The following is a 144,179-nucleotide window of genomic DNA, read 5'->3' on the forward strand; positions in this document are numbered from 1 at the left end:
CATGGACTCTGAAAGTGAAATAAGAGCCAACTTACCAGAATTGGTCATTTTTCTTCCAATTGTAGTAGCTAGGGTTTCCTTTCTTGACTAATTTTCCAGACTCCTCTTCGGGCTCCATTATAACATAGGGGACATTCTTTTCTCCAGTAACAAATCCATCAAGGCCATTAGAATTAAGGCTGGAAAATTTGTGGAACGCCAAAACGTATTCCTATCAAGAAGCTTTACAGAGATTGTAGGTAAGTAGGTGGAGTTCTTGAAGCTGTCAGCTACTGGATCCAGCTTCCATGTTTACCGATTTCAAGATAGGGCTACAAATTCTTAAAGAAAAAGGAGGAATCTGAGTATATCAAACCAAAGACGTTTGTCTATGGCTCTGATACCATGAGGAGAAACAATTCAAAGAAAATCTAGAAAGGAGAAGAAGAAGCGTTGAGAAATAACAGAATTCAATGAACATTTGGGTATTCTTTTTCTAACTGAAAAATGCAGCAGTACAGAGGCATTATACTGCGTTTTTAGTAATACGCAGCGTTTTGGCAAGTTCTACCTGGTCCTATTTTACTCATATCTGGTACTCGGTCCTTAGACCTTTTAACACCAATACAGTTCATTCCATAGTGGGGCCAGTGTACAGAATTCAAGTTTTTGACATATGCGTTATGATCTTCACCTTGAATTTATTTCCTAAAACAGTTACAATTAAAAATTATATCAAATATCAAAGGTCATGAATAGCATTGCCATATGAACAACAGATTAACAAGATGTTATACTTACCCTGACTCCTCTGGGCTTTCCCAGTTCTGCGAAATCTTGAATCCAATTTTCAGCAATTGCATACCTTGGGGACCCCCAAATCCACGGAATGCGTGGCTAGGATATTATGGAAGCAAACCCTTCCCAGAATTCGACGTTTGGTATCTCGTGACATTGTGCGAGTGAACCATAGCCCGTTCAAGGACAGCAGTGATAAGTGAAGTGAATTTCCAGCTTATTGTAGATTTCAAGATCCAATGCCATCCACTTGCCCTCATTCGTAAATCCAACCTGGATAAATTGATTTTATATCATTGTTCTGTTTCGTCATATTTATCTCCAATCAAGCAACAAGAGACATAAGACAAAAGGAAATATTAAAATTAACATTTACTCTATTCAATAATTAATACTCCCGACTTTAAAGTTTAATTCTTAGATAAAGGTTCTAATTAATATTTAATATTAAGTGAATTTAAAAAAAATATTTATATAGCACCAATTTGACCTGGTTCTTAAATATTAATCAAGGAAAGAATTAAGTTTGGCGCGATTTACGTAACAACAAGGTTGCACTCGACTATTCTTTAAAATTGATAACCAATCTCAATCACAGAAACTTAGGCTTAAAAGCCTGAATAATCAAATAATCATTAATAATATCCAAAAACATAATATATTTATATAGGGTGGCAATGAAGCCTACACGACTCCCAATAAACAAGAAATAAATCTAAATTAATTAAAAATAAATCCTAATAAAATAGGAAAAAAACCGCTAAAAAACTAAAATGGCCTCGAAGCATGCCGAAACGTGGATTTTAGCCCGAAAACGTTCCCCAACCAAGGAATTTGGTTACCATGTCGTAGGACTCAAAATGAACTTTTCGTTGATATATTATGATCCCATAACTTCTCATTGATCAAAGTTATAATAGTTTAAAGTTGGTTTGTCCGCGTTTAGGCTTTTGACGTTCACTCTCATCCAAGGATTCTCTACTAAACATTCTACGTCAATTGCAATATTATTTTATGAACAAAGCTGATAGTTTTTTTTAACTAAACTATAAAATTAAGAGTCAATTATACATTCAATTAATTTGTCACTAGACGAGAAACATTTTAATTAATTAATGTGGAGACTTTAGGAGAAGAAGTGGGCACAAATATTGACGACACAGATACTTTCGTCTAGCTACAGTTGGAAATTCTGATTACCATAATTCAAATCTTCCGTCATCTTATTATATTTATTTCCAAATTGCTATTAATATCAAAATATTGATCATTAAGTTGAAATTTTCAACACGTGATAGTGTTACAGCAGTATTACTTCTCCACTATTATTTGATATCAAAGTTGATGCAGAACTTTTTTTTTTTTTCTTTTGGTCAAAATATTATAAGAAGAAAGAGGGACGTTCAACAGCTGTCGTTTTTTTATTATTATTATTTGTTGATATACGGTTTCCTAATACAAGAAATTTGATAAAAATATAATTTACACTTACAAACTTTTATACAAATTAGTATGGCAAAAGATGATTGAGTAAAAGTTTTTTTATAATTTAAAATACTCAAACACTCTTTTGCCATCAATTTGTATGAGAAGTTTGTATAAAAAGTTTGTAAGTGTAGTATTATTCTGATAAAAATTTTTAGATGTGGGTCGTTTTGAAAGAATAAAAATTCCTTTTTTCATTTATTATCTTACAATTAAATTGATAACCTCAATTCTAAAATTTCATACCCCTACAAGTTTGTGTTTTAATTTATGGATTGGTGAGCTTGTGACCAACCTCATCAAGAAAAATAATTTATAAAACTTTGGAAAAATCTAGAAACGCCCCTGAGGTCAGAGGGTGTGAAAACTTGCAACACTGTAGAGAGAGAAAATGATTGTAAAGGAAAATGCGAGAGGATGAAGAAAGGAAAAAAAAAACAGAGCACTAAACTCTTTTCATATTTTCTTACGTGACAGTAAACGATTACAAAATTTATACATGCAGATCATTCTTCTCCACCGTTGTGATCACTAACAAACTAACTAAAACAAGAAATATATTCATTTGATCTGCAACTTGCATCCCACTTGCAGGCCAACTTGTATATGTTTTGCAACTTGTATTTCCCACTTACATGCCGTTATAGATGATAGGCATTTGTATCTGTTTTGCAACTTGTATGCAAGTTGGTTTCCCACTTGCATGCCGTTAGTAGATGATATTGTGAATTGAAGTTGGCACAATTTGACCCCTGCAGTGTTTTTCTATGATTTGGATCTTTTGCTTAAGTGAAGCTTGATGTTTTGGTTAACATCATCCCTCAAGCTGAACTTAAGTAAAAAAATGAAACTGTAGGGAGAGGTTGAGCTCAAAAAAAAACTAGACTGATTTTCTTTTGGACTGATTTCTTTTTCAAGGATTGTTTATTTCTGCTGCTAAATCCTCAGAATTGAGGCTTGACATGCGAAAGATCGCCCTCAAGCTCAAATGGGAAGGAGGCAGTACCAGACGCAACCATCATGAAGAGTTTTAAACCAAGAACCAGACAACGGCTTGGTCAAGATGTTAGTAACCTAAACTGAGAAGCAACATATTAACCATCAAGCGTTAGACTGAACCATCTCGCGGACAAAGTGAACATCGATTTCAATGTGTTTGGTGCGTGCGTGGAATACGGGATTGGCAGCAAGAGCACCTGCACTGGTGTTATCACACCAGAGAACAGGAACACCGAGATGGTAATATGAAGCTCACGAAAAGATTTTGAAGCCAGGCCACTTCAGTTGAGGCTTGAGCTAAGGCACGGTACTCAGCTTCAATGGAAGAAAGAGCTACCACTTGCTGTTTTTTGGAACTCCATTGGATTAGTTGGACCCAAGAAAGAGACAATAGCTGTTGGTAGATTTTCGATCAGACAAATTACTTGCCCAGTCCATCCGTATATCCTTCAAGGTGCAAGGTAGAACTTTTTCGAAATGTAAGGCCATGACTCAGAGTGCCCTAAATAAACGAAGAACATGCTTACAGGCTTGCCAATGATTATTTATTAGAGCTTTTAGGAATTGGCTCAGCTTATTAATAGCAAATGATATGTCTGGTCTAGTCATTGTAAGATACGGAAGAGCACCATAAGACTGCGATACAAGGAGGGTTGATCAAAAAGAAGTCCATCATCAAACTGCAACTTGGAACCAAGCACCATGGGAGTAAACACCGGTGACAATGTTGCATACCAAAATGCTGGAGAACTTCTTCAGCATACTTTTGCTGATTTAGTTGAAGACTATAAGTGTATGAATGACGAAAATGCAAGAAGTAGTGAACAGGACCAAGGATCTTAAGGCCAAGGTTTCATCCAAACAGGTGACAACATGTTGAATGAGAAGCATTATTACCAGTTACAGGATGTCATCTACATAAACAAGTATGTAATAACTGTAGTATCTTGATGATAGTAGAATAGGCTGGAGTCTAATGTAGAATTAGTAAAACCATGACTAACCAAGGCTAACTTAAGCTTGTCAAACCACGCCCGGGGTGCTTGCTTTAGCCCATACGCTTTGTGAAGTTTGCAGACGTAGGATGGTTTGGAAGAATCAACAAACCCCTCTGTTTGAGACAATACACGACTGTCCGCCATTGAGGAAGGCATTGTTAATGTCAACTTGTTGCACTTCCCATCCATTATAAACAGCAAGGGAGAGTATAACTCAAATAGTGGAAGCTTTAATACAGGAGAAAACGTCTCAAAATAATCAATGCCAGGAACCTGATGAAAACCTTTTGCGACAAGCCGCCCTTTATACCGTTAAGACTTCCATCAGCATTTAACTTGACCTTAAAGACCCATTTATTCTCAACTAAGGTCACTCATCTGATATGGGACTAAATTCCACGTATGATTGGCTTGTAGTGCATCAAACTCAGCTTTCATGGTTTAACCAAAGAGGATGCTGAAGCGCATTTACACAGAGGAAGGTTCGTATGATTTTCTAGAAGGATGGAACTAAATAGGGCTTTTTCTTTATGTCTGGTTATCAGGGGATGGACATTTTGAGTGGATGATAAGATGAAAGAAAGGAAGGTGAAGGTGAAGGTGCTGTAGTATGATAACCCCGAAGGTCAACCTCTAGCTGAAAGGAGGAGGATGCGGGGAGGTGTTGATGACAAGTGTTGTGGAGGTAACATAATTTGAGTAGAAGATGTAGTGGGATGGTGATAATGGGAGGAATCTGACACAGGTTTTTTAGAGAAGAAAATTCAACTGGGAGTTTCCAAGGCTGCGGACAGTTTGTGGTTGTTAGGAGCAGTTGTAAGAGTAAAAATTATGAGAAAAGGGGAAGACTTCCTCATTAAATTTTCAGTCTAAACAGTGTAGACCTTGCCATGAGTATTAAGACACAAATATCCCTTATGATGTGAGCTATACCCCAAGAGAACACATTGCTCGGAATGGAATGCAAACTTATGTTTTTGGTAGGGTCTGATGAAGGAAAGCATTGGCACCCAAGATCCAATAGCATGGTAGTCCGGGACCTGTGGAGGAGCTTTTGAAAGGGAGTTTGATTATGTAAAACCACTGTAGGTAACCTGTTATTAGATACACAGCCGTGTGGAATGCAAACCACAATATTCAAGTGGCATGGAAGCTTGGGCCAATAATGTTAATCATGTCTCAGTCACATGCCGATGTTTGCGTTCTATTTTACCATTTTGTTGCTGTGTGAGGGCATGGATGCCTAAAATGTATTCCTTGTTGAGCAAATATACAGCTAAAGGGAAAACTCTCCACCCCAATCCGATTGAAAGGCTTTTATTTTCTTGTCAAACTGTTGAGCAACCAGTTGTACAAACTATTGTATAATATTGTTAACTTCAGATTTGACTTCATTGTATAGATCCAGGAGTAACAAGTGTAGTCATCAACCAAGAGTAAGTAATCTATAACCAGTAGCTGAACTAACAGGGACAGGTCCCTAAACATCTGCAAAACAAGCTCAAATGGCATACATTTTATGAGTTGGAAGAAGGAAATGACTTGATGAGTTCCCCATACTGACACTTCAGAAAACTAATTCTGTTTAGCTATGATCTTTTATATTCAAATTTGTAACAAGAGTGTTAGTACAGAGGAATAGATGACCAAGTCTTCTATGCATAAGGTCCCCACTTTATCAATAGTTGAAAGTAAAGATTCATTATTTGCTATAGTAATAACTGACATGAAGGACCAGGACTAGACGAGTTATTCAAATTTGCAGTGACAGATGCAGTAGGCTTTGAACTGATGGAGGAAATAATGAGGAGTCTGCCATATTAAAAACCCTTAAGGAACCTACAGTTGTGGAGATATACTGTAGAGGACTTGGCTTGTTGATTGTGAAAGCTAGTTGGAATGTCAAGCTGATAGAGTCCATTATGTACATGGCCTTTAAGTAGAGTCACCTGTGATGTCTTGTCCTTAACACACAATTCATCCGCAGAAAATTCAACAACCAAATTTTTGTCGCGTGTATCTTTGAATACTTAAAGATTTTTGTTACTTAAGGTACATAAGAATATTTTAAGTTGTAAGAACTTGTTTATGCAGAGGATAAGAGTCAAACATGTGTGGAAATGCCAAGACATTGACCTTGCCCACTTGAAGAGACTTTAAACCATTGTATTGATTTTTGAAGGAAAGATTCTGTAAATTTGGAGTGTATGGTGAGTTGCTCCTGAATCATATACCAATGGATTATGCTACTATGAGTGGAGTAGCTGTTGAAGATGTTGATTTTCCATTGAGTGGTTTTTTCATCTGTGTTTCTCCTGAAGGTTCATAAGATGATTGTGTTTGATCTGCATGAAAGGTTGAATAGGTGTACTGAGATTGATTTGTTGGTGCTAAGTTTTGAAGTTGTACTAGATTGTGGCTTTAGGTGAAGAGATAAAGGAAACTGATTTGGACCATGACAGAAGTTTGGCTACTGTGTGCTTACAAAATAGGCTTAAGCAGGAGTGTCATTTGTGCAGATTGTTGTGTCATATATAGTCCATTCCAAAGTGAGATTAATGATTTTGATTCCCTTGAAAGTTAGTGTCAAACGATGGTAACATTGAAGGGCCATGTGACCACTTTTCCCACACAGTTGACAATAATCTTGGCTTATAGAAGTTCCTACCTCTGCCTCTGCCTCTTACCGAAACTTGGATTATAATTCTGGAAATTTTGACCAATTTGATAGGAATTTCTGTGTTCATTTTGGTTTGGAGGTAGAGATTGAGTAGATGTTGTGTTGGTTGTTCTAGACTATTTTGCAGTGGCATGTTTTGAGCTGAAGAAAAAGACTGTTTAGTTGCTGAATGCAGCAGCATCATGAAAACCTATCTAAGCTGCATGTTGTTTTCCAACCTCATCTCATGTTTATGCATTAGGAATTGTGCTTCCTATAGAGATACTTCACTACTCCTTGAGATTAAGGTTGCTACCACAGCATCATATTCAGAGCCAATGCCATCAGGATATATATAGCAATTCTTCATCGTTTATGATTACTCCACTAGCAGTACGAAAACCAGCAATCTCTTTCATCTTCATTACATATTCGTTTATGCTAGAGTTTTCTTTCTTAGTGGTTTGCAACTGATTTCTTAAGTGCAACACTCTAGCCTTAGAATCAGTCAAGAAATGCATCTCTAAGGTGTGCCATATATCATAGCTGTCTCACAATTTGCTACGTGCCTAAACATAGTTTTAGATAGGATGAGATTAACCAACAAATAAAATTGATCTATTTTCTTCCACATGATATGATCAGAGTTGATTACTTTCTTAGATTCATCGGTTGAGGACAGAATAAAAGCAAAGGACACTGTTTCTCACCTATGACAAATTTTCCAACTCATAGCTTTCAAGATTGGGAAGACTTGGGACTTCCAATGTGCGTAGTTCCTCTCTCCTAGCTTCACAGTGATAGTAGGCAAAGTGTTGGTCAGAGTTGTGGACGAGAATGAGTTTGTCATCTTTTCAATCGAAGCAACATCGGAAGGTGAAGGAATACTTGGATCTGCCATTGACGTGTATCAAGTATAGCTTTGATACCATATGAAAACTTTCAACGCAGTAGAGAGAGAAAAAATGACTATAAAGGAAATGCGAGAGGGTGAAGAAAGGAAAAAAAAACAGAGCACTAAACTCTTTTCATATTTTTACTTGAACAGTAAACTATTACAAATTTTATACATGTAGATCATTCTCTCCACCGTTTGATCACTAACAAACTAACTAAAACAAGAAATTGATTCATTTGATCTGCAACTGTGCTCTCCACTTGCAGGCCAACTTGTATCTGTTTTGCAACTTTTGTTTCCCACTTGCATGTCGTAGTAGATGATAAGGCCAACTTGTATCTGTTTTATAACTTGTAGTGCAAGTTGGCTTCCACTTGCATGCCGTTAGTAGATGATAAGAAGTGTGAACTGAAGTTGGCACATTTTGACCCTGCATGTGTTTTTCTATGGTTTGGATCTTTTGCTTAAGTGAGCTTGATGTTTTGTTACAGAGGGAATACCATTTAAACCCCATTGGTTTCAAACATAGAAACATGCCTCCTTTGAGTCAGCTCTAACTAATTGATAAGAGATCTAGGGTCATATTGCTTAAACATGCAAACTAGTCGTTAGTAGATTATATCTATTTAGTCAGTCTAAACAATTATAGAATAGAAGATATCTGCTTAGTTAATGATACAAAATAGATTAACTGATTGGAATAATACTGAATGTTGCACTGAGCTTCACCAAAATATTTATAATAAAATTCTATAACTTAACAATTTCAACATCTAACTAGCTAATAGTGATTAGTGACATTGAAGTTAAATTTAAATAGTTTTCCTAGTTGTCTTCATTTCTATATATAATTGGTAAAAAAAAAACAAAATAAAATATATAGATGACATTTTGACTAATTCAACCCTAATCACCAGGTTTCATATTATTATAATTACTCTCTACGTTTCGAATAAACGTCATTTTAACTTTATTTTATTTTTTCCAAAATAAATGTTGTTCGACCAAATTACACAACCCTCTCCTCTTTCCCGACGTATGGCCCTGTCTCCTCTCTCTCTTTCCCTGGCCCCTCATCCTCCTCTTTCTTTCTCTTTCAAACACCATTTAACACAACTTTCCAATCATTGCTTTTTCTTCATGCATTGCTCTTTAACAATTTCTTTTCTTTCTCTCATTTTCAGCTCCCTCTTTTACAGCTTCTGGAAAATTTGAAAATGAAGGCAATCTTTCTATCCACTGGTCATATTACTCTTTCTTTTTATTCTAAAAACGGATACATTTTTTTGCTATTTTGCTACCTTTGTCCTTTGTGATGTTTTTTCGGCTCACGTGCGTTTAACTTCCTCAACTATGTCATCACTTCATTCGTACTTCTAATGTTGGAAGAACATTCACAATTTCCCCAAGCACACTTCTACTATAACATTGTTCAGCCATGGTGAGTACAAAAAAAAGAGATGAATATGAGCTGTTAAGCTTTGGAACAGAGAAAACGTAAAGAAGAAGCAGAATTCTTTATTGATTTGCTTAAAACAAAATGGTACAGTAAATGGCACTTTTATAGTGCTGAGATAACAATAACTAACTGTTAAACAAACTGAAAGTAAACTGAATGTAAACGGCAGATTGACTAACCCAACTCACTCTAATTCCTTACTAACATCCTCCTGAAGCTGGACAGCTCTACCTCTTACTCTTGACTCTTTTCCTAACATCCTCTCATAAGCTGAGCTGAGAATTGAGAAATATTAATAGTTACTTTGGTGAATTCTGGTACTGATGCTATTTCAGCCAAACTGAAGCAAACTGAAAATAAGGTCTGATATTGAAGCTGTTACAACAAAGTCAATTTGATGTTGAGTTATTTTTCAGCCAAACTGAAGCAAACTGAAACTAATGCCTAATATTAAAGCTGTTACAACAAGTCAACCTGTACTGAGCTATTTTCAGCCAAACGGAAGCAAACTAAAACCGATGCTAATTGAAACTGATGCTTTTAACAAGTCATCTGATACTAATGCTATTTCAGCCAAACTGAAGCGAAGCAAACTAAACACAATGTTAATTGAAACTAATGCTTTCAACTGAATCTGACTGGACAGCAAATTGAATCTAACTGGAACCTTGGAACCACTGAATACTGATGCTCAACCTGATACTTATACTACTGTAAAATCAACCTGATGCTCCAGCACTTTTCAAACTTAAGAACTGATACTTATTTCATCAAGGTCAACTGTGATTTTCAGCAAGATTAATGTTGATAAGCTCATCTTGATACACTGTAAAATCATCATGATGCTCCTGCACTTTACAGACTTAAGAAACTGATACTCATTTCATCAAGATCAACTATGATATTTCAGTAAGATCAATGCTGTAATCTCATCCTGATACAACTGTAAAATCTCTTGATGCTCCAGCACTTTACAATCTCAAGAAATTTTAGAAGAGGAAGATGCATTTTGTTCAGAGAGAAATTTTTACAGGAGATGAAACTACTGTAAGTTTTGCTCGAAGATACTCAACTCTAGAAGTGGACGAGACTTGGTAAAAATGTCAGCAGTCTGATGTTCTGTAAAGACATATTGAACCTTTAAGTTTTGACAGCAACTTTTGTTCTCGAATATAGTGGCATCCAATTCAATGTGCTTGGTTCGACCATGGTAGGCTGGATTGGATGCAAGAGAACCTGCACTCTAGTTTACACTAGATGATAGGTATTTTAGGAAGGTTTAGACCAATTTCAAGAACGATTTGCAAAACCAAGCAATTTTTGTGGCTCCCTGAGCAAGGGCTCTATACTCGCCTCAGTAGATAAAAAAGACACTACTTTCTGCTTTTTAGAGCTCCATTGCAAGAGGTTGGGACCGGAAATACAACACCCACTCGTCGATCGTCTATCTTGGATGTCCCCTACCCAATCGGCATCAGTGAAACATTCAAGATAAAATCGCTGAATCTTAGTGAACTGAATTCCAAAATCAGTGGTGCCTTTAAGATAGCGAAGAAGTCTCTTACAAGCTTGCCAATGGAGTTGAGTGGGGGCTTTGAGAAATTGACTTAACTTGTTAACGGAGTACGCAATATCAGGTCTTGATAGAGTGAGATAGTGCAAGGCACCAATTGTGCTTCTTCAAAGAGAAGGTTTTCTCAAACAACATGATTTGGAGTCACTCACCAGTTTTTATCGAGATCCCTAGCATATTCATCTTGGCTCATGTGAATGCTTGACTCTATCCTATGTACCTCAAAGCCTAAGAAGTACTTGAGAAAGCCTAGAGTTTTCAATGCAAACTCAATATTCAGCTTGTGGACAATATCATGAACCATTTAGCATCACCCCAGTCAATAGATGTCATCAACATAAACCACTACATCCATGACTGCCATTGTGTTTATAAATGAAAAGACTTGAATCAGCCACTAGAAGTAAATCCCCACAGGAGAAAAGCATTTTTGAGCTTCTCAAACCAAGCTCAGGAGCTTGTTTGAGACCATAGAGGGCCTTTATCGTTTGCATACATGAAGGGGTTTTTTACTATCAACAAAACCTTGGGGTTGTGCCATGTAGACTATCTCGGTAAACTCTCTATTTAGAATGCATTATTACATCAACTTGCTGAATATCCCAACCATAGGTGACAATCAAGTAAGTATAACTCAATTGTGGATGATTTAATGACAGGGCTGAATTTTCTAGATAATCCACCCCGAGTGTTTGTTGAAAACATTTAGCAACAAGCCTTGCTTTGAACCTTTGAATAGATCCATAATTTGTTTAATTCTAAACACCCACTTGCATCTACAATGTTCATGTGAGAACAACTGGTACAAGTTCCCACGTATGATTAATATCAGTGCTTGAAATTCACTGTCCGTGGAAGCCTTCCAGGAAGTGTGAGAGAGAGAGCTTCAGCTACACTTACTGGCTCATGGTATCTAATGAAGAGGAAGGGCTGTAGTGGTGGTCAAAAGGGTTGTTGATGTTTGGACTTTGACCGGTGATCATAGGGTAGTGTTTAGGGAGTGTGAAGATGTTGGCTCAGACGACTCTGTTAAGGTAGTGGGAATGGATAAGTGTTTATCAAAAGGTAGCTCTACTACTAGATGAATAGACTCAAAGGAAGTTGGACGAAGTTTAGGTGAGTGAGTAGGTTGTGATTGGAATATGATGGTGGAGTATTCTGGTGAGAGAATGTGTAGAGTGGTGTTTGTTTTGATTGAGGTTTGTAGGAGATAAGGTGGAGGAATCTGCTAATGGGGAAACAATAGTATAAGGTAAAAGTGACTGAATTGTAGTATTAGGTGCAAAGGTGACTGAGACAATGTTTTATCTGTTGAACTTTACTGACCATTGGTAGGCAAATAGCTGAAGAAAGAGATATAAAAGAAGGATTGGAAATGGGTGGTGATAATGAAACACAGGTAGGGAGCAAAGGAGTAGGCATTCTGAAAAGTTTCATCAGTAAATAAGGAATAAGGAGCATGTTTTCTTAATTGAAATTTGTTCAGTGGCAAAAAGGACCTGCTTTCATCAAATTTTACACTCTGACATATGTAAATTTTTCCTTTAGATCCATGCATTTATACCCTTTGTGATGCATGCATAACCCAACAAAAACACATGTTGTATTATGAATCAAATTTGTGGATTTGTGAGGTCTTAGGAGGATAGGCAGCATATCCAAAGACTCTAATGTGGTTATATGCTAGAATTTGTTCGAAGAGAACTTGAAATAGGGAAAGACCAACAAAACAAGTGTGGGCACCTATTTGTGAGGGGGAGGCAGTTTGAAAGGAAACCACTAGTATTTAAAGGCATACTAGCTTGAGCAAGAACGGTTAGGCCTTGTTCGACTATTTTTCTATGTTTCCTTTCAACTCATCCATTTTGTTGATGAGTGTAGGGTCATGAATGCCTAAAAAATGGCATCATCAAGAAATATGAGACCCAACTTCTATATTCACCCCCCAATCTGTTTGAACACATTTTAGGGTAGTATTGAACTGTTTTTCTACCATGACATGACTGTTTGAATATGAGTTGTGTTTCAGATTTATTTTTCAAGGAAAAACCCAGGTGAATCTGTTGTAGTCATCTAGAAACTGAATGTAGTATTTGAAGTCTGCAGCGGATGGGATAGGAGATGGACCTTAGAGGCCTAAGTGAATTAATTCTAAAGGTTGAAGGCTCTTGAATCTATCCTCGGAAAGGTGGACTGATGTACTTGCTATTGGCATGCTGAGCAGAAGTCAAGGTGTGTAGGTGGTGTGATGTATTGCAAAAGATGTAAGATTTTGGCAAGACTGATGCATTGGGATGACCCAAACGTGTGTGCCATAGCCTTCCACTAGTTTTGGTAGCAGAGAAGGATTGAACACTTTTATTATTATCATATCATAGTGTTACAAGGAGAAACAAGTGCAGGAAAATTTGAAAACACATCATTATTCTTAGGCACATAGCCAATATTGACATTATTTTTAGTACAATCTTTTAGTATTAAGAAAACAAGGCTTTATGGATTGTGGTGGACTAGGAAGTTGAGTTGAAGAATGAAAAACAGAGACATTAGATTGAGGAAAGTCAACAGCCAGGTTAGACTGTGGAGTGATTGGAGTTGGAAGTTGATAAAGACCATCTTTAAGCCTTCCTTGAAGAAGAACCACTTTGGATTGTTTGTCCTTAACAACACAAGGTCAGCAAAAATTCAACAATTACATTGTTGTCTCTAATAATTTAGATATACTACCGATTTTGGGTAATGGGGAACACATAAGACATTTTTAAGATAAAGAGACCTAGAATGACATGGTAAAGAGGCATAGCTAGTGTAATATAGTTAGAAGCTCACCATTCCCAACCTAAAGCTGCTCGCTGCCTGAGTAAGTGGAGTTGCCAGTGAGCTGAGAGAGATCTGCTGTCACATGATATGTGGCACCTGAATCCATATACCAGGAGGCATCCTAACTGTGGAGGTACTGCAACATAATTAGTAGTGGGATTAGCATAAAGTGATGGCTGATTTTGTGACAAAATCACTTGATTATGAGCGTTTGATGATGTGCCAGGATCATGAATCATTTGAGGTTATCTCGAGACTGCTGAATTAGATCCTTCTAGAGGACTGACTTGATTGACTTGAGTAGAGTTCTGGCCTCCAAGGTTATTGTAAAATGGTGCTCCAATAACCAATTGAGGTAGACATTGGACCTAAGTGAAATCCAGCTGGTGAAGTCATTAATGCAGGATTGTAAGGAGGTTGGTGGAATTTGGAGAGGAATATAACATTCTGGAAAACCAACTGGTGGTTTGGTGGAGTAACCAGGAGCAAAATTAGATTGCATCATGGAGTTGTTTCCTTCGGTAAAGCTTGTATCGAATCTATGATAACAATTTAAAGCTAAATGCCTTGTTTTACCATAGACTTGGCAGATAACATGCCTCTTCCAACTCCACATCATTTCCTCTATTTCCAGCAAATTGAGAGATTAAAAGGTAGTTGTGTGCTGGATTTACAAACTGACTTGGTACAGCATTCACAAACTGACTTTGTGCTTAATTCACAACTAACTAGAAGCTGGATGTACAAGTTGGCTGTGGCTAAGTCCAGAAGTGGGGTTGTGTTGTGAAAAACCAGAAGATTGCATGGTTGAAGACTGAGGTTGATCACTGTGATATTTCTTGTTACTATCACCGTTGTCAAGTTTACAAATGAATAAAACCTCCTTGAAATTTAGTGTTCACGAGTGAGTACAATCCAAAATTGGCTCTTTCTAATCTCAGTTCATATTCTGTAAATAACTTGTGCTTCTTGAACAGACAAATGATCAATTCTGGATTCTAACCTTGTGGTGATATTTACTACGGCAACGTCATACTCAGAACTGAGGCCATCAAGTATGTAGTTCATAGCTCTTCGTCAGTAACTAATGTTCCACTAGAATTCAGTATTTCAGCAAAGTTTTTCATTTTCATGAAGTAATCGTGAATGCTCAAATTGTCATTTCTAGTGTTTTGCAACAGATTCTTAATATGGAGTGTTTTAGTTCTTGACTCAGTGAAGAACTCCTTTTCTAATGAAATCCACATATCGGAAGAAAATTAACATTTCGACACAATTGTAAACATTGACTCAAATATTGAACCAAGAAGCAACTTACTAGAAGTTTATCTGTCTTTTTCCACTGATTATACGCTGGATTAGGTTTCTTTTCTGCAATTTCTGCTGATCCTTCACTTTGAACTTTGATGAAGGGAGCTGGAGATATCATACCATACCAGAGATGCTCTTCCAAGTTGTTTGAACCCACGGCAAACAGAATCTGTGATTTCCAAAATCTGTAATTATCCCTAGTTAGTTTAGGAGATATTACAGGTAGAGTACAAGACACCATTTTTGGGGAAATTGCAGAATTGATGGTTTTAGAGGTTAGTTTGTGATCTGAATTGTGTTGATTGGGAGAAAATTAAGAGAAATCGGCCATATGTGACGTTTGTCAAACGGCTCTGATACCATGTGAGCTGTTAAGCTTTGGAACAGAAAGAAAACTAAAAGAAAAAGCAAGATTCTTTATTGATTTGCTGAAAACAAAAATGGTATAGTAAATGGCACTTTTATAAAGCTGAGATAATAGTAACTAACTGTTAAAACAAACTGAACGAAACGCAGATTGACTAACTCAACTCACTCTAATTCTTTACTAACATCCTCTTTTAAGCTGGACAGCTCTGACTCTTACTCTTGACTCTTCCTAACAGGAAGAGATGAAAGGTAGTACACTTAACATTTTACATAGGCGGGAAACCAAAAATTTCCCACCGCACTTTTGAAGGAGGAATCAATAAGAGATGGAGTAGAAGAGAAAATTTGTTTACATTAAAAAAATTAGTTTATTAAAAAGTGTGCAATTGCTTAAAACGACTTTTATTTCGGACGGAGGGAGTAAATTACTTCTTAAATGACTTGATTTCATCTATTTTTTAGGTATCTGAGGTATTCAGACTCACATTTGAGCTGTCTAATCCTCATGGCCACGAAGCATGTCTAAGCCTTACACTATTGCTTCACCATCACCTTATTACTATAAATCACCATATTCATATCATTACAAGTCTCCCTCCACCACCTTCTCCGCCTCCGACTCGTTACTATTAAGTCGCCGCCACCACTGCGCAAGTCGTCTCCACCTCCTTATTACTATAAATCAACTTCACCGCCGAAAGCATCCCCTCCAGCACAGTATATTATAAGTCCCACGTCCACCATCTCCATCTCCTCCTCCTCCTTATGTTATAATTCCCCACCACCACCTTCGCCATCACCTCTTCATCCTTATGTTTATAAGTCCCCACCACCACCTTCGCCATCACCTCTTCATCCTTATGTTTATAAGTCCCCTCCCCACCATCACACTTCACCTCCTCCTCCGTACATTTGTAAGTCACCATCTCCTCAATCACCATCACCTCCTCCACCTTACTGAACAAGTCTCCTCCTCCACCATCTCCATCACCTCCTCCCATGTTTATAGTTGCCACCACCACCTTCACCATCCCCTCCTCCTCCATATGTGTACAAGTCCTCCTCACCTCCATCTTCATCACCTCATCCCCCTTACATTTATAAATCTCCACCACCACCATCTCCACCTCCACCTCCTCCTACATTTACAAGTCACCACCTCTACCTTCACCTTCGCCACCTCCTCCATACGTCTATAAGTCCCCACCACCTCCATCACCATCACCTCATCCTCCATATGTTTACAAATCTCCTCCCTTACCATCTCCATCCACTCCACCTCCATATGTTTACAAATTCCCACCTCCTTCATCTCTCTCCCCCCCTCCAATACATTTACAAGTCCCCCCCACCCCATCTCCATCACCACCTCCTCCATATGTCTATAAGTCACAACCTCCACCTTCTCCATCACCTCCTCCTCTTTATGTTTATAATCTCCACCACCACCTTCGCCTTCACCTCCTCCTCCATACGTTTATCAGTCACTCGCCACCACCATCTCCATCTCCACCTCCTCCCTACATTCATAAGTCACCACCTCCACCTTCACCTTCACCACCTCCTCCATATGTATACAAGTCACCACCTCCTCCATCACCATCTCCTCCTCCTCCATACATTTACAAGTCGCCTCCCCCTCCTTATGTCTACAAATCCCCACCTCCTCTATCTCTCTCCCCTCCACCTCCTTACTACTAAAGTCTCCTCCTCACTACTAGAAGTCTCCTCCTCCACCATCTCCCTCACCTCCTCCTCCCACCATTACAAATCACCACCACCACCTTCTCCTTCACCTCCACCACCTTATTACTACACTCCCCACCACCACCCAAAGTTTACTAAACAAGTCACTGTTTCCACTCGAAGAAAGTCCACTCCATCAAGCACAATGTTGACAGACAATATTTGTTGACTACATTCTGGAGCCAGATTTTTTTACTTTAATGCACACTTCATTATTGTAAACTTCTTTGAAGCATTTCAATTTTCACTTGTATTTTACACAGTCTTACTTCTGATGTTATACATTTCTTCTATTCAATAAATTAATACTTCGATTTTAAAGTTTAAACTATTAGAAAAAGTTCCAACAATTTGACCTGGTTCTTAATATTGAATCAAGAAATTTCAGCCAGCAGGTGAAGGTTTGCAATATTAATTTAATGAACGAAGATGATAGCTTTCTTATAAACATAACAATTAGAGTCAATTACATATTAATTATTTGTGTCTCAAGAACAGAAACATTTTAATTAAATAACGTGAAGACTTTTAGGAGAACATGTGGGCACAAATATTGGACAATAGAAATACTTTTTTTTTTCTTTTTTCTTTGTTTTTTCTTTTTTTTTTTTTTTTTTTTTTTTGTTGATGACAGGTGTTTGAGCCAGTTTACGTGCACCTTAATTAATCTCTAGGACTTTGGAACAACCGATCAGGTAAAAGTTTCAGTGACTACCCCTATTAGCAATCGAGGAGAAACTCGAAATTAGGATCTCTTGAGTAATACATCTAGGGCTGTTCAACGAGGCAAACCGCTCGCGAGCCGGCTCGGCTCGGCTCTAGTATGGCTCGTTAACGGCTCGCCTCGTCTAGAATCGAGCTAGCTCAGCTCGATTCATGAGAGAATTCGAGCCGAGTTCGAGCCTACCTCGGCTCGGCTTGTTAGGCTCGCGGGCCGAGCCAGTCTCGAATTATTAGGGGTGTTTTAGGGGTTTTATTAAGTATAGGGATTAAACTAAAAATTTTAAAACAAAAAGTTTGCAAAAATGACAAAGAACACCCCGATGTTAAAATCCCTAAAAACACGACTAAATCCTTTCCCCTAAAACCAAACCAAACCATTTTAGGGAAGTTGTCGGCGTCAGATTTGGTGGAGAGTGCAGGGAAACAAGGAGAAAGAAGGGAAGAAATTAGAGTTGGAGGAGAGTGCAGGGGAAACAAGGATAAAGAATGAAAGAACGAAAGAGAAAACAAGAAAGAAGGAAAGAAACAGAAAATAGGAAAAAACAAGCGTCATTAGAGGGAGAGAAAAGAAGAGAAAGCCAAAAGTAATAAGTAACAAAAGAGAAGAGGAAGAGAATAACTTCAAAGTTGGTGGAGACTGGAGAGAGTAAGGGAAACAGGAGAAAGAAAGGGGAAAAAAAAAAAGAGAGAAACCGTGAGCCATTGTAGTATGGAGAGAGAGAGAGAAAAGAAGAAACAAATCAATAATAAATTAGAGGGGAAAAGCATTGTAGTCTGAGAGAGAGAAAAGAAGAAACAAATCAATAAGAAAAGAAGTGTTCTGTTCACGTGTAAGAATTCGTATGTAATTGCCTATGTAAACCTGGATTGTAAACTGTACTTATGTATGAAAAGGCGAACAGCAATTGAAAGCAAAATGTATTTTCATTTATGTACAAACAAAAATTAAGACCCAATCTCAATGGAGTCAGACTCGTTACATTATGGCTGGTCGGGGGGATCCTTCGAAGCAGGACCAGAACCCCCTGCCTGGTCGGATCGTCGGGTGGCCACTGCTGCTTGATCGTCTTCCTCCGCCAGAATCCACAAGGTCTCTTGCCACCCCTCCGGGAGATCAGAAATGTCCAGATCTGGGTTCTTTGATCGCAGGGAATAAATAGACCCGATTGCCCAGTCTGCAGCCTTATCCTCCACCTCCTCTGACTGGATCCGCATTTCTTCAGTCAGAGAAGCGATTTTTTCCCGACTGTCCTGGAGTTCGGCCTCAAGAGATTGCCTTTCCTTTTCGGAGGCCTCCCTCTCCTGTTCAGCTTGTTGAGCCCATATGGAGGTCGCCTGGATCTCCTGGTCCTTTTCTCCGACCTCCTTAGAGAGCCTAGCGGTTGTCCTTTGAAGTTCCTTCACTTCCTCTGCACGTCGTTCGAGCTCTGCCTTTTGGAAGTCCACTGTTCGCAAAGCAGCATCCTTTTGGTTCAGATACCTATTCGCCGCTTCGAATGCTTGTGTTCTTTCTGCTTCGACGGAGTCCAGGCTCTACTTCAGCTTCGTGACCTCCTCCTTTAGGTCGCTTGGCCCCTTCGCGGCCCCCAGCCGAGTCTTCTCCATAGACATCCACATCGCAAGCAAAGCCTGCGAGCAAGAAATGAATTAGAATGAAACTTTAAGTATAGCTCGTTTACCTTGCTTAGATGCTAGAACAACGTGGTCATCAGGTCGTCGCCCGTATCAGCGAACTCATCATACGACTCCGATAGCCCACACTCGAGCAGAGAATAGACTATCGGCTACAGGTATTCGGGTAGACTCCCCAATGAGTCCAGCACTGGTGGGTCCTTCGCCTTGTCGGCAGGGATCGCCTCGCTCACGGGTTCCTTGCCCGACCTCCTTGAGTCCTGTAACGACCTCAAAGGTTCTTCCTCAGATTCGGTCTCTGACTTGTCGACCTAAATCTGCTTCCTCTTCTTTGACCTCTGGACCGGAGCCTTCCGCCTTGGGCGAGCAAGTGGTGCCTGAGCGACCTGTTCTGTCCTGGTCGCTTCTTGCACAGGACGGGGGTGGGAAGGCACGGCTGTTCGCACCGGTTGTGCCGGAATGGGACGAGCAGCTTCGGCCGCTCTCTCTCTCCTCAATTGAGGTAGGACGAACGGTGCTCGGCGAGGCTGCTCGGACTCCTTCGGAGGCATAGTTGCTACATGCAAGTACATTAGTAAACAAAACTATTCTGCGACCAGAAGGAAATCAGTGTAACTTACCTTCTAGGGGCTCTAAAGACGCGTTGTTACTGATAAAACCGTACTTTCGCAAGTTCGCGGTTGTCACGAGCTTCCTTGCGTCCTGGCTTTCCTCGGGAAGGACTCCAAAAGACATGAGCCTATCCGGGTCGTCAAGCAGGTCTTGGCTGGTCGTTCTATTAACTGCAAAAGAAGAAAGCAGGTCGTTATTATAAAGCATGCGAACAGACAATGAACCTAGCGAAGAAGAACCTACTTGGTTTCTGAAAGCGGCAATAGCCGTCATAGCAAAAAAAGAAGAATTTTGTCTCGTAGGCCCCCGCGTTACTGGGATAGCTATGTATCCCATCGACGATGGTAGGTCGTCGGGACAAGTAATACGAATCCTTGTCCCTACTCTTTTTAAGATAGTAGACGATACCGAGTTCCACCGCCGTTGGCTCGCCCAAGCCACTCTTGCAGCATGCGATGTACATCGCGACGGCGATGACATACGTGTTTGGCGTCAGCTGCGTCGGCGCGATCCCGAAGTGATCCAGGACCGACCTGATGAAAGGATGGAAGGGAATCATCCCTCCACCCTTAAAGATCTCTTCAGAGATCACAGCAAGGCCATCGGAAGGATGCCGTGACGACCGGGTGTGGTCGAGGAACACCTCTACATGGACGTCAAACTGTCTTTTTATCCTATTGAACTCTTCTTGGGTGAGAACCGAGAAGACATCAAGAGATGCGTCCTCGGGAACGTCCCGCGAGGACGAGCTGGCCGCTTCCTCGGGTCTGGACGTTGACGGTTCCATTCCAGAGTCTGCAACACTGACAGACAGGTCATTTTAGCCATCGCATGTTGTCCCGCACGGCGGCATGGGACAAATCCCTTAAACCCGAACAGTAACTCGAGCCGCCATCCACGGCTCGAATCCGACGATGGCGTCGCGCCTCTGGTGAAACACCAGGAGACCCAATGCCATTGCCCACCAACCAAACAAAAAGGAAGAAGAAAAAGGATCTTACCTTCTGGGACGCGTGACCAAGGCCGAATCTTATTTCAGATATCCGAGAGGCGCCAATCGGAAAAGAAGAACTTCCGGTTTGCAAAGGCTTGTCACTCGAGGCAAAAGGGATTTTGGTGGCGTCATCTGAAAAATGTGAGCTTTTATATGGACTGCGAACCAACGGTTACCACCTCTCGGAATCGAAACGACAGCTCTCTCTCTCTCTACATTAAATGCGCCCCACGTCGCATTCAATGCTGTGATGATGGTCGCCGTTTCAAATGTGTCGTGCAATTAATGCTGTCAAGATGACGCCAGGTCAGCACACAGCACATTTAATGCGCCTACCAGACGCTTTAACACGTGCAGAGCGCCTGACAGTGCGAAAACAGGTTCATTGAATCTCCAACCCTAAGGCACGATAAGAAACGTCCGACGAATCCAGGTCGCTGGGATGATGATTGTCAGGTCATTTGGGCAGAATGCGAGGTCGTGTTCGCAAAAGGCCCTGTCCCGAGCTTCTTCCGTTCAGGTCGAAATAACCAGAACCTCCAATCGCGGCATGACTTAGTTTCCAAGGTTCGATCCTCAAACCTTGAAAACTAGGGGACTTCTGTTATGCCTGGGAAAACAAGGGCTGACGTGGAAAGTCACGTGATGCAGTGTGACCTGCTCCCGTCAGAACGGTAGGTACACGTCAGGCCTGCCAAGCGCTATGGAGCTCCCACGCGTCCATTTCCCTGCAAATAAATCGCGTGAAATCAGCTTGGGAAATGAGCAATGAGACGTAAAGCCGGATTATGTCCTGACATTCACACCAACCCAAGGATTTAATGATGATTACACGCATTCAACTTGATATAAAAAGAGGAAGACCCCTTCATTAGGGGGATTCGGCTATTTTTACACTGGAACTCTCTCTCTCTAGAAACGGTATATTTACTTTCCCCAATCATTTGTAAGTCAGTCCGCTTTTGCGACCTGACCCACCATATTAATACAAATCAGTGGACGTAGGACTTGCTACCTTAACATCCGAACCATTTTAAAAGCTCTCATTGCATTTATTTCGTATTCTCTATCCATAATCACGTGTGTTTCTTGACCAATCAACGTTGCACACGTGTCGATTAGTTGGTGTTAGAATCAAGCATCAACATTACTTATATCATCAATGTCATTGTCGTCATCATCCACATTAGCATCTACAAAAAATTTCAAGCAAAAATAATATTATAAGTTAAAATTTGTTATTATAAACTAAATTGACATATGTAATTTAAAATTTAAATAACTAAATTAACTACTGTAAAATTACTATTTCGCACACTGCAATGTGCAAGCTAATGAACACATCACAACATTAACCAACTTCTTTAATATCAAGCCCATTCTCACAACAAACAATCTCAAACCCTAAACCCACTTCTTCAATATCAAGCCTCCCATCTCTACCAACTCCAATCCCTCCCATGCAACAAAAACAGAACACAACCAAATTCATTGAAGCCCCATTCTCACAGCAAACAATTTCAAACCCAAAAGGACCAAAACCCACTTCTTCAATATCAATTGTTCAACCCTCCATCTCTATCTACTCCCATGCAACAAGCCAACAACCCAACAAGAACAATGATAATAATAACAGTAAAAAGTAAAAGAAACACAAACCTCATTGGAGCTGTCGAAAATTACAGATTGAAGAAGAAGAAGCTGCCGTTGAAGCCTAAGATTGAAGATCAAAAGATGTCAAAGGCCCGAAGATTGGATATTGAAGAAGCAACAGCTAAAGATTGAAGAAGATTGAAGTTTGAAAATTGAAGAAGCCAAAGCCAGAATGATACGTTGATTTGTCGAATGAAATTGAAATGGGAATAGGGTTTGAATTTTTTTTTTTTTTTTAAATTTTTAGGAATGAAGTTAACCCGATTTTGTGCCAAAACCCGTTGAACCGGCAGTTCATCACACAAAATCCAGTCCAACCGCGGTTCAAACTAAATTAACTTCAATTAACGGTTTTTTAATTGAACCAACCCGGCTTGGCTACCAGTTCCCGATTCAACCGATTGAACCAGCCGGTCCAGGCCGAGTTTTAAAACCTTGATATTTTTTCAAAACTGCTAAGAAGTTAAAAGTCTAGGTTGGTTAAAATTTATCTACAAAATCTATTGTATGAACTATTTTATTTTTTGCTCGGTAGATTGTTCATAAAAATCATTGCCTGTTAAGCTTATTTCATAGATGTTGTCGCTGGTAACCTGACTGATCATAATTTTAAGATATACACATTTTGATACAAGCAGCCAGCAGATCAGACACTAAGTTTGGGACGATAACCATCGCTAATAAATGGTGCGGTAAATTCATCCAAGCAAGCCATCCTGATCCTTTCAGGAGTCGCAGGACTATCAAGAGGAAACCATTCACTGTGCCCCGTTTCGGCTCTTGCAGCCATAATGGCATCTTTGATGGCAAAGAAGACAGACGAAGCCAGAAAAAATGGAGGCTCACCAACAGCTTTGGAGGAATGGATGGCCTTAACATTTGGATGACCCTGTAAATCAATAAATGAAAAAAATTAAAATGTAGCATTGTTCGGAGTCAAATGAAACTACAGTTGATGGGATACTAAGTTTGACGATATTAAGGTATCAGCATGAAAAGACTTCAACTAGCGCTGAAATCATGCGTGGAAAGAAACCAAGTATTTAAGGAGCAATTGGTAGAAAGTATACCTTCAAAAGAGAGACATTGAATTTGAAGGGAACATCATTTAAAGAAGGAATTTTGTAGCTTCCAGGCCCGCATGTGTACAAATGGCCAGATGGAATCCACTTATGCGCCGCATCTCCCCACTTCATTTCCTCCAAGGCTAGCCAACCCAAACCTTGGATAAATGCTCCTTCAATCTGAAATAAAAATTTGAGTACAACACAAAAGATCAGTTTATAAACCTCCCCATAATTTCAGATGAAAAAAAAAAAAAAAATTTGATTTTCAGTTAAAATGTTTTTGACATCCAACACAATGACTGTAGCATCAACGTGACCAAGAATGATAATACATACTATAGTTCAACTAAAAGTTCTCCAAGCTTACCCAACAGGACTATCTAAATGGCAAATTATAGACAATAAAATTAATCCCTCAGATCCATGTTACAAAGGAGAGAGCTAGTTAAATGTAAATATTAATGTTGGGTTATTACCGAATAAATTAACTGGTTTAACAAAGGTATTAAAACAATAAATTACACAACTTGTAAAATTTTTTATGAAGCCGGATATTTAGAAAATGGACTTATATACAGAAAGGGAAAAAAAAGAACCTGTCCAACATCAATGGCTGGATTCAGCGAATATCCGAGATCCAAGATAACATTTGCAGCCCTTGTGTGGAAATCTCCAGTCAATGTATCAATTTCAACCTCAGCAAATGCAGCCCCATAGGTGAAATACCTGAAGGGGGTTCCTTTGCCAACGTTCCAATCAAAGCCGATCTCAGGTGTAATGTAAAATCCATGAGCAGAAAGATCTATTCTTTCTACATAACATGCACTAGCCAGCTGCAAAAGGTGTAAAACACAATAATTTTCTTGGCATTAGATAACTAGAAATAGTTAAATGAATATCAGGAAATAAGGGAGAAGCATTAAGTCACAACCACAAACAGTGAAGACAAGATTACCTCGGCAAAAGAGCTGAAATTATTTTTAGAAGCAATAGGTTCCATCCGTGCTTTAATCTGCTCACACGCATCCAAAACTGCAGCTCCATACATATCTGAACTTGCAGAAGCTGCTGTCGGGGAAGCATTAGGAACCTAATTTAGTGGCAAATACAAATACAACCCCATATGAGAATAGGCACAACAATCAGACCGTTGAAGTAGCTAGCAGAAATTACTCACGGTTAAGATGATCTGGATCAGTTTATAAAAAAGAAAATATTCAATACCAATTAAAATAAATCCATTTTAATTCATCTTACTTTGTTTGATGCAAGCACTACAAATGCATGGAGAAGAATATTGATGGTGAGAGTCAAAGAGTCAATTAAAAATGGACGCGAAACAATTTTTAATCAGATGAAAAGAGTCAATTAAAAAGACCATCTTTTTCCAATCACTCAGTAGGAAACATATTCAAGGAATTTAAGGGTTGTTAAATAATACTAGACATCATAAATAGGATTTCTCTGAGTTCTAGGCCATAGCAGTACTCAGAGTAAACTCAGTCCTTATGTCTACTGCAGACAATAGACTATATTTCTTCTATATTTGCATCATCATCAGATTTTCAATGTTTACACAAATACTCACTCTGAATTGAACAAGTAGCTCAATTTTTCTTAACAATACTCATTATATGGTTCTACTAGTACTTGAGGAGGCCGAAAAAACTGTCGGCAGTTCTACTGGTAGTGTCACAAGCATATAAACTACAGTCCATAGAAGAACCAACAGAAATTTTACTTGACGATTTCAAGAATGTGGAAGTTGAAAAAATGCTCAGTAGGAAATCCAATCATATATCTGAGTTGAAGCTGCTTATTAATTCTTTCCGATAAAATCTTTAAGAATTTGAACTTCAGTACTTGTAAACGCAGGTATGGAATTACTTATTGTAAATTTTAGCATATTGATTATATTATTCACTCTATAGCACATTAGTCCACCAGGGCTACATCTTTCAGTATTGCTCTAGTACCTTGTCGGTGCTTGTTTCTGATATGAAGACGGAACTGAGAGGGATATTGAAAGCAGATGCAGCAACTTGAGCAACTTTTGTATGCAAACCTTGTCCCATCTCAACACCGCCATGTGTAACCAAAACAGTACCATCTGTGTACACATGAACAAGAGCGCCTGCCTATAGGTGTTAAAAAAAGAAATAATCAGAACAGAGAGTTACAGAAATAAAATTACAGACCAAAAAGAAAAGTAAAAGGAAACCAACTTTATTAACATATGGTTCCAATGTTACCTGGTTCATTAGCTTCAGTGTAAAGGATATGCCAAATTTTGTTGGGACCATAGCAACACCACGTTTCTTCCACCGATTGTTCAGATTGAATATCTCAGCTTCTTTGCGAGCATTCAAAAAATCACAGGATACTTTCAGTTCATTCCATAGTGGGGCCAGTGTACAGAATTCAAGTTTTTGACCATAATGTGTTATTGATCCTTCACCTTGAAAATTAATTTCCTAAAAACAGTTAAAATTTAAAAATTAGTAATCAAATAATTCAAAGGTCATGAATAGCATTGTGATGAGCAACCAACAAAGCGGGTGTACCACAGGAAGGGTAGTGGTAGAAAGTAGGGGAATATTGCCGAATATTTGTTATGTAGGAAGTTGGGATTTGTTATGATGAAATATTTGTTGGGACAGATGGCAGGATATGATAGGATGTAGGTGGAATTCGGTTAGAGCAAAAAGGTGACAGGAGAAAATAAAAAGAGGAGGAAAGAAATAGGAAGGCATTCAGAATTAGAAAGTAAATTGGAAGGGAGGCTGCTGACCCTCGAAGTCAGTATTTGTGGAGGTGGCTGACCCTCAAAGTCAATCTTTTGTTTATCATTTTCTGGATGTACTTTGCATTACTTTTTCAAAGTTGTTTGCTTATTGAATACTGATAGGATAAGACTACTGGATATATATATTCTATGGATGTATTGTTCTGTTGAGGTTAATATAACAGGGTCCTCTTACTGAATTGTGATTTTGGCTTGTGAGTGTGGATTGTTTGTTGGTAGTTTTGGTTGATTTGCAGGTCAAGTCCTATCAAGTGGTATCAGAGCATTGTGATCTGGGTAATGGTCTTGACGAGGATGGATTCTAGACTGGATAATGTTGAGAGAAGTTACAGAGTTGGGAGTAGAAATGGGTACCATCCGGGAGTGTTTGGTGGAGTTACAATCATGGGTACGACGAAAGAATGAGGAAGAGGCTGGTAGAGCAGAGGTACATTCAACAGAAAATGTTCAGTCTCAGCACGAAGAAAATGTAAATGGAGCCAGTGGATCTGGGAGCAGTAACCAAAACCGCAATGAAATAAGGGGGCAAAAATTGGAGATGCCAATCTTTTCCGATGAAGATCCTTACGGATGGATCTTTAGAGTAGAGCGGTACTTCAGTATCAATGGAATATCGGAGGAAGGAAAGTTGACGACGGCAGCTGTCTGCATGGAAGGAGAAGCTATAAATTGGTTCCAGTGGACGGAATCCAGAACGTCGGCAAGCTCGTGGGCTATGTTTAAGTTAGCACTACTTCAGAGATTTAGTGGATCCCAAGAACTCAACCCATATGAATCCTTAATGGCAATGAAACAAACTGGTTCGGTGGTGGAGTTCCGTCGTCAGTTTGAAGCAGTAGCAGCTCTCTTGGTAGGGGAGAAAGAAGAGATCCTACAAGTTGCCTTTGTGAATGGATTAAAAATAGAGATTAGAGCTGAGGTTAGATTGGCCCAACCAAATTCATTAAACCAAATTATTGAGCTAGCCCAGAAAATTGAAGAAAAGAACCAAGCCTTAGAAGAAGCACAAGTGGGAGAAAACAAGGCCTCACGCACAGTTGGGCCTGGGCTTCCATATGGGTCCAGCAACCATGGATCCAAGAGTGCAACCCGACTTGACGGCCACAACCCGACCCGATTTGATATTAATCCCAAATTTCCCAACTCAATTGAATCCCTAAAATCTAACTCCAACTCCTGTTCCCATTTCAGTCGATGGCCACCAGAATCTTCCATGCAGGGATCATCGGCAACTTCCTCCACGCGTGAACCATCAACGACGAACTTCCGGCCATTCGAATGACAAGGTTTTCAATGACGAGAGTTTCCCTTTCATCGGATGACAGATGCTGAGATCCAGAGGAAAAGAGAGAAGGGAATCTGTTTTAGGTGCGACGAAAAATACTCGATTAGGCATAAATGTGGTGAGAAACAATTTCAAATCCCCCTGATTGATGAAGAAGTAGATGACCCAGATCCGATTGGGGGTGGAGAAACTGTCGAAACTGAAACAGAGCAACCACAGGAAAATGTGGAGCTTTCTCTTAGTTCAGTGGTGGGGATTCAGGGCCCGAAGACAATGAAACTCAAAGGAAGAATCCAAGGTAAGGAATGGATTGTGTTGATTGATAAGTGGGGCTTCCCACAATTTTATTAGCTCAAAAGTGGTTGAACGATTGGGAATACCAATGGTAGAGACTCAGTCCTTCAGGGTCAGAGTAGGTGATGGATATAGTGTGAGGTGTGAAGGGGAATGTAGGGACCTGTGCATGGAGATACAAGGGGTGACGATTGTTCAAAATTTTTTCCCATTTAAGATGAGTAGTGCTGACGTAGTCCTGGGTATTGCATGGCTTGAGACTTTAGGCGAGACCATTACGGATTGGAGAAAACAAACTATGCGGTTCACATTAGGACACCAGACAGCCTGTCTGTATGGGGATCCATCTCTTAGCAAGACCATGGTATCCCTCAAGGCAATGATTAAGGCGTTACAGAGTGAAGGGCATGGCTGTTTGATCGAGTTTGGGCAGCTACAGACTCAGTGTGAAAATATGGGGAGTATCGATGATAGACTGCTGAAGGTCTTGCGCAAGTTTAGCCAAGTCTTCGAGCCACTCTCCGGGTTACCACCTGCGAAGTCAAAAGACCATGCTATTCAGCTAGTCCCTGGAACACAGCCACCAAACCTCAGACCATACCAGTACCCTTATTATCAGAAAAATGAGATCGAACGTATTGTCAAGGAGATGTTGGCCTCGGGAATTATAAAACCAAGCATCAGCACGTTTTCCAACCCTGTTTTATTGGTGAAAAAGAAGGGTGGAGGTGGCGATTCTATGTTGACTATCGGGCAGTTAGCAAGGTGACAATTTCGGATAAATTTCCAATTCCCGCTATCGACGAATTGTTTGATGAGTTAGAAGGAGCTACAGTATTTTCGAAACTCGATTTGAAATCCGGATATCATCAAATCAGAGTAAAACCAGAAGACACACCAAAGACTGCTTTTCGGACACACGAAGGGCACTATGAGTTTCTCGTAATGCCTTTTGGCCTTACCAACGCCCTGGCAACTTTTCAAGCAGTCATGAATGACGTATTTTGGCCGTATTTGAGAAAATTTTTGTTGGTGTTCTTCGATGATATATTGATTAATAGCAGGGAGATGGATGAACACGCGAAGCATTTAAGCATTATTTTGCAGGTGTTATTGGAGAATCAGTTGGTGGTTAATCAAAAGAAGTGTCAATTCGGGCAACTCCAGTTGGAATATCTGGGACATGTCGTGTCAGCTAAGGGTGTGGCAGTTGATCCCACCAAAATAGACAGCATCACTAAATGGCCAAAACCAAGGGACATCAGGGCACTCAGAGGATTTCTTGGGCTGACAGGCTACTACCGCCGTTTTGTTCGCGATTATGGTAAGATCGCTCTTCCCCTCACTGCCCTTTTGAAAAAGGACTCTTTTGTATGGAATCCAGCAACTCAACGGGCCTTCGAAGAGTTAAAAAGAATCATGACCAGTGTCCCTGTCCTAAAGATGCCCAATTTCACTCAAGAATTTATTATCGAAACCAATGCTTCGGGAAGCGGGTTAGGGGCAGTGTTGATGCAAGAAAGGCGGCCTCTGGCATTTCTCAGCAAAGGTTTGTCTATCAATTCCAAACTGAAATCAGCCTATGAGCGGGAATTAAAGGCTGTAGTTTTGGCTGTGCAAAAATGGCGACATTACCTCTTGGGCCGACGTTTTGTTATCCGGACAGATCAACGGAGTCTCCATTTCTTAACTGACCAGAAATTATTAAGTGAAAGTCAGCAAAAGTGGGTTATCAAACTGTTAGGACTAGATTTCATCATTCAATATAAACCGGGACCCCAAAATAAAGCAACAGACGCTCTTTCCAGGATGCCAGATACAGTCGAGCATCATGCTATTTCTATGGGTTGTTTTTCCATACTAGACAATTTCGAGGATGCAATCCAGCAAGATGCCAAGTTACGTAAGATTATCCAACAGCTACTGATTGACCCGAATAGTCACTCTCATTTCAGATTGGTGGGACGCCATACCATAACAGGTTAGTCTTACCTAAATCCGGGCCTCACATCCACCAGATATTACAAGAATTTCATACTTCACCTATTGGGGGCCATTCTGGATTTTTTCGGACATACAAACGAATCTCGAATGTGGTGTTTTGGGAGGGAATGAAGAAGGATATCAAGGCATTTGTAGCTGCTTGCCGCATCTGTCAACAGAATAAATACGATGCTTTAAGTCCCACAGGTTTGCTGCAACCATTATCTATTCCTAACTAGGTGTGGGATGACGTTTCTATGGATTTCATTATGGGGCTGCCCAAAGCGAATGGGGTCGACACTATTCTGCTCGTAGTCGATCGTTTGACCAAGTATAGCCATTTTGTCACTCTTAAACACCAGTATACAGCCAAGGTGGTAGCAGACCTGTTTATCAAAGAGGTGGTCAGGTTGCATGGGTTTCCACACACCATTGTTTCCGATCGCGATAGGATTTTCATGAGCAATTTTTAGGCCGAATTATTTAAACAGTCTGGGACCCGTTTGCACATGAGTTCAGCCTATCATCCGCAGACGGATGGTCAAACAGAAGTGGTCAACCGTTGCTTAGAGACATACCTCAGGTGCTTCGTCAATAGCCACCCACAGTAGTGGCCAAAATGGGTGTCATGGGCAGAATTTTGGTTCAACACCACCTATCATAGCTCTACCGGAATGTGTCCATTTAAGGCTCTCTATGGCCGTGAACCTCCAACAGTGTTACGCTATGCGGACCATACTTCTCCAGTTGAAGATGTTGACCAACAACTTCAGCACCGAAACCATATTATTGAGGAGTTAAAGGCAAATCTTCTCAAGGCTCAAAACCGCATGAAGATGTATGCTGATTGCCGTCGCCGAGAGGTGACATTTGAGATAGGAGAATCTGTATATTTGAAGGTACAACCATATAGATTACGATCCTTACCCCGTCGCTATAATGAGAAGCTAAGCCCGAGGTTTTACAGTCCCTTTGTCATTACGGACAAGATTGGAGCAGTGGCATACAGGCTGGCCCTACCTTCTTCAGCCCGTATTCACAACGTTTTCCATGTTTCGCATCTGAAGAAAGCAACGTTCCCAATTCCCAATAGCCAGCCTCTACCGACAGCCCTTAACGAGGATTTAACTTTACAGCTTGAACCTGAAGCAGCCATCAAGAAAAGGAAACTTCTGAATGGCCAATGGGAGGTGCTGATTCAATGGAAGGGATTACCTTCCTATGAAAACACATGGGAGGATTTTGACATTATTCACCACCAATTTCCTGCCTTTCACCTTGAGGACAAGGTGATTCTCCTTGGGGAGGGTAATGATGAGCAACCAACAAAGCGGGTTTACCATAGGAAGGGTAGTGATAGAAAGCAGGGGAATGTTGCCGAATATTTGTTATGTAGAAAGTTGGGATTTGTTATGAAGGAATATTTGTTGGGACAGATGGCAGGATATGATAGGATGTAGGTGGAATTCGGTTAGAGCAAAAAGGTGACAGGAGAAAATAAAAGGAGGAAGAAAGAAATAAGAAGGCATTCAGAATTAGAAAGTAAATTGGAAGGGAGGCTGTTGACCCTCGAAGTCAGTATTTGTGGAGGTGGCTGACCCTCGAAGTCAGTCTTTTGTTTATCATTTTCTGGCTGTAATTTGCATTACTTTTTCAGAGTTGTTTGCTTATTGAATACTAATAGGATAGGACTACTGGATATATATATTCTATGGATGTATTGTTCTGTTAAGGTTAATATAACAGCGTTCTCTTACTGAATTGTGATTTTGGATTGTGAGTGTGGATTGTTTGTTGGTAGTTTTGGTTGATTTGCAGGTCAGGTCCTATCACATTGCCATGTGAACAACAGATTAACAAGATGTTATAACTTACCCTGATCTCCTCTGGGCTTTTCCCAAGTTCTACGGCAATTCTTTGAATCCAATTTTCAGCAATTAGCATACCTTGGGGACCCCCAAATCCACGGAATGCAGTGTGGCTAGGATAATTAGTGAAGCAAACCCTTCCCAGAATTCGAACGTTTGGTATCTCATAGACATTGTGCGAGTGAAACATAGCCCGTTCAAGGATAGCAAGAGATAAGTCAAGTGAATTTCCAGCATTATTGTAGATTTCAAGATCCAATGCCATCACTTTGCCCTCATTCGTAAATCCAACCTGGAAAAATTTGATTTTATATCATTGTTCTGTTTCATCATATTTAACTCCAATAAAGCAAACAGAGACATAAAGACAAAAAGGAAAATATTCAAATTGACAATAGCATACAACAAATTCAAGGTGCACCATTTCCTCTTTAACCCATTTTGATTATATATATATAATCAAAATGGGTTGAAATATATATATATGAACAACCACTTTACTAACTTTTGAAATGGTCTCCAGAACATCAGATATTATCAGTTTGAGTGATAAATTATTACCTTGTACTTTCCAAGAAAGCTATGTCGTTGCCCAGATATCATCATGTCTATATCTCTGTCTAAAGTGATTTTCACTGGTCGATTCAACAAATATGAAGGGACAGAAGCTACAGCAGCAAATAAAGCTGATCTTGTCTCCTTTCCCCCAAATCCGCCACCAATTCTTTTTGTTTTACATACCACTTTTGACATTGGAAGACCTAAAACATGAGCAACATACTTCTGATGTTTCTGAGGGGCCTACACTCAAAGAATTACTGTCATAATTCCATAACAAGCTATACAAAGCTGAAGTTTAATTTGAGGATCAACCATTTATCAAGCTCTACTACTCATACCATAAAGTTCAGCCCGATAAAATTACTAATCAAGTATACATATAACATTTTAATTTCATTATTGAGTAACCATTAATCGCTTAAGCTAATAGGACAAGGATCAGCAATAATATTTAAACTTTCAACTCTAAAACATCTCTTCATTTACATGGCTGAATTTAATTGACAGGCTTATCATCTATATCCAAATACATACAAACACAAACATGACTCCAAACAAAAGCCAAACTTGCTCTGCTTGATACTATAATAACTAATATAACAGGGGGCTGCCAATACATAATTTGCTTGATCAACTTGTCCCAATCCAAAATTTTAAATCTTAATTAGTGTCAAGCACAAATGTTTTTTCAAGCTAAGGTCCAACAGGCCCACTGTTATTCCAGTTTGACAAGTTCACTCCAACTTTTCAAAAAGGATATAACTTACTTGAGTTGACGAAATCATGTGCACTTCATTTCCACCATCCAGTGTCCAAACAAAACTGCTATGTGGCTCCAAGTAAAAGTGCTCTTGGCCACCCATATGAACTTCTCCTTCAATAATTATGTCACATTGACCTGACTGAAAACAAATATCTACATCCCCTTTGTTCAAACGTTTCTCTGTGTTAGGATGGAAACTTTTAGCTTCGATGGCATCTCGTATCGATAATATTGCTGGAAGCTCTTCATACTCAATATGAACACTTCTTGCTGCTAGTTTTGCATTCTCATGCGTATCAGCAACAACCACTCCTATAACCTGCAGAACATATACTTGTAAAGAAAACATCTCACAAAAGAAATCAACTCAAGATATAGCATCGAAGAGAAATTCATTTTAATTGTCATTGCCTTTGGAATGAGTAAATTATGCTGCAAGTGTAGGCTCATGTTTACGATTTTATGGAGTCACATTGCTTTGGATCATCACTACTAAAACAATAAAGGGGCCATCCATAGTCAGAATCAATGTTTGCCTTAAATTACTTAGTTGAACATACCAGCAGATCCTCTCTGTGGGATTTCAGAGCACAGCACTAATTTTATAAAAATAAAAAGTTAATAGGAAAAAAAAAAGGAGTAAGTTCACACCTGACCCACACAAGTGACAACTTCTGAAGCAAATAGCTCCTCGTCGTAAACAACTGGTCCAATAGTATTATCACCTGGCACATCCTCAGAAAAATATATGCCCACAAACCCAGGTGAGGACCTGGCTCCTGAATCATCTATTGAAAGTATTCGGGCATGAGGTTTTCTGCTCATTACTAACGCAGCATGCAAACCATGAGAAGGCATTGGTGTGTCATCAGTATATTCTGCCTCCCCCGTAACCTGCAAGAAGTAACCATATCAACATGATCTTTGTGGACACAAATCAAAAAGTAGATACAAGTGAATGGCAATATGAAAATCAAAGTCTGCAAGTACTTTCACATCAAATACAGGAACATATCAGCCTAACAACATGATAGGATCTAGAGTTTCCAAGTGCTCATTGGTATCCACTGTCCACAACCTCAAACAATCGTGCAACGGAAGCTATCAGTCAAAATAATAGTAAACAATGATTTGCAGCACCAAATGCAAAATTTAAAATAAAATAAAATAATAAATGAAGGGAATGAGTTGAGTTGAATTAACATAGGCAACCCAACTAGTTCGGCTTAGCTGACTTGAGTGAACTAAGCAATGTGCTGAAGACACCAATGGAAAAGACCTTCAGATGTCATATGCAGCATTAGGACATCAAAAAGAGATAGCAGTACCAGAGATGCTCATATTTTGAAACAAGCACATAGATAAACGGACACAGAGTTTGCAGCAGAACCCTAAATAATTAGTGCTGTAGTAAAAATGGTTAAAACATGAAAAATAAGAAAAATGCTGCAAGCTGGAGACTGGGAGTCTATAAACATCAGAAACTGCTGAAAAACCATTACCTCATGTGCTCTGGTATATGTAATTAATTCTTCTCAAAAAAACATATACTATTAATCATGCAATCATGTTTTGGAAATTTGACATTAACTTATTCACAAATTACTCAAGAAAGAAAATAGTCTCTACCAAAACTGCATATTAGAGGAAGTTAACCCTCCAAAGATCTAAATACCAGATACTACATAATATATTCACTGAAAAAAACTAGCATGCATGCATGCTCAAAAATAATGCAAGTCCGATATAACATCCGGAAAAGAATGCACATGAACTTCCACCTATATCAGCAAACATAAAATTATTCTGCTAGATAGAATTTGTTCTCCAACTCTACAAACCTGAAGTTTCGCTGAGAGATGAACCTCAGGAGAGCCCACAGATGTTCCATGTTTTATAATATCATAGTCCTGACTTCCTATAACAGATGGTCGGTGAAATGGTTGTACAGCTGACAAATGAGTTGATGGAACGCTTTCCCTAACAGATTTATTCCCATCCATTTGATGAGAGACCCATAGGAAAAATTTAAAGAAGAAACTAAGAGTTAAAGATCTCCGAAACTCCACCATCCCACCAGGAGCATCTTCTTTGATCACAATATCTGTTTGTAAGATTTTCAAAGCACTTTGCAACAGCTCATGCGTCCAATTCTTGCCTATGATAAATTCTTTTGTCTTCGATGCAGAGATAGATAGAGGAGCAACCCCACCATAAGCGATTGATGCATCCAAAACAATCAATTCTACTCCTTTTTCCTCAAGATAGACACGCATTCCAGCATTTACAATTGCAATATCATCCTCCCTTCGATGTGCCTGCTTAAATTCTTTAACAAACTCAAAACGCCTAGTCCAAGGTAAGAATATGGATAGTAATATTTCATCACTTGCCATATTCACCTTTCGATAACCCAGGAAAAAATCTTCAGCCAAGGCCATTCTAATGTTCCCTTTGCTGTCAATGATTTGAAATTTCGCTCTTGAAGCCATCCAGAGAGGGTTCAAGTCTGAAATTGGACTGGCTGTACAGATATTCCCTCCAACAGATGCAACATTCTTAATCTGAGTGCCAGCAAACCATTTCAATTGCTCAATAAAAGCTTTGCATGATGATGTTTCATCTGCTGGACGCTCATTTACAAGCTTTCTAAAAGTTTTCAAGAGTTCAGTCAGTCTTACAGCAGCACCTATCTCTAACCCATCATCCTTGACACTCAGTACATTGAGTTCTGGTACATGTGTAACAGAGATCAAAACCTGATACTGCATTCTCTTCAACCTCATTTCAATCCCAACCTCAGAATTACCAACCAATAACTTTGCATCTGGGTATTTTAGCTTTAACTCAAGCAAATGTTGAAGTTCTAAGGGTCGATACCACTTGAGCCCTCCAAATCCACTTAATTTCAAAGGATTTAATTTTCTCAACAACAGATCTGGAGGAAAAATAAGCTCTTTTTCAGTATATGTGCTCCCATCTATCTCACTGTATGAGACAGGTTCATAAGTCCTGCCACAAGCCACACCTTCTTTACAGGGGTGCACATTGCTTCCAATTTCTGGTCGACATGAACAGGGTTTACCAGTTGAAGGGCAAACAAATTCTCCCTCTTTAAGACTTAGTGAAGACATATTTGTGTACACTGCATCATTAGTTTTAGAGAAAACCCGAAATGCATCAACAATTGGTCTGTAACCTGTGCAGCGACACAAATTTCCAGCAAGGCATTCTTCAATTTGCTCTTCAGTAGGCGCTGTCTGACTTGACCTCAATAATGCATACATTGACATGATAAAACCAGGAGTGCAAAATCCACATTGGGACCCATGAGCACGTGCAAATGATTCCTGCAGAACATAATGGAAATGCACATATCTCACAAACAATAAAACAGAAAACTAATCCAAATTTTACAGCATTAACCCAAAATCCCCTCTCCTTATCTTTGATGCTACCAAATATCTGATCATTACCTCTATTATCAGAAGAATTTATAGTAGGCAAAGAGCACTGAACAGAATGTACTATTACTAAACCCAAACCAATGGTAATTATAATCACTCTTAACAAAAAAATCAATGATATAAAATGACACAGCACAAAAAGAATCATATATTACTTGAATTGGGTGCAAGCCATGTTTGCGATTTCCAACTCCCTCCACCGTAATCACATGCATCCCTTCTACAGAGTACAGAGGAGCCAAACATGCATTGACAGCATAATGCCTGAAAGAAGTTTTCCACAATACTTTTCTCATTTGTTTCTAAGGCACAGTAGAATGTAAGTGAGAGGGAGGGGCCAAAGAGAAACTCACACACATTTCTTCGATTTTTTATCATAATGAGAAACCATGACAGTGCAAGCCCCACAACCACCTTCACCGCAGCCAAGTTTTGTCCCCGTCAGACCGATATCTTTATTACCAGAAACAGACTAGAATGAGATTCCACCGTATCAATGAAGTATTTATAAAAGAAAAATAACTACATCCCCTGATGAATAAGCTTACAATGAGAAAAAGTGAAGGCTTTGCAGCCCTTTTTAAGAGAAAAAAATTGTACTTTCATCGGTCCAAGCAAAGCCCAAAACTTTTAAGCCTAACACATATACTCATTGAAATTTCCTCGTTTCTTTTAATCAATAAGGTTATATTTATGAAGAATTACGATAACCCATATGTTTAACGTACTAGAAAAGAATCAAAAAAATAAAAATCAAGCTCAATATAAACATTGGGATAAGTCAAGACTCAAAACTCCAATTTGGGAAAAGAGAATAAAATTTCGTTACAGAAGAACCCAGTAACCAATTAGTACATTAAACTCCTCATTGGTAATGAAAAAATATTTGCCTCTTTATATTACACTTACCGGGCAACAAAACATTACAAAGGACAGAAATAGGAGCTCATACATGAGCAAAATCCATCGGTTTCAAAATCACATATAAATGAGATTCAAAAACTAACTTCCATCATTTATATTCAGTTTTTTCAGCAATGAAACCAATCATGAAAGAAGTCCCAAAAAAAAGCCTGAGCACAAAAATCTTAACCAAACAATAGATAACTAGATCCAAATTACAAATCCAGAAACCCTCTACCTGGTGCAACTTAAAAAGCCTACTGACACATTATATACTTGCTTCTGTAACACAAGATTAAAAGCACATTTTCCCTTCATTCCCTTTCATTTTCTACTAAACTAAACACACTCCATATACCCAACTAAGCTTACACGAGTGACAAAAGGATCCATTTATCAAACGTAAGTGACAATACTTCATTTACCAGCCTTATATTAAGTAAAAACCAAGCTCAACTCAATTAACAGGAGTGAGAAAAACTGATTAATTGACTAAACCTCATCGTCCAGCTTTTGGATTGGTGTGAGGTGACTAAAAATTCAAAACTTTTTCTCCCTATCTAACATTTCATGCCTTCATTAATCACTTCATGAATTTGATCTAAATCCCAAAATATCACAACCATAAAAATCTAACTACCTTCAAAAAAAAAAAATAATAAATAAAAGCCTTGCCCACATGATCTCAAACTTAGCTAAGTTGATTCAACATTAAAACTCACTCATATTTTCTGTTTCATGCCCTCTTTTTTTTTTTTCTGGGGAAACCAAACAAAATTCCATTGATTCAACACAACCCACAAAACATCAAGCTAAACAGAACTAAACTCAAGATTCAAAAGACCCTTTAATTCAAACAAAACTAAACAAAAAAAAAACATTACCTCTGAGATATTCAATAAGAGTCAAGTGAGCCAAGCCATCAGGCAACACTTTACGGACGCCATTAACGTACAAGATCGCCTCTTCGGTCCACTCCTCGCCCATTAACTCAATCTTCTCTTCGTTCTTCAAAGACCCCATGAGGATTATCGATTGAGAAGACTAAATGATTTAATATTTGTGGGTTTCTTTCTTTGTTTAATGTTCACGTTTGTTGGGTTTTAAAAATGGAAAGTTGAGTGTGTATGGCGGGGGAAGACGATTAAATATTGGAAAGATTGAACAGAGAGAAAGTGGGATAAGTTTGGAATTCTGTGAGAGGTGATGTCACCATAAGGGCTACTTTTCGGACAGTATCGACTATCGAGTAGGATTAGATTGAAGACAAGAAGAGTTGTACTTTGATTGAAGAAAGACGAGTTGTACTTTGATTTGATTCTCCAACCTCAGAGTCAAAGTGATTATTTCCAAGATCTCATGACGTCGGTTTAGATTCAAGAAAATATAATAAAATAATTTTAAGAATACAAATTCAACTGGGCATGTTCGGTATATTTATTTTAAATCATAGCTTCTGAAGAAAAAAAAAAAAAAAATTTAAATATAGATATTTTAAAAAATATCTTTTTTTTAACCTTTATATTTTTTTATTTTTTTAAATAACCTCTATATTTATTAATTTAATTAAACACTCTTATAATAAAAATTTATAAATTAACAAAAACATTCTTATCTATCCAACTAATTGTCAACAGTCATCCATCACTGTCAAACAATGACTTACAATCATCAAAATAGTGCACGACCAACTGAATCTGGCTGGTCGTTGGTCATTCTAACGCCGACAACCGCGATGGCAACCATGTAAAGTTTATATGTAAGAAAAATTAAATAAATTATGCGGAAATATATGTCAAACATTTAGGAGGCGTTTAGTTAGGGGGTATTAGAGATTACTGAAGTTAAGTCATCTTATATTACTTGATTACCATGTTTGGTTGTCAAGTAATATAAGATACCAGTAATCTTCAAATACCAATAGTGATTACTATTGGTAATATTGGAGGTAATCTGATTACCTCCATTTTCTTAGTTATTCAAAGATTATCAGGGTTATCTTTTTTTGTTACAATTTTATCCCTTATTAATAAATTTTAGGATAATAATGCCCTTATTTTTAAATTTATTTACATGAATATAGCTTTTACTATTTTATCCTCAATTAATTAACTTTTTGAACAAAATTACCTTGAATTCAAAATAAATTACAGCCCACCCAAGCCACCACCCCAGCCAACTACCGCTGGTAACGACCGTTGCAGGAACGGTGTATAGAAGGCCGAAAATGGCCGTCGTGCACCGATATGGCCCCAAATATCTAGCCGTTGATGACCAGATCCATCATCGATCCGGCCAAAAATGGTCATACGATGCACGGAGGCCATTTCCTGTCTTCCGTGCGCCGCTAGGTTACCGGCTGCCGGCGGTGGTTGCCGGCGGCTGGCAGTGGCTGAGTTGGTGGGGGTGCTTTGTTAATTTTCCAAATTTTTATTATGGGGTTATTTTTGCTAAGTTTTAAAATGCAGAAGGGTTATATAATCCAAATAATAATCAATATTAAAAAATAATATAATAATAATATTTAATTAGAGGACAATTCATTCATTTAAATAACATACTCACCAATTTATTCCTCCTAACCAAACATATTAATATAACATACCCATCAATTAACCAAACAAATTTTCCTAAAGATTTCCAGTAATCTTCAAGGTAATCTAACTTTCCAGTAATCCAATATTCTCATAAATCTAACATTCCCTAAACCAAACGCCTCCTTAAAGTTATCATATTTATTAAAGGATGACAAAACAGTTGTTAACCCTCTTCAAAACACTTGTAAAATGAACTATTTGACTTATGACCAGATGAAAAGACTGTAAGTTACCTAAAAGTCTTATGTTCAAATCACATAAAGTGGTCATTCATCTATTACATTTATTACTTACCTTAACCATTGGACTTGTAAGTATTCAAGAAACCTCATAGATTAGTTGAGATGTACTTAAACTGACCCAAATATCTAGGCTTGGACATCTTGGTAACTCGATTACCAAAAAAATACGTGTAAATTTCATAAAAAAATCAATAACATGTGTCATAAAGAGAGTTAACCACTATGATGATCACGATTCCAGCTAATATTTCATAGGATAATTTGATATGATAAATTGATAATCATGAAATTGGATTCATTGTCTACATTAATTTATCTTTAATTTTAAGTTATTCGATTATATTAAAACTCATTAGTTTGTAAAAATGAAATGTCGTAAGAAGCTTATGAAATGAAGTGTTTTTCAAAATAATAATAGATTTTGAGAAAAATGGAAGTACCATATTATTTATAAAAGTTTTAATAATAAAATGAGTATTTTTTTTTTTTTTTTTGTTAACTAAGATGTTTGGATCCGTTTATGTACACCTCGGCTAATTCTTAAAAGAAACAACCTACCATCACAATCTATCGTGGGCAAAGGTATTATCTCTACACTAGATAGAGAATAGTAAAAATGAGCATATTTATTTGTAAGATATATTTATTAACAGTGAAAATAATATGATTTGACAATTAATTTTCGATAGTTTTTATTAGTCATAAATCTGAACCTCAGGAGAGCCCACAGATGTCCCATGTTTTAATATCATAGTCCTGACTTCCTATACAGATGGTCGGTGAAATGGTTGTACAGCTGACAAATGAGTTGATGGAACGCTTTCCCTAACAGATTTATTCCCATCCTTGATGAGAGACCCATAGGAAAAATTTAAAGAAGAAACTAAGAGTTAAAGATCTCCGAAACTCCACCATCCCACCAGGAGCATCTTCTTTGATCACAATATCTGTTTGTAAATTTTCAAAGCACTTTGCAACAGCTCATGCGTCCAATTCTTGCCTATGATAAATTCTTTTGTCTTCGATGCAGAGATAGATAGAGGAGCAACCCCCCATAAGCGATTGACGCATCCAAAACAATCAATTCTACTCCTTTTTCCTCAAGATAGACACGCATTCCAGCATTTACAATGCAATATCATCCTCCCTTCATGTGCCGCTTAAATTCTTTAACAAACTCAAAACGCCTAGTCCAAGGTAAGAATATGGATAGTATATTTCATCACTTGCCATATCCACCTTTCGATAACCCAGGAAATCTCAGCCAAGGCCATTCTAATGTTCTTTGCTGTCATGATTTGAAATTTCGCTCTTGAAGCCATCCGAGAGGGTTCAAGTCTGAATTGGACTGGCTGTACAGATATTCCCTCCAACAGATGCAACATTCTTAATCTGAGTGCCACAAACCATTTCAATTGCTCAATAAAGCTTTGCATGATGATGTTTCTCTGCTGGACGCTCATTTACAAGCTTTCTAAAAGTTTCAAGAGTTCAGTCAGTCTTACAGCAGCACCTATCCTAACCCATCATCCTTGACACTCAGTACATTGAGTTCTGGTACATGTGTAACAGAGATCAAAACCTGATACTGATTCTCTTCACCCTCATTTCAATCCCAACCTCAGAATTACAACCAATAACTTTGCATCTGGGTATTTTAGCTTAACTCAAGCAATGTTGAAGTTCTAAGGGTCGATACCACTTGAGCCCTCCATCCACTTAATTTCAAAGGATTTAATTTTCTCAACAACAGATCTGGAGGAAAAATAAGCTCTTTTTCAGTATATGTGCTCCCATCTATCTCACTATGAGACAGTTCATAAGTCCTGCCACAAGCCACACCTTCTTTACAGGGGTGCACATTGCTTCCAATTTCTGGTCGACATGAACAGGGTTTACCAGTTGAAGGGCAAACAATTTCTCCTCTTTAAGACTTAGTGAAGACATATTTGTGTACACTGCATCATTAGTTTTAGAGAAAACCCGAAATGCATCAACAATTGGTCTGTAACCTGTGCAGCGACACAAATTTCCAGCAAGGCATTCTTCAATTTGCTCTTCAGTAGGCGCTGTCTGACTTGACCTCAATAATGCATACATTGACATGATAAACCAGGAGTGCAAAATCCACATTGGGACCCATGAGCACGTGCAAATGATTCCTGCGAACATATGGAAATGCACATATCTCCAAACAATAAAACAGAAAACTAATCCAATTTTACAGCATTAACCCAAAATCCCCTCTCCTTATCTTTGATGCTACCAAATCTGATCATTACCTTTATTATCAGAAAGAATTTATAGTAGGCAAAGAGCACTAACAGAATGTACTATTACTAAACCCAAACCAATGGTAATTATAATCACTCTTAACAAAAAAAATCAACGATATAAATGACACAACACAGAAAGCATCATATATTACTTGAATTGGGTGCAAGCCATGTTTGCGGTTTCCAACTCCCTCCACCGTAATTACATGCATCCCTTCTACAGAGTAGAGGAGCCAAACATCATTGACAGCATAATGCCTGAAAGAAGTTTTCCACATACTTTTCTCATTTGTTTCTAGCACAGTAGAATGTAAGTGAAGGGAGGGGCCAAGAGAGAACTCACACACATTTCTTCGATTTTTTATCATAATGAGAAACCATGACAGTGCAAGCCCCAACACCACTTCACCCGCAGCCAAGTTTTGTCCCCGTCAGACCGATATCTTTATTACCAGAAACAGACTAGAATAGATTCCGCTGTATCAATGAAGTATTTATAAAGAAAAATAACTACATCCCCTGATGAATAAGCTTACAATGAGAAAAAGTGAAGGCTTTGCAGCCCTTTTTAAGAGAAAAAAATTGTACTTTCATCGGTCCAAGCAAAGTCCAAAACTTTTAAGCCTAACACATATACCATTGAAATTCCCCTCGTTCTTTTAATCAATAGGTTATATTTATGAAGAATTACGATAACCCATATGTTTAACGTACTAGAAAAGAATCAAAAATAAAAATCAAGCTCAATATAAACATTGGGATAAGTCAAGACTCAAAACTCCAATTTGGAAAAGAGAATAAAATTTCGTTACAGAAGAACCCGGTAACCAATTAGTACATAAACTCCTCATTGGTAATGAAAAAATATTTCCTCTTTATATTACACTTACCGGGCAACAAAACATTACAAAGGACAGAAATGGAGCTCATACATGAGCAAAATCCATCGGTTTCAAAATCACATATAAATGAGATTCAAAAACTAACTTCCATCATTTATATTCAGTTTTTCAGCAATGAAACCAATCAGGAACAGTCCCAAAAAAAGCCTGAGCCACAAAATCTTAACACACAATAATAACTAGATCCAAATTACAAATCCAGAAACCCTCTGCCTGGTGCAACTTAAAAAGCCTACTGACACATTATATACTTGCTTCTGTAACACAAGATTAAAGCACATTTTCCCTTCATTCCCTTTCATTTTCTACTAAACTAAACACACTCCATATACCCAATTAAGCTTACACGAGTGACAGAAGGATCCATTTATCAAACGTAAGTGACAATACTTCATTTACCAGCCTTATATTAAGTAAAACCAAGCTCAACTCATTAACAGGAGTGAGAAAAACTGATTAATTGACTAAACCTCATCGTCCAGCTTTTGGATTGGTGTGAGGTGACTAAAATTCAAAACTTTTTTTCCCTATGTATATTTCATGCCTTCATTAATCACTTCATGAATTTGATCTAACCCAAAATATCACAACCATAAAAATCTAACTACCTTCAAAAAAAAAAAAAAAAAAAAAAAAAAAAGAGCCTTGCCCACATGATCTCAAACTTAGCTATGTTGATTCAACATTAAAACTCACTCATATTTTCTGTTTCCTGCCCTCTTTTATTTTTTCTGGGGAAACCAAACAAAATTCCATTGATTCAACACAACCCACAAAACATCAAGCTAAACAGAACAACTCAAGATTCAAAAGACCCTTTAATTCAAACAAAACTAAACAAAAAAAAACATTACCTCTGAGATATTCAATAAGAGTCAAGTGAGCCAAGCCACAGGCAGCACTTTACGGACGCCATTAACGTACAAGATCGCAATAAAGGGGCCATCCATAGTCAGAATCAATGTTTGCCTTAAATTACTTAGTTGAACATACCAGCAGATCCTCTCTGTGGGATTTCAGAGCACAGCACTAATTTTATAAAAATAAAAAGTTAATAGGAAAAAAAAAAGGAGTAAGTTCACACCTGACCCACACAAGTGACAACTTCTGAAGCAAATAGCTCCTCGTCGTAAACAACTGGTCCAATAGTATTATCACCTGGCACATCCTCAGAAAAATATATGCCCACAAACCCAGGTGAAGACCTGGCTCCTGAATCATCTATTGAAAGTATTCGGGCATGAGGTTTTCTGCTCATTACTAACGCAGCATGCAAACCATGAGAAGGCATTGGTGTGTCATCAGTATATTCTGCCTCCCCCGTAACCTGAAAGAAGTAACCATATCAACATGATCTTTGTGGACACAAATCAAAAAGTAGATACAAGTGAATGGAAATATGAAAATCAAAGTCTGCAAGTACTTTCACACCAAATACAGGAACATATCAGCTAACAACATGATAGGATCTAGAGTTTCCAAGTGCTCATTGGTATCCACTGTCCACAACCTCAAACAATGGTGCAACGGAAGCTATCAGTCAAAATAATAGTAAATGATGATTTGCAGCACCAAATGCAAAATTTAAAATAAAATAAAATAATAAATGAAGGGAATGAGTTGAGTTGAGTTAACATAGGCAACCCAACTAGTTCGGCTTAGCTGACTTGAGTGAACTAAGCAATGTGCTCAAGACACCAATGGAAAAGACCTTCAGATGTCATATGCAGCATTAGGACATCAAAAAGAGATAGCAGGACCAGAGATACTCATATTTTGAAGCAAGCACATAGATAAACGGACACAGAGTTTGCAGCAGAACCCTAAATAATTAGTGCTGTAGTAAAAATGGTTAAAACATGAAAAATAAGAAAAAAGCTGCAAGCTAGAGACTGGGAGTCTACAAACATCAGAAACTGCTGAAAAACCATTACCTCATGTGCTCTGATATATGTAATTAATTCTTCTCAAAAAAACATATACTATTAATCATGCAATCATGTTTTGGAAATTTGACATTAACTTATTCACAAATTACTCAAGAAAGAAAATAGTCTCTACCAAAACTGCATATTAGAGGAAGTTAACCCTCCAAAGATCTAAATACCAGATACTACATAATATATCACTGAAAAAAACTAGCACGCATGCATGCTCAAAAATAATGCAAGTCCGAAATAACATCCGGAAAAGAATGCACATGAACTTCCACCTATATCAGCAAACATAAAATTATTCTGCTAGATAGAATTTGTTCTCCAACTCTACAAACCTGAAGTTTCGCTGAGAGTGAACCTCAGGAGACCCACAGATGTCCCATGTTTTATATATCATAGTCCTGACTTCCTATAACAGATGGTCGGTGAAATGGTTGTACAGCTGACAAATGAGTTGATGGAACGCTTTCCCTAAGATTTATTCCCATCCATTTGAGGAGAGACCCATAGGAAAAATTTAAAGAAGAAACTAAGAGTTAAAGATCTCCGAAACTCCACCATCCCACCAGGAGCATCTTCTTTGATCACAATATCTGTTTGTAAGATTTTCAAAGCACTTTGCAACAGCTCATGCGTCCAATTCTTGCTCTGCATATAAATTCTTTTGTCTTCGATGCAGAGATGATAGAGAGCAACCCCACCATAAGCATTGACGCATCCAAAACAATCAATTCTACTCCTTTTTCCTCAAGAAGACACCCATTCCAGCATTTACAATTGCAATATCATCCTCCCTTCGATGTGCCTGCTTAAATTCTTTAACAAACTCAAAACGCCTAGTCCAAGGTAAGAATATGGATAGTAATATTCACTCACTTGCCATATTCACCTTTCGATAACCCAGGAAAAAATCTTCACCAAGGCCATTCTAATGTTCCCTTTGCTGTCAATGATTTGAATTTCGCTCTTGAAGCCTCCAGGAGGGTTCAGACTGAATTGGACTGGCTGTACAATATTCCCTCCAACAATGCAACATTCTTAATCTGAGTGCCAGCAAACCATTTCAATTGCTCAATAAAGCTTTGCATGATGATGTTTCATCTGCTGGACGCTCATTTACAAGCTTTCTAAAAGTTTTCAAGAGTTCAGTCAGTCTTACAGCAGCACCTATCTCTAACCCATCATCCTTGACACTCAGTACATTGAGTTCGTGTACATGTTAACAGAGATCAAAACCTGATACTCATTCTCTTCAACCTCATTTCAATCCCAACCTCAGAATTACCAACCAATAACTTTGCATCTGGGTATTTTAGCTTTAACTCAAGCAAATGTTGAGTTCTAAGGGTCGATACCACTTAGCCCTCCAAATCCACTTAATTTCAAAGGATTTAATTTTCTCACAACAGATCTAGGAAAAATAAGCTCTTTTTCAGTATTGTGCTCCCATCTATCTCACTGTATGAGACAGGTTCATAAGTCCTGCCACAACCACACCTTCTTTACAGGGGTGCACATTGCTTCCAATTTCTGGTCGACATGAACAGGGTTTACCAGTTGAAGGGCAAACAAATTCTCCCTCTTTAAGACTTAGTGAAGACATATTTGTGTACTGCATCATTAGTTTTAGAGAAAAACCCGAAATGCATCAACAATTGGTCTGTAACCTGTGCAGCGACACAAATTTCCAGCAAGGCATTCTTCAATTTGCTCTCAGTAGGCTGTCTGACTTGACCTCAATAATGCATACATTGACATGATAAAACCAGGAGTGAAAATCCACATTGGGACCCATGAGCACGTGCAAATGATTCCTGCAGAACATAATGGAAATGCACATATCTCACAAACAATAAAACAGAAAACTAATCCAAATTTTACAGCTTAACCCAAAATCCCCTCTCCTTACTTTGATGCTACCAAAAATCTGATCATTACCTTTATTATCAGAAAGAATTTATAGTAGGCAAAGAGCACTGAACAAATGTACTATTACTAACCCAAACCAATGGTAATTATAATCACTCTTAACAAAAAAATCAACATATAAAATGCACAACCAGAAAGCATCATATATTACTTGAATTGGGTGCAAGCCATGTTTGCGGTTTCCAACTCCCTCCACCGTAATTACATGCATCCCTTCTACAGAGTACAGAGGAGCCAAACATGCATTGACAGCATAATGCCTGAAAGAAGTTTTCCACAATACTTTTCTCATTTGTTTCTAAGGCACAGTAGAATGTAATGAGAGGGAGGGCCAAAGGAAACTCACACACATTTCTTCGATTTTTTATCATAATGAGAAACCATGACATGCAAGCCCCACAACCACCTTCACCGCAGCCAAGTTTTGTCCCCGTCAGACCGATATCTTTATTACCAGAACAGACTAAATGAGATTCCGCTGTATCAATGAAGTATTTATAAAAGAAAAATAACTACATCCCCTGATGAATAAGCTTACAATGAGAAAAAGTGAAGGCTTTGCAGCCCTTTTAAGAGAAAAAATTGTACTTTCATCGGTCCAAGCAAAGTCCAAAACTTTTAGCCTAACACATATACTCATTGAAATTTCCTCGTTTCTTTTAATCAATAAGGTTATATTTATGAAGAATTACGATAACCCATATGTTTACGTACTAGAAAAGAATCAAAAAAATAAAAATCAAGCTCAATATAAACATTGGGATAAGTCAAGACTCAAAACCCAATTTGGGAAAAGAGAATAAAATTTCGTTACAGAAACCCGGTAACCAATTAGTACATTAAACTCCTCATTGGTAATGAAAAAATATTTGCCTCTTTATATTACCTTACCGGGCAACAAAACATTACAAAGGACAGAAATAGAGCTCATACATGAGCAAAATCCATCGGTTTCAAAATCACATATAAATGAGATTCAAAAACTAACTTCCATTATATTCAGTTTTTCAGCAATGAAACCAATCATGAACAAGTCCCAAAAAAAAGCCTGAGCACAAATCTACCAACAATAGATAACTAGATCCAAATTACAAATCCAGAAACCCTCTGCCTGGTGCAACTTAAAAAGCCTACGACACATTATATACTTGCTTCTGTAACACAAATTAAAAGCACATTTTCCTTCATTCCCTTTCATTTCTACTAAACTAAACACACTCCATATACCCAATTAAGCTTACACGAGTGACAGAAGGATCCTTTTATCAAACGTAAGTGACAATACTTCATTTACCAGCCTATATAAGTAAAACCAAGCTCAACTCAATTAACAGGAGTGAGAAAACTGATTAATTGCCTAAACCTCATCGTCCAGCTTTTGATTGGTGTGAGGTGACTAAAAATTCAAAACTTTTTTTCCCTATGTAATATTTCATGCCTTCATTAATCACTTCATGAATTTGATCTAAATCCCAAAATATCACAACCATAAAAATCTACTATACCTTCAAAAAAAAAAAAAAAAAAAAAAAAAAAAAAAAAAAGACTTGCCCACATGATCTCAACTTAGCTATGTTGATTCAACATTAAAACTCCACTCATATTTTCTGTTTCCTGCCCTCTTTTTTTATTTTTCTGGGGAAACCAAACAAAATTCCATTGATTCAACACAACCACAAAACACAAGCTAACAGAACTAAACTCCAATTCAAAGACCTTTAATTCAAACAAAACTAAACAAAAAAAAACATTACCTCTGGATATTCAATAAGAGTCAAGAGCCAAGCCATCAGGCAGCACTTTACGGACGCCATTAACGTACAAATCGCCTCTTCGGTCCACTCCTCGCCCATTAACTCAATCTTCTCTTCGTTCTTCAAAGACCCCATGGATTATCGATTGAGAAGACTAAATGATTTATATTTGTGGTTTCTTTCTTTGTTTAATGTTCACGTTGTTGGTTTTTAAAATGGAAAGTTGAGTGTGTATGGCGGGGAAGACATTAAATATTGGAAAGATTGAACAGAGAGAAAGTGGGATAAGTTTGGAATTCTGTGAAGGTGATGTCACCATAAGGGCTACTTTTCGGACAGTATCGACATCGAGTAGGATTAGATTGAAGACAGGAAGAGTTGTACTTTGATTGAAGAAAGACGTTGTACTTTGATTTGATACTCCACCCTCAGAGTCATGATGTCGGTTTAGATTCCAGAAATATAATAAATAATTTAAGAATACAATTCAACTGGGCATGTTTGGTATATTTTGTTTAAATATAGATATTCTGAAGAAAAAAAAAAAAAAAAATTTAAATATAGATATTTTTAAAAATATCTATTATTTTAACCTTTATTTTTTATTTTTTTATAATAACCTCTAATTTATTATTTAATTAAACACTCTTATAATAAAATTTATAAATTAACAAAACATTCTTATCTATCCAACTAATTGTCAACAGTCATCCATCACTGTCAAACAATGACTTACAATCATCAAAATAGTGCACGACCAACTGAATCTGGCTGGTCGTTGGTCATTCTAACGCCGACAACCGCGATGGCAACCATGTAAATTTTTATATGTAAGAAAAATTAAATAAATTATGCGGAAATATATGTCAAACATTTAGGAGGCGTTTAGTTGAGGGGTATTAAGATTACTGAAGTTAAGTCATCTTATATTACTTGATTACCATGTTTGTTGTCAAGTATATAATACCAGTAATCTTCAAATACCAATAGTGATTACTATTGGTATTTTGGAGGTAATCTGATTACCTCCATTTTCTTAGTTATTCAGATTATCAGGGTTATCTTTTTTTGTTACAATTTTATCCCTATTAATAAATTTTAGGATAATAATGCCCTTATTTTTAAATTTATTTACATGAATATAGCTTTTACTATTTATCCTCAATTAATTAACTTTTTGACAAATTACCTTGAATTCAAAATAAATTACAGCCCACCCAAGCCACCACCCAGCCAACTACCGCTGGTAACGACCGTTGCAGGAACGGTGTATAGAAGGCCGAAATGGCCGTCGTGCACCGATATGGCCCCAAATACTAGCCGTTGATGACCAGATCCATCATCGATCCGGCCAAAAATGGTCATACGATGCACGGAGGCCATTTCCTTCTTCCGTGCGCCGCTAGGTTACCGCTGCCGCGGTGGTTGCCGGCGGCTGGCGTGGCTGAGTTGGTGGGGTGCTTTGTTAATTTTCCAAATTTTATTATGGGGTTATTTTTGCTAAGTTTTAAAATGCAGAAGGGTTATATAATCCAAATAATAATCAATATTAAAAAATAATATATAATATTTAATTAGAGGACAATTCATTCATTTAAATACATACTCCCATTTATTCCTCCTAACCAAACATATTAATATAACATACCCATCAATTAACCAAACAATTTCCTAATTTTCCAGTAATCTTCAAGGTAATCTAACTTTCCAGTAATCCAATATTCTCATAAATCTAACATTCCCTAAACCAAACGCCTCCTTAAAGTTATCATATTTATTAAGGATGACAAAACAGTTGTTAACCCTCTTCAAAAACCTTGTAAAATGAACTATTTGACTTATGACCAAATGAAAAGACTGTAAGTTACCTAAAAGTCTTATGTTCAAATCACTAAAGTGGTCATTCATCTATTACATTTATTACTTACCTTACCCTTGGACTTGTAGTATTCAAGAAACCTCTAGATTAGTTGAGATGTTTAAACTGACCCAAATATCTAGGCTTGACATCTTGGTAACTCGATTACCAAAAAAATACGTGTAAATTCATAAAAAAAATCAATAACATGTGTCATAAAGAGAGTTAACCACTATGATGATACCGATTCCAGTAATATTTCATAGATAATTTGATATGATAAATTGATAATCATGAAATTGGATTCATTGTCTACATTAATTTATCTTTATTTTTAAGTTATTCGATTATATTAAAACTCATTAGTTTGTAAAAATGAAATGTCGTAAGAACTATGAAATGAAGTGTTTTTCAAATAATAATAGATTTTGGAAAAATGGAAGTACCATATTATTTATAAAAGTTTTAATAATAAATGAGTATTTTTTTTTTTTTTTTTGTTAACTAAGATGTTTGGATCCGTTTATGTACACCTCGGCTAATTCTTAAAAGAAACAACCTACCATCACAATCTATCGTGGGCAAAGGTATATCTCTACACTAGATAGAGAATAGTAAAAATGAGCATATTTATTGTAAGATATATTTATTAACAGTGAAAATAATATGATTTGACAATTAATTTTCGATAGTTTTTATTAGTCATAAATCTCATTTTAATTTATGTATTATACAGCTTTTATAATCTATTTATGAGTTTTATGGCAAACAACTATATTATTTTTTAATATCACTTATAATTGAATTAATTTTCTTGTCTAGAGATTGGAAAGTTTAGTAACATTTTGTCACCTCTTAATTATTATAGAAGTATTTATACCACCAGTACTCCTATGGTTTTCAAAATTTACAATCAGTGGCTATGTTATTCGAATTATCCAACTATTTCTTATATCGTTAAATTTTTTCGTTAAAATTAACTTTTTAATTGGTTTGGACTTATAAATTACCAAATTACCTCTAAAAATAAGTTACTTTAAAATTAAGAAAATATCTAAGGCTCCGTTTGGTTCACATTTTTACGTTTTTGGGAAAAAAAATTTTAAAAAGTTAAAAAAAGTTGAATTGGGCGGGTAGTACGATATAGTTACAAATTAATAAAATATCTCCTATGTTTATTTTTTACAAAACACCCCTAAATCAAACATTAAAAGTTAACAAAAACACACCCAACCCACCCATCAAATATGGACAGCTGGCCACCCACGAGGTGGTTGAGTCGTCGTATCGGCGCATGACCGGCTGGATCTTGCCAGTGTCGTCACCGATATGGCTAGGGCTGTGCAAATCCGATATCCGTCCGAATAGGACATTTTTTGATCCGATCCGAATTTTCGGATCAAGCTATTTGTTGATCCGAATTATGTGGATCCGGTTATCCGGATATCCGATTATTCGATCGGATGATCGGATATCCGAATTTTAAGATTTCCTTATTAAAATTTAAAACCAAATAATTCAATCCTTCAACACGATTGGGGCTTCAATCGGTTGTGTCTCTACTGTGCGTATTCGAGCGAGAGAGACAGATTGAGATTGAGTGAGATCTGGTGATTCACTAATTCTGGTCTGAGAGAGTGAAAGGCTTAAGGTTGTGCGTGTTTCAGGCTTTGAGCGAGAGAGACATGTGAGATTGAGACGACAGAGTACAGATGCGATCTGGTCTGAGAGAGTGAAACTGTGACTCTGTGAGAGACTAAGAGGTTGTGCCGTGTGCGACTGACGATGACGACTGTGAGAGACTGAGAGGCTTGGCGACTGACGAGTGACGATGACATTGTGAGAGACTGAGAGGCTGTGCGACTGACGATGACGACTGTGAGAGACTGAGAGGCTGTGCGATTGACGATGACGACTGTGCGTGAGCGAGAGTGCGAGACGGCGCGTTTCGTGTTCGAGTCGAGCGAGAGAGTACTGGGTGTTTAGTGTTTAGGGTTCGTGTTGTTCGAGTCTGAGACAGAGAGTCAGAGTAGTGAGAGTTGTATTTTTCGTTGGAGACGTCTGTTAGTGTCTTAGTGAGTAGTACTGAGTAGTGACTTAGTGTTAGTGTGTTACTGTGTTAGCACTGTTAGGGACTTAGGGTGAATTTAATTTTGAAAACTCAAAACGACGTAGTTTAGCAAAATTCGGATCGGATACGGATATCCGATTTTTTTATAATCCTGATCCGGTATCCGATCCGAATATTCGGATTTTGCTAAATTCTGATCCGTATCCGATCCGAATTTTCCGGAGCGGAGCGGATTAGGATCGGATATCGGATTTTTTTGCACAGCCCTAGATATGGCATTTTCTTGCCAGATCCACGGTGGATCTGGCCATTGAAAGCCAGATCTGGCCGTAGATCTTCATCAACGACGGCCAAAGATACGACCATCGTTGATGGTCAACAACGACCATATGTTGGCCTTTGTTGACGACTGGTTACGGCCAAAGATCTGGCCTTTTTCGGAATCTGGTATAATGTGGGTTTAGGGGTGTTTTTGTAATTTCCAAAAAAAATATTTAGGGGTATTTAATTAAATTAAAAAATTTAGGGGGTTTAAAAAAAGTTGAATAATATTTGATAATATTGTGAGTTTTTGGGCATTTTACTGTTTAACTTTATTGGGAATACTAAAAATAGTATTCCCAAACTTGAGCCAAACGAAGCCTAAAGTTTAAAAAAAAAAAACTATAAATTTAAGAAATTCTTTTAAATTGGCAGATTTTCAATTTTTTTTATTAAATCTTTTTTGAAATTTTTAGTAAATTTTCTTTTAGTTTTTTAGAAAAGTTATTTTTAAGGCCAATAATGTAATTTAGTGGTTAGAATTGGCCGAAAGTTAGTTTAACGGAAAAAAAAAAACGAAAGAGAAGGTAGTTGGATAATTCGGATAACAAAGGGACTAATTTGTCATTTGAAAACCGCAAGGGTATTCTATCGGTGATTGAAACAATTTTTAATGATCAAAAGAGCGATACTACAATCATAAATTATGTATAAAAAAATTTATTTAACTTGATGTTTTTCTCTTTTTGTCATATCATTCATCCATTTATTTTATATCACCGTCGGTTCATACACAAGAATTCATACTTATAATATCATTCTTATAAAATTAAAAACTAGGTCACCTCACATGGGCAATACTCCCCAATTATTACATCTTCTAGTCTATGTAGAAAATGAAAATTATTAATCATCAGCTACTAATTAGTAATTATAATTGTGGTTTCTTCTGTGGAGGAAACTTTGTGTATTCAATTAAAATGTGCATGGAAAGAGCCATAATGACCAGCCCAAATGCTAAAATCCCGATTCCTCTCCATGATGATAGCAAAGAATACTTCGCTAATAATATTAAACCTCCGGTGCTGAAGATTAAAGCCAAAATCATAACAGTCTGTCGTAAAAAAAAAAACCAAGAAACAAGAAAATTTTTGGATTAGAATTATGAAACCATCTTTCAAATAAATAAATATTTGTGTGTGTATCTTACGATAAGGGGTTTTAGTGATCGACGGGAAAATTCTTTGAATTCTTCATCTACCAATGTGCCTGTGGCATGAAATTTCTCCAGCATAGCATCCTGAAATAAAAATTCAACAAGTAAAAATAAATAAATAAATCTCAAGGTTTAGGGTTTTCTCATGATAAAAGAATTGGATAAAAAAATAATTATTAAATATGATATTAATCAAACTTTATTGAATGAATTAATTTCAACAAAATGAAGAGTAAATACAAATTAATAACTAAACTACCTTGGCTGAAAATCGATCTATACACCATTGTGCAATTTCCTCAGTTGATTCTGGCATTTGTTTCATCGAATATCGCTTTATATGAATAGTAATCTATAAATAATTTTTTTTTCAAAAAAAAATTAGCAATAAATGAAATCAATTAATCAAAATTAAAATAATAGATTAACGGTTAATTAATTAATCTTGTGGACTTACAGGAGTTGATTCCCTCTTCAAAATTCTAAACAATGAAGGAGTTGGATAACTTTTTGGTATAGCAATGGTAACATCATAAATTGCAGGAACAAATGAGCGTAAATTTTCAATTGCCGCAACAAAACCCTAGATTGTAAAAAAAAAAAAAATAAAAGAATTAATTAATTGTGATTAGTAAGTAAATTATTTAAAAAATAATAATAATATTTTTATATACAATATAACGGAACGATAATCTATTTGACATAAACACATTACTCAAGTTCAACATTTAGCCCATCAGGGCATTTTTAATTGTTTCCGAGGTTTGAAAACATATTTCACTCAAAATATGTTTTCTTATTGCAAAAAGAAACGTGATTCATTGATTAACCATGTTGAGAGAGAACAGTTAGACTTAGACTAAATAAAAGAAAATACTAATACTATTAATTTAGAAAAACCGACAAGAACCAAAAAATCAAAAGAATAAAAGTTAAAAAAAAAATGAGGTAAATAAACTTCTTATATTTACTTTATTATTTCATCATCTACATCTTATACGAAAATAATTAATTAATATCATAGTACTTAAATTATAAAAAAAGGTTAATAACAATAATCTCCCTCAAAACATAATTGAATTACATAAATTCTTCTATAGTTTGAAAAATAATAAAAAACTTCTTATCGCTAATTTTTTTGTACTAAAAAATTATGAAAATTTTTGTTATTTCTTAAATTTCATAAAGACATTATTATTTGATTAAAACTCACAGGCCTTATAAGAAGTTGAATAAAACTTAAATATACAATAATGCAAATTAATTTCACCTTTTTTCGAGGAATCAAGACATTTTTTGGAATATTTAATCCTTTAGAAAGAGCAAATTCTTGAGATTGTAATAGCTTATCTGGCGTCAATCGAGTTCCTTCAGTGAAAATAGTCAGCCAAAACGGTGTCGGAAAATCCTTTAATGCTTGAAAACTTTCCTGCAATTTTAAAGATATAATTAATTTAATTAATTAACCAGCCAAGATACTTAAATTAAATTTAATTAATTAATGCACAATACCTTCAATTTCTTTTCATCTTTGGCCCAACTTCTGTCTACGAAAACAAACTCAGAAAACCAAGTTGCCCACCCAAAAATCTGCATAATTAAAATATTAATTATTTCATATAAATTTATAAAAAAAAAAATAATAGATAATTTTTATTATTTATCATTTTTATAAAATATAACTCACCGGAAGATATTTTGACGATTTTTTTAACACCGTGAGTGCACTACGAAGGCAACCTGAGCGCTGTATAAAAATTTATTAACACTGAAATTATCAATTGGAGGACACTATTCTTAAACTTAATGGAAAACTCCAAAAGGGAAATAAATTAAGAAAATTAATTGTTATATAAATTATAAATTAAGAAAATTAATCTTTTTTTTTTGTAAAAAAGAAATTCATTTAAAATATGGAACTAAAATCATAATTAATTACCTGAGCTAAAATCCACATAAAGAAAGTATCAAGATCACTCAAGTGATTAGGCATTACTAGAGCATGCTCTTTACCTGGGAAATTATATAAAATAAATATTAGTCAAAATATTTATTTCTTAATTTTAATTAAGAAAATCATAATTAATAAAAATATATATGTGTATAGTTTTTCCCTTACCCATCAACAGATAAGTTTTCAAATCTGTATACAATTTAACCTGCAACCACAAATTAAAAACAATATAAATAGCCAAATACATATATATTGATGAAATACGATAATACTATAAATACTGACAGAAAGAAAGTTTAACTGAATTTTCATCTTTTAATATTTACTTATGCAATTAGTATTTTTTATGAATTGTATTTTCTTTACTAGGATTAAAAATATTTTTTATATAAAATTAATTCATGTTGAACTACATGTAATAAATTTACATATATTTAAAATCTTTTAAATATATTTTTTCCCCATAAATCTCTACTATATTGCAGCCAGTCGAGCAAGCCACCGCTCCCTCTACCCGCCGTCATCTAAATGTTCATCTAATAATATTATATATTATATATATTTCTCTCATTTGTACAAGCTGTGATACGATACATCAATCACACGTAAAATTCCGGTATTGCACAAATACGCAAAATAAATAATTCCATTTTTTAAATAATAATTAAAAAAAGAAAAAGAAAAAGAAAAAGAAAAAAAGAGATGAGATTGAAGAACCTCAAGGCCTGCCCACCACTCCAATATCCAAACAATTACCAACCATAAAATTTCAGAAATTGCTCCATTGATTCTTCTGTATGTATTCTTTGACAAAGGCCTAATTGTGAGAAACAAAGCTGCCTAAAATTATTAAAAAAAAAAAAAATTAATAAAAAATATATACATCAAACAGCTGAAAATGAGAAATTAAATTAAATTATTAATTTATTTTTTAAGCAGCAAAATAATTATAGTAACAAAAGAGAGAAAAAGATAATTACTTGAATAAGATTTATGATGAGGCCAGAAGCAACATACATGAAAGAAACAGGAACACTAATAGCTATGGCAGTGAGTTCCATTTTCTCAAAGTGTTATTGGGGGTGTTGTTGTATATTTATATATGTAAAAATATTGTATTTATTAATTAGAGATTGGTAGATATTTAATTAATACATCTCATAATTAAATTTTAAGCGGCTATTTAATTATGTTATGTAGGTTTCCATCTCTAACTTAGTTTGGTAGCATGAATTACAATGGAAAATTAGGGGAAAAAAAGTAGTAATGTCCTAACTTAAAAATGCAAAGTTATATAGTATCGACTTGATAATGTTATCTAAAACGAACGATGGAGCTAGAAAATTAATTGAGTGAGGGCAATTTTAAATAAAACTTAAAAACAAAAAAAAAAAATTTAGTAAGAATATATATTAGTTAATTTTATTTATTTTCTTTAATATATCGATATACATATTTTACAATTTTTTGAGTTATAAGAATTTCAATATGATTTTGTAATCGCTTTCTTATTTGATAAAAAAGTTTATGCGGTGTATTAGGATATCTAATAATTCATAAGATTAAAATAAAATGTTATAAGTTATTAATTTTCCATATCTCGGACTCAAACTATTTAACACAAATATATAAAATGAAAAAAATAAACATATAATAATTCATAGTATTTATTTTTGTTAATTAACATTTATTTACAACTTGGAAATACTATTTAAAATTAATAGATAGAGTACATTGGGGATTATTGAATTTATTTTTTTGCTTTTTTTGGCATAATGCATGCAATTTTCTCATTCTTTGTTAGGTGGGTTTGGTAAGATTAGCTCAAAACAGATGAGTCCTTTTGAAATTAAGCTATGCGTTTAATGCTTCTATGAAAAGCTATATTGAATAGGAGTCCTTCAACTTTTTTTTGCCTTGTACAAAAACTTTAAGAGGTCTTTTCCTTTCATTACTTTTATAAATTATCAAGTAGAAGCAACTAACAAGACTTAATTAAATTGATCTTAATTAAAGTTCTAGGTGATGGGATTAGCCCGCATCGGTATGTTCGTCCAATAAATTACATTTTATTACATATATATTTATTAAAAAAAAATCAACCACAATAAATGACAGTTATGTCAAAGTTTTTTTTAAATATTGGTAAGTTACCTATTTTGAACGAAAATATGGAAGCTCAACTTAGGTAATTCGGTCATGGGGTAATAAACATTATTCTTTGTAAAAGATGAACGTAATTTTATTGATACTCAAGATTTATAGAAAACATTAACATGTTCCTGATAAAATAAGTTTTTGATAATTTTTAGGAAATTTTAATAATCTTATGCTGAAGATTTATCTCACGGAGATGATACAAGTTTATTTTGATAAGGTAAATTTCAATTATTTGAATTTTATACAATGAATATATTATTAGAAGAAAACTCTCTATCCTATTACTTAGTAAAATGGATTTATAGTATGTTGTTCATTATAAGAAAATGATATATACATATACTCTTAATCATAATTTATTTCATTCTAACATTAGATTTATGTTATATATTCTAGCGAAGCTTTTAGGAAATTTAAAAAATTGACATCGACACCAAATCCATCTTTTCAATGTATGTTTTGACCTAAATACTCCTCGTTTGCATATAATGATTTCTTCTCGTCTTTTCTTTGTCACCATTTTTCTTCTTGACATATTTTATATTGTCGACAAATCTTTTTTTATCAAAACTATTACTAGAAAGAGAGTATAAAAACATATCGCTGAAAGGTATAAAAATTGTATTCAGACCTAGTTTATATGTATATATTTTATTTCGAAAATAACCTTATTTTGATTTCAAACTTAAATTTATAATGAAGTGATGTTATTTCACTATTGGTTTGTCAAAGAATCACATATATTGGTTGTGAAAAATGTGAAACTCATCCAGATAATAACGTGTTTAATTAACTAATTGATGAACATTTAGAGTTTAATATATATATATATATAATTTAACCATTCTAATGTTGATTTTAATAAGGTTTAATAGTTGTAAACCCTCTTAGACATCCTAAATATATAATAAACCCTTGAGATCAACCTCACAACCCTGACCACCTATTGCTAGGATTCCATTAACATGTCTAAGCAAACATGTTTAATCTCAATAGCGACAAGAATGGATTCTGGTAACAACTAGTAACGACAGGGATGAACTCCGATAACAATCATTAATGGCAGGGGGATCAGAGCTATTAGGTATATCTCAGAGGGTTCATAGAAATTAACCCTTTAACAAACTTTCAGAGACATTTCTAAGACCATAGGGAATTTTTGTGATATTTGTGAAAACGTGAGGGGAGCTCAGAGAGATAAACCCTAACCCAGCACACTGAACGAAATGCGGCCCATGGGCTACAGCCCACAAGTCGGCCCATTTTATAGACGACAGCGTTCCAAAGGGTCTAGGATTTAGTTTAATTAGGATTTCAGTCAAATTAGCAAATTGTTTAGGATTTCTGATTTCAGTTGAATTAGGTAAGGGTTTCAGTCTTTTATCAGTTTTCCTACTTCACTTAGAATTCCTATTTTAATAAAATATTAGCAATAATTTTTCAATTTAGACTTAGGATAAAACTAGTATAAATACATTTTCTTTAATTCAGAGGTTTTCTATAACCTAGTTATTTTCTATTGTTCCAACGAAGAAGAATGGCGACAGCGCAAGGAGGAGGATACCATCATCATCCAATGACGCTAGAAGAAGTACGGACTCTCTGGATTGGAGACTTACAGTACTGGGTCGACGAGAACTATCTCAACTCTTGCTTCGCTCACACCGGCGAGGTAGTAATAACTCCATGTTTTTGCTTCCAATTACCGACGGTTTTGAACTATTTATGGAATTCCATAATGGTTTATTTGTTTTCTTCTCGAACCTTATGGGGGTAAATTTTATTTACTGGTGATTGTATTTTATGTTAGGTTTAAGAAGGTTTTGAGATTGTGAGAAAAAATGTCAAAGAGTTTGGGTTGATTTTTAGTTCTTGAAGTAAAGTTTTCACTTTTATTGGTGGGTTTCTTTTCTTNTGCATGCAATTTTCTCATTCTTTGTTAGGTGGGTTTGGTAAGATTAGCTCAAAGCAGATGAGTCCCTTTGAAATTAAGCTATGTGTTTAATGCTTCTATGAAAAGCTATATTGAATAGGAGTCCTTCAACTTTTTTTTGCCTTATACAAAAACTTTAAGAGGTCTTTTCCTTTCATTACTTTTATAAATTATCAAGTAGAATTAACTAACAAGACTTAATTAAATTGATCTTAATTAAAGTTCTAGGTGATGGGATTAGCCCGCATCAGTATGTTCGTCCAATAAATTACATTTTATTACATATCTATTTATTAAAAAAAAACCGACCACAATAAATGACTGTTAGGTAGATTTGAATATATGTCAAAGTTTTTTTAAAATATTGGTAAGTTACCTATTTTGAACGAAAACATGGAAGCTCAACTTAGGTAATTCGGTCATGGGGTAATAAACATTATTCTCTGTAAAAAATAAACGTAATTTTATTAATACTCAAGATTTATAGAAAACATTAACACGTTACCGATAAAAGAAGTTTTTGATCATTTTTAGGAAATTTTAATAATTTTATGCTAAAGATTTATCTCATGGAGATGATACAAGTTTATTTTGATACGGTAAATTTCAATTATTGAATATTTTACAATGAATATATTAGTAGAAGAAAACTCTCTATCCTATTACTTAGTAAAATGGATTTATAGTATGTTGTTCATTATAAGAAAATGATATATACATATACTCTTAACCATAATTTATTTCATTCTAACATTAGGTTTATGTTATATATTCTAGCCAAGCTTTTAGGAAATTTAAAAAATTGACATCGACACCAAATCCATCTTTTCAATGTATGTTTTGACCTAAATACTCCTCATTTGTATATAATGATTTCTTCTCGTCTTTTCTTTGTCACCATTTTTCTTCTTGACATATTTTATATTGTCGACAAATCTTTTTTTATCAAAACTATTACTAGAAAGAGAGTATAAAAACATATCGCTGAAAGGTATAAAAATTGTATTCAGACCTAGTTTATATGTATATATTTTATTTCGAAAATAACCTTATTTTGATTTCAAACTTAAATTTATAATGAAGTGATGTTATTTCACAATTGGTTTGTCAAAGAATCACATATATTGGTTGTGAAAAATGTGAAACTCATCCAGATAATAACGTGTTTAATTAACTAATTGATGAACATTTAGAGTTTAATATATATATATATATAATTTAACCATTCTAATGTTGATTTTAATAAGGTTTAATAGTTGTAAACCCTCTTAGACATCCTAAATATATAATAAACCCTTGAGATCAACCTCACAACCCTGACCACCTATTGCTAGGATTCCATTAACATGTCTAAGCAAACATGTTTAATCTCAATAGCGACAAGAATGGATTCTAGTAACAACTAGTAACGACAGGGATGAACTTCGATAACAATCACTAATGGCAGGGGGATCAGAACTATTAGGTATATCTCAGAGGGTTTATAGTAATTAACCCTTTAACAAACTTTCAGAGACATTTCTAAGACCATAGGGAATTTTTGTGATATTTGTGAAAACGTGAGGGGAGCTCAGAGAGATAAACCCTAACCCAGCACACTGAACGAAATGCGGCCCATGGGCTACAGCCCACAAGTCGGCCCATTTTATAGACGACAGCGTTCCAAAGGGTCTAGGATTTAGTTTAATTAGGATTTCAGTCAAATTAGCAAATTGTTTAGGATTTCTGATTTCAGTTGAATTAGGTAAGGGTTTCAGTCTTTTATCAGTTTTCCTACTTTACTTAGAATTCCTATTTTTAATAAATATTAGCAATGATATAACTAGTATAAATATATTGTATCTTCTTTAATTCAGAGGTTTTCTATAACCTAGTTATTTTCTATTGTTCCAACGAAGAAGAATGGCGACAGCCAAGGAGGAGATACCATCATCATCCAATGACGCTAAAGAATACGGACTCTCTGGATTGGAGACTTACAGTACTGACGAGAACTATCTCAACTCTTGCTTCGCTCACACCGGCGAGGTAGTAATAACTCCATGTTTTTGCTTCCAATTACGACGGTTTTGAACTATTTATGGAATTCCATAATGGTTTATTTGTTTTCTTCTCGAACCTTAGGGGGTAAATTATTTACTGTGTTTGTATTTTATGTTAGGTTTAAGAAGGTTTTGAGATTGTGAAAAAAATGTCAAGAGTTTGGGTTGATTTTTAGTCTTGAGTAAAGTTTACTTTTATTGGTGGGTTTCTTTTTTTTCGAAATGGGTTGAGGCTGTTCTGTTGGAGGATTTTTTTTTTTTTTTTTTTTTTTTTTTGGGGGGGGGAAGATTGTGACTCAAAATTTATAGGATGACTGTTGGAAAGTTTTTCTTTCAATTAGTTTAAGTACCAAACTTTGCATTTTTTCAAATTATGGGTGTTATTTAGAGTATTATGTATGTTTCCTTTTCTTTTGTCATGAATTCATAGTTTCCGTTAATGCTAGCGCCAAATGAGATTATGTTATATTTTTATTTCACTCGCATTGAGTACCACTTGAGTGTGTTGGGGGAGAAAGAATGATTTATGAATTAAAATTTTAAACATTGGTTGTAATGGTTTTTGCCGGAAGTCCGTTGCGTAAGTTACTGTTGTGAAATGTGGATTTTTTGACAGTTAAGTTTTTAATTCTTGCGATAGTTCTAGTTCTTTTGTTTTACACTGAAAGTGTTAACAAGTTTGATGCTTATGCTTTCTGCAGGTTGTTTCAATAAAGATTATACGTAATAAGATTACTGGTCAGCCAGAGGGTTATGGATTTGTGGAGTTTGTTTCTCATGCAGCTGCGGAGAGGATTCTGCAAACTTATAATGGGACACCAATGCCTGGGACTGAACAAACTTTCCGGTTGAATTGGGCTTCTTTTGGAATTGGTGAAAAACGTCCTGATGCCGGGCCTGAGCATTCAATTTTTGTAGGGGATTTAGCACCTGATGTTACAGATTATTTGCTACAAGAGACCTTTCGAGCTCAATATCAATCTGTTAGAGGTGCCAAGGTAGTGACAGATCCAAATACTGGACGCTCAAAGGGATATGGGTTTGTCAAATTTTTGGATGAGAATGAAAGAAATCGTGCAATGACTGAAATGAATGGTGTCTTTTGCTCAACTAGACCGATGCGTATTAGTGCAGCAACGCCTAAAAAGACGACTGGTTTTCAACAACAATATGCTGCAACAAAAGGTCATATTCATTTCATTATTTTAGGTTGAGCATACTCAAATTAGCCACTCATATATTTTTACCTATGGATTTCCTCTGCAGCCATATATCCTGTCCCAGCGTACACTACCCCAGTGCAGGTGCTTCCTGCAGATAATGATATCAATAATACAACAGTAAGTCACACATACTAAAGAAGTAAACCTGTTAGTGCAACGTAATCTTCATAAATTATATCATTTTCTCACTATCTCTTTCTATTGCAGATTTTTGTTGGTAACTTGGATCCAAATGCTACTGAAGAAGAACTGAGGCAAACATTCTTACACTTTGGGGAGATTGTCAACGTCAAGATTCCCGTGGGCAGAGGATGTGGTTTTGTACAGTTTGCAGCTAGGTTTGTTCAGCATGTGCATTGATTATAATGATAATAATCTAAAATGACAAGTGAAATTGTTTCCAAACTTTTGTACATTATTAATTTATCTGTACATTATTAATTTATCTGTTTTATTCTTTTGGTGGTTTCGGGAGGAGGGGCGATTGTTTGATTTTTTGTTAATTCAACTCCCCTTTGCTATGCTTATCTTTTCTCTCCAACAAGAGTTGCATTAACATAAACGCTGGAAAGAGGCAGAAGAGATTTTTGTGGAACTCGTATAATAAACCTTAGTCTAATTTTTTGGTTGCCAACATCTTTTGGTAGTCCTATAGACTCTGACATTTCTAATCTCTTATATCTATATAGGACATCTGCTGAAGAAGCCATCCTAAGAGTACAAGGACATGTGATTGGTCAACAGCAAATCCGCGTTTCTTGGGGCAGGAAACAGGTGATGTTTAAAGAGGATTTTATGTCCATCAAATGCTCAGTCTTTCCCAGCTTTTTTAGAATTTTTATCATATGCATGCCGCATATTGTCATAATTATATCGAAGCTAGTAAAACGTAATAGACTATATAATTATTCGTATATTCTCTTAGCAGTAGAAGGAATTGAGGGCAAGTTGAAGAATTTAACTGGAAATCATTTAGATAATGCATTTAGATGATCTGCAATTCTCACTTGCATTTTAGGATATGCATGGCTGATAGATGATAAACATGGGATCTTTGGTTAGCTATCTTATGTAGTTACATTTACTTTAGGCAAATATCATACAACTTGTGTTGTATCGATTTCCTGTCTTGACAATTTTGGTATTTATTTATTATAGGACGTAACTGGTAGCTTGGGAGCACAAGTAGATCAGAGTCAATGGAGTGCGTACTATGGTTATGGACAAGGCTATGATGCCTATGCATACGGGGCCACACAAGATCCATCTTTATACGCATATGGTGCATATGCTGGCTACCCACAGTATGCTCAACAGGTAAGTTATTATGATACAGTCTGCTAATCACGGGCTTCTGTTTCTTCAGAATTTTGATATAGTCCTTTTTTTTCTTTATTCGCTTTAATTGGGAAGTGGCAAATACCCAACCCACTAGTGTTCTTTTCTTTGAGGTTTGTTGTTTGAGGGCTGCTTTTGTGATTGGTTTTCGAGCCTCTAGTTGTTCTTCTTGTACCTAGATTCTTATGTAGGTTACAAACTTTCTCTTTTACCCCATTGTGGACAACTAGTTCACTTAAATGTACTACTAAAAACAAAGAAGTATTGCATGTTCTTGGGTTACCTCTAATCACTTTTTTGCTTTGCTATTTATTTATTCTGAATTTAATATGAATGCATGAATGGCATATGGTATTTGGCAGGTTGAAGGTGTTACAGATATGGCAGCTATGGCTGGTGCTGTTCCGGTTGTCGTCGACCCAAAAGAGGAGTTATATGATCCCTTGTCCTTGGCTCCACCCGATGTTGATAGGTACACTTTTCTCCTCTGCTTTCAGGATGCAGATTCTGTTTTTGGTTTAGTACTTAAATCTTTGACTTTGATTTCTAGGTTAAATGCTGCTTACCTTTCGATTCATGGAAGTGCCATATTAGGCCGGCCCATGTGGCGGAAAACTTCTTCACTTACACCACAAGCTTAGATTCATATTGCGGTGTCTTCTGCACTTTTGCTTTAGAACTCTCGGAGGATTGACCTTCTTTTGGTCTCACTGTACGATTGTCGATAATGAAGACTAGAGCATTTAATTAGAATTAAAATTAATAAATAGAGTAGAGTGGGGATTATTAAATTTATTATTTGCTTTTCTTGTAATTTTCTCATTCTTTGTTAGTTGGGTTTGGTGAGATAAGTACTTTTGAAATTAAGCTATGTGTTTTATGCTTCTATAAAAAGCTATATTGGTAAGTTGCCTATTTTGAATGAAAACATGGAAGCTAAACTCAGGTAATTCGGTCATGGGTTTATAAACATTATTCTCTGTAAAAGATGAACGTAATTTTATTGATACTTACAATTTATAGAAAACATCAACACGTTCATGATAAAAGAAGTTTTTATGCTAAAAGTTTATCTCGCGGAGATGATACAAATTTATTTTGATAAGGTAAATTTCAATTATTCGAAGATTTTATAATGAATATATAATGTGGAAACGGTAACATTTGCCAAGAAAAAAAATACCCGTTTGTTCATCTAGGCAAGGTATTATGTTATTTATTATAAGAAAACTCTCTGACTCTGTCCTACTTATTAGTAAAATGGATTTTTAGTGTATATTGTTCATTATATATATAGTCATAATGATGTGATTAAACTAATTTATTATTAAAGATGTTATAACTTAATAGAGGTATGTATGGTTACAGAAATTACTGTTTTGATTTCTTATATTATAGTTCACGTTTTAGTAGTATGCAATGTTTCGAAAACCGGATTGGACTATGACCTGTTCAAGGGTTCAGTTTTCGGTTTGACTGGTTGGATTGGTCGGTTGGACCGTATCCTGTAAAATTATTTTAGTCTCTAAATGTTTGAAATTCATAAAAAAACACCCCATAATACTCCCTTAAGGTTTGAAATCTGTCTAAAACACCCCTGTCGCGTGAAGAGATTGGCGAGTGGTGGCGGCAGTGACAATCGACGGCCAATCGAAGTTTGGAATCATGGGGCTTTTGATGTATAGGTTCCGACGAATCTGATGGTAAGGGAGTTCTATCGACATCGGAAATTGCCAGAATCAAGAAGGAAGTCCGACGGCGAGCGTGAACTTTAGGTGGACGGCGAGTGATGACGGCCACTGAAAATGGATGGGTTTTGTCGTGGAGATGCTGTCAAGTCGAATGGTGGTGTTTTCTCCGTCGAACGATGCCGGAATCCAACGGGATTGAGTTGTGATTGGACTGCTACTCAGCACTATTCTGGCGGTACAACCGTGGCTCAATCCGGTTTAATTGAAAATACCGGTTTTTAGAAGATGCTGGATTAGAGATACCGCTGGCTCCCGGTCGAACCGGTCCGACCAGACGGTCCGATTCTGTTTTCAGAACACTAGTAGTATGTACTAGGATTTCAATGTATCGTTTTAATAGTCATTACTGCAATTAAACAAGAAGATAAATGAAACAATCCTCGTGATAATAGTACAAAAATACAAAAAGTTTCTTCCTAAGAAACTCTAAACATGTTTGAGAAGCTAAAAATATTTTAGCTTCAACAAGAAGGTGTCCCAGGCGTTTATCCCCAAGGGGTTTCCCTTCCTTTTTTTTCTTTTCTTATGCTAGTGAGTTATTATGTACCTACAAGTTAAAAGATATTGGTAATAACTGTAGAATATAAATCATTGTCCAAAACAATTGTAAATAAATACTTTATTTTATCTTAAACCTTTAATGTAACATAACATATTTTTTTTTGCAATATACAACTAATCATTTCTATGTGGAGGCAACTTTCTTAAGACAGAAATTAGAAAAATGATAATTTATTACAATATAAAGTTTATTCTTATTTATAACTATCACAAGTTGGGACTTGAAATTTTTATGACTATATAGAGATTATTATTACATAGAGGGTCTAAGTAAGAAAATCACTATCTCTTTATCATCGGCACCAAATCTATCTTGTCGATGTATGTTTTGACCTAAATACTACTTGTTTGTATATAATGATTTCTTCTCATATTTTCTCTATCACCATTCTTCTTCTCGACATATCCTATATTGTCGACCAATCTCTTCTATCAAAACTATTACTAGAAAGAGAATACAAAGACATATACATGAAAGGTATAAAAAATTGTATTTAGATGTAGTTTATATGTATGTATTTTATTTCGATTGTGAAAAATGTGAAACTCATCTAAATAATCTAATTGTTTAATTAACTAAATCAAATATAACAAAAAGCTAGGTGTGAGCGGTTTCGAGTACCCTACATTTTTTAGGGGAATCAGAATCGGAACCGGAACCTTATAGTGCAGGTTCCCAAAAAAAGAAACCAGAACTAGAACCGCACAGTGTAGGTTCTTAAATTCAAGGAATCAAAACTTAAAATACAGGTTTCGGTTCCTTTCCCGAGTACCCTATAAAAATCAATTACCCCCTTATTAGTTTAAAAAATGACAAAAATACCTTAAAAGTTTACAAATACACCCAAAACAAATTTTGATTACTCATTCGTGTCCAATGTGACTCATAAATCCTCTAATCTCTAGGCAACACTTGAATTCAATCAATTCATCACAATTCACATAAAATTCCTCAATCAAAATCAAAACACAAACAATTAATTAAATTAATTAAAGAATTATACTATAAATCTATAATTTAATATTACAATTAATTAAATTTCTAATCATTTAATTAAGTATTGTACTAATGTTTATAATAGAATATTATAATTAATTAAGTAATTATACTATAAATCTATAATGTAATGTTATAATTAATTAAATTTTTAATCCTTTAATTAAGTAATATACTAATGTAATAAATTACTAATGTTTATAATGTAATGTTATAAATTTATAACTAATTAAGTCATCATTTAATTATACAATGTTATAATTAATTAAGTGATTATAATATAATATAATGTTATTATTAATTAAGTAATTATTTAATTAATTAAATTTCTAATAATTTAATTAAGTATTGTACTAATATTTATAATAGAATGTTATAATTAATTAAGTAATCATACTATAAATTTACAATGTAATGCTATAATTAATTAAATTTTTAATCATTTAATTTGGTATTGTTACTGATGTTTATAATATAATGTCATAATTAATTAAGTAATCATTTCATTATGTAATGTTATAATTAATTATGTGATCATACGATAATGTAATGTTATAATAAATTAAGTAATCATACTATAAATCTTTAATATATTATTATAATTAATTAAATTTCTAATAATTTAATTAAGTATTGTACTAATGTTTATAATAGAATGTTATAATTAATTAAGTAATCATTTGTTTATAACATAATGTTATAATTAATTAAGTAATCATATTATAAATTTATAATGTAATGTTATAATTAATTAAATTTTTTAATCATTTAATTAAATATTGTGCTAATGTAGTAAATTACTAATGTTATAATATAATGTCATAATTAATTAAGTAGTCATTTAATTATGTAATTTTATAATTAATTATGTGATCATATAATTTATAATGAATTAAGTAATCATACTATAAATCTTTAATGTAATATTATAATTAATTAAAATTTTAATTATTTAATTAAGTATTGTACTAATGTTTATAATGAAATGTTATAATTAATTAAGTAATCATTTATTTATAATGTAATGTTATAATTAATTAAGTAATTATACTATAAATCTATAATGTAATGTTATAATTAATTAAATTTATAATTATTTAATTAAGTAATATACTAAATTACTAATGCAATGTTATAAACTTATAATTAATTAAGTAATTATTTGACTATAATGTAATATTATAATTAATTAAGTAATCATTACCTAGTTAGTAATGTATTAATGTTTATCAATTTATTTTATATAATTAATTAATAACTAATTTACTACAGATATACTTAAAACTTGATAATTGAAGTAAATAACTAAATATTATATTATGATTCAATCAAATATACTATTTTATTCGAAAATAATTCTTTTATTAACATTCAAACACTTTTAATTGGTCATAATTCTAATTATACACTTAATTAATCAAAACTTTAATATTAATATATTAAAGTTTTTTATGTGGTGTAATTTATATGTAATAAGTATGATTGTATATTTATTTAATTAGGTTATTGTAAAAATTTAATTTTTTCCATTTTAATTTTTTTATATGTAAAATTACATAGACCCTCCATTCTTCACAGATATTTCATTTCAGCCCAGGTTCCAAAACAGGGTACAAGCTGTAGGTTATTTTTTCTAGGTTCCGGTTCCAGTTCTGGTTCCTCCACATGTAAGAACCGGAACTATAATCGCACAGTGTTGGTTCCAAAAAAATGGAACCGGAACCTACCCGCACAGTGTCAGTTTCGTGTAAGTTCTGGTTCTGATTCTAGTTCTACCTGTAGGTTTCGGTTCACCCCGTTACCCGTGCTCACCCCTACTTTTGTGATTGGTTTTCAAGTCTTTTTCTTATACCTAGATTCTTATGTAGGTTACAAACTTTCTTTATTCACTTTAATTGGGAAGTGGCAAATACCCAACCCACTAGTGTTCTTTTCTTTGAGGTTTGTTGTTTGAGGGCTGCTTTTGTGATTGGTTTTCAAGTCTTCTTATACCTAGATTCTTATGTAGGTTACAAACTCTCTCTTTTATCCCATTGTAGACAACTAGTTCACTTACATGTACTACTTTTTTTCTTTTTAATCTCTTTTGTTAATAATAGACTTTATATCCTGTTAAAAAAGTACTGCCTGTTCTAGAACATTATTTATGTATACTTTCTTTATCTCCTTTGTTAATAATATATTCAGTTTCCTATAATAAAAACAAAGAAGTACTGCATGTTCTTGGGTTTGCTTTGATATTTATTTATTCTGAATTTCATATAAATACTTGAATGGCATATGGTATTTGGCAGGTTGAAGGTGTTACAGATATGGCAGCTATGGCTGGTGCTGTTCCCTGTGTCGACCCAAAAGAGGAGTTATATGATCCCTTGTCCTTGGCTCCACCTGATGTTGACAAGTACTGTTTTTTCCTCTGCTTTCATGATGCAGATTCTGTTTTTGGTTTAGTACTTAAATCTTTGACTTTGATTTCTAGGTTAAATGCCGCTTACCTTTCGATTCATGGAAGTGCCATATTAGGCCGGCCCATGTGGCTGAAAACTTCTTCACTTACTCCACAAGCTTAGATTCATATTGCGGTGTCTACTGCACTTTTGCTTTACAACTATTGAGGTTCTTTTGGTCTCACTATACGATTGTCGATTATGAAGACGAGAGCATTTTCTTTCCATGTTATGTAGATTCTAGCGTCACTTTTGCATGCACAGGTTAGACCTTTAGAGTTTATTGTATAATTTCAAGTGGGTTAACTTCAAACCATGCCATCAGGAGATACATCATTGATACAAAAATCTCCCTGTTCTCTATTTCCCTTGTCATCTCATGAATCTGGTGAATTTCCCATATAGATAATAAATGAAGCAAGCCATTAATCCTGCAAGTGTTTAAAATTTTAGGCAAACTGAAATGATTTCCCCGGCATTCTGCATTTGCTGAACTTACTTATTTCTTGAGCAATTTTTTGAAGCTCAAAGCAATGCTTGCTTTGATTAAAACCACAGAAAAACACGTATTGCAGTCAAAAGTTTTGTTCAACACTTAAGGATATAAAGATTGCAAAACAAATATAGCTTTGAGAGAGTTGATAGCCAACAGTTCAAGAACATAAAAGTATGAATACTCAAGCTCTTCAATATTGATAGGAGCTTGAAAATACATGTTTATTGAGTGATTTATAAAGATTATTTGTGGGAAAATTAGTTTAAATTGCAAAATTTGAGTTAATTATTTTATAAATATCTTTTATGGGATCACATGTTTATTTTGAGTATTTTCAGGATATTAATAGCTAAAAAGGATACTCGGATGAAGAAGAACAATGTCGATGGAATTCGTGACGAGTAGGAACGAACGGTGTAAGAATTGGAGTTAAACCACGAGAGTTATGGTGCTTTGAAGATGAGAATTGAATCTTGGAATTTCTTTAAGGATGAATATCTTTAAGTATTTTGATCATAACTTGAGCTGTAGACCTCGGAATTGGATAATTTTTGTGGCGTTGGAAAGCTGATTTAGAGAGCTACGATTCTTGTGTTGATGACTTTATCAAATTCTGAAGATATCAAGCTCGTTGGAGGGAAAGAACGGTTGCCACAGTGATGACATTCGGACTTGTATGGGCTGTGTAAAGCCTAATCCAAATTTTACTTGTTTTAGTTGAACCAAGCCTTTCCCTGTTCAACCCACAAACCCTAGCATTATAGATAAGTCTTTAGTTGGTTTTAGAGGGGGAGAATGAAAGAGAGAGAAGAGGAGATGCAATCGGGAAGATAAAAGCATCCATTCTTGGAGTTTTGGTTCGCCAATTAGAGAAATTTTTCTATTTATTTGATTCTTTCTTTTACTCATGTTTATTATTTTTACAATGGTTATTTTTTTTCATTCAATTATGAACTATAAAGTTTTTAGAGTTAAGATATAGCTTAATTTATGAATCTGTATTGATTTAATTATTGTTAATTTTTATTTAGCATTGTTCTAAGTTTCATTATTGTCCACAATGTTTTTAATTCTTACGGGCTTGAGAGTTGATTGATTTAATAGACTAGGTTGAGATAGAGAGATTAAATCTAATTAGTCTAATGTAATAAAATCATAGATTGAGTGAACGTTAGAGAAATGTTATCGCGATCTGTAAGGTTTTAATAAACTTTATAGAGTTTAATGATTCTTAAGATTTAAATCCAATTTAAAGATATTTTAGATTAGTAATAAATGATTAACCTAATAATTATTTGAGAGAAAGTTATTAAAATTGTGGAAAGTTTAACCCATAAAAAAAGCCTAACATTGTTAGCATTAATTGTAATTGATGTGTAATCTATGCATTAAATTTAATCATATTGTTTTACATCCAACTTTTATGTTTGATCTGTAATTTGTCTTAATTAGTTTTTAGTTTTTAAATTCTTGGTTTTAATTATTTAATCTTATAAAATGTTGGTTAATAAAAAAATAATAGGATAATAATTCTCAGGTCCGACTACTCAATCTATATTTACCTGTACGATTCCGTACGCTAGCGGAAAAGCCTGTCACATATTTGAGCCAGAAATTTAAAATGAGATAAATGACAGCTTTTCATATTTTAAGGTTTATAGTTTCCATTAATTCAAGTTTAAAAAAAGATACATTTGAGTGTTTCTAGCCTCAGGGTTTCCTCAATACAGAAAATATGCAGTTCCTTCCTTTTATCTGGAATAAGCATTTTTTAATAGAAGCACTTAAACCGCGCGTTTAAAAGTAAATAAAGACAAAAAAAAAAAAAAAAAAAAAAAAAAAAAAAAAAGAAAAGAAAAAGGTTGGCGATATCCAAAGATCAAAATTGTTGCTGTGAAATAGGAATGTGAAAAACTCACCCTACTTTGTGATTGGTTTTCAAGTCTTTTCTTATACCTAGATTCTTATGTAGGTTACAAACTTTCTTTATTCACTTTAATTGGGAAGTGGAAATACCCAACCCACTAGTGTTCTTTTCTGAGGTTTGTTGTTTGAGGGCTGCTTTTGTGATTGGTTTTCAAGTCTTCTTATACCTAGATTCTTATGTAGGTTACAAACTCTCTCTTTTATCCCATTGTAGACAACTAGTTCACTTACATGTACTATTTTTCTTTTTAATCTCTTTTGTAATAATAGACTTTATCCTGTTAAAAAAGTACTGCCTGTTCTAGAACATTATTTATGTATACTTTCTTTATCTCCTTTGTAATAATATATTCAGTTTCCTATATAAAAACAAAGAAGTACTGCATGTTCTGGGTTTGCTTTGATATTTATTTTCGAATTTATATAAATACTTGAATGGCATATGGTATTTGGCAGGTTGAAGGTGTTACAGATATGGAGCTATGGCTGGTGCTGTTCCCTGTGTCGACCCAAAAGATTCTTCTCGATATATCCTATATGGTCGACCAATCTCTTCTATCAAAACTATTACTAGAAAGAGAATATAAAGACATATACATGAAAGGTATAAAAAATTGTATTTATATGTAGTTTATATGTATGTATTTTATTTCGATTGTGAAAAATGTGAAACTCATCTAAATAATCTAATTGTTTAATTAACTAAATCAAATATAACAAAAAACTAGGTGTGAGTGGTTCTAGGTATCTTACATTTTTCGGGGGAATCAGAATAGGAAATGGAACCGTATGGTGCAGGTTCCCAAAAAAAGAAACTGGAACTAGAACTGCACAGTGTAGGTTCTTAAATTCAAGGAACCGAAACCTAAAATGCAGGTTTTGGTTCCTTTCTTGAGTACCCTATAAAAATAAATTACCCCCTTATTAGTTTAAAAAATGATAAAAATACCTTAAAAGTTTACAAATACACCCCAAACAAATTTTGATTACTCATTTATTTGTGTCCAATGTGACTCATAAATCTTCTAATCTCTAGATAACACTTGAATTCAATCAATTCATCACAATTCACATAAAATTCATCAATCAAAACCAAAACACAAACAATTAATTAAATTAATTAGACAATCATACTATAAATCTATAATTTACTATTACAATTAATTAAATTTCTAATCATTTAATTAAGTATTATACTAATATTTATGATGAAATATTATAATTAATTAAGTAATCATACTATAAATCTATAATGTAATGTTATAATTAATTAAATTTTTAATCATTTAATTAAGTAATGTACTAATGTAATAAATTACTAATGTTTATAATGTAATGTTATAAATTTATAATTAATTAAGTAGTCATTTAATTATGCAATGTTATAATTAATCAAGTGAATATACTATAATGTAATTAATGTTATTATTAATTAAGTAATTATTTAATTATAATGTAATGTTTTAATTTATTAAATTTATAATCATTTAATTAAGTATTGTACTAATATTTATAATAAAATGTTATAATTAATTAAGTAATCATACTATAAGTTTACAATGTAATGCTATAATTAATTAAATTTTTAATCATTTAATTATGTATTGTTACTAATGTTTATAATATAATGTCATAATTAATTAAGTAATCATTTTATTATGTAATATTATAATTAATTATGTGATCATACGATAATGTAATGTTATAATGAATTAAGTAATTATACTATAAATCTTTAATATAATATTATAATTAATTAAATTTCTAATCATTTAATTAAATATTATACTAATGTTTATAATGGAATGTTATAATTAATTAAGTAATCATACTATAAATTTATAATGTAATGTTATAATTAATTAAATTTTTTAATCATTTAATTAAGTATTGTGCTAATGTAGTAAATTATTAATGTTTATAATATAATGTCATAATTAATTAAGTAGTCATTTACTTATGTAATGTTATAATTAATTATGTGATCGTATAATTTATAATGAATTAAGTAATCATACTATAAATCTTTAATGTAATATTATAATTAATTAAATTTTTAATTATTTAATTAAGTATTGTACTAATGTTTATAATGAAATGTTATAATTAATTAAGTAATCATTTGTTTATAATGTAATGTTATAATTAATTAAGTAATTATACTATAAATCTATAATGTAATGTTATAATTAATTAAATTTCTAATTATTTAATTAAGTAATGTACTAAATTACTAATGTAATGTTATAAACTTATAATTAATTAAGTAATCATTTAACTATAATGTAATATTATAATTGATTAAGTAATCATTTAACTAGCTAGTAAGGTATTATTGTTTATCAATTTATTTTATATAATTAATTAATTACTAATTTATTACAAATATACTTAAAACTTGATAATTGAAGTAAATAACTAAATGTTATATTATTATTCAATCAAATATACTATTTTATTCAAAAACAATTCTTTTAATAACATTAAAATACTTTTAATTAGTCATAATTCCAATTATACACTTAATTAATCAAAACTTTAATATTAATATATTATAATATATTAAAGTTTTTTTATGTGGTGTAGTTTATATGTAATAAGTATGATTGTATATTTATTTAATTAGGTTATTGTAAAAATTTAACTTTTTCCATTTTAATTTTTTTATATGTAAAATTAATTAGACCCCCCATTCTTCACAGATATTTCATTTCAGCCCAGGTTCCAAAACAGGGTACCAACTGCAGGTTATTTTTTCTAGGTTCAGGTTCCTCCACATGTAGGAACTGGAACTGGAACTGCACAGTGTCTGTTCCAAAAAAAGGGAATTGGAACCTACCTGCACAGTGTCAGTTTCGGGTAGGTTCTAGTTCCGGTTCTGGTTCTACCCGTAGGTTCTGGTTCTACCTGCTACCCGTGCTCACCCCTACTTTTTTTATTGGTTTTCAAGTCTTCTTATACCTAGATTCTTATGTAGGTTACAAACTTTCTTTATTTACTTTAATTGGGAAGTGGCAAATACCCAACCCACTAGTGTTCTTTTCTTTGAGGTTTGTTGTTTGAGGGCTGCTTTTGTGATTGGTTTTCAAGTCTTCTTATACCTAGATTCTTATGTAGGTTACAAACTTTCTCTTTTATCCCATTGTGGACAACTACTTCACTTACATGTGTTACTTTTTTTTTTTTTAATCTCTTTTATTAATAATAGACTTTATATCATGGTAAAAAAAGTACTGTATATCAGTAATACTAGGCTTACACCACCTTCTCACATCATTCTCTCACATCATGACTTGGCACTGCCATGTCATCTGCCACATCATTAAAAAGCCACGCAATTTCCCCCCAAATTTAAAAAAAAAAAAAACCAAAATTTCAGTTCCCCCTAAATCTAATCTCTCTCCCAAAACAAAATCATCTGAATCGAACTCTCTTCTTCCCTTAAATTAGAAATCTCTCTCAAAGTTGCCCTACAATCAATCTTCCACCACTGTCATGTGCAACTCCTCTTCCTAAATTTTTTTTCTCTCCAGTACACTTATCTTGATGAGCTGAGCCTCATTATTCCAGGAAGAGCCAATACGATGAAGAAATCCTGAGAAGATATTCAGAGAAAGTTAAAAATGGAAATCCAAGAGAGTCATCACAGCTGGCACGAATCGTGGTCGGAGACAGACAGCAATCCTGGAAGCAATAGAGCCGGATACAGTAGACCTTTGAGCGGTTCGATAACATCCAACAGCAAGAAGACCCACTGTTATGACAAGAAGACAGCAATCATTTGTGACTCCTCGCCTTCCACCACCATGGGCTGCAAGGATTTGTAGATATATGGCCAAGACCCACTGTTACGGCTTGGAAAATAATTGCTTGTTATGCAGCATTTGAGGCTGCCCTTCAGCTTCTTCTGCTGGAAAAAAGGTTGAGGGCCCAATATCTCCGACTGGGAACCGACCTGTTTACAAGGTTTCTGTTACTTGATATCTTCTTCTCCAGAATGCCTTTATATATAGTTGTTCGCTGATAATGAAGAGACTAGCGATGTTACATACGAAGTAGAGTCACCCGACGAAGGGGCTTTTCTTATTGCTACTAGGGAGTTTGGTTTTGAGTTTTGTAAAAGAACTCAATCCAGTGTGTTTATTCGTGAAATATATCATTCTTCAGGACAACCAACTCAAAGGTGAGGATATAAATGAATAATTTTCCATGTAAAGCTTTTTTTCCAATTTTTTATTTCACTTGAATTTTTAGTGCCGTAGCATCTTAATTTCTTTTGGGAATCTTGCAGAGAGTACAAAATTCTCAATTTGTTGGATTTCACTAGCAAAAGAAAGCGGATGAGCGTAATTGTTCGGGATGAGGATAGGCAGATTATTCTCTTCTGCAAAGGCGCTGACAGGTTATCCTCACAACTTTTTTTAGATTTGGCTTCCTGTTAGAGGCCTTGAATGTGTATATGACTTCCATCTACTGTTTGGGGGCTGTTACTGGGTTCATTTGAGTTTTATAAATGGCAAATGATCAATATTAGCTATAATTTTCGAACTTTTGCAATCATCTTGTCGTATTCCACCATGCATGAGTTCTTTGCTTGGAATATGCAGCATTATTTTTGATCGGCTATCAAAGAATGGAAGAATGTATGAGGAAGTTACTACTAGGCACTTGAATGAATATGGAGAAGCTGGGTTGCATATATTGGCACTTGCTTATAGAAAGCTCGACGAGTCTGAGTATACATCTTGGAACCATGAGTTTCTAAAAGCAACTCAATATCAATCAGCGAATATCATCAAGTTCTATTGGTATATACTTTTATTGTGTTTATTTTCAGGTTCGGCATATTCAATCCCACAATTGTTTATGATCATTTGGGAGAAATATTTTCAGCACTTATTTTTGGAAGCCTCATTTTTTGTGTTTTCTTATACATTAAAGCGAGGATTTAAATTTAAGCTTGCTGTAATACATTTGTGTGTGGTTTGTGTGGTTGGTGAGAGGGACTGGCGATTGGGGGGTGTTTTTGGTAGTGGGGTGGTTGGCTTTATGGGAGGAGGTGAGGGCTGCATTGAGGCAGCTGGCGTTGGGGTCTTTGTGCGTTGCTATAGACTCATTTTCTCCCCTACTGTTGCAATTTTTTTTTACCAGTAGGGGGTTGTTCTTGCTGCTTTTTTGTTGTTGGCTGTCCATTCTTGCTGTTGTGTTGTTGCTTGGATGTTGCTGCTGTGGTTTGTAGCGTGGGGCTATGGCTGATTCACTTCTCCAGTTGATTTTTTGCTGCTATTTTATGGGCAATTTTATGCTCCTGCTCCAGGTGTTTTTTGGGGTCTTGTGTTGTGGCTACTGCTGTTCTCTTGCTTGTGTAAAGACTTTTTTGGTTTCCCATCCCTAGATGGTTTCTTTTGGCTGTTTAAGGGGTGTGTAAAAGGTGTACATTTTGGATCCTTTGCTTTCTTTTGTTAGGCGGCGTCCCTTGCTTGTTTAGGGTCGTGCGCATAGTATAGGAAGATGGTTGAGAAATTGTAAAAGCTTTCTTTTGTTTTCTTGTATTAAGCAGAGAATAAAAAATGTATCTTTGTTGATTGTACTATATTATGTTTTGTGGTTTGATTTGCAATAAACAAAAGCACTTAGTAACTTGTCATAAATTTATGCAGATTTTTTAACTCAAGATAGTAAGTGATCATTCATAGGAGAGTTAGAGATGATTCAAAACAAGTGTTACAAACTTTAAATGATGCATTCATAATCTCTTATTTCCACCCTAATAAGACTTCAATTACTTGCTAGATTTTTTTGTCATGAAACTTAAAATAAAAAGTACATCCAAGAGAAAAATTCATCCAATAATGAAATAGAACCTCAATGTTGCATTATAAAAACTTGTACACAACATACATTACAACATATATTATAAAAATGTGTACACAACATACATTACAACAGTAAGAAAATAAAGTGATGAGCTGGTTGTTTTGATCAATATTAGTACTCTCCTTCGATTAGTTGCAGCAAGCAAAAACCCAATCCACCCACTAAAAACTTTAGCAGTAGCTCACGAAAAGTGAAGGGAAGCGGCCAAACCAAGCTGTTGCCAGCAGCCATGGGACACATCACCCACTGCAGCAGAAAAAAAAAGCCAGCCTCCCAACAAGGATTACCCCAACTTGTAGTGTTAAAATGACAATTTCAAGATGAGGGTCCTTGAATATCTGAACCGTTAGCTTATCAACCACATCCCCCTCTAAAAACACAACATAAGAAGAGAAGACTCTAATATTAATATTAAGTTACACCAGGACACAACTCAAGAACCTTGTTTTATTTAGAATAATACCACACTTAAAATTTTTTTATGCAAACTATTGTATAAAAATTGATGTAACACAACTATAATGGAAGAGTGAAATACACAAGTTAACTCAATTAATAAGTAGCACTTTAATCTATATACAAACGGTTGTAGATAGCATTACTTTTGTATCTTTACTAAACTACTAGGCTTTATTAACTAGAAACTAATTTTTTTTTTTTTTTTTAAGCCCACTAATCCAAGACTTCAACGAAGCACAATCTTCAAAAACAAAAACCAGACAAACGAAACAAGCAGTTGCAGCAAGCAAAAACCTAATCCAGCCACTAAAATCAGCTCACGAAAAGTGAAGAGAAACAGGCCAAACCAAGCTGTTGCCAGCAGTCATGGGACACATCACCCACTGCAGCAGAAAAAAAAGCCGACCTCCCAACAAGGATTACCCCAACTCATAGCAACCCTCAACCCCTCCACCTGCTTGTACCCTTTCCAGACCCAACCACACCAAAAAGAAAAGCTAAAAACAATACCACTTAAAGTAAAAGAACAATTAAAAAATCATGCTTCAAGTGAGCACCCCCAACCACACCAACTGCATATTGCTAAACCATACTTCATATGCAAAGTGAAAGAACATAGAGAGTGTGATAGAAGTAAAGTGAAGTACCAATCAAGGAAAAGCTGCACATTTCATCCAAAATGTTTAGGCATTCAGAATTAATAATAATGAATGGTTAGTAAAAGGATCAATTTCAGCAAGGTGAGCTAAAGAAATAAACTGAAAAATTGAGGTGAATAAGGGCTGAGGTCTCATGAGACATGATGGCAAAATACAGCTCGTAATAGTGCTATAGTGACAGATGAATCAAGTAATCTAATTTAAATAAAAAGGTTAGGTGAGTTGTTATATATGTAGAACATGTTAAGATAACATAACCTTTTAATAAGCACTAGGAAAGAGAAGATTTTGATCACTTGAACAAACTGAAAGGATATCCAAAGTATATAGCTACCTTCTCAACTTAAAAAAATTTATCTACTTACCGTGCACACAAGGAATTGAATAAATGAAAGTAGCTCATTATTACCAATAAATTTACTGCAAGCTACCAAAAATGTGATCCATTGTAGCTTTCATATGAATAGATTTTCTTGGAACATGTCGAATACAGGTGGATAGGAAAGATAAAATCATGTCGCATCCTGGGTTACTGTGTAGAAGCCAGAGCCTTCTCATCAGGGCTGAACGCTGTTGCAATAGTTGACCTTGGGGGAGGCAACAATGCACAATAATCTGTTGATAGACGCTGCAATGATTATGATTCTACATGAATTTGTTATAGAAATTTCATAAACAGCTGTATATCTAGACATCACCACCAAACGATGTCCCTCCCTGGCAAACATTAATGATCCCAGACCTTAACATTTAGACAATATAAAAATAAAAACCAGAAAAATACAGTCTACAAACAACAACTATAACAAATTATATAAACAACGTCGAACGTTACGGGTGCAACGTTTTGGAACCCAGCAAGTGGGAAATAATCACTTTACAGGTGCAGCGCTCGTTGGGGACGCAATTGGAGGAAACCGTGGTGGGCTTAGAAAGAATCAGGTTCACTAAGGAAAATTGGAGAGAGATTTTAGTGTTTGTATTTTGGAGAAACCGAGATTCGATTTGGGGTTTGTTTTAGGTACATTGAGAGTTGAAATTTTGGAGAAACTGAGATGGATTTGGGGTTTGTTTTAGGTAAATTGAAAATTGAAACTTTGGGCTTTGAGAGAGATTTCTAATTTAGGGGAAGAAGAGAGTTTGGCGTTGATTTTGTTTTGGGAGAGAGATTAGATTTAGGGAGAACTGAAATTTTGGGTTTTTTTTTTTTTTTTTTTTTTTTTTTTTTTTTTTTTTAATCTAGGGAGAAATTGCGTGGCTTTTTTATGATGTGGTAGATAAGGTGGCAATTTACCACGTCATAATGTGAGAGAGTGATGTGAGATTTTGGTGTAAGCCTAGTATTACTGTTTATGTATACTGTCTTTATCTCCTTTGTTAATAATATATTCAGTTTCCTATAATAAAAACAAAGAAGTACCGCATGTTCTTGGGTTTGCTTTGATAGTTATTTATTCTGAACTTCATATGAATACATGAATGGCATATGGTATTTGGCACGTTGAAGGTGTTACAGATATGGCAGCTATGGCTGGTGCTGTTCCCTGTGTTGACCCAAAAGAGGAGTTACATGATCCATCCCTTGTCCTTGGCTCCGCCTGATATTGACAAGTAGTGGTTTTTTCCTCTGCTTTCATGATGCATAGTGAATAGATTCTGTTTTTGGTTTAGCACTTAAATCTTTGATTTTGATTTCTAGGTTAAATGCTGCTTACCTTTCAATTCATGGAAGTGCCATATTAGGCCAGCCCATGGGGCTGAAAACTTCTTCACTTACTCCACAAGCTTAGATTCATATTGCGGTGTCTACTGCACTTTTGCTTTAGAACTCTCGGAGGATTTACCTTCTTTTGGTCTCACTATACGATTGTCGATTATGAAGACTAGAGCATTTTCTTTCCATGTTATGTAGATTCTAGCGTCACTTTTGCATGTACAGGTTAGACCGTTAAGGGTTTATTGTATAATTTCAAGTGGGTTAACTTCAAACCATGCCATCAGGAGATACATCATTGATACAAAAATCTCCCTGTTCTCTATTTCCCTTGTCATCTCATGAATCTGGTGAATTTCCCATATAGATAATAAATGAAGCAAGCCATTAATCCTGCAAGTGTTTAAAATTTGAGGCAAACTGAAATGATTTCACTGGCATTCTGCCTTTGCTGAACTTACTTATTTCTTGAGCAATTTTTTGAAGCTCAAAACAATGCTTGCTTTGATTAAAGCCACAGAAAAACATGTATTGCAGTCAAAAGTTTTGTTCAACACTTAAGGATACAAAGATTGCAAAACAAATATAGCTTTGAGAGAGTTGATAGCCAACAGTTCAAGAACATAAAAGTATGAATACTCAAGCTCTTCAATATTGATAGGAGCTTGAAAATACATGTTTATTGAGTGATTTATTAAGATTATTTGTGGGAAAATTAGTTTAAATTGTAAAATTTGAGTTAATTATTTCATAAATATCTTTTATTGGATCAAGTTTGTTTTGAGTATTTTCAGGATATTAATGGTTAAAAAGGATACTTGGATGAAGAAGAACAATGTCAATGGAATTCGTGATGAGTAGGAATGAACGGTGCAAGAATTGGAGTTGAAACACGAGAGTTATGGTGCGTTGAAGATGAGAATTGAATCTTGGAATTTCTTCAAGGATGAACATGTTTTAGTATTTTGATCATAACTTGAGCTGTGAACCTAGGAATTGGATGATTTTTGTGGTGTTGGAAAGCTGATTTAGAGAGTTACGATTCTTGTGTTGATGACTTTGTCAAATTCTGAAGATATCAGGCTTGTTGGAGGGAAAGAATGGTTGCCACAGCGATGACATTCGAGCTTGTATGGGCTGTGTAAAGCCTAATCCAATTTTTACTTGTTTTAGTTGAACTAAACCTTTCCCTGTTCAACCCACAAACCCTAGCATTATAAATAAAAGTCTTTAGTTAGTTTTAGAGGAGGAGAACGAAAGAGACAGAAGAAGAGCTGCAATCGGGAAGATCAAAGCATCCATTCTTGGAGTTTTGGTTCGCCAATTAGAGAAATTTTTCTATTTCTTTGATTCTTTCTTGTATTCATGTTTATTATTTTTACAATGGTTGTTTTTTTTTTTCATTCAATTATGAACTATAAAGTTTTTAGAGTTAAGATGTAGCTTAATTTATGAATTTGTATTGATTTTATTATTGTTAATTTTTATTGAGCATTGTTCTAAGTTTCATTATTGCCCATGATGCTTTTAATTCTTACGAGTTTGAGAGTTGATTGATTTAATGGACCAGGTTGAGATCGAGAGATTAAATATAGTTAGTTTAATATAATAAAATCATAGATTCAGTGACCATTAGAGAAATGTTATCACGATCTGTGAAGTTTTAATAAACTCTATAGAACTTAAATGATTCTTAAGACTTAAATCCAATTTAGAGATATTTTATGTTAATAATAAAGGCTTAATCCGGTAATTGTTTGAGATAAAGTTATTAAAATTGTAAGAAGTTTAACCCATAATAAAAGCTTAACATGGTTAGTATTAATTGTAATTGATGTGTAATCTATACATTAAATTTAATCATATTGTTTTACAACCAACTTTTAAGTTTGATTTGTAATTTGTCTTAATTAGTTTTTAGTTTTAAAATTCTTAGTTTTAATTATTTCATCTTATAAAATTTTGGTTAAAAAAAAAATAATAGGATAATTTATTTTGATAGGTGGTAACAAGTAATTCTCAGGCCCGACTACTCAATCTATGTTTACCTGTACGATTCCGTAAGCTATCAGAAAAACCTGTCACATATTTGAGCCAGAAATTTAAAATGAGATAAATGACAACTTTCCATATTTGACTGTTTCTAGCCTCAGGGTTTCCTCAATACAGAAAATATGCAGTTCCTCAAATTAAGCAATTCCTTTTATCCGGAATAGGCATTTTTTTAATAGAAGCACTTGAATCGCGCGTTTAAAAGTAAATTGAAAAAAAAAAAAAAAAAAAGTTGGCGACATCCAAAGATCAAAATTGTTGCTTTGAAATAGGAATGTGAAAATTCTGAAAATGGAAGTCTTGAAATCATAGATACTTGGACAACCATGGTAGCTCCTTGCTGTCTTTCAGCGCGAAAGCCACATCATCACTGCCACAAAAGCAAGATGAAGTTGGTTAGATCACAATGCTATTGCTAGCAAGGTTTCTGATGCTAATATAATTTGGGAAGATGGATGGTTAATTCCAGAAAATGGACGACAACTACTGCTATTCTAAGTGATTCTGAAACTCAGAAGAATGTTAGAATAAGGCAAAAGCCAAATATCAAAGCATAACAAGATTGATTAAAATAAAATGCAAGCAAACTTTTCTGAACCTCAAACAATTGGGTTGGATGATAAATATCACTGTTCTAATTGAATAAAAAGGATTTATGCGTTGCCAATCAACTAGAAAATGTTGAAGTTACAGAAGCTATTATGATGTTAACATCAATCAGCAATACTTTTGACATAAAGGTCTTTGGTTTTGGTCAACTGCAAATCCATCAAATCCCTTGCTTTACCATGGAACTTCACATACATGCACTCAAATACACTCCTTTTGACACATCCTAAGTTGGCTCACTCATGACATATCAAACAAAGCATAACAACCTCAAGTAGTTGGCGAAACAGTCTTTTCAATTGGAAGGACAGAACCGTTCGAAAAATGCCCCATTCTAAGGTGACCATGGATAAAAAGCTTCATGGTAGCTGAGGAACTAACCTGGGAAAATTGAGCTGTAACTTTTGCAACCTGTGCCTGGATCCTGGTTCACATAGAATAATTCTGCACTCACCAAGCTTACAGCTGCCAAAAGGAAATGATCAAATATATTAATATAAGTTATCCCACAAAACTGGAATCTGGGAATCATCAGTACTATCTGAAATATGCATTACAAGGACAAGTAAAAGCAGAGTTCATAAATATGCCCATAAACTATAGAATTACAAAAGTAATGATGATTTGAAGTTTTTTCCAAACTTGTCAACAATAATTTTCCTCTAGTTCTTTCATGAGCCTTTTAAAATCCGAATATCTGTAATTTTTTTGTTTCACTTTATAAAACCAAGTAGGTTTTTTCGCTATGCTTTTATAAGTAAAAAATGGAATGATATTTTTCTCATGGTTTTCAATTTTAACGCTAAAAATCTGTAGGCTTGAAAATATGCTAGAAAATAATAATTTTGGCCAGGAATGTGAATACTATAATCGTTACAAGCATATATTGAACAAACATCATATATGGAAGTGAAAGCTGGCTCACCCCACTTTCAAGAGTATGTCCCAACCAGGAAATGTTTCTCCATTGCTTGTACAGATAAAAGAAACAGTCATTGCCAACTGCAGTAAAGAAAAAAGAAAAAAGATGTGAGAAAATAGCCACAAAGCGCTTGACCTCAAATTTATAAGGGCTTCCACAAAATTTAGCAGGAAACACTTGAAAAGAAAATGTATAAAAAAGTTTGCTTAGTTTATGGTTAAGGTGTGTATTAGCATTTAGGACTCACTTTCCAGTCTTACAACAGTTTTACTTAACAATTTTACTGAACCTAACTTAAAAAAAAAAAAAAAAAAAAAGTGAAAAACATGTGACCTTTCATCTATAGGCAAAGTTTGCTGATAAATCTTTCATAGTGCCAAGCATTGGAATAGTATGGTATTTGTAAAATGTGGAATGAATTTCAGTGTGGCTGGTGCATGAACATGGTTAAAGTTTGGCTCCCTTTGGTTTCTAGTTAGGACTGTAAAAAAAAAAATCGAAAATCGAACCGAACCGAGAAACCAAACCGAAACCGGTCCGGAAAATTGGTTTTTCAAAATAACCAATTCGGTTTTGGTTTTTAAAACAAAGAAGCCGAAAAATCGGTTTGATTAACGGTTCAATTGTAATTTTGAACCGGTTAACCCAAACCGATTTTTCCATAATTTTGAAACCACCAAAAGAGAGAGAGAGAGAGAGAGAGAGAGAGAGAGAGAGAGAGAGTTCAAAAATAAGAAATTAAAAAAATAAAAAAACTGACAAAGAGCAGCTGCACCCTGCACGCCACCTGCTGTGCATTTAATTCCTTGGAGCTCTCACCATCTTTAAGTCAAGTCAAATACAATAACTCCTTGCTCCTTATGTTTTCAATACCCCACCATCTCTCAGTTTCCCTCCTCCCTTTACTGCTTCTTCTCCTACAACTACAAATAGCCATTTTTTTTCCTAAATCTAACTTTCCACCCCAGTCGTAGCTGCTCGACCAACTTTTTTTCCCAATCACAATCGACTTTATTCTTTTTCCAAGTCTTCTCTCCCATCTCAATCGACAACAGCCTCCACACTCAATAGCATTCGTTTGATACGGTTAAATTCTTTGATTTATCTCTTTTAACTTTCTAATAACTTTCTAAGTTTTGCAAGCTTTTTCATTCACCAATCTTCTTATTTTTCTCTCTTTAGAAAGGTCACTCTATCCAACAAAGTTCAGATATCATGATTGTATATGAGTTGACGGGGTGGAAGGTGGAGTGTGGATGGTTTGACGTTGCGAGAAAGTTGGTGACGGACTGACAGTAGTTCGACATCGTGAGAATGGGGATTGTTTTATAAAACCAAACCAAATTATCGGTTCGGTTAATAATCGGTTTAAGAGATAATTTGATTCGGTTTCGGTTTGAATTATCTCCTGAACCGAAAAATCGGTTCGGTTCAAAATATCAGTATTCCGGTCCAGTTAACCGGATTTTTGCACCCCTATTTCTAGTGCCAAAAACAAGGACACATACTTTTAACAAATCAGCAGAAAGATTAGAGGGTGCTTGAAAAATTGACCTTTTCAAAGTCAGTTTCACCCATCCCAGTTTTATAGAGCTCATGCACCATGGCTGTTAAAAAGATTTTGCTCAGCTTGGAACTACTTTTCATAACCTGCAAAAGAAATAAAAATTTGTTTCACAAGACAAACTATTGCTGTAATCTTAAATCCTTTTTCCTCCCAATTAAAAAATAAAAAAATAAAATAACGTAACAACAACATTAAGCCTTAACCTTTCTAACCAAGTAAGGGAAATAATACAGCTAGCAACAGAATATAGTGTATGTTCCAAATAATGCACAAGTATGTAAATGCATAATCATCAGTTATGATATTTCCAGTTGTTGTATAATAACCCTGACTAATGATAGTAGAGCACTATTTGACTTCTCTCAGCTTATTTGGATATCTAGAAAACCTAGAGCTGCCGTCCATTTTGATAACAGAATAGGACTGACTAGTCATTGATGATAATTCTATCCATAACCAGGATTTCTCTTTCCTGGAAACAACCATAGCCTTGAACATCGCATATGCAAAGATTCCCGGTTTCATGCTTCATACAGAAATCACAAACACTGATACCACAATCCATTTTCCATTTTCCATTCAATAAAAATTGAGGGCTAAGTGTCAGAAAAATACAGAAGAAGACTCAATGTAAGCAAAATAAATAGCAGTTTTTAACTCACCTGAATATGAGGTGCCTGGAACATTTCCTGAATAGCTGCTTCAACATCTGCCATAGCAACAAGGCCTTTTCCTGGAAAATGGTAGAGTTATAAGAGACCAAAACAGCCACTTTAAGTTAGAGCTGCCTTAAAAGTAAATTGCATTACTGCACATATCAAATATGTGATAATAAAATCCTAATTGGTGATATCATTGACATGTAAGGGACATCAAACCATTGGCCAACAAACAAACTACTGAAAGTTCAAATCAATTTCTCACCTTAAAAAAAACAATTCCCCTATCTCTTGTTTCTAATTTGAGGAGAAAGTCATGTGAGGCAGTGTTTATTTACCTGCAGAAGCAGAACTGGGGTTCACAGTTAATTTCTTAATACGATAATCAGCAATTTCTGCAGCACGCCTGCATATCTCCAGAGCACGACGTGCATCTCCTGAAATAGCTGCTACCTAACAATGTACATAATATTCAAACTAGATTGAGAAAACTAATAAAATCCATATCTACGAAGAGTGCATACGTTGCACATAAGTTTTGGCATAGAGAACCAAATCAAAATCTCAAGGTCCTCCAAACACACAAGGACTAACCTTTCTTGAGGCAAATTCTATAGCTTGTCTTTCAAATGCTTCAATTCCTTCAAGGCGACTTGAAATAATTTCTTGGAGCTGCTGATAATTATAAGGGCCAAAGCAAAGCCTTTGTACACCCATGCGGCTTGAAATACGAGGAAGTAACTTTTCTGGAAGGTCCATAGTATTTGCTATTCCTGAAATTTGTAGTTATATTCATATGTTATGAAAAGAAATAAACAAAGATGATTGCGATTAAAATCATTATCATCTTATCACTGGATGCAAAACATGCTATCAAAGAGAAGGGAAAATAGAACTGATACCTATCACAATCAATTTGGAATGAGGCTTAGTGGGCCAATCAAGAATGTTATAAAGAACCTGAGGAAAAAGAAAGTGTCATGCATTTCACTTATACAAATATATGACATATGTCAAAATAAATATTCATAAATTTCACATCATAAGATGCCTAAGTTACCGATTGATTTCTGGTTACAAGAAGATCAAGTTCATCAATGAGTAGAATACAAGGCCGGTCATCTTCTTTGCAGATTTTCTTTCCATCTGAAAATCGCTCATTCAGTAATTGGAGAGCCTTTTTCCAACCAACCCTATGCCCGCTTAATGCTTCATATATAACCTGATAAAACACAGACAATATTTATTGGAGAAGCAACCTAAGGATGAAGTCCCAAACCATGAATCAAACAAGTTCATGATATTTTTACCCTATAAATATTCTCGGGAGATGCCAACTTTAGACCATTGACTTCCACAAAACTGTATGGTCTTATACTTCCTGCTTCAACTTCAGACTTCAGGTTCCGCATAACAGAAAGTACACTCATTGTCTTCAATTTCCCATGGACAAATAAGAATTAAATAAGTAAAACTCATAGAAGCTCCAATGAGATCAATAATTATTTCAAAAGAAAAACATCTCTGATTAAATCCAACAGATTTACCTTGCCAGTGCCTGGAACACCATGAATATACAGGCAACGTCCCAGACAATGATCATCACAGATGGCACCCTTTATAAATGTTGTTACCTCCTCCATTTCTCTACATAAAAACAAATTGATGATCAGAAACTATTGCATCACAAAACAAAAAATAACAATAATAATTATAACCAAGATTTACATACTTATTTCTACAAGGTAGAGATTTGGGTAGAGTTGCCAACAAAAGTGTTGCTTTAGCTCTTTCTATTTCAGTTGGTTTATGGCATCTCACATGCTCTGGGATTCTCTTTGTCCCTATCTTTTGAAGTCCAAAGAAGCGACCCTTCCTTGAGTTCTGTGTTCATTAGATAATTGATTAGTTTTTAAGTATTATGAAAACACCAAGCATGATTTGGCGAGTATGAAAAAACTACAAATTACGTACTGCAGCCAACTCATGAGCTGTGGGAGGTCTGGTTTGTAAATTCTTCACATATTCCTCTTCGTATTCCATGTCTTCATCAGTATCAGAGTCAGCAGCCTTACACAAATTCCAGTCTTCATCACTGTCAGCATCTTCGCCATCCTACCATTTGAAGGAGATTGGCAATGAGTTTCAACAGAATAGTCCCATTTTTATGATGTATGAGACAAGAACCAAAGCTTCAATTTTATGAATGCTTACCCCTTCATTATCAATCTCAGCAATGCGCTTGAAACTGTGCCAATGTATGTCATATTCATATTCACATAGAAAGACATCATCCCCTTCATTGCTGGCCTTGGAAAATTCTTTGGGATTCTTGACAAAGCAATGCCTAATGATAGATTCCATCTGGATTTACAAGTAATGGCAAAGATATAACTTTAGATAGGAATTTCTGTCTCTCTTGAATATGGAACCTTACTTAAAGTATCATATCATTAAATGAAGAAACTATTATAAGCATAAGAGTTCACATGGTAAGTTATATCAGAGATCAAGTCAGAAGTTGAAAATAATCAGACAAAGATTACAATAAAAATATGAATTATTCATGCCACAGCCAGAAAACAACTATTGTAACTTGTCAAACATAAACTTAGGCTCACCAGAGGTTCAATGCTGTGTTAAATGAACATTATGTGACTGACTATATAATTAATTGTTTATTCGTTAAAAAAAATATTTTCCATGTGATTTTATGGTCATGCAAACTCTTGCCTACAAACATAGATTATGATTGAGAGATGTAACTTGATAGGTTAAAAATTCCAGACACTGAACTCTCAACCTTTTCCAATAAATAGCTAGGATTTGAATAGACAATTCTCGAACCTTCTAATTACTGATTATCAAAAAGGCATTTGAAGTAGATGCCTCAATACAGCAACTCATGTTATATGTAGGCAGTTCAGTTCATCACAAAATCAAGAACACAGACAAAGGACTTTCTCCCACCACTTCACTATTCCCTTCCCTGTCTATCTATTTGCATGTGGTACACATGAACAGGCACAATTTTTTTTTTTTTTTGGTTAGTCTAGATGCATCTTACTACATTTCAAGTTCAATGTATTCAGTGTTACAGAAAATCCTCTCAAAACGTGTTTGTCATCAAGTATAATATGATTTTCAAGGACGTCTTTGCCACTGTTTATGGCTATCCAAACTTTTATTAAGTTTCATGTGCCACATAACAATACAGAAGCTTAAAATCAAAGAAATCATATGATGGAACAAAATTTCTTTATTTCCAAAAAGTTTTAACATTTTTGCTCCCAAAGACTGGTCAGCTTTGGCATCAAATTTTCAAAAGCTGGCTTGAAATCCAAATAAATAGAATCAAACACAGGCTTAGAACAATGCATAACTTAGGGGCTTCACAAAGACACTCGTTTCTTTTTTGCACTAAGTTACTGTGATGAGAAATCAAACACTAAAAATGGAATGATATCTTGAAAGAATCTACCTTTCTTATGTCAGTCCAACATCTACTTAAGCTCTCCAACTACAGGAATGCAAACTTGGAGAATGAGTGTTTCCCCTCCAAGGTAGCCTGGAAGAAAAATGGACACAATATTATACAACTAATGCTACCCATCTATTCACTGTCCTGTCCTCTAGTTTGTTAGGTACTTTAACTTGGTTGGGAGGAAGTCACTATCTCGACTAGCTACTGTTAAATGGTAGAGCCCTATAAAATACTTGGTCATTCTAATTCTTAAAGAGTCATTTTGTTAAGCATGCTGTTGAAAGTTGGTCTTTCAAAATCGAAATACAGAAAGAATTTATAAATTTATTATCAGAAAAAATTCACGAAAGTTGCATGGAAGTATTAATCTCTCCCAAGTTTGAAGTCTTCCAAATCCCTCTGATCCCAGTTGATTATATGTAAATTCCCCTCATCTCATAATAACATGTAAGTTTCCTTTACTAGGAATGGACAGAGCTATTTCTGATGGCTGTTCTCTTGGAAATTTAGGTCAACTTGATGAAGAAGTATTTTCTGAGATCAAGAGGACTATGGCTGTTCTCTCAGCCAATATGTATTTCAGGGATCAAGGGTGCTAACAATCCATCTAGGTTACCAAATTTAATAGCTGGGAAGAACTTCAAGTATAAAAGCATTGATTTTTCAAAATTTTTAGGGAGGCATTATAGCATAGGTTGATATACATTATTACCGAAGCAACAATTGAGTACAATGCATGTATATATTACATAATTCAATTGATAGTTCTTCCACATAACAGTGCTAAGAATTTATCACTCATAAATGCAGAGAAACAACCAGAACATTTGTTCTTTGTCATGGAAAATATAACTTATAAAAGGGAGTACAGGAGTAAAAATTTCTTCCAAAACTTAATAGAACACTTTTGAGTCTTGGCTCACCACAACTCAATCGATCACTAGATATGTTTTTCTCTAACCTAAGACATCAAGTCATCCAAGAATGAAAATGATATAAGACTACTATAAATATCTGTAAACGATAAATATGATAGCTCCCAGTACCTCAATGTAAGCAAAATCGTTGGTTCTATAAAGTTCCCTCCTCAAATTATGAGGTTGTCTCCCAGAAACAGTCTCTTCTGGTATCATATACCAACGCACATGACACCAATAGTTTCCATCCACTTCTTTCCACATACTGCAAACAACCACAAAACAATTCCCTCAAACAAAGCAAATCATGACCCAAAAAACCAATAAAACACAATGCAAATAATCTTTGAAAAAAAAAAAAAAAAAAAAAAAACAATGTCCTCCAACCTCTGAATGTGGGCAGCCCACAAATGGCTCGAGAGAAGCTTCTCCCTCATTGTCCTAACCCTCTTCTTCCCCTCCGGTGGCTTAGGCAATTCAACCTCCTTCCCCATTTTTCTTGCCTCACAAAATGTGCACACCCAATCACCGTCAGGAACTTGCTTCAATGGTGGTTTCAAGCATTTCAAGTGAAACCCACCTAAACAATCATCACATTCTATCATAACACTTCTCCCAGCCTTAAAACAAACTCTACACTCCTCAACTTCAGGGTCTTCATCGTCCGAGCTCGCGTCCTCTCTCCTCTTCACATACACATCATCTCCTACCTCAAATTCACCGCCATCATACACCACCTTCTTGTAATATACCCTCTTCTTCTTCTTCCCCCCATCATCCACTTTCCCATTTCTCCATTTCGCCTTCGATCTCGTCACAACAGCAGTCTTTTCTTCACAAAAATCCTCCCTTTTCTTCTTCTTTGTCTCGGATAATTCAGGCGAAACAGGCGAAAACATAACCTCAACTGAATACAACTCATCATTTTTCCGCTTTGATCTCGGGGTTTTCACATTCTCATCCTTAACATTTTTCTTGCTCTTCGGTGTTTCTCCTCTCTCTTCTTTACTCAAATTTATCCTCTGCTTCAATCCTTCACCATTTCTTCCAAGATTTGAACTTTTAGGCGAATCATTGACGGGTTTTTCAATTGATGAAAAGGGCTTTTCCGGAGTGGTGGGATCTTCCAGAAGAGAGCGGCGACGCGAAGATCGGCGAGTACCTGAAGAGGCTAGGGTTTGTGGGGTTTGTGGAGTCAGTGAAATTGAGGGAGAAAATTGTTGCTTTTGTTGCTTTCTTGGTGATTGATAGGGTCTCTTAGGTGTGGTTTCTGCCATGGATGGACTTGCAGAGAGAGAGAGAGAGAGAGTGGGGCTTAGGGTTTCAGAGAGAGAGGAGTGTGGAGCTGGGATCAGATTTAGTGAGAGAACTTCGCGCCAAAATTTCCCTCCATTTTGCTGTTCAACGTTTCGCCGTTTAATAACTATAACCGTTCCGTTAACAATGATGGACAAACCCGACCCTAGAGCTGGGCATTTGGGGCCAAGTCCAAAAACCAGACCCAAAAATCCCGTCCGAGTAAGCTTGTCCCAAAACTGGACCAGGCCTAAGGAGGAGGGCTCGGTCTCTCTCTCCATTGGGCCCTCTTTTATTTTAACCCCCTGAACAATTACATAAAACCCTCTATAAATTTTGAAATAAATAAAAATTTTAGGAGTTAAAATGAAATTAAAAAAAATTTGCATTTAATAACCGTTGGCTGCAGCCAACGATCACATGCCCATTCACCATTGACTGCCAGCCAACTTTCACATGACCGTTCACCATTGGCAGTAGCCCCCTACACCACTCAATCTCTCTACTCTCTACTCCAAATTTCCAATTAAATTCTCATTCAATTTATATTTATATTTATTATTTATTCATATTATTATTTATTTATTTATATTATTTAATTTTTTCTATTTTTCAATATCATCTCTTATTCATATTATTATTTTTTTCATTTTAATTATTTATTATTTCATCATAAATTAATAATAGAATCCCGAAATGATGCATTTGAAGGATTATCTCCAAATGAGTTTTACGTTCCATCCACCGAAGAAATGGAAGGGTTCAATCCATTTTCACCCTTTTCTCTAGAGGCAGCAACTGTAATTCAACAACCACATTCGGTCGGGATGAGGTGCAATCAAACACAAGCAAGCTGCGACTCAACAAGCACGGGCATGGCCCAACCCCCCCGACCGTCAAAGAGTGTTGTGTCCGATGTATGGCGACACTTTACCAAATCAAAATGGCCAAAGACAAATGGGGAGGGGGAAGAATCGCATGGGATATGGAATTTATATGGAACCATTATTGGCACTGAGAAGGGGACTTCGACGGTATGATGACACTTGGAGAAGAAGCACCCTCAAATAATGTAGCTGTCCGATACATCTTCAACGGGATTAGGTAGGCAAATTCAAACTCAACTTAATTTTAATCCATAATCCTCAACTCTCTCAACATGAAAATACAATGTATATGTTGCACAAGAGGAAATAGCAAGATTCATAGTTGCTATGGACTCTTCCATTTATTTATCTGAAAATCCTTATTTTATTCACATGATTAAAACTGCATTTTGTCCAACATATACCCCGTTAGTAGAAGTACAAGTAGAAGAGATATACTAAAACTTTATAACAAAATAAATAATAAACTTAAAAAACGAATTTCAAAATTTTAGGAATATATCTATTGCACTTATATCAAACATATGGGCTTGTAGATCAAACATATGGGCTTGTAGATCAAAAAGCAGATTTTTTAACTGTAACAATACATTTCTTAGATCATAGTTGGGGTTTACACCAAAAATTAATGGGTTTTAAACCATTATATGAAAAACATAGTGCTAACACTATTTATTTTACAATTCTTGAAGTTTTGCAAGAATATGTATTAATTGATAGAGTTGTAGCGCTAATGCTTGATAATACGGCTGCTAACACCGCGACAATCTCTTTATTTGAAAAGAGATTGGATCCGTGTGATGAAGACAATTTTTTTCACCAGAGATGTGCTTGCCACATCATCAATTTGATTGTTAAAGCATGTTTAGATACTATACGTTCAAAGATGGAGAGGGTGTGCGCAGCTATCAGATTTATCGTTGGCGGTAGCAATAAAAGATGGTAGGAGTACGTCAAATATTGTAGGCAGGAGGACCCACCAATTCGACCTTTGAAGTTATGTATGGACATGCCTATCCGTTGGAACTCCACCTACTTGATTTTGGAAAAAGCTTTGCCAACCGCAAGACAAATTACAGATTTCGTCAACCGGAAGAACCATCTAGAGGAAGTTGTCAACTATGATGATTGGGCAGTTTGTGAAATTTTTTATTCATTTCTTAATTTTTTTTTTATGATTCCACTAATACATTAAGTGGTATTTATTATCCGACTACTAATTTAGCGTTAGATATTTTACTTCAAATTTCTAAAACTTTTGCTAAATATAGAGATAATGATGTTTTAATGGAAATTGTTTTAATGATGGAAGAAAAATACGAGAATATTGGTTAGATATTCTATTCTTATATGAATTAGGCCTTGTTCTAGATCATAAGTTTAAATTATACGTAGTTAACTGTATAATTACTGAGATAGGTCTGCATTTAGGACATGATTATACGTTTTATTTGACTGACTTAAAGCAAAAATTGGAAAGCCTTTTTTCTTTATATCAGAACAAGTACAATGGAAGTGGAAGTGGAACGTCCAAGAGAGACGATCAGGACCCTGATGAAGACCTCCATCAAGGATCGAGCATGTGGACGTATATGGAACATGGCGGAAGTAGTAGCTCTAGCTCGTACATACATGAACCAAATGAGTTGAATCGCTACCTACAAATGGACTTGTCCTACATGACAAAGAAGGAGAAACGTGAGATGAATTTACTTCAATGGTGGAACCAACATCAAAATCGATTCTCTATTGTAGCCCAAATGGCATGTGACATTTTATCTATGCTGGTTTCTACAATTGCATCCGAGTCAGTATTTTCAACGAGTGGCCGGATTGTTGAAGGCAGAAGATGCTCTTTAACCGATGAGATGATTGAAGTGATAACATGTTTACAGGATTGGACTCGTGTAGAGAGAAGACTACAATAGCACCTTGAAGATCCCGAACTACTTGAACTCTCACATATTTTAATAATTTAAATATTGTTGACGATGAAGATGAATAATTTAATAAAAAAAATTATTTAATTGTTTATTTGTGAAGCGTGAATGTGTGAATATTACATTTATGTTAAAATTAACCATTAATTAATTAATTATTTTTTAAAATTAATTAAACTTTTAAAAACTTACTAATCTACCCCTGAAAATTACTAAACCTCCCTACAAAATTTCATTTCGCCCCTAAAATATAAAAAAAGATAGGGGGGAAAATAAAATTTTGCAAGCCCATAGGACCGGTCCGGGTCCTGAAATTGCGGTCCCAAATAGGCCCAGGCCCGGGCCTGCTTGGGATCGGTCCTTGACCAGCTCTACCTGACCCCAAAATATTTCTTAAAACCTCACTGTATCTAAACGATATTAGTGTTTTGGGTCAGGTATGTTTTATTCCCAAAAAAGATCACTCATTTTTATACATTATTAAAAAAATATATGTATATCAAGCATAAATTTATTAATATAAAAGAAGCCACATTTATAAAAAAAAAAAAATTGATTCATAATAAATTATCTACTCTTTTACCCCTCCAATTAAAATTAACGAAAAATTTCTAGCACTGGTAAACGGTAAAGGGTTACAAGTTATTATTACCAGTATCAACCACCTCTGGGTGGTCGGGTGGGGTGATAAAGAGTTTTAGGTGTATTACTCAAGAAGTCTTGAGTTTAATTCCCTTAGAGCATCTCCAAAGGACTCCTTATATGACCAAAACTCTTTGTTATAAAGAGTTTATCTATAGAAACAAGAGTCCTATAGACTCTTTATTCTTTAAATATAAATTAAAGAGTGAGTTTGACTCTCCACATTTAGAGAGTCAAATTTCACTCTCTATCCTAATTTTAAATAATAAATTGCAAGTTTCTATGCATTTTATTTATAATTTATCTCTCCTTATGTTTGTTTTCAAGGAAATGAGGATTTGTGTTTATTTATTATTATTTTTTTTTTTGTAGAGTCATTGGTTTGGTGCTTCTCTTTTGCCAATCGATCGGCATAAAATGTGAATTCGTTGATTTTGTTTTCAGGTTACAGGGAAAAAAGTTGACGTGTTTATACAATGGCCAGCGTGTTCCGTACCAAGTTGTGTTGATTAAGTCTTCAGTAAGGTCTTTGATTTGGTATGTCTGTGGTTGCAATCGATTAGCATGAATTATATGCTCACTAATGTTTGCTGATTTTATTTTCAACTTACAATTTCGGCCGAACAGTAAGTATTTGTTGTCGGTATGTTCATGTGAGGGGCAATTAGTTTTTCCCTGTATTGTTGACGCTGAGTAACATTAAACGTTCATGGTTTGTACTTTGTCCAAAGATTAAGCATTGTTTTTTCGGCCATGCTATCTGATTGTTCCGGTCGATATGTAAGCATTTGTTTTGGGACGGAGCTACGTGAAACATTTATGGATTGTTTTATATTAACAAGACTTGTGTGAGTATTGTTTTTGCTAACTCTGTTCTCAGGTGACACGATCGGTCCTCAATTATCATCGAATTATGATGCTCGGAGCATTGCTGTCATAGGGTGGCAAAATCTGATAGTAGTTGAGGTTCGATTTTGTGATTTATGAATGGAATGTTATTGTATCAGATTTGGTCATTGTGGATGTCAACATTTCGTGCTGTGGGAGTGTCATGGTTAGTATTCTGATATGATAGTGATGGTGATTCAGAGATTTGGTTATTCTGAGTTCCGTGTTGTTGGATTATGATTGTTGTTATTGTGCAAGTTATTTTGCCTGCATGAAATTTGTGGTTTGACGTTTGATGATGTAAAGATTTGTTGGTTGTAGTCAATATACGATGATTTTGATGTATACAACTGTATGTGTCCCAATCATCTATATATTTATTAATACTCAGGCTATATATCAAAGGTGTGTTTTCTAGATCATGATATGCAATGAATTATAACAAACAAATTGCTAAGCGAATCATGCCGCACAATTATGGATGACGATTTTTTACTTATTTTCTCAGTATGTGTGCATTGCATTGGCATCTGGAAGGCCTAACCATCTTGATGTTCTTATAATGTTTTCTAAGTTGTAGGTTTAACAAAATCTTTACTATCCTTTCCTTTGGTCTTGCGCCAATGAAATATTCCTAAAATGACCAATATAGTAACATATGAGATTGTATCAATGTATCCAAATTCCGATCAAATTCATGGTTTGGCAGTGTTCCAAGAAAAGTTATAACTTATAAGCGCAACTAATCATATCCTGATAATGGTTCAACAATGGAATGTAGACCTCAATGATACCTTATGGATAAATTGTGGATTGGTATTTGCTCTATTACCATTCTATAGCCAAATTGATGGTTTGATGGTGAAGTTATCAACCGTAGCAGACTTTGAAGAATCATAATTATGGACAATGGTTGGGTAATGGACTCCACACTATTTGTTAGATAATTTTTTAAAGATGCTGAACTACAATATCAATAAAAAATTAAGTGGTTTAACATCTCTCTAAGTTGGTATCAGACAAGCTGCCTAATACTTGGTCTGACTATAAAAAATAAGTTGGGACTGACTAATATAGGAACAGATGGAATTGTTTATCTTTCTGATATATCAAGCTATCCAAATTTCAGCCATCCTTAAATCATGGACAAGTATTCAAATTTATGGTTTAGCAGTGTTCCTAGAAAAGTTATAACAAATTATAAATGCAATTAATTACATCCTGGTTATGGTTTGGCAAGGGCATGTAGACCTCGATGATACCTTGATCTGTCTAAATTCCAAGCATTCTTAAATCATGATATCACAATCGGTATTTGCCCTATTACCATTCTATAGCCAAATTGATGGTTTGATAGTGAAGTTATCGATCACAACAGACTTTGAACAATCATAATTATGGACAATGGTTAGACAACAGATTATATATATATATATATATATATATATATATAAAGTTTAATACCCATGCGGGTTGTTCACCATGTGGCACATTTGGGAAGCTCTAGAATTGCTTCATTTTGACACACTGGATTGACAAGCCAATCAAATTGCTCTATCTTGACATGTTGAATTGGTATTTATTGCTCCATCATAATTATTAATTAATTAAAAAATAGGATCTGCGTTACAGGTGCATTGCATTAGCATTCCAAAGATGTGCATTAATAACAAGTATACAGGTGTATTGGATTACTATTACTAATTGTGGTTTAATGACATTTGTCTAGGATTGCTATCTATAATTATATAGGTGCAATATATTGACATTGAAAAAATTTCTTCGTATTGAATTCATATTTAGTTGCATTGGTATTCGGAAGGTCTAAATAAGGGGGAAAAAAGGGGCGCATGTTCAGTTGTGTATCATCGCTAGTTGTTAGTACAATTTTTTAAAGATGCCGAACTATAATATTAATACAGAATGAAGTGGCTTAATTTCTCTTTGAGTTTATATCAGCAAATCTGCCGAGCTATAATATTAATAAAAAAAATTGAAGCAGTCAATGTCTCTCTTAGTTGAAAATTTCAGTGTCAGTCTATAAATGATAAAGGTTATGATTTCCATTGTAATAAACCATTTGCTATGCTGTAATTGTACTGTTATGTGATACTTTCAATGTGAAATGTGATATTACTATTAATAGTCAGGATAACAGAATTTTGGTTTAATTATGGGTTAATGCACTTCCTTTTTGATTGATGTGTTTAATATTATGATAATGTTTGGTATTCTGATGTTTAATGTTGTTCTTAAAGTAGTGTTTTTGTTGAAGTGTTGATGAAATAAATGATACTATTTATGTCACATAATAATATAAGTTTGTATCAAATGCAACTTAAATAAGAATTACAGCTATCCATGTAAAAAAAATAAAAAAATCACAGTATTTATCTGAATGCGACCAATATAGGGACATATGGAATTGTGTCAAGGTATTCAAATTCCGATCAAATTCATGGTTTACCAGTGTTCCTATAAAAGTTATAACAAATTATAAATGCAACCAATCATATCATAGTAATAGTTAGGCAATGGAATGTAGACCTCAATGATACCTTATGGATAAATTGTGGATCGTATATTGACTACAACCAACAAATCACCGTTTATTGACTACAACCAATTCAATCTGATATATCAACCGTTTGATGATGTAAAGATTTGGATATCTTGAACAATCATAGTTATGGACAATGGTTAGGCAACGGATTCCATACTATTTGTTAGGAAATTTTTTAAAATTGCTGAACAACAATATCAATAAAAAATTAAGTGGCTTAATATCTCTCTAAGTTGGTATCAGGCAAGTTGCCTAATACTTGGTCTGATTATAAAAAATAACTTGGGAGTGACTAACATAGGAATAGATGGATTTGTTTATCTTTCTGATATATCGAGCTATCCAAATTTCGGCCATCCTTAAATCATGGATAAGTATTCAAATTCATGGTTTAGCAATGTTCCTAGAAAAGTTGTAACAAATTATAAATACAATTAATTACATCCTGGTTATGGTTCGGCAATGGAATGTAGACCTCGATGATACCTTGATCTGTCAAAATTCCAAGCATTCTTAAATCATGATATCATAGTCGGTATTTTCCCTATCACCATTTTGTAGCCAAATTGATGGTTTGACAGTGAAGTTATCGACCACAGCAGGCTTTGAACAATCATAATTATAGACAATGGTTAGGCAACAGATTCCATACAATTTGTTAGACAATTTTTTAAAGATGTCAAACTATAATGCTAATAAAAAAAAAAGTAGCTTGATTTCTCTTTGAGTTTATATCAACAAAGGTGTCGAACTATAATATTATTAAAAAAGTTGAAGCGACTCAATGTCTCTCTCAGTTGAAAATTTCAGTATCAATCTATAAATGATAAAGGTTATGATTTCCATTGTAATAAACCATTTGTTGTGTTGTAATTTATTCAGTATATCAAAGGTGTGGTTTCTGAATCATGGTATTTTATGCGGATAAATTGTAATAAACAAAGTGCCAAACTAATCATGCAGCCCGATGGGTTAATACACTTACTTTTTCACTGATATGTTCGGTATTTTGATGATGTTTAATGTTCTCATATTTAATGTTGTTGTTAATGGTATTAGTCTCTTGATATCGTGTTTTGTAGCTTTACAATTGCTCCTTTTTTATGCATTGGATTTGTACTATTAATAATTTTATCCAAAATTGATGGGTGCATTGTATTATTATGTGATACTTTTAATGTCATATTACTATTAATGATCAGGATATCAGAATTTTGGTTTAATTATGGGTTAATGTACTTCCTTTTTTATTGATGTGTTCGGTATTATGATGATATTTGGTATTTTGATATTTAATGTTGTTCTTAATATAGTGTTTTTGTTAAAGTGTTGAAGAAATAAATGGTACTGTTTATGTCACATAATAGTATAAGTTTATATCAAATGCAACTTAAATAAGAATTACAACTGTCCACATAAAAAAATCCTAGTCGTTAATTAATTTTGTTATTATTGTTATGTTGTTCATTAAGTGTTATTGAAGTTGATGCAGTTTTGTGGATAGTATTTATCTGAAAGAGATCGATACATTGTATTTGCTATGTATTATGTTTAATGCAAAATTAATGTGAAGTGTTAGGAGTATTTATCTGAATGTGAAAGGTTTTATACATAAATCTTGAAATTAATATGTTTGTTATATATACGTAGTTGTTTAGGTTGTCTTACACGATTAAGAGAAATAAGTAAAGGTACGGTACTTGAAAGTATATATCATTAGATCTCCTCCACACCCCACCACCAAACCCCCCCCCCCCCCCCCCCCCCCAACAAAAAAAAAAAAAATTGCCGCCATAATTGAGATATAGTTCTTGTTACAGGTAATGTGATACCTTCAATTGTTTTTATCTTTCTATTGTAATGCTGTATGTGTTGGATTATGAATTCGTCTATAAAAGCTATTAATTTGCGTATAATAATATTATAGAATTGTAATAAAGAAATTGACGAACAATATTGTTGTGACAATTGTAAATCAGTAAGTTCTTAGAGTTTAAAATTTCAATACCGAACAAAAAATTCTGCACACTATTAAATTGCGATAAGAAATATTTATAGTATGCATTAGATTATAAATTGAAACATTATTTTATTTATTTATAATTGTGATACAATGACATTTGCTTTAGTTGTAAAATCTCGGTTGGGAATCTTTATTGCTTTTATTGAATTGTATTAAGGATGAATTTCTTTTTGCAAGCAAGTCATAACAATGTATAATACTTTTCTTAAAGATATTGATGAATCAAGAGATGATTGGATAGTCACCGTCGGAGTATCGAGATTGTAGGAATGTAGGAATTTCAGAATGGGTGAAGAACTTATGAGCCTTGACATGATTTTGATTGATGAACAGGTATAAAATATAGTCTGAAAATAATGTTAAGACTTTTATTTCCGATTTATACAAGTTTGTTCAAATTTGTGATTTTCATTGGTTTTTTAGAATCAAGTTATTCATGCTTCGATACCAAAGAATAGGATTGCAAAGTTTAAAAATCAGCTTCATGAAGGGTTGATATATTTGATCAAACATATAAAAGTTATACCATCTGCTCCCTCTTATAGACATGTTGACAGTATATACCGTATACAATTTCTCATGATCACGATTGTATAAGAAATAAAAGAACCGAGAGTTGTCATTCCAAGATATAAATTTGAATTTGCTGGTCTTCATGATCTTTAGAATAGAACAAATGATACAAGGTTATTATCAGGTATAGTTAATTTGAATATTTGTATTTTAAATGCGTGAGAAATATTTTTGTACATCAAATATGATAAATTATATGCAGATTAATTGGAGTTTTGAATGCAATAGGAGAAATTGAAGAGGTCAAGTCGACAAAAACTGAAAAAAGAGACATCAGATTGTAGATGTAGAGTAAATTCCTTTGTCAATGTTTTTACGTTCTTCTTCCACTTTAAATAATTTACACTAATATTAATTTCAGAGAAGTAGTTGACATTACGTTATGGGGAAAATTTTCTGAAGAAATAAGTGAAGATTTGCAATTAGCAAGTACTAACCCAATTATCATAATAGTTACTTCAACAAATGTTAAAGATTTTCAAGGTAATAAAAACATATTACCTGAAATTAATATATTTTCGATTACTAACTTATTTTTTTTCCATACAGGAAGATTATATCTTAATACAACTTTGGCATCTAGAATTTATATAAATTTAGATATTGGGGAGGTGCATTCTTTATAGAAAGAGTACGTGTTTGAGAAAGAATATATTGGGGAGGTGCATATCTCAATACAACTTCCATACAGAAAGAATATATTCATCACCTCCCCAACAAATGGTGAGTTATAATGCATGTGAATTTCAATGGACTCATACATTGTATATGTTATAAAATATTGTGTTTGACTGGTTATTGAAATTAATAACATTGCTCTCTCTCTCTCTCTCTCTCTCTCTCTCTCTCTCTCTCTCTCTCTCTCTCTCTATATATATATATATATATATATATATAGAGAGAGAGAGGGAGAGAGAGAGAGAGAGAGAGAGAGATTTATTTGAATGTTAGACTGCTATTATCTTTTGTATGGTGTGTTTGATATACTTTAAGGTTTAGATTTTCTTTTTTTCTTTATATCATACTACTTTCATTCTTAAATAATTTATGCATAATAATATTTATATGTTTCTTACTGATGTATTTCTCTTACATCTTTATTTTATTGTTCGTTAATGTAGATATATACAGTTGGATGAAACGATTGCTCCTTATAGTTATAGTATAGTTCTTATTAAAGGTGATGAATATATTCTTTCTGTGAACTATTTCTGTACAATTGTTAAATTCAATATTGATTGTGATATCAAATTCAAATTACTCAGGTTTTTTTAATACAAGTGAATTTGACGATTTTAATTTTTGAAAATATTTATATAAATTCTTGGAAAAGCAATAAATTATAGATTGAAAACTTCATTGTTCATCATAATTTTTCATTAGAATCGTAATCGATTAAGATTTCCATGAGATCAAAATTTAATTGATAAACCATTTATTTATATATAATGGTCTTGTAGAATTGTGACAAGTTAATTAGAATACCATAATATAAGTATACCTGTAATAGATGCAAGTATCTTTTTGGTTATAATGTCAGAGTCAAAGTTATTCTCAGTTGTCGAATCAACAAATTCATGATATACTTTTGGTAAACCATTGCTAAACCAACAATTTATTCATAGTTATAATAATAAATGTCTCCTTTAAATTTTTTGGAAATCTCTTTGTTGCTGAACCATTTTAATGCATGGCTGTAACAGATGAAGCTCTGTTTCAGTTCAAATCTTGCTGGAAAATTTTAATAAAACATTTGTCGATCCATAAATTTACATAAAAAACTTTAGTAAATAATTTGTTATCAATTTTTGCATATAATTATAATAATTTGGACTTAAGAAAGCTGAAAAAAAGAATGCAATTAACAGAATATATTTTTTGTTTTGGAAAGGTACAAGGTTGTAAGATGGTTCTCACGGATAAAGATGCAGTAGCTATACAATCATATATTCAGAAATTATATTTGCAAGCAATTGAAAACTACAGATTGGAATATGATTCTGGAAAAATAAATATCACTGATTTGAGAACAAAAGTAAGCAAGAAGAATAGAAAATTGAGAATGTTTATATGGAACCAAAAAAAGCCTAAATTTCCAAAGCCAATCAGAAAGTCAATCTCCAAAAAGAATAAAAGGTATTTAATATTAGAACTTCATATAATTATTATCTAGAGAGTAAACAAGTTCAGTCTATATCTTTGTTGTTTTAGTTATTTATGAACTATAAATTGGTGTTTTGACGTATGAATTTCACAGCAAAATGATCCATAATAAACTTCCAAACAAAAATAACTAGCTTATTTATTTTGGTATAGTCATACAATTATTTTGTAAATTACATGGTTGTTAATACTTTTTTGATAGATATGAAATAATTGTTGAGCGAATTAATTTCTGTTTTCTTTAATGATATAATTTGTTGTGTAATATAGTTTCGATCATATTATTATTATTTTGAATTATAGGTAACACATCTGAAAAGCAAAAACAATGTGTATCGAAGACAAAGAAAGATCCAATAGTTTCTTTAAATACTTCTACAAATATAAATGAGATATTTAATTACTGTTTTTGCCATTTGGGTAAGTTTTTCTATTATATAATTTGTTGCATGGTATAGTATTAGTTCTATTATTATTATTTTGAAATCCAAATGAGAGATCTAAAAAAATAGAAACAATGTGTATCAAACACAGAAAAGGGTTCAACAAGTTCTTCAAATACTTCTGTAAATGTAAATGAGATATGCGAGGAAAATAGAACAGAGATGATGTCTAAATTAAAAAGGAAGAGAGGTAAAAAATATCATATTAGTGGTTACCTATGTTTTTTAGATTATGATAAGTTAAATTGACTAAGTAAATCTATGTTTTTCAGGTGCTTCTCAGTGTGCAGATCTCGATTCTAATATTCCAATTACTAATGCATAACAACACAATCGTGAGTTTTGAATCTGACAGCATACATTCAAACATTCGGTTTGTTATATTTAAAAAAATAATGTTATTTCATTACATTGTAAAAATAAAGGTGTGGAACTTTGCTGAACCATTTTGAGCATTGTAAGTGTTGTTCAATATTGTGATGACCTTTTTTTATTATTTTCATTCCCAAGTCAGACATTGAAAAAAAAAAAAAAAATCTTTATCAAAGACAAATAGAGGTTCAAAATCTCGCTCAACAGAAAGAGGTGACAAATGTCATAATAATTTCTTTAAATACTTATATAAATATAAATGAGATATTTAATTACTGTTTTTGCCTTTTGGTTAAGCTCTTCTATTATATAATTTGTTGCATGGTATAGTATTAATTCTAATATTATTATTTTGAAATCCAAATGAGAGATCTAAAAAACAGAAACAATGTGTATCAAACATAGAGAAGGGTTCAACAAGTTCTTCAAATGTTTCTGTAAATGTAAATGAGATACGCGAAGAAAATAGAACGAAGAGGATGTCTAAATTAAAAAGGAAGAGAGGTAAAAAAATATCATATTAGTGGTTACCTATGTTTTTCAGATTATGATAAGTTACATTGGCTGACTAAATCTATGTTTTTCAGGTGCTTCTCCATGTGCAGATCCATATTCTAATATTCCAATTACTAATGTAGAACAACACAATCGTGAGTTTTGAATCTGACAACATACATTTAAACATTCAGTTTGTTATATTTTAAAAACATAATGTTATTTCATGACATTGCAAAAATAAAGGGGTGGAAATTTGCTGAACCATTTATAACATTGCAAGTGTTGTTGAATATTGCGATGATATTTTTTTATTATTTTCATTTCTAGGTCAAACATTGAAAAAACAAAAGAAATCTTTATCAAAGACAAATAGAGGTTCAAAATCTTTCTCAACAGAAAGAGGTAACAAATGTCATATTGTTAGTTAGACATATTTAAATGTTGACTCAAATATTAAAGTTACTTGAAAAAAAAAAATTCATTGTGAGTTCCCAAATTAATAGAACACATCTAAGTATTAACTTTATTACTTTCTAAAAATATCACGTTATTTATTTGCATAGTGGAAAAAGAGTCCTGGAACTTTGGTGAACCATCCTACAAGTGCATTCATTGTGGATCAGTCATGTAGTACAAAGAGCAGACTGTTAAGAACCAAGAGCCAACCATCCCTTTGTTTTCATTATGTTGTATGGATGGCAAAGTTCAGTTACCATTATTGAAAGAATCGCCAGAACCATTAAAAGGTTTATTGGATATAGGTAGTGGTAACAAGGGGATTAGTTTCAAAAGCAAAATAAGGATATACAATTCATTGTTCTCATTTACATTAATGGGAGGGCATGTTGACCATGAGATTAACCAAGGGGGTGGTCCATATGTTTTCAAACTTTGCAGACAGAATTACCACCGAATATGATCGTTACTTCCACTTGAAGGAAGGAAACCTCAGTTTATGTAGCTTTATATTTATGAGACAGAGTATAAAACCATAGATTAAATTCTATACAAGATAATACAGCCTATGGTGATATTGATAGGGAATTAGTGCAGGAATTGCAATTGATGTTTGATGCAAACAATGAATTGGTTAAAAGTTTCCGCACTGTTAGGGACCATATGCATTGGAATGATATTAAAAATATGCATTTGCGGTTGAAAATGAAAAGGGAAAAAGATGGAAGACAATACAATTTGCCAATTGCATATGAAATTGCGGGTTTAATTGTTGGTGATATTGGAATTTCAGAAACCGGAAAAGATATCATTGTTCATCATTCAAAAAAAGGTCTTCAAAGAATTTCTGACTTGCATTCAAGCTTTATGGCATTAAGTTATCCAATATTATTCCCATATGGAGAAGATGGATACAGAATTGACATTAACCAAAAAGAGTCTCCTGACAAAAAGTCTTCAAAGAGAAATAAGTTGAGCATGAGAGAATATTATGCATTTCGGTTGCAGTATAGATTACATAAAAGGCATACTCTAATGAGATCAGGTAGATTATTGCAACAATATATTGTGGATGCATATATGGCTGTTGAAGAGGAAAGATTTTGTTAGACTAGAAACAATCAGAAAAAATTGAGGAGTGATTTGTACAGTGGGTTGATGGATGCCATTTTAGAAGATGATGTTAATGCACAACATCTAGGGAAATCTACGTTGTTCCCTTCGTCTCACACTGGAAGTCCCTCATATCGTGTTCAGAATTATCAAGATGCAATGGCGATTTGCAGAAGTTTTGGATATCTAGATATTTTTCTAACGTTCACCTGTAATCCTAAGTGGCCAGAGATACAATATCTACAGAATTGTATTGGAGAATGTGATCAAGAAAGTAGAGTAACTGTAGTTTGCATAGTTTTTGAGATCAAATTGCTTGAGTTAAAGCGAGAGATAAAAAAAGGTGAATATTTTGGTGAAACAGTGGCAAGTAAGTAATCCAATGAATAATATTTCTACCTTCTTTAAAAAATCTGGTTCATTGATAATTTATGATATGAAATTATCTTATACCAACTATTGTTGAGCACTTTATAATTGTTTTTGTCAGTTCTCTACTCTATCGAGTTCCAAAAGAGAGGCCTCCCACGTGCTCATATATTGGTTTTTTTACATTCCAAATATAAGAATCCTTCAGCATCCAAAATAGATGAAATAGTTTCTACTGAAATACCAAATAAGGAAACTGATCCTATTGCCTTTGCAGCTGTCGAGAATCACATGATCCACAGTCCGTGCAATGATGTTAACAAGAATTCACCATGTATGGAGAGAGGAAAATGTAAAAAAACATTTTCCAAAGAAATTTGTCAATCAAATATCTGTGGATGACAATGGATACCCAATGTATAGAAGACAGAATAATGGAGCATTTGTTGAGAAAACAGGGAATCAAACTGGATAACCGTTTTGTTGTTTCTTACAATAGGAATCTTTTGGTTAAGTTTGATGCTCACATAAATATTGAAATATGTAATCAACATAGATAAATCAAGTATCTATTCAAGTATGTCAACAAAGGGTCGGACGAAACGAGAGTTTCTATGGAAATTGAAAACAATGGTCAACAAAACAATCAATGCGAGATTTTACAGAACAAAGATGAAATAAAGGCATATCTGGACTGCAGGTATGTACAAAATACATCAAATATAATGTTTTTATATTGTTTGTTCATGTTTGTTATAAATATAATATTAATTGATTCAATCGAAAACATTACAAATATATCTCTTCTATGGAAGCATGCTAGAGCATATTTCAGTTTGACATGTATTACGGAGAATCGGCTATCAAAAGATTGCCATTCCACTTAGAGAACGAACAAACAGTTATTTTTTATCCAAATAAGTGTTTGGTTAAACTTCTGGAAAGCAAGGTTGTTACGCAAACGAAATTGACTGAATGGATGAAGTGTAATCAATGATACCAATTTGCAAAATCATTGACTTATCCTGATTTTCCAAGCAAATGGGTTTGGAAGGACACAGAAAGAAAATGGTCACCACGACAAAAATCAAGGTGTATTGGTAGGGTGTATTTTGCATTTCCAGGTAGTGGTGAGAAATATTATTTGCGAATGCTTCTGAACTTAGTAAGAGGAATAACATCATTTGAAGATATTTGAACTGTCAACGGAGAAATATTCGGTACATTCAAAGATGCATGTTATGCATTAGGATTGTTGGATGATGATAAAGAGTGGAATGATTGGTTGGATGAAGCATCAACATGGGCTACCGGAAGACAGTTAAGACAACTCTTTGTAACTATTCTTGTATATAATGAAGTGGTGAGTCCAAGATACTTGTGGAGAGCAAATGCAGAATGCCTATCTGAAGACATTCCCTACATTTTTAAACAGAAAATGTGGATGATAGAATTGAGATGCATTAAGGAACAGATTCAGAATCATGCATTGTTAGAGATTGAAGAGTTGATGAAAAAGGCACGAAAATCCTTGGCTGATTTCCTTGGAATGCCAATTCCAAACTGTTCCATTTTTTAGAATTCACAGAATAGATTAATTACTGAGGAATTAGATTATGATATCGACAACATGAAAACACTTCACAATGATTTATACAAGGGTCTCAACAATGGCCATAGACACATATACGATTCAATCCTTGATTCCATCAACAATCAAAGTGGAACACCATTTTTTGTTTACGGACATGGTGGAATAGGGAAAACCTTCCTATGGTCAACAATCATGGCCAAATTAAGATCTAAAAGTAAAATTGTACTGGCTATAGCTACATCAGGAATTGCTGCATTGCTACTATCCGGTGGAAGAACAACACATTCACGTTTTTGAATTCCTTTAGATATCACTGAGGAAAGTATATGTGATATATAAAAAAAGGGACATAATTGGCAAAACTACTCGAGCAAATAGCTTTGATCATTTGGGATAAAGCACCCATGGCAAATAGGTATTGCTTTGAAGCTCTTGGCAGAACTCTAAAAGATATTTTATTTGAAAAAGATCAATCAAATGCAGATAGAATATTTGGAGGCCTTACTGTTGCCTTGGGTGGTGATTTCAGATAGATTCTACCAGTTATACCAAAAGGGAAAAAACATGACATCATCTAGGCCTATTTATCATCATCTACCCTTTGGAAACATGTAACAATGTCGAGACTTACAGAGAACATGAGATTGAAGACAAACTTGGTAAACCTAACATAATTGGATAACTTGAAGAATTTTGACAAATGGTTACTTGATATTGGAGAAGTGACAGGCTATTCGCAAGTATACAAAATCGTGCAAGTAATAAAGCTCAAGTAAACGAGTGTCGAATCCCAGGGGAACTATCTACCGAGTACCAAACTAGTCTATTCTATTGCTATTTGATAAAGCAGAATTTTAAGAATGATGTTAATGAATAAGTAACAAACTAAAAACTAACTAAATGCAGAATTTGTAAACACTTTGATGTAAAGATCAATATGACTAAACCTAGGACATAGATTTCACACCAATTTAATCCTATGCATTGACAATTATTGTTAACCTAACTAAGCATATTCTAAAAGCCAAATTCCCTAAAATTCCACTAACTTTCTCTCGAACAATTAGCAAATTAACCCTTAAGCAACAACCCAAAATATCTTTAAGTCAGATTTAGAAGCTAAGAGATCATTAAGTTCTATAGAATTTACTAGAACCTCACAGACTGCGGTAACCTATCTCTAGCGTTCGCTCAATTATGGTTTTATTACCTTAGTCAAATTAGGTTTCATCTCTCGATCTCAACCCAACCCATGATATCAATCAACTCTCAGGCCCTTAAGAACTGAAAGGATTATGCATAATAATAAAACTTAGAATTAAAAGCTCAATAGGAATTAACAACAATTTAAGTCAATACATATTCATAAATTGGGCTACATCTTAGCCCTAGAAAAGAGAGTTAGTTCATAATGATAATAACAAAATCCATCATTTTATTCAATAACATCAGTTCAGAAAAAAAAATATAAAACACTTCTCTAATCGTTGAACGAGAGCTTCAAGAATCCTGATCTCTAACTCGTAGCCGTCCTTCTCTTTCTCTCTCTAAAAGCCCCCCAAAACTTCTCAAAAATCCTCTTTTATAGTCCTAGGGTTCTGATCTTAATTAGGAAAAGAGTAGATGTCTTAGCCCATGCAGATTCGGATTAGGATAATGCTTTAACAATATAAGCCCGTGATCCATCTCCGCGGCGGTGAGAACCGTCGCCGTTGCGATCGTTCTTCCTGTCCAAGGCATAGAAAATCTTCAGAATTTGGTCAAGTCATAAACTTTGTATCTCTCTGAATAAGCTTTCCAATGCCATAAGAATCGTCAAATTTCGATTTCCACAGCTCAAGTTATGATCCAAACAGCAGAGCATGCTCATCTTGAAGAATTTCCAGATTTTACGTTGTATTTTCGACGCATCACAACTTTGTCTTTCCAACTTCGATTCTTGCACCGTTTGTTCCTGCTTGTCATGAATTCCATCGACATCATTCTTTTCCCTTCAACAATCTATTTGAGCTTGAAAACACTCAAAATGCACCCGTGATCCCATAAATGGTATTTATGAAAGAATTAATTCAAATTCCACACTTTAAGCACATTTTTCCATAAATAAACCAATTAAATCACTAACAAAATATAAACATTCAAGCTCTTATCACAACCCCCAACCAGATTTTTGCTAGTCTCTAGCAAATTAAGCGATAAAATAAGACTCTAAGCTTGAAAATAAAACAACTAATTAAACCTATATCTAAACTATCCTAAATCACTTTCGTAGATTGACACGATTGCATTTAGCGTATGCAACAAGCCTTAGGTGGCCCTAGTTGGACGAGTTGTAATCTTGTGAGGGTTTCCAGCGATGATACCCACAAACATCTACACTCAACCTATCCTAATCTCCAAAAGGTAATGATAAACATAAACATCAAAAGAACACACTGACAAGAATTCTTGGATCAATTCATAAAGGTGTCTCAAAAATTGCATATACGCAAGCAAATAGAATAATTAAAAATCACCTAAAACTCACAGACAATGCAAATATCAATTCCATTTTTGTTATCAACCCTAGAACATCCATACAACCACAAACCATTAGTCTACAAACTCGGATGGTGTTATGCACAATATTCGTGAACAAAATTTTGATCTCAATATTCGTGTTATGACTTATATGAATCATGGAATCAAACTCCATAGGCTCACTTTTCAAATCACTCTCCACTAATGTAGAATTCCACATCACCTTGGATCAATAGGTCTTTGTACGGTTGTAACGTTAGGCTGGGGTATGAGTTCATGAAGGAACGGAAAGAGAAATAATCAAAAATCAAAAATCAAGTTAAGAGACTAAATTTTCATTCACTCTTATAACTATCATACACACCACTTCTCTTTTTCACTCGGTAGTTTCCCAACCTTTATCAAGCTCTTTTTTTTTATAGTAAAATAACCCATTCATAATTCCAACTTTTCATAATACTTTTTGGCGCCCACAATTTTTTTTTTTTTTTTTAAAGAAACATAACAGGAGAAAGCATGAAACACCCAATTCGTCATTGATCTTACAAACACTCCACAACCCCGAACCAATTTCTTCGCACACGTGGGTTGTGGCAACTACACTTCCTTACCAATACTCGTAATAAGCTTGAAGAACACAAAAGTCTCTTAATGATAAAATGGGTAGGATTGTGTTTTAGGCTCGTACTCAGGGTAGGATAAAAAATGAAGTTCAAAGAAAGAAAAACGAGGCTAAATTGTGTTTAACAGGCTCAAGGGGTTAACTAGCGATAACAAAACAAAAGGGTCAGCTTGAAAGTCTTAATCTGTCCAAAAATAGCCTAAATCATTTCCTAAGTGATTTGGATTCTATAATTTCGCCTTGAGTGATTGTCAAATGAGTTCTAGAGTTTGTTGAGATTGCACTAACGTTCATGGAAAGTTCACATAACACGTCTCTAAGTAGGTAAACTGAACCACTTTCAATCCATACTTCACTAGGGTCTCAACTCAATGTCATTAATATTCACATACATCCGTAAGTAAACGTAAAAATTAATGTCCTCCGTTAGTTCTATGTTATTGCAATCACATTCCTATCATAGACATATGACTTTGTCCAAGAGACAAAAATAAAACTCACAACCTAAAATAAAAGAATAAAAAAAAAAAAAAAAACTGCTCTCTAAATCCATACAAAAATTCTGCTCAATTTAAGTTTTTAAATTCCTACCCCCAACCATAAAATCAATATTTTCCCCAATGTTAAGCGTAGGAATAAGAGAAGGAGAACGTTACCGCAGTCCTCAACGTAGTAAGATTGTCCATGCATAAATGCCATTCGTTCTAGCAAAACAAAAAAAAAAAAAAAAAAAAAAAAAAAAAAAAAAAAAAAACACTAAAACAGACCTTGTCGGCCATCATAGTTATGCAGAATACAAGAATGGATAAAAGAGCATTAACAAAAACAGAAATAAACTAACAGTTAACAAAGACTTAAAAGAACACACAGTAGCAAAATGCAACTACATCAAAATAGAAAAACAACCAAACAGAATACACTGACAACATTAACTAAAACACACTGAAATTGCACTCTACTCCTCTATACTCTCCTCAGAATCCTCATCAGGAGCATGGCCTTGTTCCTTATCCTCTGGGTACACAAAATCAGTCCATTCACACCCTGGTGCTGCTATCCCAGCATGAGCAAGTTGTAACCTCTGCATCTCATGTTGTACCCTCATTTGCCCACTCATCCACATCATCCAGGCTGCTTGACGATTCTATTGCTTTTTTAACTTTCGATGTCTTCATTTAGCTTCGATAATTGATCTCTTTGGGAAAGCTTCGTCGATAAAGATGCTTTGGTCCTGGTACCTCTACTCTGCCCCCACTGGTTAAATTTTGCATAAATTGCATGGTAAGACTCACCCCTTGCGGAATAAAAACTTCTTCAGCATTCAAAGGCACTTCAGCTTGTTTACACAATGCAGCATCATGTGAGGAAAGTAGAAACCAGTCTTGTTACGATTTGCCGAATGGGTAATCTCTTGAAAGATAATCTCACCCACATTCATCCTCATCTTCTGGTGGATAGCGTACATCAAGATTGCCCTAGCTTTACTAACAGTGCTCATGTTCTTGGAGGGCATCAATCGAGAGCAAACAAAATACAACCACATGCGCGAAGTTGAGTCCAAGAACTTACTTTCAAAACGGATGTATTCCCCAGCCGCAATAAACCATGTAGGTTTCCCTTCTGTCAAAGAATTAATTACTGCATCAAAATCCACTTGTTGCTTGAATGCGGCATAGGCATCGTCATTTAGCTCAACTTGCGGCAGCCCATAAAACTGATTAATAGTAGCTGCATTAAATATGATCTCTTTACCTCTTACCATCGTCCTCCCGTCAATGCTATTAGGAACGTTGGCATAGAACTCCTTTACCATAGAGGCAACAGCAAGCGCCGGGGGCTCTTTGCAAAATTTCTCCCAACCCAGAGCTTGAATCACATCAGTTATTCCCTCAAAAGCCTATCCCTCAAAAGCTTATGTAAACACCTGCCCTTTTTCTTCAATAAATCCCCCTGGTTTCTTTGCAAAATTTTCATATCTGTCCTAGGCAGCCTGACTAACAAACTGGGTATCACTGGAGGCCTGCCCTTTTCCTTTGGCTCTCTTATCACTTCCTGGTTTCCTTTTGGGTGCCATTATCACTATTTCGAACTTAATCCAAACACTCAGTCAAACTACTCACACTGCTCAACAAAAATCAACTCAATCTCTCCCAATCTTGAACTTCCCTTCTTCAATCACACACAATCACAAAAATAAACACTCCCACGAAAATCAACTCAATCTCTTCCAATCTTCAAAAACCAACACAAAATCATCCCACACTTCCACAAAGCTCAAATCAATGGATTCCACCCTTCCACACTCAAAATTACAATGCAAAATGGGTGAGAAGCACTTACTTGAACCTTGTTCTGTCCAAATATGCCTTGAATTGATATGGATTAGATAAAGTTTCGAAAACCCCCAATTTTTGCTTTTGAAACCCTAGCCTTGATTTTTTTCACGAAAATCCCACTTGCTTCCTTAATCTGCGAAATGTGATGGAAATTGAATATGTTAGTGAGCTATTGAGGTGAGAATTAATAGTGGGTTGAATGATTTGTGAGGAAATGAAAAAGAATTTGGTGAAGAGCACTTGTGGAAAAGAAGAGCCTGTAATGTGAAAAGTTTTAAGGAAAAGGGAAATAGGCTAATTTAAACGCGAAAACGAGTTGCCTGGTGTGATCGCTGCGGTGATCGTTTGTGTCGCCGTGGCGATCGTGCTTTTTGTCGCGGCGTCACGCTCGTTGTAGCGATGAAATGCGTTGCTGCGGCGAGCATGATTAATCACAATTGGGTTCTATCGTGCGCATAATTCACGCTCACTGCAGCGATAAAGTGTACCACCGCAGCGAGAGTAATGGGCCTTCTAATTGATCCTTGCGTGCGTTTTGGCAATCACCTGAAAAACAATCTGAAAATCTGAATTAAGGAACTAAAAAAAACGCAAAAAAAAAAAAAAACATAACACATAAATATTACTAACCAGAAACATCAATACACATAAAAATAAAAATAAAGAAAAAAAAAACAAACAGAATCGAAAACTTGGGTTGCCTCCCAAAAAGCGCTTGTTTAAAGTCTTAAGCTCGACCCCTTTCTGTCATCAATTAGGATTCTGAAGAAGAATTGAGACCCTCTCGTCGTCATTCCCATTCTCAATATAAGGTTTCAATCTTTGCCCGTTGACTTTGAATGTTCCCTTCATCGAGTGGTTAAGCTCTATCGCCCCATGTGGAAACACGCGATGAATAATGAACGGGCCAAACCAACTTGAGTGCAATTTTCCCGGAAAAAGTCATAGTCTTGAGTTGAACAACAACACTTTGTCGCCCTCCTTGAATTCCTTGTTCACAATGTGTTTGTCATGCCACTACTTAGTCTTTTCTTTGTAAATCTGGGCATTCTCGTATGCATTATTGCGAAACTCTTCCATCTCATTAAGTTGTAGTAAACGTTTCGCTCATACGGTTTGTAGATCAAAATTCAAAAAATTTACTGCCCAATACGACCTGTGCTCTAACTCCACTGGCAAGTGACACGCTTTTCTGTAAACCATCCTATAGGGCGACATTCCTATTGGTGTTTTGAATGCCGTCCTATACGCCCATAGTGCATCATCAAGCTTAGTTGCCTAATCCTTTTGAGAGGTGCTTACTGTCTTTTCCAAGATTCGTTTCAGCTCCCTATTAGATACTTCAACTTGGCCATTGGTTTGTAGGTGATATGGGGTAGCAACTCGATGTATAACCCCATACTTGTTTAACAACGTTGCAAATTGACGATTACAGAAGTGAGAACCACCATCACTGATAATAGCCCTTAGCGTGCCAAACCTTGAAAAGATATTCTTCTTTACGAACTTGATAACTACACGAACATCGTTTGTTGGCAACGCTACAGCTTCCACCCACTTCGAAACGTAATCTACAGCAACTAAAATGAAACGGTTAGAAAACGAATAAGGAAAAGGTCCCATAAAATCTATCCCCCAAATATCAAACAATTTGACTTCTAGGATATTGTTTAAAGGCATGACATTTTCCTAGATATATTCCCTACCCGTTGACACTCATCACAACTCATAACAAAATGAAAAGCATCTTTAAAAAGAGTGGGCCAGAAAAATCCTGATTGAAGAACTTTAGCGGCGGTCTTTGTCGAGCCAAAATGACCACCAACTTCCATTGAATGACAATGACGAAGTATATTCGTCATCTCTTCCTCTAGCACACATCGTCTTATCATCTGATCAGCGTAATGCTTGTACAAAAATGGATCCTCCCAAAAGTAGTACTTTAAGTCTGCAAAAACTTTCTTTCTTCTTTGGGAGTTCATTCTAGGGGGCGTAACCTTCTGCGCCAAATAATTGGCAATATCTGCAAACCACGACCCTTCTTGAATTGCAAACAATTGGTCATCTGGGAAGCATTCATTGATTGGCTTCTCTTCCTCTTGAACTTCTTCATTGGACTCCAATCGGGATAAATGGTCAGCCACTTGATTTTTCGTTCCTTTCTTGTCCTTGATCTCCAAGTCAATGTCCTGTAGGAGCAATACCCATCACAATAATCTTGGCTTGGAGTCCCATTTTGCTAGGAGGTACTTCAACGCAGCATGGTCTGTGTACACAATAAACTTGGTACCTAGCAAATAAGAACAAAATTTATCAATAGAAAATACTACTGCTAAAAATTCTTTCTCAATAGTGGCATAATTCAGCTGTGGTCCCGTTAAAGTCTTATTGGCATAATAGATCACGTGCAAAACCTTACCTTTTCACTGTCCTAAAACAACCCCTAACACATAGTCACTTACATCACACATGAGTTCAAAAGGTAGTTCCCAATCTGGCACAACGATAATAGGAGCAGAAATTAACTTTGCTTTTAAACATTTAAATGCATCTAAACACTCTTGACTAAAATTAAAAGGAACATCCTTAGCTAATAAATCACAAAGAGGTTTGGAGATTTTAGAAAAATCCTGTATGAATCTCCTATAAAAACCCGCATGCCCAAGGAAGCTTCTGACAGCCTTCACTGAATTTGGAGGCGGTAGTTTCTCAATGACCTCAATCTTCACTCAATCCACCTCAATTCCATTCGCTGATATCTGATGACCTAACATAATCCCATCTCGTACCATGAAATGACATTTTTCCCAATTTAGCACCAAGTTAGTGTCAACACATCTCTACAAAACATTAGATAAATTAGTTAAGCAATCATCAAAAGAATCTCCAAAAACAGAAAAATCGTCCATGAAAACTTCAATGGACTTCTCAACCATATCGAAAAAAATTGAGATCATGCAACGTTGAAAAGTTGCAAGAGCATTGCACAAGCCAAAAGGCATTTTTCGATAGGCGAATGTTCCGTATGGGCACATGAAAGTAGTCTTCTCTTGATCTTTTGGCGCTATGGCAATTTGATTGTAGCCTGAATATCCGTCTAGGGAACAATAGAACTCATGGCAAGCTAACCTCTCTAACATTTGATCGATGAATGGTAATGGAAAATGGTCCTTACGAGTCACGAAATTCAGCTTGCGATAGTCGATACATACTCTCCATCCCGTGACTGTTCATGTCGGAATCAGCTCGTTGTTGTCATTACGGACCACTATCATTCCTCCCTTCTTTGGCACTACTTGGACTGGACTCACCCATGCACTATCCGAAATTAGATATATTATTCCTACATCTAAAAGCTTCAACACCTCCTTCTTGACCACTTCTTGCATTGAGGGATTCAATCTTCTTTGTGGTTGGACGGTAGGCTTGTAACTTTCCTCCATTAAGATCTTGTGCATGCAAATCGAAGGACTTATATCCCCAATTGTCCATCCAAGAGCCTTCTTGTATTTTCTCAATATGCGCAGCAACTTTTCTTCCTCTACAACACTCAAAGAAGCATTAATAATGACTGGAAAAAATTTACCCTCTTCTAAAAATGCATACCTTAAATGAGATGGTAATTGCTTGAGCTCAAGTGTAGGTGCCTTTGTGATTGGTAAAGTTGACTGAGACTCCACAACTTCAATTTCTCTGATCAGAGTAGCTTCCGGACGAATCAAACGTGGTAAGGCACTTAAGTATCTTACACACTCCCTTATCTCTTCACTATCAACTTCATCCTCCTGATCTCTAGAATTCATCAAACAATTCTCTAGGGGGATAATTGGGTAGCTTTCTTCAAAATTCCGCTCCACTATGGTATCGATAACATCAATCTTAAAACATGAGTTTACTTCAGATGGACGCTTCATAGATTTAAAGACATCAAATTCTACTTGCTCATCTTCTACCCGTAAGATTAATTTCCCTTGGTGGACATCTATCAACGTTCTCCCCGTGGCTAGAAAAGGTCGTCCTAGAATTAATGGTATCTCCCTATCTTCCTCCATATCTAACACTATGAAATCTACTGGGAAGATTAGTTTGTCTACCTTAATCAGGACGTCTTCGACTACCCCCCTAGGATATGTTATCGATTGATCAGCTAATTGGAGAGACACGGTGGTTGGCTTCACTTCTCCCAATCCAAGCTTCTTGTAGATGGAAAACAACATTAAGTTAATACTAGCCCCTAAATCACATAACACTTTATCAAAATAACAACTACCAATAATACAAAGGATAGTAAAACTCTTTGGATCTCGTAGTTTAGGTGGTAGTTTCTTTTGAATCAACGCGCTGTATTCCTCCGTTAGCATAACCTTCTCGTGTTCCTTGAATTTCCTCTTGTGCGTGAGGATCTCCTTCAGAAATTTTGCATACTTCAGCATCTGTTCTAGCATATCAACAAAAGGGATATTATTATGTAAACTTTGAAACATGTCAATGAACTTACCGAATTGCTAGTCGAGCTTTTGATTCTTCAACCGTTGTGGGTACGGCAAGGTTGCTTGGCTTGAAGGGTTTTCTGCTCATATGTTCAGTCGTTGCGGCCACCAGATTCATCGCCGCGGTGATCGTTTGATAATCTTGACAAATTCGGAACAAAATCACGATCGCCGCGGCGAGCGTGAGAATGCATAAAACTCCGTCAGAAGGAAGGACGATCGCCGCGGCCACCAGATTCATCACTGTGGCGATCGTCCCTCTGTTTATTCTGCAGGGTTTGTTCTTTCCTCTATTTTTCACCCTCTGAAATTTCCAAACTTCGACCACTCCTCAAGGTGATTGCATGCGCTTGTTCCTTGGGATTCTTCTCTGTATCGCTTGGCAAAACTCCTTGAGCTCTTCCCGCTAATATGTTGTGAATTTGCCCAATTTGAGTCTCAAGGTTCCTGATAGAGGCGGATTGATTTTGAGCCAAGACATCACTCTTCTCAAACCTCTTGCTTGTCTCTTCAATGAACTTGGTCAACACATTCTCTAAATTAGATTTTGGCTTTTGAGGTTGAAAAACAGGAGCTTGCTTTTGCTCATTATTGTTGCTCCAGCAAAAGTTCGGGTGTTTCCTCCACGCAGGATTATGTGTTGGAATATGGATTCCCTTGCCCCTTTTGGAAGTTATTGACACAATTAGCTTGTTCGGGTTGAGCAAACGGGTTCCCTTCTTGGCAGTCCTTCGATGAATGATTTCCTGCACAAAGGTCACATGTTAGAGAAGAAGATTCAATGGCATTTATTTTCAACACATTACCTAATTGCTTCTGGATGTTCGTAAGTTGAGCAGCCAATGCAGTGTAACTGTCAACTTCGTGCACTCCCGCTGATCTCCTTGTTGAAGTTCTCTCTAAAGCCCTCATATAATTATTGTTCGACATCAGATTGTATGCTTCCTCTGGCGTTTTATTGTTCAAGGCTCCCCCACTTGCAGCGTCAATCATAGCTTGAATAGTTGGTAGTAACCCTTGGTAGAACGTTTGCACTTGTGACCAGATTGGTATACCATGGTGAGGGCACCTCCGCAAGAGATCCTTTTACCTTTCCCATGCTTCATACAATGATTCTGAATCTTGTTGGTAAAAGTTGGTGATCTCACTCCTTAGTTTTGTAGACTTGGCAGGTGGAAAATATTTAGTAAGGAATGCTTGAGCCAACTCATTCCATGTCGTGATGCTCCCAGATGACAGCGAAATCAACAAAGCCTTAGCCTTATCCTGAAGAGAGAGTGGAAAAAGCCTTAGCCTGATTGCGTCATCAGATACTCCATTATGCCTGAATGTGTCGCATAACTCCAGAAAATTTGCGATATGCATGTTGGGATCATCATTAGGTAACCCAGCGAATTGGATCGACTGCTGAATCATTCCAATAACTGCTGGCTTAATCTCAAAATTATTTACTTGAACGGGTGGTCTCCTGATGCTAGAATAGCACCCATCAATAGTAGGACTAAAGTAGTCCTTCATTGCTTTCTGAACCACTGCTGCTCCACCATTTGCATTTCCCCCTAAAGTATCCTCATTCTCATTCTCTTGATTTCCCATATTGGGATTCACAATTCCTGTGTTAGCCATTGATCTTTCAGAGTTAGCTTGCCTCTTTTCTTTCCTCAACTGTTTCGCGGTTCTCTCGATCTCAAAATCTAATGGATTAAGATTACCACGACCTCTTGACTGTAAACTCTCTAGATTCTAGCTGAAAACTACAAACAAAACAAACAAAAATAAAAATTAATTAGTAAACAGAAATAAAACAAATCAAATTAGCAACTAAATATTTCGTATTGATATTGGCAAAACAAAATAGTTCCCCGGCAATGGCGCCAAAAACTTGACAGACTATTCGCAAGTATACGAAATCGTGCAAGTAATAAAGCTCGAGTAAACGAGTGTCGAATCCCAAGGGAACTATCTACCAAGTGCCAAACTAGTCTATTCTATTGCTTTTTGATAAAGCAGAATTTTAAGAATGACGTTAATGAATAAGTAACAAACTAAAAACTAACTAAATGCAGAATTTGTAAACACTTTGATGTAAAGATCAATATGACTAAACCTAGGACATAGATTTCACACCAATTTAATCCTATACATTGACAATTATTGTTAACCTAACTAAGCATATTCTAAAAGCCAAATTCCCTAAAATTCCACTAACTTTCTCTCGAACAATTAGCAAATTAACCCTTAAGCAACAACCCAAAATATCTCTAAGTCGGATTTAGAAGCTAAGAGATCATTAAGTTCTATGGAATTTACCAGAATCTCACAGACCGCGGTAACCTATCTCTAGCGTTCGCTCAATCTATGGTTTAATACCTTAGTCAAATTAGGTTTCATCTCTCGATCTCAACCCAACCCATGATATCAATCAACTCTCAGGCCCTTAAGAATTGAAAGCATTATGCACAATAATAAAACTTAGAATTAAAAGCTCAATAGGAATTAACAACAATTTAAGTCAATACATATTCATAAATTGGGCTACATCTTAGCCCTAGAAAAGAGAGTTAGTTCATAATGATAATAACAAAATCCATCATTCTATTCAATAACATCAGTTCAGAAAAGAAAATATAAAACACTTCTCTAATCGTTGAACGAGAGCTTCAAGAATCCTGATCTCCAACTCGTAGCCATCCTTCTCTTTCTCTCTCTAAAAGCCCCCCAAAACTTCTGAAAAATCCTCTTTTATAGTCCTAGGGTTCTGATCTTAATTAGGAAAAGAGTAGATGTCTTAGCCCATGCAGATTCGGATTAGGATAATGCTTTAACAATATAAGCCCGTGTCCATCGCTGCGGCGGTGAGAACCGTCGCCGTTGTGATCGTTCTTTCTGTCCAACGCATAGTAAATATTAAGAATTAGGTCAAGTCATAAACACAAACTTTTTAGCTCTCTGAATAAGCTTTCCAACGCCATAAGAATAGTCGAATTCCGATTTCCACAGCTCAAGTTATAATCCAAACAGCGGAGCATGCTCATCTTGAAGAATTTCCAGATTTTACGTTGTATTTTCGACGCGTCACAACTTTGTCGTTCCAACTCCGATTCTTGCACCGTTTGTTCCTGCTCATCATGAATTCCATTGACATCATTCTTTTCCCTTCAACAATCTGTTTGAGCCTAAAAACACTCAAAATGCACCCGTGATCCCATAAATGATATTTATGAAAGAATTAATTCAAATTCCACACTTTAAGCACATTTTTCCATAAATAAACCAATTAAATCACTAACAAAATATAAACATTCAAGCTCTTATCAAGAAGGAAGGACGTTGTAGAGGAGTGAGAGTTACATCCAAATACCTGAAGACTTGAAAATCAATCAACATACTAGTAACAAAGAAACAATTATGAATGCTGTTTTTCTAGATTTATCTGATCAAATAAATAATATTGACTATATGAGAGAGCGAGCAATATTGACACCCAAAAATGAGACAGTACATAGATTGAATGACTATATCATCTAGAGTCTACCAACAGATGGAAAGACGTATTTCAGCTCCGACATCAATTGCAAAGCAGCAAATATCTCAAACGATGATGACATTCTCTATCCGATCGAATTTCTTAATTCTCTGATGTGCTCTGACATGCCTAAACATGAATTGCATATGAAGATTGGCATTCCAATTATGTTGTTGCGTAATTTGAATCAATCTGATGGTCTTTGCAATGGAACCAGACTGATTATAACCCATTTAAGAAAGTGGTCCATAAAAGCGATGATTATTACCGGGTCAAATATTGGGGATATTGTTACAATTCCCAGAATAATAATGTCGAATGCAGATATGAAATGGCCTTTTAGGTTGAAGAGAAGACAGTTACCTGTGACAATTAGCCTCTGTATTACAATAAACAAAAGTTAAGGTCAATCACTCAAAACAGTAGGATTGTATATGAAACATTAGGTCTTCACACATGGTCAATTATACGTCACACTATCAAGAGTAACCTCAAGACAAGGTATCAAGATTCTGCTACCCCTACAAGAAGATGAACCGGTAGAAACATTGACAAATATTGTTTTCAAAGAATTGTTTAATTGAAGGGATTGATATGTTATATATGATAAAAAGCATTGTTTATAACAGAAAGGATTCATATATTTAATATAATATAAGACATTGTTTATAACAGAAAGGATTCATATATTTAATATAATATAAGACATTGTTTATGAGAGATTAATGTGACAAATTAAAGATATTTATATGAATATGAAAAGGTCACATTAAATATTCAAATATATATAGAAACATAAATTCCTTGATACAAAGATATTTATATGTTTTATATTATTATTGTCAGATACAATGAATGCTACATTATATGTATTACGTGTTATAAATGCATATTTTTTACATACACAACTCAACCACGTACAAACTCTTGCACGACAGACATCATCAAGATATTTAACATCAATAGTACAATTAAACACTTTAAATATTTACAAAAGTCACATTACATGGGCTGGAGACTTTTTTTCATATACACAAAAATTAGCATCAACTGAATACATCCACGTCCATAATAATAACACAACTATAAACACTTGTGTGGCAAATATTGGCAAATACTATCAAAATATTTAACAAACGGTTTAAAAATTTACAAAAGTAGCATTAAGTGGACTAGAGAAAGTTACAACAGCAATGCAGTCAATATAATCTCTATTAGGCGACATCTTCTCATTTTTCAACACAATTGTCTCTAAAAAACTAGAATCCTCATTTGGGAATCTGTGCTTATATTCTTTGACATAAGCTTTTCTGGTGGCCAAAAACATTTCTAACACCGAATCACAAGCCTCTTCTTTATCTTTCTCAGCTTGTGCAATTAAAGATTTGATGTTATCATTTCTTCAGACAATTCATTACGTTTCTTTTTAAATACTTCCTTTTGCTGCCACTCATTTGCAAAAGATTGTTTAACATTTCTAAACGATTCTTGACAGTGTTTCAATTCGGTTTTGACCTTTTCAAACGCCTCCTTTGATATTTTCAACTGTACTTCCAATCTGCGAACCTCGAAAATCACAACTTCATTTCTTTTTTCAAATCTGATATCAAATCTTCTGAAACAAGCCAACATTCTCTAATTTCTAAGAAACCTTCATAAGCCTATTTCAAGAACAATGAAACCGCATTAACATTGTCATGCCAAACATAGTAGATATTCGCATGATAAAGTGAAAAAATGTTACCTCTTTCCTTAGGCTGAATGTTTTGCTGTCAAGCTCTTCCTTAGAAAGATTTTTCCATTTTCGTTCAGAATTCGTATTTGAACCCTCTTGCTGATAGGTTTTCTGCCGTTTCACCAATTTACGTAATGGAATTTCTTCTGATGATTATCTTCTTCTTCAATCAATTTAATATGGCAGGACTAGAATCAGGTTTCACAGAATTGGAGGCTAAAACAGGTAAAACAAGAGTCTGTAAAGGCATTAACAATTCTGACTTGGAATCACTGCTTGATCATCCTTTATACAAAACTTCGGAATCAAGTCTTCAAATAAATTCCATCAAGTTTTTGGAAGCCATTACTACAATGAAAGAATAATATTATCAAATAAATAAAAATAGAGAAAACAGACAATCATTCAACTTAATAGAAATTGTATGACTTTGTTATTACTTGAGAGACATTTATTCTTCGTGATACATGATAGAGACACAAATTAAAACAACAATATCTCAGACGTACTAAGAGAATACCAAAACCTTGGCAACTGTTTCCAAAAATAAATAGATAATTACACAATAACAATGATGGTAACTTCTAAAGCATTTGTACCACTAGCATTTCATAACATCAATTCATAAAACAATGATAGTATTACAATATACACTAAATACAACAAGATAATAAACAGAATCATAATGAGAAGAACACCAATTCTAACAGTAGATTTACCGAGAAAATAGTGTGCAGTGCGAATACTAGAACAACAAATAAACAACCTAATCTGAACAAACAAAATCGTAGTAAGAAAGACACCAATTTTAGCAGTAAATTTACCGAGAAAATAATTTGCAACATGACTACCAGAGAATCCAATAAACAACCTGAGCACAACAAATTATCAGCACAACCATCTAACAACAACTTCTTATAACAATAATAACAAATCTCATAACTTCGTAAGAATAACATGCACTTTAATCAAAGTTAAAATCGATGACAAATTAGTTAGACCAATGTAAAATAAAAAGACGGACGTGGAAAACACGACAAATGGACTGGGATAAATGCCTTTAATGCCGAAACTGACAAAGAAAACCCTAAATCCCCAAATTTACTTCAAGTAAAATACTAAATATTAAATCCTCATATTTTCTTTAAATATCAACAGCATTTTAAACGACAGCGTTTTTCATTATTTACGAATTTTACAAAACCAAAACGACAACACACTGTAAAACTTTAATATTACCACTTCAGCCGAACAATGTCACTATAACTTAACATCAAAGTATAAAAGAAGGGAAAATCAAAGACTCTTTCGAAATGTACTAAACCTGACAATAGAGATGAATTTGACACTAACAATTACAAAATAAATAACATGAATTGAAAACATATAAAATACTCAATTGCGTATTACTTTGAAACCACTTCATTTTGAAATAACATTAATGGACAACAAAAGATCAACCTGAAGCAATAGAAAGTGAAATTTTACCATATGTACATAATTATGTAGACAGATAATACTTTTTCCATTGGAAATGATCATCATGCAAGTATTACAATGTTGACAACCTAAAACGAAAGCATTAGGAGGATGACAACCTAAAACACAATGGACTGATTCTATATATGCTTATTCAACAACATATTATGTAGATATTACATACAAGCAAAACAAAATGTTAAAATTATAGTCTCTACAATGTTCTAATCAAAGAGCAAGAGACCTCGCCTCATCCATTTTCCATAGGCCTTCCTCATACTTGTACCACCTCGTAAAGCCTTCACTACTTCAAGTACACTGGCACATGATGCACGAGTGCTCAATATATGTTGAGAACTCATGTAATCGAGCAGCCTTCTCCAAGATAATTTTATCTGGCTTCTTAATAATTTTTTCGGCCATCAGTGGAGGAAGCAATTGACCTTTTATAAGAAGGCAATGTGATATGTTGAGGACATCCAAATTTGGTAGGTCATCCAATATAAGCATTAGGGCATCCTTAACTATCACTGAGCATCTTAAGCTCAAAATCTACAAATTTGGAAGAAATTTGGCTATCGTAGAAGCAAAGAGAACGTCAAAAGAACCCATGACCTTGAGTTCACTGAAGTTCTTGCAATTTAGGGCTATTTCCTCTATAAGATAAGGCGAATCTACTATACTAGGCATTGTTAGGGATTCAAGAGATCTCCATGTATGAATGGCCTTGCAAATTACATCCTTCTTTATTATGTTCCAAGCTAGCATAACAAGATGCCTCAGCTAGGGGCACTTGCAGACAACAATATATGGAGGGTTACTTCCCAATTCACTATACCAAAAAGAAAATTAAAGATGATGATCACTGGTACCAAAGGCAATGCCAAAAACTCAGTCTACAAACAGTGAGAATTAAAAAAAAATTACCTTTCAGCAAGGTTTTAAACAGAAACATAACAAAATTACCTTTCAGCAATATAAGTAAATTGTTCCTCCCCTACAGACTAATTGAAGTGAAAAATCAAGGTTCTTATCTGTCCCCAGTTGAGACTCAACAAAATCTTCAACAAACGAGTCAGTGTCTTATCAGAACACTCATCCATGTAAACATATGGCTCTAATGGGATTTTGATGAAATTTGAACTCAACATTGACAAATCAAGATGTTGTAAATCAATACCAATCCTTCAACCTGCAAGATTAGCCACAAAACAAAACAGAATCTGCAAGAACAAGACACAAACACACAACACAAGATATACCGTGGTTCGCTTGTTCAATATAGAACAACTTACATCCACGTTGAACTCCAGAATATGGAGCTCGCTGCACTAGTATTGATTTCCTCAAAGATTACACTTTACAGAAGAATTTTCCTTCACTGATATTCCCAGAAACAAACACTCACTCACTTCCCTGTATCCCGCAAATCCTAACAAACCCTAGAGTGTTCTATAACCTTCAAGGAACCCTTGCCCTCAAACACAACTCTAGATAGATTCACACAGAGAAGTAACCCAGAATGAGCATGAAACCCTAACCCAGACCAAACGTATTTTACAGAGAAACTGAAAAGAATACCTAAACTCGATTCCCCTCAAATGAATGAATAGTCTCCTTTTATACTATTGACTTCTGAATGCATTTGAGCCGTTGGATTCTCTTTATCGTTGACGGCTGAGATTCATTTGGAATAATGAACAAAACGACAGCGTTTTGTTTCCTAATTAAACGACGTCGTATGCTTCATTTATTTAACACAAGAGTTTTCCAAAGCAGAGGATCACAACAAGCTGAATGCCATGAATTACAAACGTGAGTAATCCCTAAAGTCAACTGGAAAACATCAAAACACAAGAAGATTTTCACCAATATGTCAGTGTCCAGATCCTCCCATCTTCTTACAGTAGAGGCACCGTCTTTTATTTGACCAGTTGCCCAATTATCTCATAGAACTTTTAGAGCATTAGACGCCTACATAAGATATGCACATAATCCATGTACAATGCACGAAATATCATTCAATACATTAATTTATATGAATTTAAAAAGATTCGTACTAATTGAATGTATCAAATACTTAATATACCTACGTAGAGATATAGATGAATGCAAACCGTTTACACTTAAGATAAATTAATACTTAACATTAAATGATTATGACAAAAAAAGTGTATAGTTTTCGAATAGAATAATCAATTTTTCTTGGTAGAATAAACAATGAAGCAACAATATCTGATATATATATAACAAAATCAAATAATTAATGTTCAACAAAATAAAAATACTATCATTAATTTACAAAAATACTAAAAACGAGATTCAAATAACAACGCTAACTCTCATTAGTAATTAACATGATAATATCTACCAAATCCAAACACACAGAAAACTGTTCGCTATCCAGTATCTACACAAAAATTATATAAACCACTAAGACTGTAACAACTTTATAATATCCATATACTTACACCAAAAAAAAAAGGCCACCAAAACATCATGATTCCTTACAAAAGAACAAAAACACAACCCACAAATCTATTACAATTACCATCACAAATTGTGCAATAAATCATTGCAAAAGCAATTCAGAATAACAACACCACTCTTCAAGTAATACAGTTAACGTAAGTTTTACTAATATCATCATGTTTCGTTAATCTGTTGATTTCATTATTTTGTTAGTCATACAGAAAACCATATGTCGACTCCTAACAATTGAAACGGAGTATGCCGAATCACTTGTGTCTTTAGTTCTTAACAGCTTTCTAATACATAAAAACCAAAATACATGTTAGAATCGATATTTAACTAAACCATATTTTTCACACTTTTTTATTGTTAACTTCTTGATCATACAGGCAATGATATTATGATTACCAACTATTTGAAACTATTATTTACACTTTTTTTTTTTTTTTTTATTGTGGATCTTGTGTTTGAAAACCATTATTTACCTTACAATTTACAGGTGCAAATCTCTAAACTAACAGAAAAACGTAAAACAAGTCTTACATAGAAGAAACATCTTCAAACAACGACACAAACTACCAGTAATAACAACGATAGGGCTTTCAATTCTAAAGATCCTTGCAAAAGCAGAAAATAAGCATGCTTCACTACTGCTTGGAACACATTTGTTCTTCGTGGAACATGATAGAAACAGAGGATTACAACTACTTATTGCATCTTGCAAACAAAATAACCAGCAAGCAATGTATCAGACAACTATTGCTCTAATCACAATGCACGACAGTATAGGTATAAAAATTATAATAAAATTAGTGAAACTAACCAATCAATTCTACAAACTGAAAAATTGCAAGGAAGTGTTCAAGTCCATGACTCCAACTGCGACAATTCTCATTAAAAGGAGAATATTTCATATTTGCGACAAAGAGAATCAAAATCGTATACAGTGGGACAGATCAATGTCGCTAGAAAATATCACATGTACAAGATGTAACGTAGATTACCAAATAGTATGTATGAAATATAATTTGTAGTGATTTCTTTATATGATTTATTACACATGTAAAAATTTAAATGCTTTTTAATTTATTCTGAAATACAATTAAAACTCATTGGATTGTCTACGCATATTTGACAAACATCAATCTAAATATATTATAATGTAAATTAATAAAATCTATAAATAAACATTCCTATCGCACATCGAAAAAAACTTCCATTCTATTACCAACCAAATTAAATCCCACGCCGAATGATAACATCTATTTGGAGCACGGTTGCCGAACCATTATTCACTATCCAACCGATATATTATAATATCATCATGACGTTTCTCACTTGAATACTCAACAAAATAATTATTACTTTGCTACCATTTCGTATCCTCTTATTCAAAAACTTATTAATGTTTTTTTGATTGACGTGTTTGCTTATTCCTAGACATTTATTCATTTTCCCAAAGAACCTTTTGTATTCTCAAAAAAAAAAAAAAAAAATTTAAATTTTAAATAAATAATTTACATAATATTAAAGTGATACCAACACAAATTCAAAGAAGTCATTACCAGATGTTAAGATAAATCATTTTTTTTTTTATCAACCAAATTAAATCTCACGCTGAACGATAACATCCATTTGGAGCACGGTTGCTAAACCATTATTCACGATCCAACTGATATATTATAATATCATCATGACGTTTTTGACTTGAATACTTAACAAAATATTTATTATGTTTGCTACCGTTTCGTATCCTCTTATCCAAAAAGTTATTAATGTTTTTTCAATCAATATGTTTACTTATTACTAGACATTTATTTGTTTTCCCAAAGCACCTTTTGTATTCTCAAAAAACAAATAAATACTTTTAAATTTTAAATAAATAATTTACATAATATTAAAGTGATACAAACACAAATTCAGAGAAGTCATTGACCAGATATTAAGATAAAATTAATAATTATACCTCTATAATCATTATTATCAATTATACATAGATGTTATTAAATCACTCATGTAAGTTGAGAAGACTACCTGAATATTAATGGTCTAATTGTACAATAGATATTATTTTTCCAATTTATTCTTCTTATCCTTTCTATTAAACTCATGCCAGGTAGATCTTATTCTTCTTAATCAACCATGTTTATTTATTATAACATCTTTATTCATATTCCATCTGTTTCTTTTGTGTTCCTAATTAAAAAAACACATCAAAATATATTCTAATGTGAATCAACAAAAATTTAATTAACAAACTAACATACTCAATAAAACATAAACAATTAAACAAGACCAATGCCGAACCGTATAAATATTTTATATTAATTGATATATTATCACATCATCACAACATCTAACTTGAATATTTAACAAAATATCTATTACCATTTCCTTTAAAACTGTGCCAATAAGATATCATTATTATTAGAGCACCATGTTTATTTATTGTTGATCGATGCACTGTACTATTATGTGATATTTTTTATTTGACATTACTATTAAAAATCAGGATAGTAGAATTTAGTTTTAATTATGGGTTAATGTACTTGCTTTTTTATTGATGTGATTGATATATTGATGATATCTTGTATTGTGATATTTAATGTCTTTCTTAACGTACAATTTTTATTAAAGTGTTGATCAAATAAATGATACTATTTATGTAGATATTTATACAATATTAATGGAATTCATAAAAGAAGACATTTATTTTGATAAAACATGATCCGTTTCCCACTGGTTTAAAAAAATTCGTATTAATCAAATGCCTCAAATGCTTAATATACCTATATAGAAATTAACATGAATGCGGACCGTTTACATTGAAATATATGAATACTTAACATTAAATGATTAATACAACCATCATTAATTTACAAAACTATTAAAAACCAGATTCAGATAACAACACTGACTCCTATTAATAATTAATAGAACATTATCTAAGAAAAAAAAAAAAAAAAAAAACGGTTCACTACCCACACACGAACTATATAAATCACAAATACCATATCGATAACATAATTTCCATATACTTGCACCTAAAAAATAGCACCAAGACATCATGATTCCTTTCAAAATAACAAAAAAAACAACCCACATGTCTGTTACAATTACCATAAAAAATCACACCGCTTTACAAGTAATACGGTTAACATAAGTTTTACTAAAACCATCGTATTTCATTACTCTATTGATTTCATTATTTTCTTAGTCATACAGAAAATGATATTATACAAAATGGTTAAACATACAACTAATAACAATAAGATAGTGGTTTATTCCGCAACAGTCTTATAACAATAATGGTTAACCATACAAATAACTTTGTCGAACCATGTGCATCTTTAGTTGTTAATAGTTTTCTAATACACAAAAAACAAAATGCATTTTGGGATCCATATTTAACTGGGTCATATTTGGCATACTTATTTATTCTTAATTGCATAATCATAAGAAAATGGTATTGTGATTCCCAACTATGAATTTTTTTTTTTAACTATTACGAATCTTATACTTCGAAACCATTACTTACCATACAATTTACAGGTGCAAATCTCTTAACAAGCAAGCAAACTTAAAACAAATATTACAAATAATGGACATTTTGAAACAATGACACAAACTGCCAACAATAACAATAGCGGGACTTTCAATTCTGAAGACACTTGCAGAAGCAAAAAATAAACAGGCTTTGCTACTAATGGGAACACATTTTTTCTTCATCGAACATGATACATATATGGGATTAAAACTACTAATTGCAGTTTGCCAAAAATATAACATGCAAGCAATATATCACACTGTCGTTGCTTTGCTTACTGTATATGACAACAAAGGTATACAAATTCTAATGAAATTAGTAAAACTACCTAATCACTTCTACAAACTAAAATATTGCAGGGAAGAATTCAAGTCCCTAAGTCCAACTGTAACAATTCTCATTAAAAGATGAATATTTGGGACTTGCAACAAGAAGAATCAAAATCGTATACACTGGGACAGATCAACATCACCAAAAAATATCACATGTCATAGATGTAACATGGATTACCAAATAGTCTGTATGAAATATAATTTTTAGTAAGTTTCTTATGTAATTTCTTGCACATGTACAAATTTAAATGTTTTTTAGTTTAATCTGAAAATAGAAGTTAAAACTCACTCAATTATCTACGATTGATCCAAATATTTAATAACTTATAAGGAAAAACTGATCACAAAATTACAATGATCAGTAAAACGTTTCGCAGTCTAAATACTGTTCTTATAACATATAAAAATAAATGTTCATTCCATTATTCATTAGATTAAATTCTATGCCGAACCACAACATATTTTGGAAACTCGCGTGTCGAACCATTGTTAACTATTTATTACAGTCTCCTTTAATGTGCCATAAACAGTTTTGCTGCCGTTTCGTACCTCATCGTGCAATAAGTTGTCAACACTTTTTCAATCAAAGTGTCTATCTATTACTAAATGTCTGTTAATTTTCCTGAAGCAATTTTTTTATTGTGTGATACAGTACCCCAGAAATTATTCAAACATTCTCGCATAAAATATGAGTTCAAATTTATTCCCTCTGTTTGTTTCCTATTTCTATTTACATAAAAGAAGACAAGATATATTCAAATTTGAAGTAACAAAATTTTAATTACAAGACTAAAATACTGATAAAACATAAACAATATTTAAATTTTAATAGATATTTAATAACAATATTAGACAAAACTGTTTATAAAAATGTTAAAATATTGAACATATTCAACAAACATCAATTTAAATATGTTATAGTCTTAATTAAAAAAAGCTAGAAATCACCATTTCTATTACAGATTGAAAAAAAAAACTTTTGTAGCATTATTGATCAAACAAGATCGAAGTCGAACTATATGCATGTTTCATAACCATATTGCCAAACCACAATTAAAAAATTAATAAATATATTATGGCATCATCATATCATCTCTGACTTTGATACTTGACAAAATATTTATTGTTCATTCTTTAAAAACGTATCAATAAGATTTTATTATTAGTAAATCACAATGTTTATTTATCATAATAACTCAACATCTTGCCGAACCATCATTAACTATCTAACTAATATGTTGCACATTTAACAAAATATTTATTATGGTTTTCTTTAATATTGTACAAATAATCTACTAACGTTTCGTATTACCTTATCTAAATAATTATTAACTCATTTTCAATCGATACATTTATTTATTACCAATTGTCTATTCATATTCCACCTTTTCATATCCTATTCTCCTATAAATATTGCTCTGACATTAATCACTCAGATACTATACACTTTAATTGTTCATTTCTTCTCTACAATTTAATTCGAAAATGGTTGACAAAACATCACAACCAAAAGAATCTGCAACGAATACCAGCAACGACCTCAACAACAATAATTCTCCACCGAGACAACCAGAAGGTATGAATGTTCCACATCTTTTGCATTCTAAATAACAAAATGTCAAACAAAATGATGATACATATTTGCGGGAATATAAAAACCATTAAAAAAAATTTTTTTTTTTTTTATATGTCAAGAGTTCATCTCATAATTATATTTACACATTCATGTTACTGTTTCCATATATTTATAAAATTTGATTGTATATTGTTTCTGCAATAGGTTTAGACATTTTTCAGGGAATGCTGGAATTGAGGAGATTTTCAAAAAAGTTGAAACCAATCTGGATGATCTACATACTGCAAGAGACAAATTAAGAGAATTCATTGACCAGATGTTACAAATCATGGAATCTGCCATGGATATTATTTATAACATAAACAAAAGAGAGTATACATATGCACTAGAGGAACTGAACAACTATAAGAAAAATAGAAAGTCTACATCGTCCAAACCCACTTCACAGTATAAAAAGCAATGTTTTATAAAAAGCAATGTACTTATTTCTTTTATAATAAAAGTATTATTCTCTATATTTAATTTTATCTTGATTTTGGTGTTACTCATTAATTGATTGAAAATTGTTCTCCATCATAACACGTTAGTTTTGATTTAATTTTTCCATCTTCACACATTGGATGAGTATTAATAATAATTATATAAGTGCATTACATAGGCATTCTAAAAATCTAACCATTTTAAAGAAAAACGTATAAAGATGGAAGTTAGTATGTTTTCAAACCTTAGCTAGAGAGAATCCTATACTGTGAGAAAAAAAATTACCAGTCAATGTCAAACCTGAAAATGAACTCAATATAAATTTTAAGTTTAAATAATTGATCTTCATAATATTAATTGGTATTAAGAATTATAAATGTACGATTATTAATTTTATCTTAACACAACTTTGTACATATATAAAAGTTATATTTATTCTAAAACTTGTATAATTTAACAATTATCATCTTTTAATCTAATTACTTTATTCTATTAGAATAAATTTGTTTACAAACTATTTCAAAAATATTAAATAAACATACCCGTGCAACGTGCGGGCCTCATGTCTAGTTATTTGATAATTTTGAATCAATGAAACCATTAACAACATTTAAATCACACAACTACAAACCTTTAGTTAAATTCTTTACAAAAGCAAAAAAAAAAAAAACTTACAATTTATTCCCAACTTATAGAAGCTCTAGCTCTTACAATTTTATAAATAATTATACATATAATAATCTTCTCTTCTTTTTTTCTTTTATTAATTTCTCTAATCATCACACTTCATGGATTAACTATTTATAGAATCTATAATAGAGAGAGAGTAGAGAGAGTCGTCGCCTCATTAAAAAACCACCTTTTTTTTAATATCTTCTGACTGGCTTCTATAATTTTCTCATCGTAGCAGATATGCTTTCTTTTCTTTTATTTCTATAATGTGTTCAAGCGGCGGTTGATATTGATCTCGGTTTTTTTAAACCAAGAATGGAGAGAAGCATGCCGAGGTAGTCAAAATTGTAGACATCTTTAAAGAGTTGAAGCTTGTAATTGTTCCATGGAGGATATCTAAACCAAAAATCAGTGAGAAAGCTTCTTCTTGCCACTGCCTTGTGGTGGCTGAATGTGTCGAAGGAGAACTTCCCATGGTATTTCCCCATCCCACTCTCTCCTACTCCTCCAAATGGGAGGCTATCAGCCGCATACTGAAACAAAAATTACAAGAATTTGTTCATTAGTGTTTGTTCGATATTGGGTTTTTCTCCCTTTGAAAATTTGTTTTTGAGAAATTGATTCAAAAAGTAAAAGTTGGAAACTGAATAAATGTCGATTAACTAGACTTATTTTCTGAAAACGGTATTTTGAAAATGGAATAAGAAATTATCGAACATGATAAAGGGTTATTTGAAGACCCTCGTCCAGGACATTTAATTTTTTAACACCCACTTTAAAAAAAAAAAAAAAAAAAAAAAAAAGTATTACATCCCCTTATTAGAGTCTTTTTTTTTTCCCTGTATTTTTAATAAAATTTATGAGTTTTTATAATAGATGACCTATTAAGTGGGTTTATAATACTTTTCAAAACATTGGGTATCAAAAATTAAGTTTTATAAATCAAATTAAAATTGCACGGAAAATATATTAATAATATCAATTAACTCAAGACTAATGATATATTATCTAGGTTGGCCGCCTTTTTTGTTGGCCTTTGTAAATCCTTCTTCTCTTAATAAATTACTTACTTACAAAAAAAAAAAAATAGTGTGAAAACAATTAAATGTTCTTTTTTCTTTATAACAATTAGAAAATATTTTTTATTAAATTAAGAGTTTTCTAAAATGTTTTGGTGTCGAATGTGCGTCATTTTTCTCCTTTTTCTCATAATCCAAAAAAAATGAAATCATTTTTCAGAAACAACTCAAATACTCTCAAATTGTCTATATTTTTATGTGTCTAAGAAACATTTGAATGCTTTCTGAAAGCATTTATTTTAAAACCATTTTTTCAAAAGCACTTTGAAATTAATTAATTCTTAATAGGCTCGGTAATTAACTAAAGAGAGGAAATTAAATTAAAAAAAAAAAAAAAAAAAAAGTAGTTAAGTTAATGATAATTTACTTGAAAATTGCATCATTGAATACCAAACTCCCTGATGGTTTCTGAACATTCTCCTTTTAAGTGCTTCTCTGTTGTGAAGGCATAAATTGAAAGTGCTTTCGGCCTTGAATTAATAAACCAATACTCTCTTCAATCTTTTCACCTGTTAAAAGGCAACAATATAAACCTTAATTTGTTAATTTTAAACTACTAATTAATTAACTATATAAATGACATATAAAAACACAATATTTCGATACATACCTAACGGTCCATTAGATTTTAATTTTTTTGTTTTTAAAAATAAGAAATACAAAAATTCTTATAACTGTGTTTAGTATAAATGAGTATGTTTTGAAAAACAGTTTTCATTTTTCAAATATAATCTTAAAACATTGTAAGTTAGATAAATTTTTATAGTCTTTAATCTCAAAAACATTTTTTTTATATTATATAGTCTTAAAAACTATTAAAAGTTAAATAATGTTATTAACTCAATACCGTAAATTGGAAGCAATGGGCCAAAGATTTCTTCGTCATAATAGTTGCTTCAAGAGGAATTCACCAAGATTGTTGGCTCAAACCTGCATTGATGTTGATACATTACAAATGATAAAATAAATAAATAATAAATAATAATAAATGAAAAAAAAATAAAATAGATCACTTACAGATTGTCTTCATCCATAGAGCCCCAAAGACAACAGAATCCTTGACTGCTGGATCACTTATGATTTTTCAGTCTCTGAAAATGTTGCTTATTAATTATCCGAGTAATACTATTTGTTTCCTTTGGATTTTCACCAAACATTTTCTTGATCTGCCCTCATTAACTCCACCTAAATTATAAAAAAAATTAAATTTCGTCTAAAACGTTGTTTTTTTTTTTAATGTTTTGAAGTTTTTAACTTGCGGATTAAATACAGAGATTGGTTATGGTTTTAAAAGAAGCAACATTAAAGTTAGCCTGTAACTGGTCGATGATCTTCAGTCCGCCCTTTAAAAGCTTCAAGATGTCCCCATCTATAAAATTTTGTGTATTGAATGAAAAAAATAAGTATTTATTTTGTTTAAAAAAATCATACCAGAGTCGAAGCAAATTGCTCTTCCACCAAGACATAATCTATTGCTATGCAAGCTTGACCAGCACAAGCCCCAAATTTTGACACAATAATTCGATTTGTACCGCCTTGTAAAAAAAAAAAAAAAAAAACAAATTATAAAACAACAAGCATTAGAAACATTAATGAAGAATTAATTGCTTTACTAATATGAAGTTAATTATGATAATAAAATGGTATTTAAATCTTATATATCATGTTATATTGTTTACAATATGGTACTAAGATGAAAAAGTCTTAGTGTAAGACGGATTATCAAGTCGTGCTACTTTCGACCTAACATCCAGCACCTAAACCTTTTTTTTTTTTTAATCTCTCTATCCAATCATCAAAAGGCCGATAACTTTTGAAATACTGCAAAGATAATTTTTTATTATTTGATGAATATACAGATGACGTAATACTTTTGTTTTATAAAAGTTTTTTTTTTAATATTACACTATTAATCCTAAAATAACATTGGTACAGATAAAACTATAGAAAATTTTTATTGGAGGCAATGAAATTAGTGTAAAAAAATGTAAATTAATAATTAATTACCTCTCTGTCCCAAGAAGATTTGAGAAAATCAACAACAGCAGGCATTTTCCACCCAACTCAAGAGTTACAGGATTTAGATGCTTCCAGCTGCTGACATAACTATCCTTCCCACTTTTGACTCCCTACCAGTAGTTTCAATTTTCATAAATCAGAAAAAAGAATTAATCTATGAAAATTTTCATTGACATCCGCCATTAACATGTAGAAATAAAGAATGTTACAGTCCGGTTGATAGCCTGGATCACGATCTAGAGACCATGATTCGATGTGACTGACTTTCCTGTAACATTACTCAAAGTAACGTAATTATTTTCTAAACATATATCATCTACCTGTGAAGAAGATCTTATCCCATTTTTGTTGGAGGAGTTTTTCACCAACTTCAGGCCACCTTCAAGCTTTAATAGCTTTATTGTCAAGGTACCTCGGCACCACATTTGCTAAAATGAAAAACAGCTGAGACAGCTCTGAGGCTTCAAAACCACTGTTTTCCTGCTGCAATTGCTCCTATCAATGGCTCCAAAGATAGCCCTTCATTTACAACAAATGTGTAATCAGTCAAAAAAAACTCTGAAGAAATTTTTGTTCGGTTTTTTAAAACTCAAGAAAAGCTGATCAAATGAAGAGAGCCTCCCGATACTCACCAAAGGGGAAATTCCAGGATGAAATGATGAGGACAAGGCCTAGAGGCTCAGGAACCACTTCTGCTGATGAGAGAACTGCAACTTTTGGTAGTTTAGCCTATCAATCAAAACATAAACAAGAATTAGTGGTTAATCAAACCATAAACAGAATTATATATTAATATTACCTTTTTGCTTGACATCCATCCTTCAAGATTTTGCAGTGAATAATTAACGGATTTTATTAAGTCCCTATCTGCAAAGGAATTATATAAATATATGTAAGATCTTTTAACAGTAATATATATAGAAACACAAAATTAAACTAGTTAATCGTTTCGAACAGATACGGCAGGATTCGATCCCAAACCTCTTATAAAAGGAAGAAATAAGAAGAAGAGAAAGAATGAAGTGAACTTGCCTCATCTCTAAAGGCTTCAACATGGTGTTTTTCCAAATCTTTTTTAAGAGATTTATAGATTTCTTCTTCTCCCTCACGAATAAGAGTGAGCAGTTTTGAAGTTGAGCTTTTCTCCATGCTGCTTCTTTTGTATGCCACTGCAAAAATATTCTCTCACATCTTCAACATCTCTCTCCATTTTGCCTTTGATTAATTAGTTTGTTAACTGCTTCTCCAGGTGCTTCAGCTTTTTCATATATATATATACACACAACAATGTTGTGGAGCGAATTCTGTTTTCATCCCTGTGGTTTCAGTTTATTAAGTCAAGGATATTCCTTTCAGATACTAGTGTTTTATCCTTTGACTCAAAAAACCATTAGTCAATTGTCATTTGAACCTTGATTGACTTAATATTGTTTTGTTTGTGCATTTTTTAAGATTTCATAATATGTTGGTGCCAAAAGTCCCACATTGGTGACGAGACGGGGGTTTTAGTTGCTTATATACATAAGGATACTCTCACCACCCAGAGGTCCCTTTTCAGGATAAAACCGTACGGGCCTCAAGGCTTAAAGCGAACAATACCTCGGGAAACCCACCTACAATGTGTCTAGTCCCGGCATACATCAACACAATATAATTTCAAAGTTGATTAATAGTCAACTAACAATTCGGTAAATCAAATAACCCAGAAATACTAGTATTTGAAATAAATATCCTTAATTGTTAGTACACCAAAACCATAAGGACGACAATAGATCTTTTTTTTTTTTCCTTTTTTGTTGCTATAAGACTTGTTAAAGCTTCTCATGCAATTGCTCTTCTCACCAATAAATTAATAATTATAATGTAATTATCAACTTGACCACAGTAATTAACGATGTGGGTTCAATGGGACCCTAGTGTGTTTATTATCTTCAACGTCTAATTAATGAATTGACAGATGCATTTTTTTTTTTTTTTTTTTTTTTTTTTGGTATTTGGAGTGTTTGAGCAGCTTATACTACGCACTTCGACTAATCCCTTGGGGCCTTGAAGTTAATGACCGAGTAAACATTTCAGTGGCCACCCCTATTAACAACCGAGAGGAATCAAACTCATGACCTTTTAAGTAATACACCTAAGAGTTTCAATCGCCCCACCTAGTCACCCAAGGGTGGTTCAAATGCATCTTCTTCCTATTGAGAGGCTGAGTTAGGCTGTGTTTAAGGGAAGATATTGAGAGGTTGTGTTTAAGGGAAGATATTGAGAGAACTGGGTTAACTTGCAACTGTACCAAACATAGTGGGTTGTTTAGAATTGTAACAAACTCTATGTAAACGATAGTGTTTTGGCTAGTGTTATAAAAGTCTTGCGCGCGTCTTCTTCAAGCTAATGAAAATACAGAAATCACTTTACCAAAATCTGCAGAAACTCCCTTCTTTTTTTTTTTCTTCTCTATTTTTCGTTACTTTTCTTGAATACTCTTAGATCTCAACTTGGTATCAGAGCTCTAAGACAAGCGTCCATGGCAAATTTGAATCCTGAAAATTCTAACTACAAGATTAAAATAGATGTGGAACAACTTGGTAATGCCAACACACTAAACCAAGCAACTCAAATTTCCCTCCCCTCACTTACTGTGAAGTTAATAGAAAGGAATTACAATTACTGGAAGTCTCAGATCCTGCCTGCTTTAGCTTCGCATGGTTTAGATGGTTTTGTGACAGGTGAGAATTTATGCCCTCCGATGTTTAAAGTGGAAAACATGGAAGGAAGTGATGATTTGGTGAAAAAGCCAAACCCTAAATAGTCTGATTGGAAGACGACTGATCAATTCTTGGTCAGTTGGTTGTTCTCACTAATTTCTAAGTCAATGTTCAGGCATGTTGCAAAGTGTCACAACGTGTACGAAACATGGAATACCTTAGAACTACATTTCCAATCATTCTCTAAGGCAAGAACATTATATATGAGGAACTTGCTACAAACCACAAAGAAAGACTCCCAAAGTGTAAATGAGTGTGTATTACGAATGAAAGAGTTAGGGGATGAGTTAATTGCAACTGGTGTTAACATAGATAATGAGGAATTGTTGTTGTACATACTCGATGGTCTTGGACCTGCGTACGATGCAGTTGTAGCAAACCTACAGTCCAATTATAGTTAGACCACTTTTCAAGAAGCTCAATTTCTTCTTCACAAACACGAAATGCACATGGAAAGACAACAAAACTCCTTAATGAATTTTCATGAGCAACTGTCATCTGCTCTAATAGCATCTAGACAGAATATCACTAATAATTCTTCTAGAGTTCAACTTAATCCTTCTGGAATGACTCTACAATATCATTCTAGTGGCATATCTCCCACTGCTAGCAATTATCATAATCCTGGTGTTCTAACTCAATAGATTCAGAGTACTGGTGGTGGACCTATAAGCTCTCCTCAATACGTTGCTAGACCTCCAATGATAGATTACTCTGAAAATCCTAAGGCTGATTCATTCAGACTACCATATAATCTTGTTCCACAAGGCTACAACAATCCTACTCCGCAAGGCTGCAATGGTACAACAATCCTACTCCGCAAGGCTACAATGGTGGTGCTCCTTTTGTCAACAGAAGTAGAGGACGGCGCCGAGGGTATTTTCGACCAAAATTGGTATGTCAAGTCTGTGGCAAACAAGGTCACTTTGCACTACAGTGCTATCACCGCTTTGATCATGAGTATCAAGACTATCAAGGACCCTCTCCAGCACCTCTTCATCCTTCGAACCAACACCAACAAGCACCTATAGCCTTTACCTCTACTGACTCTTCTTCACCAACTTTCCCGAGAACAAATGAATTAGTTCAAGCCTTGTTTGCAAACAGCTCACATCCTAATTTCGGGAACACATCGGTTACTTGTTATCATGATCAGTTTGTGTTTGTAAATCCATCATTGAGTCAACAATTATCTAGTGTCTCAAAATGTGTACTAGGGAATAGCTTCAATGTTGGTGTATCTTTAAGCTGTATTGAGCAGACCATTGCTACTCTTAAGACAGTTGTTGACAAGACTTGGTACATGGATTCGGGAGCCTCTAACCACATGACAGCTAACACATCCAATATGATGATGAATTCTACCTATCTTGGAGGTTCTCAAGTTCAGGTTGGCAATGGTGATTCTTTGCTCATCACACACACAGGTATGTTATTGTTGCCTTCTTATAACTCTCATCGGCTTGTGCACCTCAAGAACATATTGTGTGTACCTAGGATAGCCAAGAATTTACTGAGTATTTCTCAAATTACTAAAGATAATAACGTAATTGTCGAATTTCATGCTGATCACTATTTGGCAAAAGACAAAAGTAGCAAGGATGTGTTGCTCCAAGGTGTGGTAAAAGATGGACTGTATCAGTTGGCTTTTCCACCTGAGAGTTGTGTTCCAGCAATAAGAACTAAAGTTTCTGCAGTTCAAAGCAATTTATCAGCAAATTCTCAAGTTTTTAATACTACCGTTTCTCAGTCTTTTTCATGTAATAATGAATCAGTGAACAATTGTTTACTCTGGCATGCTCGGTTAGGCCATCAAAGTGCTAAGACACTTTCTTTTGTTTTGAATAAATTGAATATAAAAATGTCTATAGAGACAATTAATAAAGGTTTCTTTTATGAAGCTTGTAAATTTGGTAAACTCCAGCAGTGTAGTTTTCCAAGTTCTAATTCAAGAGCCAAAGCTCTATTGGAAATTGTTCATTCTGATCTCTGGGGACTAGCCCCTGTTTATTCTAGTGAAGGGTTTAGATATTATGTGATTTTTGTTGATGATTACAACTGTTATACCTGGATTTATCCGTTGAAATTGAAATATAAAACTTATAATGTCTTTACTCAGTTTCATGTTTTTGTGGAGAAACAATTGGGCACTAATCTTAAGTGTTTACAATCTGACTGGGGTGGTGAATTTCAGCCCTTATCTAAGTATTTGCAAAG

At 34.4% G+C, this 144,179-nt stretch overlaps 4 protein-coding genes, 2 long non-coding RNA genes, 2 other non-coding genes and 3 pseudogenes across 10 annotated transcripts; 3 read left to right on the plus strand and 8 right to left on the minus strand.

The window, feature by feature from the left end:
* Positions 1-18,649: 18,649 nt before the first annotated feature.
* On the minus strand, positions 18,650-21,640 carry LOC116140067. The gene is made up of 3 exons (XR_004129549.1): positions 21,063-21,640; positions 20,070-20,231; positions 18,650-20,005 (listed from the first exon to the last, which is right to left on the minus strand). It is a non-coding gene; the product is annotated as an uncharacterized LOC116140067 (long non-coding RNA).
* A 1,602-nt stretch (positions 21,641-23,242) lies between these two features.
* On the minus strand, positions 23,243-39,042 carry LOC116140064 (xanthine dehydrogenase 1-like). Of its 2 annotated transcripts, XM_031425701.1 has the most exons (14): positions 38,590-39,042; positions 37,156-37,255; positions 36,958-37,066; positions 35,177-36,685; positions 33,987-34,229; positions 33,340-33,654; positions 32,573-32,812; positions 32,019-32,303; positions 26,028-26,249; positions 25,752-25,913; positions 24,731-24,865; positions 24,372-24,608; positions 23,779-23,952; positions 23,243-23,597 (listed from the first exon to the last, which is right to left on the minus strand). In XM_031425701.1, the coding sequence occupies exons 1-14, from the start codon at positions 38,726-38,728 to the stop codon at positions 23,355-23,357; spliced, it is 4,113 nt and encodes a 1,370-aa protein (XP_031281561.1). In that variant the 5' UTR covers positions 38,729-39,042; the 3' UTR covers positions 23,243-23,354. The 2 variants fall into 2 exon arrangements, with proteins under 2 accessions (XP_031281561.1, XP_031281562.1); XM_031425702.1 differs by lacking the exon at positions 38,590-39,042 and having other exon boundaries at positions 37,160-37,255.
* A 2,266-nt stretch (positions 39,043-41,308) lies between these two features.
* LOC116140058 lies at positions 41,309-44,980 on the minus strand (annotated as a pseudogene).
* Positions 44,811-50,725, minus strand: LOC116140059 (annotated as a pseudogene).
* A 3,738-nt stretch (positions 50,726-54,463) lies between these two features.
* On the minus strand, positions 54,464-57,763 carry LOC116140060 (1-acyl-sn-glycerol-3-phosphate acyltransferase PLS1-like). The gene is made up of 11 exons (XM_031425696.1): positions 57,683-57,763; positions 57,420-57,542; positions 56,868-56,907; positions 56,688-56,761; positions 56,436-56,495; positions 56,261-56,338; positions 56,019-56,177; positions 55,206-55,331; positions 55,008-55,100; positions 54,743-54,832; positions 54,464-54,646 (listed from the first exon to the last, which is right to left on the minus strand). Exons 1-11 carry the CDS (start codon positions 57,761-57,763, stop codon positions 54,464-54,466), a joined length of 1,107 nt encoding a protein of 368 aa, XP_031281556.1.
* Positions 57,764-60,174: 2,411 nt separating this feature from the next.
* LOC116140063 (polyadenylate-binding protein RBP47B') lies at positions 60,175-66,232 on the plus strand. 2 transcript variants are annotated; one of them, XM_031425698.1, is made up of 9 exons: positions 60,175-60,225; positions 60,396-60,534; positions 63,539-64,022; positions 64,104-64,177; positions 64,268-64,398; positions 64,750-64,834; positions 65,219-65,377; positions 65,761-65,870; positions 65,949-66,232. In XM_031425698.1, the coding sequence occupies exons 2-9, from the start codon at positions 60,400-60,402 to the stop codon at positions 66,037-66,039; spliced, it is 1,269 nt and encodes a 422-aa protein (XP_031281558.1). In that variant the 5' UTR covers positions 60,175-60,225; positions 60,396-60,399; the 3' UTR covers positions 66,040-66,232. The 2 variants fall into 2 exon arrangements, with proteins under 2 accessions (XP_031281558.1, XP_031281560.1); XM_031425700.1 differs by having other exon boundaries at positions 60,196-60,225; positions 60,399-60,534.
* An 11,436-nt stretch (positions 66,233-77,668) lies between these two features.
* LOC116140044 lies at positions 77,669-78,275 on the plus strand. Its single transcript, XR_004129548.1, has 3 exons — positions 77,669-77,759; positions 77,868-77,978; positions 78,184-78,275. It is a non-coding gene; the product is annotated as an uncharacterized LOC116140044 (long non-coding RNA).
* A 6,118-nt stretch (positions 78,276-84,393) lies between these two features.
* Positions 84,394-93,862, minus strand: LOC116140065 (origin of replication complex subunit 1B-like). The gene is made up of 16 exons (XM_031425703.1): positions 92,883-93,862; positions 92,625-92,760; positions 90,309-90,458; positions 90,069-90,209; positions 89,827-89,978; positions 89,642-89,741; positions 89,405-89,527; positions 89,155-89,316; positions 88,997-89,054; positions 88,689-88,867; positions 88,433-88,547; positions 88,098-88,168; positions 87,423-87,518; positions 85,872-85,948; positions 85,328-85,411; positions 84,394-84,707 (listed from the first exon to the last, which is right to left on the minus strand). The coding sequence occupies exons 1-16, from the start codon at positions 93,770-93,772 to the stop codon at positions 84,644-84,646; spliced, it is 2,598 nt and encodes an 865-aa protein (XP_031281563.1). The 5' UTR covers positions 93,773-93,862; the 3' UTR covers positions 84,394-84,643.
* LOC116140071 lies at positions 90,321-90,398 on the minus strand. Its single transcript, XR_004129553.1, has one exon. It is a non-coding gene; the product is annotated as a small nucleolar RNA snoR28 (small nucleolar RNA).
* Positions 93,863-121,334: 27,472 nt separating the features above from the next.
* LOC116140068 lies at positions 121,335-121,441 on the plus strand. The gene has a single exon (XR_004129550.1). It is a non-coding gene; the product is annotated as a small nucleolar RNA R71 (small nucleolar RNA).
* A 14,517-nt stretch (positions 121,442-135,958) lies between these two features.
* LOC116140061 lies at positions 135,959-140,349 on the minus strand (annotated as a pseudogene).
* Positions 140,350-144,179: the final 3,830 nt, after the last annotated feature.

The sequence above is a fragment of the Pistacia vera genome, unplaced genomic scaffold (assembly GCF_008641045.1).
Source record: "Pistacia vera cultivar Batoury unplaced genomic scaffold, PisVer_v2 Contig361, whole genome shotgun sequence".
In the NCBI taxonomy this organism is placed as follows: domain Eukaryota; kingdom Viridiplantae; phylum Streptophyta; class Magnoliopsida; order Sapindales; family Anacardiaceae; genus Pistacia; species Pistacia vera.

Bases quoted from the DNA above. Each gene is read 5' to 3' on its own strand.
- LOC116140064 (XM_031425701.1), bottom strand. From the start codon at position 38,728: ATGGGGTCTTTGAAGAACGAAGAGAAGATTGAGTTAATGGGCGAGGAG. The intron at 23,953-24,371 runs GTTCTTTTTTTT...TTTTTATTTCAG, and splicing joins CAGCCATTGATGTTGGACAG to ATTGAAGGAGCATTTATCCA. The intron at 23,598-23,778 runs GTATACTTTCTA...ATTGATTTACAG, and splicing joins TCAATGTCTCTCTTTTGAAG to GGTCATCCAAATGTTAAGGC.
- LOC116140063 (XM_031425698.1), top strand. From the start codon at position 60,400: ATGGCGACAGCGCAAGGAGGAGGATACCATCATCATCCAATGACGCTA. The intron at 64,178-64,267 runs GTAAGTCACACA...TTTCTATTGCAG, and splicing joins ATGATATCAATAATACAACA to ATTTTTGTTGGTAACTTGGA. The intron at 64,835-65,218 runs GTGATGTTTAAA...TATTTATTATAG, and splicing joins TTTCTTGGGGCAGGAAACAG to GACGTAACTGGTAGCTTGGG.
- LOC116140060 (XM_031425696.1), bottom strand. From the start codon at position 57,763: ATGGAACTCACTGCCATAGCTATTAGTGTTCCTGTTTCTTTCATGTAT. The intron at 56,178-56,260 runs GTATTGTGCATT...TTAAAATTGCAG, and splicing joins AAGATGAAAAGAAATTGAAG to GAAAGTTTTCAAGCATTAAA. The intron at 54,647-54,742 runs GTAAGATACACA...TTTTTACGACAG, and splicing joins GATCACTAAAACCCCTTATC to ACTGTTATGATTTTGGCTTT.
- LOC116140065 (XM_031425703.1), bottom strand. From the start codon at position 93,772: ATGGCAGAAACCACACCTAAGAGACCCTATCAATCACCAAGAAAGCAA. The intron at 89,317-89,404 runs GTAAAAATATCA...GTGTTTTATCAG, and splicing joins CTCCCGAGAATATTTATAGG to GTTATATATGAAGCATTAAG. The intron at 88,868-88,996 runs GTATCAGTTCTA...TACAAATTTCAG, and splicing joins TTCCAAATTGATTGTGATAG to GAATAGCAAATACTATGGAC.